At 39.7% G+C, this 144179-nt stretch overlaps 3 protein-coding genes and 1 pseudogene across 3 annotated transcripts; 1 reads left to right on the top strand and 3 right to left on the bottom strand.

The window, feature by feature from the left end:
- The first annotated feature begins 21226 nt into the window (after positions 1 to 21226).
- On the top strand, positions 21227 to 24228 carry LOC130904361 (uncharacterized protein K02A2.6-like; annotated as a pseudogene).
- A 17854-nt stretch (positions 24229 to 42082) lies between these two features.
- On the bottom strand, positions 42083 to 48512 carry LOC130931866 (zinc finger protein OZF-like). The gene is made up of 4 exons (XM_057861033.1): positions 48342 to 48512; positions 45907 to 46003; positions 45513 to 45632; positions 42083 to 43726 (listed from the first exon to the last, which is right to left on the bottom strand). Exons 1-4 carry the CDS (start codon positions 48375 to 48377, stop codon positions 42531 to 42533), a joined length of 1449 nt encoding a protein of 482 aa, XP_057717016.1. The 5' UTR covers positions 48378 to 48512; the 3' UTR covers positions 42083 to 42530.
- A 2144-nt stretch (positions 48513 to 50656) lies between these two features.
- On the bottom strand, positions 50657 to 52713 carry LOC130904579 (piggyBac transposable element-derived protein 4-like). Its single transcript, XM_057817446.1, has 2 exons — positions 51353 to 52713; positions 50657 to 51245 (listed from the first exon to the last, which is right to left on the bottom strand). Exon 1 carries the CDS (start codon positions 52652 to 52654, stop codon positions 51779 to 51781), a length of 876 nt encoding a protein of 291 aa, XP_057673429.1. The 5' UTR covers positions 52655 to 52713; the 3' UTR covers positions 50657 to 51245; positions 51353 to 51778.
- A 12955-nt stretch (positions 52714 to 65668) lies between these two features.
- engase (endo-beta-N-acetylglucosaminidase) lies at positions 65669 to 131356 on the bottom strand. The gene is made up of 14 exons (XM_057861443.1): positions 131228 to 131356; positions 126840 to 126919; positions 123347 to 123548; positions 110485 to 110633; positions 102639 to 102790; positions 94701 to 94849; positions 90320 to 90491; positions 87267 to 87370; positions 87026 to 87137; positions 85792 to 85979; positions 82861 to 83000; positions 82034 to 82127; positions 75449 to 75560; positions 65669 to 68590 (listed from the first exon to the last, which is right to left on the bottom strand). The coding sequence occupies exons 2-14, from the start codon at positions 126916 to 126918 to the stop codon at positions 68198 to 68200; spliced, it is 2046 nt and encodes a 681-aa protein (XP_057717426.1). The 5' UTR covers position 126919; positions 131228 to 131356; the 3' UTR covers positions 65669 to 68197.
- Between the last annotated feature and the right edge of the window lie 12823 nt (positions 131357 to 144179).

The raw sequence follows: 144179 nt of genomic DNA, 5'->3' as shown, positions 1-144179 counted from the left end.
TTCAGAGCCGGTGTTCAGCCATTCCTTAGCTACGCGGCGAAACGTCTACACAATGCTCAGCGCGCTTGCACAAGCATCCGCACGCATGCGCACATCGGTTAGAAGCGGCGAGTACTCACTATTTTGGTTTTTATTTAGTTTTTTAGAACCTTTTCACTGCCTCAAAGATAATTTTTGCATGTATTACTCTCTAAATACTTTTAACCATTGTTTTTTTTGTGTTAGCTTTGAAGCAGTTGACCACATTAGTCACGTAGCGAATTTAAACCATCCTTATTTGATATAACTACATTTAAGTATTTTCTTCTGGCATTTTTTCGGTACGTTATGCCTGTATGCATCTAAACAAAACAAGTTTAGAGCGCACGGTAGTACTTTGGGTGTTAAATTCGACTAATGTAGGACGTTTCACCGATTTTCCGAGATTTTGGCAGAACACCGGTGTTTTCACACACAAACCGGAACAGCGCGTGCGGCAAACACAAACAGATGCAGAGGGATATGATAGCAGAGCATTCAGAGGAAAATTTGTCCTTCACGAGGTGGAGATATAAACACTATTTCAAGTTGGTCTAAATTAAAGGAAAGAACGTGCATGTAAAGTGTAATTTATGTCCCGGGGCAAAGCTTTTGTTGACATCTGTGGTAAGCAATTCAAATCTGTTTATTTTTGTTGCACTTCAAGTGTAGGATAAATCTGTTGCTGGTGAGGTGCAATAAATATTACAAGGTTCTATGCAGACATGGCACTCCGCATACGCATAACACGCACTGCGCGTAGGGCACCAACTCTGCCTGAAGGGGCACAAAAAAAAAAAAAAATCCAGTTTGTAAAAAATCCTAAAAAATAGTAATTGAAATAATAACAACAATATATAGTATTTAAAATAAAACTTATAACTGATAAATGCAAGTAATAAAAATATAAGTAACATAGGCTCATTATTTACACACAAAAAGAATCTCCTGTGCGGCCCTCTTTGCCTGGTACACCAGAGAGACTCACCGCTGTTCCAGCTATTGAGTCTGGCCACCATTCAGCGGATACACTTTCCAGGGCGGAGCAAGCCACAGCAAACAGACAGCGGAGTGGACCAATCAGCGACGGGCAGACGTGACGTTAGTAAAACGACGAGGGCAGGACGAGGGACTTGCGCGCGAAAGGAAACATACGAGGAGAGCGGAGTTTATTCAACATGGCTAGCGCGAGACAGACTGATGTCAATGACTCGTGTCTCAGTGTTTGAAAAATACAGGGCGAACAGTCTGGCCGTGCCAGGCAACGGCCCTCTCGTCAGTTTATCTTTGTATTTTATTTTTGTTATTGTTGTGTTTATGTTTGTTATTTTTGTATTGTATTTTTATTTTGTATTCTTTATACACAGGTTAAGATTCGATTAAAAAACGATACATTTTTAAGGCCGAGCGATTCGATACAGTTTAAGAACGATACGGTTCGATACAGAGTGAAAACGATACGATAATAAAGATTTGTTGTGTGTGTTTGTACAGTATTTTAAACATATAAAAAAAAGACCACATTTCTAATATAGCAAAATTAAACAAGAAAATTTCATACCAATGTTATGTTTTATTTTTTTATGAAAAAAGAAAAAAAATAAGGCTCACTATATGACCGTCATTTTGTTGGATGGGATTGATAATAAAATAAAACTCCAGTGACAGAAAGTGCAGTAATTCTATTACTGTATTTCCTGGTGTTTTTAACACAAGAGGTAAGTAATTTAGGTGCAAACTTTCAACGTAAACATCTTACAAGCAAAAAATATTAATTATATGCAGTAGGGATGTCCCGATCCAGGTTTTTGCACTTCCGATCCGATACCGATATTGTTTTGCACTTCCGATACCGATACTGGCCGATACCAGCCTATCTGAGCATGTATTAAAGTTTAAAGTAATTTAGTCTCCTTACTTAGTTGTCAGACTCATGTTGAAAAGGGTTTTAGTACTCTTGATAACAACTAGCCAGCTGAATTAGGTGAGTTTGAATAACACACAATGGTTGGTAACAAGAAACTGACCTGTTTATTCATTGACAAACACAAAACATTCTAAATAACAAACAGAAATGGCATAGTCAGTCAGTAAAACGTGCAAATAATATTGTAAACTGTCAGTGGAAAATCCCACAAACTTCCCAAGCTATTAGATGCTTTTAATGTTTCGTGCATTAGTTACAAAAATTGTATAAAAAGCCTCTCAGGTTTAAATAAACGACTATTTCAGTATCAAGTTAACATTTTAAAACAGTAAATAAAATACTCAAGTCCCCATTCTGTATTAGCAGCTTTAAACTACATTCAATTAATTTAATTTTGCGAATCAACTGTTAAAGTTGTTAAAATTGCTCCCGTTATTCCATCATTTCCCTTCTGTCTACTTTTGACATGTAAAAGTTTTAAAACTGTTTGGAAGATAGATTCAAGTCAAGATTTTGCCGATTTAGAAGTATTTTAGATGAAAAGTTAATTAGGTTCGCTTGGAAGGTTCACTACAACAGCCTACAAGGGAAGTCTTCTGCTTTAAGATGGCGGCTGTTTACTAATGCACGTAGTTTTCAATGCAGGTGTTGCTAACGGCGTCGAGTCTGTCATCATGCATCTAGTTCTATATACATATGATATCTATTAGACAAGCATTATGTTTATGCGGCATTCCAGAGAAGTGGGAAGTCGGATTTATCTCACTCGGATGGTACCAGTTCCGACCTCAAAGCGTTCCAAGCAAATGTAAACAACAAGATTGCTGATCGCGACGAGGTGTTTTTTTTTATTTTGGCCATTCAAAGACATTTTGACCTCCAGCGAACCTGCCTTCCTATAAGCGATCAAATAGTAGAGGAAAAACGACGGCTGCGTTATAGCCCACACTGTAAACTGCCTTTTTTTTGTTATATCCTTTGCTGATCGTCAATATAAAAATATAGCACAACAAAGATGATGTCGGACTTTTCCGGCCTCCGACTCGGAAAATATCATTAGAACGCCAGTCGAACTGGTAGGTCCAAGTCGCGAAGTCGGAGAAAAAATAACTACCCCGACTTCCAAGTCGTTTCAATCTGACGTCACTGGACAAAATGGCGCTCAAGTAAACGTATTGAATGATAACACAATAATGAAGTAAATCATGTTTATTTGAGATGCCATGTATTTTTTTCTCATACAGTGAATTATCTTTGTTGTGCTATCTTTTTATATTGACGTAAGACGTTGTGCTATGTTTTTATATTGACGATCAGCAAAGGATGTAACTAAAAAAAAGGTTGTTTAACGTGTGGGCAATAACGCAGCCGTCGTTTTTCCTCTACTATTTGATCGCTTATTGGAAGGCAAGTTCGCTGGAGGTCAAAATGTCTTTGGATGACCAAAATAAAAAACACCTCGTCGCGATCAGCCATCTTTGTTGTTTACATTTGCTTGGAACGCTTTGAGGTCGGAACTGGTACCATCCGAGTGGGATAAATCCGACTTCCCACTTCTCTGGAACGCAGCATAAAAGTTTTGGATGGTACATCTTTACTTACGAGAGATAATGGCTCGTCATCCAGAATGAATTCTTCGGCAATGACTCTTGTTATTCCCTGGGCTTTGGAACTGTTGAGTGCCAGTTTGTTACGCATAGCAAAAGTTTCTGCCAGTGTTAGTTGCGTGGGACCTTTCTTTTTGTCTTCGGTTTTCTTAACATACTTCTTATATTGTTTGTCGCTAAATGCTTGATTAGGTTGTTTGTAACTTCTTACAGCTTTACCACCACGCTTGAATTTATTGTGGCATATGTTGCACTCTGCCTCTTCGTCTTTGTCGTCCTTTAAGGTGAAATGATCCCACACAGCTGACATTTTTACCGATAAAGTCTCTCGGTAAATTGGGAGACAGTAATGTAGTGTGTTGAAGGAGTGCAGTAAAATCCGGACCGGATTTTAGGGAAACCGATGCAAAAACTGGAATGGATTATGTATATCGGTGCGCTGGACAACACGGATCGGATTTTCAAAAAAAGTGGATCGGAAGTCTGGATCGGAATTTTTCGTGTCGGCCGATCTGATACCGATGCGCATTTTTTTGCCCATCTCGGCGTCCGATCTGATCTGCATATTATGCAGCAGCTCTAGAAAAAAAAAGAATTGAACCTGCTAGTGTTATCATAAATAAATAATAAATTATGCTTTACGACTGGTATAATTGGGGGAATAAAAACATGGCATTTTAGACAGACAGGTCAATAATCATTACTTTAACCTTATACACAGCAAAGTCATTCACTTATGCCTGTGTTTCCTCATTTTTTATTCCTCATCACTGTCCATATCTTTTTTGAAGGGCAGATTTTTCTTGAGGAAGATAAACTAATCCACATGTTCATGTTTAAGTAAACTGCGTTTCGTGGAAACAATATGCCGCCCTTTCCACCAGTGTAATGGGTTAGTTTTCAGGGTTAAAAACTCACGATCTCTGTACCGCTGAAAACTTCACACAAGCTCTGTGCCATGCGAACACATCTGGCTGCCTTTATCACTTCAAAGTCCGACTTTTGTTTTCCTGGGTGCGTTAAAAATCAATCGGTGCATGTCACTGGCATCGGTGATCAAACTGTCCATTGTTTTAGCATGTTGCTTCATTGCCACTACTAGTTTCGTTTTGGGCTGTGGAGAAAACGCTATGGCGCGTGCGTTACAGTGGTTTTGTTAGCTCTCGCGTTGTTATGACACGCCTGTGACGATCGGGTAATAACGGCGACTAGTAGCGGTTCTGCCGAAATGCATGATAGGAAGTTGAGGCAACCACGACTGTGAGTAGTGCTTGTCCATATTATATTATGCGTGTGGTCTCGATCTAATTGCGCTGTGTGGTGAATGACACAAGCGCAGCATGTGAAGTAAAAGCTAAATTATTATCATTTTAAGCAATTCATTGAACTAGGCATTAGAAGCCGATTCTTGTGCTCGCGATAGCCGAATTCTATCTCTACTATCGGTTCATCGAATATTTAATGGCTAATTACTGTCAAATGGTAACCTTACTATCGATACAGCTGTATCTCTCAACTGTAAAACCGGATGTCCGGTCGTATCGGTTTATCGTTCTCAAGCTTAGTTTCTACTTTCGCTCTCTATTAACTTGTTTCTTAACCAAAACAGAACTCTAGTGGTGAAACTGTATGACTACATCAACTCTATCAACACGCTGGCCCGCTTTCAAGTGCAGTTTATTTACTCAAGCTCAAGATCGGCTAAGCACAAACTGGTCAACACACACAGTAAAACCAGGGGTGCAAGTGGCTAGAATTTCTTGCCGGAACTCCCTTGGCTCCAGCGCCCCCGTGACCTTAACGCAGAAATGTGAAGTAATTTCATAACATGCCAAATAGGGTCACAATTAAAGTAATTAAACATTGTCCAACAAGTAAAGCATGAAAACAATAATTTATATGTTGTATATTTGACAAAATAATTGCGTTTCCGAAGTTCGAGCCTGAAAGGGGACGAACCCGGAAGTGATACGTCACACCGGGAGCAGCGATGGCAGCTCCATACATACGGCCGCCATACAAAACCCTTCAAACAATGATTCAAACAGCGATACAAGCGATAGATCGAGCGCAAGGGAGGAGATCCGAGTTTTTTGAAGAGTTGGAGGAAGAAGAGGAGGTTGAAATTTTATGTTGGACCTAACATGTATTATTAGCCAGACGCTAATCAGGATGCAAACAATGTGCCTTGACTACCTGACATGGAATGGATACAAGACCCATCGAGATTACAAGATTGGTAAGATATAGGCTGTTATTATTTTCATGATTTGACGATGCAGGCATTTGCACATAATTTTATGTTTTTGTCTATCTGATGACATTGTTAAAAAAAAATAATAATCAGACTTCATGTTCATTTTGGTAGATCCGGCAGCTCTCGTGCATATAAAATAATAATATAAAAACGTTGGGGGGAAAGAAGGAGATGAGTCGTTGATGGCTTTCTCCACTTTATTGTGGCAACAATAAGAAAACAAGATAATAGCGGACTGCCGAAGTTTTGCTTCTCGCTGATCTCCTCCTCGCCTCCTACTACTCCAGCATCTCTTAAACAGATCGTGCAGAGTGTCTTGTTATGAGCTTTTTGTTTACAAATGTACCGAACACATGACGTGCTGACAACTTTGTTTCTTTATCAACACATGGAGCTAACAGTGCGAACACAGCTCGGGGCTCTCGGCAGGATGTGGCGTCTGATGGCGTAAGGAAATGTAGTTTTTTCACACAAGATTAAAAAGCACCACTTCAGTGTCCCGTGACTACATTTCCCATGATTCACTGCGTGACCTGCACGCTCGCTGATTCGCTGCCAGACATTAAAACCAACATGTTTGTTGTTGTCACCTGTCAGCGGCTCTCGTACGTAAAACACAAACTAGAAGGCTATCAAGTGATCACCGTGAAAGAAACGCCGAACCATACGAATGCAATGCAATGCTTGAAGCATGAAGGTGGAAATACATAATATACATACAAATAAATGTGCACAAACTCACCGGCGGTGTGTGTCTCTTACGGCAACGTGACCGTGAATTACCATGACGCTGACCCGCTTATATGCACATCCACACCCCTTTCCCGATTGACAGTGGATTAACCCTTTCGGACAAGATCGTAGATGACGCACAATTTAAACACGCTTAACCTAGCGAACGCAACAACAACTATGATCGGGGATTGCCACGAGTTAACTTTCGGCTAACGTCGCTAGCTTATACTGTTCATTCCACAACAGTTGGCAGCTCTGCTTTGACAAGGTCATCAGTCATCTATCCAAAAATCACATTTACTTTTTGGCAAATCCTTGATCATAAGCAGACCGGTTAAGGAAGCAGGCATCTTCGAAGTGTTTGCAGCAGAGAACACTACTCGATGATGGCGTGAAATTCATTTGCTTCGTGCGAACGAAAGATGTCCATTTACGTGCCCTTCTATCCTTTGGCCACTCATACAACTTTTCGTTTGAGCGAGAACAAAACATCGCCACACACCGCCGTGGCATCTTACCGAGAAGCAATGCAACAAACAATACTGCTCTATGGCGGACTTTGCTCGCACTTCCTGGTGTGACGTAATTTCTGAAGATTTCCGAAGATTGCCGAAGAAAAGCATTTTCGTTGTCAAGGGCGTTGCTATGGGTTAAACATAGAATCTGGAAGGGTTGCGTTAGAAAAAAATAATGAAAATATGCTTATAATTGTTTAGCCATTGATATTATTCAAAAACATGGTTGGCCAACCGTAGTTCACATTTCCCCTTTAAGCGGCTCAGAAAATGAATGAATTAATTAATAGGTTTCATACATGCATTAGGTTGCTGCCTTACACTGGAACAAGGCCTAAATGAGAAACTGATTTCCATTCAAAAGAGTATTTTTTCACTTATTTACAAAATTCCATCTAAAACGCCGTCTAATTTTTATTCATTCATTATATTTCCTCAAATTTAAAAGCAAAACCTCAATCTTAACTATTCAAGAACATAGGATATACTTTAAAATTGAAGATAATATACTGTAAACACTGGCTTTTTTCTTTTTAATAATAAAGATATATGTAAAATACTTTTTTTTTTTTTTTAAGTGCAAATGACTCATATTATGCACAGTGAAATTGAATATATTTTGAAGACAAAGCAAACATACTTTTTTTAATCATAAGGAAATAAATAAGTAACCTTACATAAATGAACAAAAATAAGTGCACATTAACATGGAAGGTGTTCTGAACCACCCAAATAAAATAAAATAAAATAAAATAATACAAAACAAACTTAGTCAACTCTTTCCTTTCTCTTCAATATCTGATCAATTTTCCGTTGCATTGCACCTTTAATTCTACAAGTTTTATTATTAATATTATTTTTTTTTGTAGAGGATAGATCTTCTGCCCGAACCCAACCTGATCCGGCACGAAATCGGGCACAAAACGTCAAATATTTTCGTTCGGGTCGGGCCGGACTTCTCTCTCGCTAACTTTTTTTTTTTTTTAAATAAATATTTATTTACATATATATATATAAATACTAAAACGATGTATGGATGTTAAACTAGGGAATATAAAAAAGGAGAGTGGGGCATGGAAAGGTTTCAAATTGATTGCTGAAGATGCAGAAACCTGTGTCGGCTTCGCTGAATGTAAACGAAGGTGACACTTGACTCTCATACGAAAAATATATTTAACTTTTCAAGCGTTATTTCGTTGTGTAAATACATTTATAATGATCATAAAAATATATAGACTATTTAAACCTTGAGAAAACTTTTTTTGGGGGGGTTCTGCCAACTCGAGGAGATTAAAATAAATGTCAAATCCACTGTTAGACAGGCTTTAATTTGTTATCTTTAAGGACAGGCATCGTCACAAATGTGATCACACAAAACGCAACCAAGCATCGCATCCCCACATTTCCTTCTTCTCCTAAGTCCTAACAAATAAAACATAAATTTCGGTGTATTTTTTCGGGTTCGGGCCTGCAAATCAAATTAATTGATTGGCGCGGGTTGGGTTTTAACACCCGCGGCCCGGGCTGGGCCGGGTCGGGCTGGATTTTTTAGGCCCCATCTAACCCCTCCCCTACTTGTCAGATACAGAGAGACGCTGGGAAGAACTACGGAGAGTAAATACAGTGGGGCAAATAAGTCTGGTTTTTTTTCCACATTCTGTCTCTCATGGTTGAGGTTTACCCATGTTGACAATTACAGGCCTCTAATATTTTCAAGTGGGAGAACTTGCACTATTATTGGTTGACTAAATACTTATTTGCCCCTCTGTAAATCAATAATAAACATCGGTGGAAACGGATGATGCTACACAAGCTCTTCATTATGCTTGTTGTTAACACTTGTGTATGTAAATCTGATGTTAGTAAATTGTTCTTATTGGAGATGCGTGTGTGGCAGCGTGGCAGGGTTTTTTTCAAACATGGGGTTTAGACAGTTGCCGTCATATTTTCGGGATCAAAGCATCGAATGCTGGAACGGCGTTCCGCTGAAAAGTTCATCCCAGTACGCCGTTCCGCCTCGTTCCGGCTCACTTTCACCCCTGAGTAAAACTATGGTTATGTAGGACATTCAAGCAGATAGGTACTACTACAAGTGTTGTCAGTAACGCGTTACTAAATAACGCGTTACTGTAATCTGATTACTTTCTTCAGTAACGAGTAATCTAACGCGTTAATTTTTCCAAACCAGTAATCCGATTAAAGTTAGTTTCCCTAGTGCCCGTGCGTTACTATTTTGTTTTTGTCCTCATAATGTATGTAGAATGAAGAATACTGGAGTCATGTATGAAGAGCATTTCTCATCGGGGGGGAAAAAACGGGTCACGTGTTTTACGGTGCTGTTTGAGGCTGAGCGCTGTCTGCCACGGCGGCCAACAACATAGCATTCTGACGAGGCAGCGAGGCTAACAGTGAAAGGCAGGATATGTGCTGCCTTTGCTCACTGGAAATACAGACATTACTTCACATTTCTGTCCAGTAAAGATGACAAAAGTATCTCCGTTGGATGTCACGTTTTCTCATCGGGGGGAAAAAAAACGGCTCACGTGTTTTACCATGCTATGAGCGCTGTTGGCGGCTAACAAACAACTGGCTACCTCTCAGGATGCTAACAGTGGAAGACGTAGGAGAAGAACCACAAACGGCTGCATTTGCTTATTGGACATAGAGCCATGACTTCACATTTCTCTCCAATACAGATGACAAAAAATATCTCCGTGCGTCGCAAATTTTGCACTGGCTCTAAAGGACTGCGGTCAAGCCACCCTCCACTCGTTAAAACGAAGTCAAGCTAGCCGCCCCTCATTTGGATCATTGTGTGCATTACGGTAATGCAACGCGCTGGCTTCCTAATGGTGCAACTTGCTGTATTCATAATGGAACGCGGTGGCTGCCCATTTCCGCTGTCATTTCGCCTGATTTCAAAAATTGATAAAAAAAAAATCTGGCTGATATCCCGGGACGGTTCCACTTCTGAGGTATACTAGAGTACCCCAAGACTCGAACTAAAGTGCTCTGATAAAATTCTGATGTATCATTTCAAAATAAAAGTACTTTGAAAATTGCCAATTTTTGCTGTCATTTCGCCTGATTTCAAAAATTAATTTAAAAAAATCTGGCTGATATCCCGAGACGGTTCCACTTCTGAGGTACACTACCCTACCCCAAGACTCGAACTAAAGTACTCTGATAAAATTCTGATGTATCATTTTAAAATAAAAGTACTTTGAAAACTGCACATTTTTGCTGTCAATTTGCCTGATTTCAAAAATTGATTTAAAAAAATCTGCCTGATATCCCGAGACGGTTCCACTTCTGAGGTATACTAGACTACCCCAAGACTCGAACAAAAGTACTCTGATAAAATTCTGATGTATCATTTCAAAATAAAAGTACTTTGAAAATTGCTTATTTTGGCTGTCATTTCGCCTGATTTCAAAAATTAATTAAAAAAAATCTGCCTGATATCCCGAGACGGTTCCACTTCAGAGGTATACTAGACTACCCCAAGACTCGAACTAAAGTACTCTGATAAAATTCTGATGTATCATTTCAAAATAAAAGTACTTTGAAAATTGCTTATTTTGGCTGTCATTTCGCCTGATTTCAAAAATTAATTAAAAAAAATCTGGCTGATATCCCGAGACGGTTCCACTTCAGAGGTATACTAGACTACCCCAAAACTCGAACTAAAGTACTCTGACAAAATTCTGATGTATCATTTCAAAATAAAAGTACTTTGAAAATTGCTTATTTTGGCTGTCATTTCGCCTGATTTCAAAAATTAATTTAAAAAAATCTGCCTGATATCCCGAGACGGTTCCACTTCTGAGGTATACTAGACTACCCCAAGACTCGAACTAAAGTACTCTGATAAAATTCTGATGTATCATTTCAAAATAAAAGTACTTTGAAAATTGTCAATTTTTGCTGTCATTTCGCCTGATTTCAAAAATTAATTAAAAAAAATCTGCCTGATATCCCGAGACGGTTCCACTTCTGAGGTATACTAGACTACCCCAAGACTCGAACTAAAGTACTCTGATAAAATTCTGATGTATCATTTCAAAATAAAAGTACTTTGAAAATTGTCAATTTTTGCTGTCATTTCGCCTGATTTCAAAAATTGATTAAAAAAAATCTGGCTGATATCCCGAGACGGTTCCACTTCAGAGGTATACTAGACTACCCCAAGACTCGAACTAAAGTACTCTGATAAAATTCTGATGTATCATTTCAAAATAAAAGTACTTTGAATATTGCCCATTTTTGCTGTCATTTCGCCTGATTTCAAAAATTAATTAAAAAAAATCTGCCTGATATCCCGAGACGGTTCCACTTCTGAGGTATACTAGACTACCCCAAGACTCGAACTAAAGTACTCTGATAAAATTCTGATGAATCATTTCAAAATAAAAGTACTTTGAAAAATGCCCATTTTTGCTGTCATTTCGCCTGATTTCAAAAATTGATTAAAAAAAATCTGCCTGATATCCCGAGACGGTTCCACTTCTGAGGTATACTAGACTACCCCAAGACTCGAACTAAAGTACTCTGATAAAATTCTGATGTATCATTTCAAAATAAAAGTACTTTGAAAATTGTCAATTTTTGCTGTCATTTCGCCTGATTTCAAAAATTAATTAAAAAAAATCTGCCTGATATCCCGAGACGGTTCCACTTCTGAGGTATACTAGACTACCTCAAGACTCGAACTAAAGTACTCTGATAAAATTCTGATGTATCAGTTCAAAATAAAAGTACTTTATAAATGGTCAATTTTTGCTGTCATTTCGCCTGATTTCAAAAATTGATTTAAAAAAAATCTGGCTGATATCCCGAGACGGTTCCACTTCTGAGGTATACTAGACTACCCCAAGACTCGAACTAAAGTACTCTGATAAAATTCTGATGTATCATTTCAAAATAAAAGTACTTTGAAAATTGTCAATTTTTGCTGTCATTTTGCCTGATTTCAAAAATTAATAAAAAAAAAATCTGCCTGATATCCCGAGACGGTTCCACTTCTGAGGTATACTAGACTACCCCAAGACTCGAACTAAAGTACTCTGATAAAATTCTGATGTATCATTTCAAAATAAAAGTACTTTGAAAATTGTCAATTTTTGCTGTCATTTCGCCTGATTTCAAAAATTGATTAAAAAAAATCTGGCTGATATCCCGAGACGGTTCCACTTCTGAGGTATACTAGACTACCCCAAGACTCGAACTAAAGTACTCTGATAAAATTCTGATGTATCATTTCAAAATAAAAGTACTTTGAAAATTGCTTATTTTGGCTGTCATTTCGCCTGATTTCAAAAATTAATTAAAAAAAATCTGGCTGATATCCCGAGACGGTTCCACTTCAGAGGTATACTAGACTACCCCAAAACTCGAACTAAAGTACTCTGATAAAATTCTGATGTATCATTTCAAAATAAAAGTACTTTGAAAATTGCTTATTTTGGCTGTCATTTCGCCTGATTTCAAAAATTAATTAAAAAAAATCTGCCTGATATCCCGAGACGGTTCCACTTCTGAGGTACACTACACTACCCCAAGACTCGAACTAAAATACTCTGATAAAATTCTGATGTATCATTTCAAAATAAAAGTACTTTGAAAATTGCCCATTTTTGCTGTCATTTCGCCTGATTTCAAAAATTAATTTAAAAAAATCTGCCTGATATCCCGAGACGGTTCCACTTCTGGAGTATACTAGACAACCCCAAGACTTGAAGTAAAGTACTCTGATAAAATTCTGATGTATCATTTCAAAATCATATCTGCCTCATAGTTCTGAGAACAAGGGTTGGTTCAAGTCATGGCTCCGGCCTTGCTGTATGACACTTCTAAAATACAGGATTGGTGAAAAGGTGTCTCCTTGTACAGTAGGAGTGAAATCCTCCACCCACTGCGGTCCTTTGTGGAATTAGTTTGGTGACCGCTGATCTAAAGTCCCTTTTGAAAAGCGAGGACATTACAATTTGCATACTTTCTATGTTATCCGTGTGTGTGTTGTTTTTTATGGCCCTCTACGGTTTCCTTGCACGATCCTAAAAACAAACATGTAAGGCAAATTGAACACTCCAAATTGTACGTATGTTTGTTTAATAGTGCCCTGCAATCGGCTGGTAACAAGTTCAGGGTATACCTTTCTTACTGTTAATGGTGAACTGACAAAGGCTCCATCACCCTGGCAGCCCTCGTAAGGATAACCAGCAAAGAGGATGAATGAATTAAAAAAAAAAAAAAAAAACATGATATTACAGTTGTAAACAAGGGTGAAAGTGGCTAGAATTTCTTGCTGGAACTCCCCGACGTGAAGGTCGCTACGGAGCCAGAAATTTTATTTAATTTTTTTCTTTCATTTTATTTATTTTTTTTTTGGGGGGGGGGGGGGGGGGGGTGTCAAACCTCTTAAACTACTGAAATGCAAAGAAAACTGTTTTAGCACAGTTATTTGTATAACACATACAAAAACTGATTTTCATTCAAAATTGTATTTTTTCAATGATATGCAAAATAAAAGTTAACAAAAACAGCTAAAACCCCAACCTTCATCTTCTAATTTTTATTTTCCGTTATTTCCTCACATACTAAATGCCAAATCTCAATTTTAACTAGTAAAGAACATAGGAAACATTAAAATTGAAGTCAATGTAAACAAATACTTATTTTTAAATGATGATAAAGATATAAGTAACATACATTCAGAAAAATAAGTACAAATGACTTATATTATGCAGAGTGAAATTAAATATAGTTTGAACATTGACTTTTTTAAATCATAATGAAATGAATGAATGAATAAATGAATCAGTAGCCTAAAATAAAAGAACAAATATAAGTCCAAAGGGCACATTGACAGCTAAGATGTTCTGTACCTCCCCATCAGAGCAAATAAAACTAAATATGATAAATAAGCCTCCTCAACTCTTTCGTTGCTCTTAAAGATTTGATCCATTTTATGTTGCATTGCCCTTTTTTTGTCGCATCAATTCAACGACTTTTTTTTTTTTTTAATTTTTTAATTGCTGTTCCAGAAAACATGCACATTTGTACCAATCAGAGCTAACTACCTCTGCTGATAACATGTCAGTATGTCAGCCAATTGAACGGATAAATGAGTACAGCCGTTTTGACTCATCATCGTCAGACTCTGATAACTACAGGAGCTGGGGAAACCTCCATGCCGTCCGCGGAATAAAATAAATTATAAATATTGGTGGAAACGGATTACGCTACACAAGCACTTTATTATGCTTGTTGTTAACACTTGTGTATGTAAATCTGATGTTGGTAGATTGTTTTCTTCTTGGCATGTGTGGCAGCTTAGCATTTTTTTTTTTTTTTTTTTTTTACATAGCGTTTTGACAGTTGCCGTCATATTTTCGGAATCAAAGCAGAGTGTACCAGAACAGCATTCCGGCCCTGAATTTAATACCAGAACTGCGTTCTGGCCCTGAATCTTATACCGGAACTGTGTTCATGACCGTTCTGGCCCACTTTCACCCCTAGTTGTAAATGATGTTTTGAATTTTAATTTAAAAGTGTCACATATAAAAGACAGCAATTTATGAATTCATCCTTGTCTAAACTTCCCACCCAACATAACATGACACCCAATGATGTTTTTATTTTGACTGTTCTTTGATAGATCCAATGTATATATATATATATATATATATATATATATATATATATATATATATATATATATATATATATATATATATATATATATATATATATATATATATATATATATATATATATATATATATATATATATATATATATATATGTATATGTATCAATGACACATAAAAAGCATGCTTATGCACAACATATAATGCATAATAATTGTTTCCTTTTGGCAATTTTCAACTCCTGTTCATTCGTTCCTAGGCGCTGTTAATGGTACCACTTATTGAAGCCATCCCCCTGGATCAAAGAGCAGTCAAAATAAAAACATCATTGGGTGTCATGTTATGTTGGGTGGGAACTTTAGACAAGGATATATGCATAAATTGCTGTCTTTTATATTTGAGGCTTTTAAATTAAAAATCAGAACATATCATTCACCACTGGAATATCATGTATTTTTATGTTATGTGTAATACACACACTCGGATAACATACAAAGTATGCAAATTATAGTGTCCTCGCTTTTCAAAAGGGACTTTAGACAGTGGCGCCTCCAGAAATTTTTGATAGGGGTGGCCAGATGGGGCCACTTAAAATCTTGGGGTGGCCAAAACTAAAAGCCATAATTTCAGGTTTTCATTATATTATTGCAGTACAAAGGTCAGGAGAAAACTATCAGAAAGACTTAAGGACACGGCTACTGATATACTTTGGTGTATTGTGTAATATTTGATGCTACTAATGATTTAATGTGCATTGTCCATAACTGGCCAGTCAACATTTTAAGTTCCACAACAATTCTGTTTTATTGTGTTATGTATATATTAGGCATAAGGTGTACATTTAACTAGGGCTGTCAAACGATTAAAATTTTTAATTGAGTTAATCACAGCTTAAAAAATAATTAATCGCAATTCAAACCACCTCTAAAATATGCCATATTTTTCTGTTGAAAATTTTTATTACTCCTATTTATTTTTTTATTACTATTGTTGAAATGGAAAGATAAGACAAGACGGCTACAGTGGGGAGAACAAGTATTTAATACACAGTCAATGGGAAAACCCATTGGCAGTGTATCAAATACTTGTTCTTCCCACTGTATATACATTCAACATACTGTACATAAGTACTGTATTTTTTTATTATAACAATAAATCCACCAGATGGCATTAACATTATGAACATTATTTCTGTGAAAGGGATCCACAGGTAGAAAGACTTGTAATTCTTAAAGGATAAATGTGAGTTTGTATATTGTGACTAAATATTGCCATCAAGTGTATTTGTTGAGCTTTCAGTAAATGTTACTGTAGCGACTTAACTGTCCTGCCCAAATGCATGATGGGAAGTGGTGCAACCATGACTGTGTGTGGTGCCTGCAAATGCTATATCTTCTCTGCGTAAAAAAAAGATCAACTCCTGTCATTCTTCCCCACGTTGCTTCCCACAATATTTATAGTTGCTGTGGGAGAGATGACTAAGCTTTTGGCAATTAAACGCACGGCCCCAATGAATGCTTGTATCTACTCCACTCACTTGACACTGCCTCTTTTCTCTGTATATAAGTAAAACGGCGCCATTGTAGGGTGTTTGCGGCAATGCTTGAATGAGTCCTACCGCAAATGCATTAATTGCGATAAATATTTTCACGTGATTAATTAAATTAATTACCGCCCATTAACACGATAAATATGACAGCCCTACATTTGACAAAACAAAATAAATGCATTCATTTGGGATGAAATGCATAACTGATGCTACAACAATTCAACGATATACTGGCAAGCGGGGTGGCCAGTGGGGTGGCCAACCAATTTATAGGGGTGGCCGTGGCCACCGCTGGCGGCGCACTGACTTTAGATCAGCGGTCACCAAACTAATTCCACAAAGGACCGCAGTGGGTGGAGGATTTCACTCCTACTGGACAAGGAGACACCTTTTCACCAATCCTGTGTTTTAGAAGTGTCATACAGCAAGGCTGGAGCCATGACTTGAACCTTGTTCTCAGAACTATGAGGCAGATATGATTTTGAAATGATACATCAGAATTTTATCAGAGTACTTTAGTTCAAGTCTTGGGGTTGTCTAGTATACTCCAGAAGTGGAACCGTCCCGGGATATCAGGCAGATTTTTTTGAATTAATTTTTGAAATCATGCGAAATGACAAGCAAAAATGTGCAATTTTCAAAGTACTTTTATTTTGAAATGATACATCAGAATTTTATCTGAGTACTTTAGACCGAGTCTTGGGGTAGTCTAGTATACCTCAGAAGTGGAACCGTCTCGGGATATCAGCCAGATTTTTTAAAATTAATTTTTGAAATCAGGCGAAATGACAGCCAAAATAAGCAATTTTCAAAGTACTTTTATTTTGAAATGATACATCAGAATTTTATCAGAGTACTTTAGTTCGAGTCTTGGGGTAGTCTAGTATACCTCAGCAGTGGAACCGTCTCGGGATATCAGGCAGATTTTTTTAAATCAATTTTTGAAATCAGGCGAAATGACAGCAAAAATGGGCATTTTTCAAAGTACTTTTATTTTGAAATGATACATCAGAATTTTATCAGAGTACTTGAGTTCGAGTCTTGGGGTAGTCTAGTATACCTCAGAAATGGAACCGTCTCGGGATATCAGCCAGATTTTTTTAAATTAATTTTTGAAATCAGGCGAAATGACAGCAAGAATGGGCAATTTTCAAAGTACTTTTATTTTGAAATGATACATCAGAATTTTATCAGAGTACTTTAGTTCGAGTCTTGGGGTAGTCTAGTATACCTCAGAAGTGGAACCGTCTCGGGATATCAGGCAGATTTTTTTAAAATTAATTTTTGAAATCAGGCGAAATGACAGCAAAAATGGGCAATTTTCAAAGTACTTTTATTTTGAAATGATACATCAGAATTTTATCAGAGTACTTTAGTTCGAGTCTTGGGGTAGTCTAGTATACCTCTGAAGTGGAACCGTCTCGGGATATCAGCCAGATTTTTTAAAATTAATTTTTGAAATCAGGCGAAATGACAGCCAAAATAAGCAATTTTCAAAGTACTTTTATTTTGAAATGATACATCAGAATTTTATCAGAGTACTTTAGTTCGAGTCTTGGGGTACTCTAGTATACCTCAGAAGTGGAACCGTCCCGGGATATCAGCCAGATTTTTTTTAATCAATTTTTGAAATCTGGCAAAATGACAGCAAAAATGGGCAATTTCAAAGTACTTTTATTTTGAAATGATACATCAGAATTTTATCAGAGTACTTTAGTCCGAGTCATGGGGTACTTTAGTATACCTCAGAAGTGGAACCGTCCCGGGATATCAGCCAGATTTTTTTTAATCAATTTTTGAAATCAGGCGAAATGACAGCGGAAATGGGCAGCCACCGCGTTCCATTATGAATACAGCAAGTTGCACCATTAGGAAGCCAGCGCGTTGCATTACCGTAATGCACACAATGATCCAAATGAGGGGCGGCTAGCTTGACTTCGTTTTAACGAGTGGAGGGTGGCTTGACCGCAGTCGGAAAACTGCGAGAGTCAATTGCAGAATACGTAGCAGAGCTGAGGAAGTTGTCGCAGCACTGTATGTATGGAGAGGCTCTACCACAAATGCTAAGAGACAGGCTGGTGTGCGGGGTGAACGACGATCGAATGCAACGGAGGCTGTTGTCGGAGTTGGAGTTAACTTTTGATAAAGTCATGAAATTGTGTCAAGCTATGGAGTCGGCGTCCAAAGATGCAAAAGATCTCAGAGCAAATTCTGTGGAAGACACTGAGCATGGTTCACATGCATCAAGGGCCCGTGCTGCAGTGCATAAAATGGCGACAGAACGTGTACACGGTAAACTTCTCAGTTGTTATCCAGGCATGAAAATCTCTCACCTTTCGGCGAAATTCGCCGTTTTGAAGTCAAAAAGGGCGACCTACGTGAATTGCGTAGATCCGAGGAGAAATTCTTTTTGGGAGGAGGGGGGTGGGGGGTCGGGAGGTTTTATTTAATTAATATTATCATTATCATCATGTGATTAACTTAGTACGTAAACTGAGCACTTAAGAACACAGTCAGCAAATCCTTCTAGATGCTTCGCTAACGAGAACCAATCATCGGCCCAAGCTGCATTCCATTATTCCAAACGCGCGCACTCCTTACTCGTGTACATGGAGTGCTCGGAGAGCCTTCGGTTGCATTGCAAAGCAGCGAAAACAAAAAGCAGGCCTTATCCACATCGGGGCAGACCAGAGCGCAGCATACACACTTGCCTGTATTTGCAAGCAGATTGAATTTGGTGAGTAATGGTTTCAATCGTTTTCACGTTTTGCAATATAAAAAAGTTACTGCCATTCGTTGCAGTTTGCGTTGAACACTGCCAGAGCTAGCCAAATCTCCCATGAAAAAAAATAGCTCCCGTTAAATTGGCGTCAAGCTTGTGTATTTAGCGGTAATATAAACGAAGAAACACACTGATGAGTCAAATTAAGCGGCATTCTCTCGGATGGAGGGGGCGCCTCACATCGCTCCCGTCGTCCGCCGGAGACGCGTTAATCTCTCGTTATTTTCGGCTTGGATTTGAGCTGACGGCCGGTGTCGGCACAACAGCGGCCCGACGAGTGGTGGGAATGAGTCCTGCTTCTTAAAGCTTTTCAGAAATACAGGGATCCCTCGTTTTTCGCGGTTAATGGGGACCAGAACCCGCCGCAATAAGTGAAAACCGCAAAGTAGCGCCCCAACCCCCCACCCCCCATTTTTTGTGCGTGTTCAATGCATTTATTCAGATTTTACATTGGAAAAAAGATACATATATATAAGACATGTTTTTTCACTTTTTTCACCAAAGTATCATTTATAAATGGTTTTCAAGCACTTCAAAATGTATGAATTATGATAAGTTTTAAAAATGTTGCTGCCCCACCGAATTATTTTTAAACAAGAATAAAGTAGTTAGAAAATGCTTGGCTTTATTAAAAGCTTCATAGTGAGTCTACTCAAACCCTCTCAGGCTTTGGTAAACGGTGATTGACACATGTGCAAAGTTTTTCTTTTTATATATATTTTTTTGTTTGAAGCAACTTATTTGATTGAATAATAAAGACACAAATGTCCTAGCAAAAATGTGGCCCAAACGCAAAACATTACTTAAATGGAAAAATTAGTTTCAATCAAGAAAAATAGTTTTCAAATGCTTTTTTTGTCTCAAATTTATTATTGCAATCAAAAACATTTTTTTTTTAATTGAAGCTACTTTTTGGGATTAAAAGTATATACTGTATTTTGATTGAAGCAACTTTGTTTTTGATAGAAGTAACTTTGTTTTTTGATTGAATAATAAAAACACAAATCTAACTCCATCGTTATTGAGTGAGAAAGAAATTAAGAAAGCTTTAAAACTAAAAGCCACCGGGGAGTCTGTTTGTTTTTTTAAATATTTATATTTCATTACATAGACATGCGTCGTAGGGAAGGGAGATTGAGGGATAAAAAAAGGAGTTAGATGAGGCTGCTAAAGGCAGTGGATACCTCATCAGCTGGGTGAATAGCAGACCTGGTAAGAACAAGTTTGCAAGGATAGTCGGGTATTAAATCCAATTATAAACACAATTACAATGTTATTTTTCTATAAGATTTTTATGTCATTGCTTTATTAATCATTAGGTGCTAGAGTTGTTAAGTATGGATAATAATGAAATAATAGTTTTAAGAAAACTGTGCTGTTGGTGGCTCAGTGTCATCTGATGTGGTTTGTTCTCAGATGAACAAGTTGAGGAAGGAAGTTTTGATGCAGACGTTGAAGGAAGAAAAGAGGCAGACTGACTGAGTGACAGCCAGAAAGTGTTGATGACAGTTTTGATTTCTATTCACTGTTGCCCCCTCCCAATTAAGGTATGTCACAGTCGCAGCCAATTATTATCTAAAGCTGGTTAAAATTTAAGTTATGTTGTTTTAAGGTGTATTAAATACTTGTTCATGTGCCCCTTTTGATCTACGAGCACCCACCCCTCCACCGGTCTCTGCATGGCCCTGCTGAAACACAGTGTGGGTCGACAGAGCTCAATATTTTGTTGGGGTGTACAATACAGTGTACTGGAACATATTTCCTCCACACCCTTCTCACCTTTTTAACCCCTGACCCATTTTCATGCCTGGTTATCGATGCACTGGTCAGCATTTGGTGAGTGAATGCAAATTTGCCACTGAGCTTTGCCATTCTTGTGAAAAAAGGGGGCATATAAAAAAGGCCTGCCGTAACAAGATGGGGTTGTCAAAGGCTCGGACGGAAAGGCAGGGAGGCCAAGCAGGTGGAAATAAATTTTCATCGCGCAAAGCCAAGAGAACACATCTCCTCAGGGGGGAAGGAGAAAGTGAGTCAGATGACAAAAGTGAGACCGAGGAAAATGGCACTCATACAATTTATAGTGTGAATCAAGACTTAACAAAAGTGGCTCCAATCACACGCACAGTGAAAATTCATGGAAGGAAAGTGACATTTGAAATAGACACAGGTTGTGGGGTAACCATAATGAGCAAATCACAATACAGACAATTGAAGAGGAAAACCGACATCTCAGAAGTGGAACCGTGTTCGCTGAAATTAAAAACATACACGGGGGAGAGACTCAAAGTAAGGGGCATGACACAAGTCCAGGTGCAACATGCAAGCACAGAGAAGACACTGCCTCTAGTGGTAATAGACGGAGAAGGTCCAAACTTACTAGGCCGGAGTTGGCTTGAGGAACTTTCCATGGCAGACCAGTTGGTGAACCAAGTGAAAATGGCTGCGCCACTGCAACTGAGTGAGGTACTTGACAAGCACGCAGAAGTGTTTAAAGAGGAACTGGGGAAGCTCAGGGGTGCCACAGCTAAAATAAATGTGAATAAGGAGGCTCAACCCAAGTTCTGCAAACCTCGTCCGGTACCATATGCAGTGAAGCCATTAGTGGAAAAAGAACTACAAAGATTGTTGGATGACAAAATAATTGAACCAGTGAAGTTCACAGAATGGGCAGCGCCAATTGTGCCCGTCCGGAAACCAGATGGGTCTGTAAGGATATGCGGTGATTACAAACTCACAGTAAACAGAGCATCAAGGGTGGATCAATATCCAATTCCAAGAGTGGATGACTTGTTTGCACAGTTAAATGGTGGGCAGCACTTTACAAAACTTGATATGAGTCATGCATATCAGCAAGTGGTGTTGGAAGAAGAGTCAAGAAAGTATGTGACCATCAACACACATAAAGGCTTGTTCACCTACACTCGCTTACCATTCGGAGTGGCCTCAAGTCCAGCCCTATTTCAAAGAACGATGGAAGGCTTGTTGGGAGACATTCCAAATGTAGCAATTTACTTGGATGACATTTTAGTGTCTGGGCCAAGTGAACAACAACACTTGGAAAATCTGGAGCAAGTGTTAAACCTGTTGGAACAAAGTGGATTAAGACTGAAAAGAAGCAAATGTGAGTTTTTGAGCAAAGAAGTGACTTTCTTAGGCCATAGAATCACAGCGTCGGGGTTACAGCCACTAAGAGAAAAGGTGGAAGCCCTCGCCAAAGCTCCAAATCCACTTAACGTCAGCGAGTTGAAAGCATATCTTGGTCTACTGAATTATTATCATCGTTTCCTGCCAAACCTCTCCACACTACTAGCACCGCTTCACAAGTTGCTGAAGAAAGATTCCAAATGGTTCTGGGCACAAGAGCAACAGAAAGCATTTGATAAATCCAAAGACTTGCTGCAATCATGTGAGGTGTTAGTTCATTATGATGGTGACAAACCTCTCGTTTTGGCATGTGATGCCTCGCCGTATGGCGTCGGGGCCGTTCTATCGCACAAAATGGAGGATGGATCAGAGAGACCAATAGGGTTTGTATCCAGAACTCTCACTCCTGCAGAGCAGAATTACTCACAGCTGGATAAGGAAGGCCTCGGAGTCATTTTTGGAATAAAGAAATTCCACAAGTATTTATATGGAAGACATTTCACAGTGATTACAGATCATAAGCCACTAATTTCACTATTTAGTGAAATGAGAGCCATACCTCAAATGGCCTCACCCCGCTTACAGAGGTGGGCAATCACCTTGGGTGGCTATGACTACAACATAATCTACAAAGCTGGAAAAGACCATACTAACGCAGATGCTTTTAGCAGGTTAGCATTGGGCGTGAAAGAGTCAAAGAATGATGATGAAGAACGTGTACTGATGTTTGAGGACCTTGAAGGGGCAGCTGTGAATGCTCAACAGATCAAAAGATGGACAGACAAGGATCCTGTGTTGGCCAGAGTGAGAGAATTCATCTTGAGGGGCTGGCCACGGAAAATGGAGGATTCTTCATATGATCCATACACCAGACGTAAGGATGAACTCAGCACTCAAGATGGGTGTGTCCTGTGGGGAGGGAGAGTGGTGGTCCCTCCACCTGGTCGAAAAACACTTTTGACGCAACTACACCAAGGCCATCCAGGTATTACACGGATGAAAGGGCTAGCTCGGAGTTACATGTGGTGGCCCAAGATGGACACAGAAATAGAGGGGTTGGTAAAGCAGTGTGTGACTTGCCAGGAACACAGAAACCACCCTCCAGTAGCTCCATTACACCCGTGGGAAGTGCCTGAAAAGCCTTGGAGGAGAATCCACATTGATTATGCAGGACCATGGAAGGGAAAAATGTTCCTCATTCAGATTGATGCACATTCCAAGTGGATTGAAGCACATGCGGTTAACAAGTCCACATCAGCTGAAGTTTTAGCCAGCACGGCATACCTGAAATCATAGTGTCAGATAATGGAAGATGTTTCACGAGTGAGGAGTTCCAAGAATTCGTCCAGAAAAATGGCATACGACATATCACTACAGCACCGTATCATCCTTCTTCAAATGGGTTAGCAGAGCGGGCTGTACAAACTTTTAAATCACTCGTAGAAAAGAGTACGGGAGACAACCTGGAGACAAAAATGGCCAGAGCACTTTTCAACTACCGCATTACTCCCCAATCAACAACTGGGAAATCACCAGCAGAATTACTGTGTGGTAGAAAGCTGAGGTCAACCCTGGATTTCATACATCCCGATTTCCAGAGGAAGATGTTCTTCAAGCAGGAGAAACAGAAACAAATACACGACAGACATGCTCGTCCCAGAGGCCTTGACGAAGGAGACTTAGTTTTCACGCGAAACTACAGTTCTGGACCAACCTGGATTCCAGGTGCCGTGACCAAGAAGACCGGCCCTGTTTCTTTTCAAGTGACTCTGGGAAATGGACAAGTGGTAAGAAGGCATATTGATCAAGTCAGGGGAAGAAGTTCCATAACGTCAGAAACTGCTCCAGTCTCACCTGAAAGATCCCATGAAGATGATCCAGAAGGGACGACTCTACCTGAGTTGTTGATTCCTGAGGATGACACTGCGGTGACAGCAACATCAACTGCACAGGAACCGGCAGTGATGGCTGATGAACAACCAACCTTGCGAAGATCCCAGAGAGCAAGAAAGACTCCGGAATATTTAAAAGACTATACTTAAATTAGTAGTGAGTTCCCCAGCCACAGGACAAGAATGCGTCCTGGAACTTCACTGGGCTGAGGTAGTCTACCCGAAGCCCTAGTTAAAAAAAAAAAAAAAAAAAAGTTATGTTGATGTGTATTGTTGATTTTGAATGACATATTGACATTACTTGAAGTTATTTAGATTTAAAGAATGCAGATAAGTTTAAATCTGAGGGGAGGGGATGTAGTAAACTGAATAATTTAGCAGGTTGCAATGTTGAACCCCAGAGGGCGCAATTGGATTGTGATAGAGATGCATGCAAGTTGTTGTAAAAAGAGTTGTTGACTAGTTGAGCAGAGTCGGTTGTTCCTGATGGCTGTATGAAAATGTCTGTGTGATAAGGAATTAAAAGAATTAAGACAACGTTTGTGTGCTTATCTCGTCCAGAAGATATAACAGTTTTAATTTTCCCTTTTAGCATGGAGTGATTGCGGACTGGCCATGTTACGTGGTGACCGCTAATAACGAGACACTGCTGCTTTGCTCAACGTTAATTTTCCTTCGTCTAATTATTCCGTGTTTGGTGGAGCAGACGTTGTTGAGAGAAATGGTGGAGGAAATGTTTTGTATTCATAAATGTGTCCTCAGTTGATGTTGAAATAATGTTACTATTGCTTGTTATTATTGACATATTATCTTTTCGCCACAAAATGGCAGGATGGGACTTAAATGTCTAAAGTGCTACTTTTATTACTTCTTTGTGTTTGACTTTGATTACTTTGATTTGTGGGATTGCCTGTGAAGACAGCGATGAGAGAGGATGTATCCGCATGTCGATGGAAATTAAACACACCAAGTTTTGGCTAAAAGACAACTTATTCTCTGTCAATTCTTCCTACGAATGCAACGTTGAGCTGCAACCACCTCAACAGGTTATGGGCTCAGGAGTCATTCAAAGGTAAAGTCAGTTTCCACCGTGTAGAACGTCGCGAAGGACAGCGTGCTCACGGACTGCTGATTAGCGGAAAAAGCTAACAAGCAACATGGATCCACGAGGAACAAGTAGGTTACCTCGATTGGCATTTGACGGAGATGAAGCTAAATATGAACTCTGGGAAACTAAAATGTTGGGACATTTTCATCTGATCGGGCTAAAGAACACAGTGCTGGTAGGACCAACCACTGAAGCCGAGAGAGAAAATGATGAAATGGGATTGCCTGTGAAGACAGCAATGAGAGAGGATGTATCCGCATGTCGATGGAAATTAAACACTCCAAGTTTTGGCTAAAAGACAACTTATTCTCTGTCAATTCTTCCTACGAATGCAACGTTGAGCTGCAACCACCTCAACAGACGTCATCGCCGTGCTGAGCGGACGTCATCGCCGTGCTGAGCGGACAGGTTGCAGGTGTGCACTGCTCTGCCGCCCCCGAGAAGCGGGTATTTCACGGACGTTATTAAACGAGACTTATTGCCCTTTTTATGTGTATGACTATAACTGTTTGTCCCGTTTCTCTGTTCAGGGCTGAGGGCTTGCAGTGGGTGTGGTGGCGGCCCCCCTGTGTGCCGTGAGTTTTTGTTTCGGTTGGGTTTGTTTGCAGTGTTTTGGGGGTTCGCCCCCACTGGTAATTCCCAGCCCTGCGGATCAAGCAATCTTTTAAAGTCTCTTATTTATTGGTTTATTTATTTTATTTACAAAATAAAGAATTTGTACCACGCAGAACTGCCTCTTGCTCTCCTTGCAGCACGAACCTTGCTTACCTTAAATTCAAAATCTCTTCCCTGGCACAAATCCAGGGTGGCGTTGTCTGGCAAATTTTAAATATTCCAATTACCACGTGTTGCCACACGTGTTAGAGTGGCTTCCTGGAAGTTACGTCATCGGGTAGCGGTCGGCAGCGAGGCGCGTCCCTCGTTGCTAAGGTGTCGATATGGCTATAACTCAAAAACTACGCGGTCAATTTTTTTTTTTTTAATGAGTTTTGAGACAGCCAGTGATGCATTTAATACAATTCAACCGAGTAAAACGCTCAGGAACGAAATCCGAAAAGCTCTTCAGTTGCCCTTGAAGGCCGAGCAATTCGATACGATTTGATACAGTTTAAGAGCAATACGGTTCGATATAGAGTGAAAACGATATGATAGTAAACATTAGTTGTGTGTGTTCGTACAGTATTTTAAACATATAAAAAAGACCACATTTGCGCAAACTTTCAACGGAAACATCTTACAAACAAAAAATAATTAAATGCAGCAGCTTTAGAAAAAAAGATTTAAAACTGCTAGTGTTATAATCCCATGTGCTCACCACCTGTGGGATGGGCCAAAGGGGTCGGCTGCGTAGGGAGTTGGGCAGCAGCCAAAGGCAGGGGCCTTGGCGGCCCGACCCCCAGCTGCAGAAGCTAACTCTTGGACATGGAATGTCACCTCTCTGGCAGGGAAGGAGCCCGAGCTGGTGTACGAGGCAGAGAAATTCCGACTAGATATAGTCGGACTCTCCTCCACACACAGCTTGGGTTCTGGTACCAATCCTCTCGAGAAGGGTTGGACTCTCTTCCACTCTGGAGTTGCCCACGGTGAGAGGCGCCGAGCAGGTGTGGGCATACTTATTGCCCCCCGGCTTAGCGCCTGTACGTTGGGGTTTACCCCGGTAGACGAGAGGGTAGCTTCCCTCCGCCTTCGGGTGGGGGGACGGGTTCTGACTGTGGTTTGTGCTTATGCACCAAACAGCAGAGTTCAGAGTACCCACCCTTTTTGGAGTCCTTGGAGGGTGTGCTGGAGAGCGCCCCCTCTGGGGACTCCCTCGTTCTTCTGGGGGACTTCAACGCTCACGTGGGCAACGACAGTGAGACCTGGAGGGGCGTGATTGGGAGGAACGGCCCCCCCCAATCAGAACCCGAGTGGTGTTTTGTTACTGGACTTCTGTGCTCGTCACGGTTTGTCCATAACAAACAGCATGTTCAAACATAAGGGTGTCCATATGTGTACTTGGCACCAGGACACCCTAGGCCGCAGTTCGATGATCGACTTTGCAATCGTATCATCGGACTTGCGGCCGCATGTTTTGGACACTCGGGTGAAGAGAGGGGCGGAGCTGTCAACTGATCACCACCTGGTGGTGTGTTGGCTCCGATGGCGGGGGAAGATGCTGGCCAGACCTTGCAGGCCCAAACGTATTGTGAGGGTCTGCTGGGAACGTCTTGCAGAATCCCCTGTCAGAAAGAGCTTTAACACCCACCTCCGGCAGAACTTCTCCCTTGTCCCGGGGGAGGTGGGGGACATTGAGTCCGGGTGGGCCATGTTCCGCACCTCCATTGTTGAGGCGGCCGATCTGAGTTGTGGCCGTAAGGTAGTTGGTGCGTGTCGTGGCGGCAATCCCCGAACCCGCTGGTGGACACCAGCGGTAAGGGATGCTGTCAAGCTGAAGAAGGAGGCCTACCGGGCCTTTTTGGCCTGTGGGACTCCGGAGGCAGCTGACATGTACCGGCTGGCCAAGCGCACAACAGCTTCGGCGGTCGCCGAGGCAAAAACTCGGACATGGGAGGAGTTTGGCAAGGCCATGGAAAAAGACTTCCGGACGGCTTCGAGGAAATTCTGGTCCACCATCAGGCGTCTGAGGAGAGGAAAGCAATGCACCATTAACACTGTGTATAGTGAAGATGGGGTACTGTTGACCTCGACTCGGGACGTCGTGAGTCGGTGGGGAGAATACTTCGAAGACCTCCTCAATTCCACCGACACGCCTCCCTTGGAGGGAGCAGAGTCTGGGGACTCCGAGGTGGGCTCTCCAATCTCTGGGGTTGAAGTCACTGAGGTGGTTGGAAAGCTCCTCGGTGGCAAGGCCCCAGGGGTCGATGAGATCCGCCCGGAGTTCCTAAAGGCTCTGGATGTTGTGGGGCTGTCATGGGTGACACGCCTCTACAACATCACGTGGACATCGGGGACAGTGCCTCTGGATTGGCAGACCGGGGTAGTGGTCCCCCTTTTTAAAAAGGGCGACCGGAGGGTGTGTTCCTGTTAAACTATGCTCTCAATTATGTTTAATTACCTGATTGTGTGCACCTGTGTGGGCGTGGTGAATAAATACCCTCCTGCATGCAGTCAATGTGTGTGCAGCGAGTGACCAAGCAAGCAGCAGCGTCTCCTTGTCCTCCTTAACTTTATAACACTTATATTCGGTGCTTCGCTAACTGCAAAGGTACGCTACGTGTACCGCTGTGAGGGTGAACTCTGCCAACAGGTTATGGGCCCAGATGCCAGCAGTATTTTAAACAGTTTAGCGACAGCGTGTTTCCACTTATGTGAGTGATGATAGCACGTTGCTAGCACGGTAGCACCATGAGCAGACGAGCCGACACGAGACCCAGCAGCCGCTGGCAGCGTCTCCAGTTCGATGGCGACGAAAAGAAATACGAAATATGGGAGGCGAAGTTTTTGGGACACCTTCGTTTGGAAGGGCTGAAAGACACGATTTTGTCAGAGCCAACAACCGAGGAAGAGGATGAGCTGCTCGAAGACGAGCGAAAGAATGAAGAAGCATACGCCGAGCTCATTCAATTTTTGGACGACAAAAGTTTGTCACTAGTCATGCGTGAAGCTGCCGATGACGGGCGGAGAGCACTGCACATTCTAAGAGACTATTATCAAGGTAAAGGAAAGCCGCGCATAATAAGCCTCTACACAGAATTAACTTCACTGCAGAAGGTGGAAAGCGAAACCGTAACAGAGTACGTGATCCGGGCGGAGACTGCAATCACAGCGCTACGAAATGCCGGCGAGACCTTGAGCGACGGACTGTTGGTGGCGATGGTTTTGAAAGGTTTGCCCGAGTCCTTCAAACCATTCACAATTCATATCACACAGAGTGATGAAACGATATCGTTCGCCGAATTTAAAACAAAGCTGCGCAGCTACGAAGACACGGAGAAAATGCGCGCAGCAGCAATCGATGACAACGTCATGAAAGTGCGCCAGCAGAGAAGACCCGCTGAAGCAGGTGATCGGGTAACCGAGAAGGCCACGGCCGGAATTGTGTGTTTTAAGTGTGGCACGAAAGGACACTTGGCAAGAGCCTGCCAGCGTAAACTCTGGTGCAGCTATTGCAGGAGCAACACTCACCGGGACGCAACTTGCAGACGGAAACAGCGGCGAGACCGAGATGAATCACGCAGAGTTTCCGGGAAGACAGCCGACCAGGACGGCGAATACTACTTCCGAGCAAGCGAGGGAGCAGCGCGAGTGGACGTGCGGGGCCTTATGGTTGACTGTGGGGCCACCTCGCACATCGTCACAGACATCGCAAAGTTCAAAAGGTTCGATGACAAGTTTCATGCCAAGACTCACTACGTGGAGCTGGCAGACGGCACACGGTGCAAGGGCATCGCAGAGCGCCGAGGCGACGCACAAGTTCGTCTAATTGACAGCAAAGGAAGACACGTGAACGCAACGCTAAGGAACGCGTTGTATATTCCATCATACCCACAAGACATTCTGTCTGTGAGGGCAGCCACTGCGAATGGAGCGACGGTGATCTTCAAGAAGGGGAAAGACGTTTTAATCTACAAAGACGGTACGAGATTCGATATGCACATGCACGATAGACTATATTATTTGCACACAGTAAATGATGATGATAACGAATGTAATGATAAATATAAAGGGTGTCATGATCTGCAAACGTGGCATGAAATACTTGGACACTGCAACTATCATGATATACAGAAGTTGCAAGATGTTGTTGATGGTATGGATATTAAGGGGTCAACAAACAAACCTTTAGAGTGTGAAGTTTGCATCCAGGGGAAGTTTTATCAGACAAGAAACAGGAACCCTGACATACGGGCTAAAACCCCACTAGAATTAGTTCACACAGACTTAGCAGGACCAATTCATCCAGAGTCTAGAGACGGGCACAAATACGCACTTTCATTTACTGATGATTTTACCAGTATGGTGTTTGTTTATTTTCTAAAGAATAAAAGCGACACAATATTTGCTACAGAAAAATTCCTAGCTGATATAGCCCCATATGGCAAAGTAAAATGTCTCCGATCTGATAACGGTACCGAATTTACAAGTAAAGCATATAAAACATTGCTCATTAAAAATGCAATTAAACATCAGACCTCAGCACCATATTCTCCCCATCAAAATGGGACAGCTGAGCGAAATTGGCGTACACTTTTTGATATGGCAAGGTGCATGCTAATTGAAAGTGGTTTGCCAAAACAATTGTGGACTTATGCAGTCCAAACTGCAGCTGTAATTAGAAACCGATGTTTTAACAATCGTATAAAACAGACGCCAATCGAGATGTTGACAGGAAGACGGCCAAATTTGTCTAAAATGCAAAAATTCGGATCAGAATGTTTTGCCTACACTCAAGAGAAGAGAAAACTTGATCCAAAGAGTGAAAAATGTGTTTTTATCGGATATGACAAATATAGTCCGGCATACATTGTTTATTTCCCTGCCAGCAGGAAGGTACAAAAACGGAGATTGGTAAAATTTGTGACGAAATCGGGTAAAGAAACGCAGACTAATTTTGCACCTAATAGTGATGATGATGATGATGATGATGATGACTTCATCCAAAACAGGTCTAGGTCAGACCAACCTCAAAGTATTGAGATAAAGCGTGAGCCTGAGTCTCCTAGAGATAGACGTTACCCTACTAGAGAGAGGAGACAGGTACACAGATTGTGGAGTTTTTAAAGAAGAGACTGATCAAGTCCAGAGCAACATTGATTATTGTTACCGTGTAATGTGCGGTATACCTGTGTCATTCACAGAAGCTGTAAAATCGGATAAGTCAAAAGAATGGTTGAGGAAATGGATTCTTTGAGAAAATGGCATATTTACCCTGACCAACCTGCCAGAGGGCGAGAAAGCAGTGGGGGGTAGATGGGTAAAGATGCAAACATGTTGATGTTAAGTATAATTTTATTCGTTCAACTGTAACTGGGGAAAAGTTTTGTTAGAATATTGTCCAACTGAAGATATGTTAGCAGATGTGATGACGAAGCCTGCAACAAAATTTTTAAGTTGATGAAATTTGAAAAATTTATGTTTGGAGAATGACTGAAACAGCAGTAGTGCAATATGACAGATTGTGAATACATGTTGTACTACATATGTAATATTGTAATTGTGACATGTGTATATTTTTGTTTTTGCTTATAATGTGAGAGCAAGTGGGGGTGTTAAACTATGCTCTCAATTATGTTTAATTACCTGATTGTGTGCACCTGTGTGGGCGTGGTGAATAAATACCCTCCTGCATGCAGTCAATGTGTGTGCAGCGAGTGACCAAGCAAGCAGCAGCGTCTCCTTGTCCTCCTTAACTTCAACAGTTTGTATCTACGTTTTATATTCGGTGCTTCGCTAACTGCAAAGGTACGCTACGTGTACCGCTGTGAGGGTGAACTCTGCCAACAGTTCCAATTATAGAGATATCACACTCCTCAGCCTCCCCGGTAAAGTCTATTCAGGGGTGCTGGAGAGGAGGGTCCGTCGGGAAGTCGAATCTCGGATTCAGGAGGATCAGTGTGGTTTTCGTCCCGGCCGTGGAACAGTGGACCAGCTCTACACCCTCAGCAGGGTCCTCAAGGTGCATGGGAGTTCGCCCAACCAGTCTACATGTGTTTTGTGGATTTGGAGAAGGCGTTCGACTGTGTGCCTAGGGGGGTCCTGTGGAGGGTGCTCCGGGAGCACGGGGTACCGAGCCCCTTGGTAAGGGCTGTTCGGTCCCTGTACGACCGGTGTCAGAGTTTGGTCCGCATTGCCGGCAGTAAGACGAATTCGTTCCCAGTGAGGATTGGACTCCGCCAAGGCTGACCTTTGTCACCAATTCTGTTCATAATTTTTATGGACAGAATTTCTAGGTGCAGTGTTGATGGTGTCCGGTTTGGTGGCCTCAGCATTGCATCTCTGCTTTTTGCAGATGATGTGGTGCTGTTGGCTTCATCAAGCCGCGACCTCCAACTCTCACTGGGGCGGTTCGCAGCCAAGTGTGAAGCGGTTGGGATGAAGATCAGCACCTCCAAATCCGAGACCATGGTCCTCAGCCGGAAAAGGGTGGCATGCCCTCTCCGGGTCGGGGATGAGATCCTGCCCCAAGTGGAGGAGTTCAAGTATCTTGGGGTCTTGTTCACGAGTGAGGGTAGGAGGGAGCGGGAGATTGACAGGCGGATCGGTGCAGCGTCTGCAGTGATGCGGACTCTGCACCGGTCCGTTGTGGTGAAGAAGGAGCTGAGCCAAAAGGCGAAGCTCTCGATTTACCGGTCGATCTACGTTCCTACCCTCACCTATGGTCACGAGCTGTGGGTCGTGACCGAAAGAACAAGATCCCGGATACAAGCGGCCGAAATGAGTTTCCTCCGCAGGGTGTCTGGGCTCTCCCTTAGAGATAGGGTGAGAAGCCCGGTCATCCGGGAGGGGCTTGGTGTCGAGCTGTTACTCCTCCGCGTTGAGAGGAGCCAGTTGAGGTGGCTCGGGCATCTGGTTCAGATGCCTCCTGGACACCTCCCTGGAGAGGTGTTCCAGGCATGTCCCACCGGCGGGAGGCCCCGGGGTCGACCCAGGACACGCTGGAGAGACTATGTCGCTTGGCTGGCCTGGGAACGCCTTGGAATCCCGCCGGAGGAGCTGGCTGAAGTGGCTGGGGAGAGGGAAGTCTGGGCTTCCCTGCTACAGCTGCTGCCCCCGCGACCCGACCCCAGACTAAGCGGAAGATAATGGATAAATGGATGGATGGATGGTGTTTTAATCATTAATAAGTAATAAATTATGCTTTCCCACTGGTATGATTGGGGGAATAAAAACATAGCATATTAGACGGACAGGTCAATAATCATTACGTTAACCTTATACACAGCAAAGTCATTCACTTATGCCTGTGTTTCCAAATTTTTTATTCCTCATCACTGTCTATATCTTTTTTGAGGGGAAGATATTTCTTGAGGAAGATCAACTAATCCACATGTTCATGTTTAAGTAGACTGCGTTTCGTGGAAACAATATACCGCCCTTCCCACCATTATAGTGGGTTAATTTTCAGGGTTAAAAACTCACGATCTCTGTACCGCTTCACACTTCACACTAGCTCTGTCCCGTACAGATCTGGCTGCCTTCATCACTTCAAAGTCTGACTTTTGTTTTCCTGGTGCGTTGAAAATCAATCGCTGCACGTCACTGGCGTCGGTGCTCAAACTGTCCATTGTTTTAGCATGTTGCTTCGTTGCCACTACAAGTTTTGTTTTGGGCTGTGAAGAAAACGCTACGGAGCGTGCATTACAGTGGTTTTGTTTGCTCTCGCGTTGTTATGACACGCCCGTGACGATAGGGTAGTGACGGCAACTACTAGCGGTTCTGACGAAATGCATGGTAGGAAGTTGAGGCAACCGCGACTGTGAGTGGTGCTTGTCCATATTACATGCGGTCACACTCTAGTGTGCTGTGTTGTGAATGACACAAGCGCAGTATGTGCTGTAAAAGTTAGATTATTATTATAGTAAGCAGTGCATTGTACTACGCCCTAATAGCCTATTCTTGTGCTCGCGATAGTCAAATCCCATCTCTGCTATCGGTTCCTTGAATATTTAATACTGTAGCTAATTACTGTCGAATGGTAACTTTACTATTGATACAGTTGTATCTCTCACCTGTAAAACCGGATATGTTCGTTTCAGTTTATTGTTCTCAAGCTTCATATAAATATGGCAGAAAACACTCAGATGACTTGAAGTTCCGCTCTGAGACCCCCAATTTGGCCAAATTTCAAAATTGTCCGATATGCAAGTGTGATACATCATTGGAAAGTTTAAAATCTCAAATTTTCTGGGGGAACAAACATTTTGGAAAGGAGGGCATTTTCTTAAAAAAAAAAAAAGAAAAAGTTTTTTCAACAGCAAAACCCTATCTGGAGGCGAGAGCACGCGAGAGCAGAATTACAGACGCCATGACTTTAACGAGATATTATCGCGTACTTATACCTTGTTTCAATCCAAAAACTCCAAGTCGCATGTATCACTGAGTGTCAAGACACAGCTGTGACTGGCCACAGCTGGATGTTTTGGGGATTTTATGGGTGAAACATGGTAATATAACAAGGGTCGCGATGCAGAAATCTTAGACATCAAGGAGTGGTCGAGATTTTCTTTTTCGTATATTTAACCTTTTAAACGTTCTTTTTTTTTTTTTTTCAATTATTCTTTGTTTGGATCAGTTATTTATCATCTAACATATCAGGAAAAATGCAACAGTAACAAAAAAAAAAAAAAAAAGCCGTTCCTAACATAACATTACTACACTGCAAAAACACACTTCCTAAAAACTAGTTAAATTCCCTTGTTATTAGTGTAAATCTATTGGAAATCAGTGAAATTATCTGCCAGGGCTTAAAGTGTATTTCACTCAGATTTTTTGAAGAAAAATAGCTGACAATTAGATTTACAGCCTTATTTCAAACAATAAATTTTATACTTAACCCTAAAAAACTTGTTTGTCAGAAATGTTCTTTATTCAAGAATAGGTATGGTTCAAAACATTTGAAAGCAATTTTTTGACCATTTTTTTTTAGAGATGTATGGGCTTAATAAGAACAAATGGCAATATTTACGTACTTCAAGTTAGTGGAATAATCTGGCGCATTTGTCTGTTAACTAGTCAAAACAAGTTGGGGAAAATTATTTGACTAGATTTAAGAAGAATTATCTGATTAAGACCTTATAAATTTACAGCATACTGAATGCATTACTGACTGGTTGACTTCTTGTGACTGAGGTTTGGTGTATGTTGAAATTATCATCTAACCACTGTGCCGTCATGATAAACATGCTTACTTGGCATCACTTGTCCAAATGTCCGTGGTGAAACTGATGTGATCAAGACTGGTGGTCGTATAAACTGCATTATTTTTTAATCGGGACTTTGGTTCTCGGGTCATTTCGGAAAAAAAAAAAAAAAGTCTCTCGTCTGGCATCTCCTCCTGCCTGTGCCTTTCAGTCAGTCCGGTGTTGTGCCAAAAAACAGCCGCCCCGCGTGAAATATCCCCCCTGACGGGAGTGCCCACACGTCACTCGTACAAACAGCTTTTTCTTACCAATCGATGGACACGGAAATGACATTCTTGTACGGTGAATATGTATTATTTTGCTCTGATTGAACTAATAAATCTTGTACTGTGAATATGTATTATTTTACTCTGCTTGAACTAATAAATCTTGCACTGTGAATATTAGGGGTGCAACGGATCACAAAACTCATGGATCGGATCGTTCTTCGGATCAAGAGTCACAGATCGGATCATTTTTCGGATCAGCGAAAAGCAAAAAAAAAAAAAAAAAAAAACACAAGTAAATATAATTTTTGTTTGTTTATTGAAAACTGAAATTGAAACTACATGTGCAAAGCACCCCTATTTGTGGACCCAGTCCTGCCTCCTTCACTGCATTTATTTGATTTTTTGCATTATCAGTTGTTACTGGGATATTCGTTCTGGGCCTCCGTATCTTCCATTCTTCCACTGCTTGTGTCAGTACCTGCGCAAGATGAGTGCCTGTGTGACTCTCGTAGAGGGGGCGTGTCTGCAGCACTGGACTTTTCATCTCCCACTCTGGTGTGATAAAGTGAGTGGTTATCGTCACATAACTCTCCGTTCCCCTGGACGTCCACCCGTCCGTCGTGAGCGCAACAGTTGACGCCCGGGATAGTTCATTTATAACGTTTTTTTTTTCTCCCTCGTAGAGATTTGCCACAATCTTTTCACTAAAGTGTGTGCGCGATGGGATGTCGTAGCGTGGCTCAAGCACTTTCAGCATGTATTTAAAGCCCTCATTTTGCACAACTGAATATGGTCTCATGTCTGCAGCTATAAACACACCGATAGCTTTAGTGATGGCTTTAGCCCGGTCGGATTGTGCAGGAAGAGGCTGCTTAAATGCCTTGGTGATGAGCCAGCTTTTGTTTTATCTTCGGTCAGTAAAACACCTGGGTGTTGTCGCTTCAAATGCGCGAACATACTGGATGTGTTTCCGCTGTCATATGGATTTCTTATGCCACAATGAGTACAGACTGTCGCGGTTTTGTCCACTGACCTTTTTCCTTTGTCATCATACTTGACAGGGAAACCAAAATGCGCCCATACAGGGGATTTAAGTGTAGCGGGGCGTTCCGCTTTCCTCCGCTTTCCTCCGCTTGCCATGTCTGCACTGTGCACTCTGCTCCCCTCTACACAAGTGTGTGCGGCCGGAGCACAATTTTTTTTCTCAGAAATCAATCCGCGGGTCACATGTGTGCCGAACCGATGATGTCGATCCGAACGGATCTCGGACCAATCATGATCCGTTGCACCACTAGTGAATATTTTACTCTGCTTCAACTAATAAATGTCATACCTGCGTGATTTTCATTGGGATATGGTCGTGAAAACCTGTAGACTAATACATTTTTGTTCAAAGATGGTTATGTGGCCCAGTGCACGATTTGTTACTAAAATACGATACTAGTAGTTTGTGTAATTTATTTATTTATTTAAAACTGACTGTAATGCGTCCATGAAAACATTTGATGTTTCACCTCAATAAAGCGTTATAAATAAGCGCTCCGGTCAGGGGGGACCTTTCACACGGGGCGGCAATTTTTCGGCACAATTAGCACCCATGCCAGGCCTCTGTCTGGCCGTGCTGCTTGATGAGTTAACCAGAGTTGAGCGGTGGCGGCAGCTACGTTCGTACCGGATATCCGCCCGCCCCGACCGGCTCGCCACGGCGTATTCGGGGCCTGGCTCTGCTCCGGACGAAGGCGCACGCCTTGCGTCCCGCACGCCGTGGGGGAACGCTCGAGACACCGGGGTGTTCGCCGGAGGTCCCGCTGCCGGGGAACCGCCTAGGGCAAGGCGGACGCGGCGGCGGCCTGCCGGACCGGCCAGAGCAGCGGGCTCCGTCGGAAGACGGGTACTTGTCAACTTGTCTTGTGCCGGTGTTTAGCCTAGATGGAGTTTACCACCCGCTTTGGGCTGCATTCCTAAACAACCCAACTACGGGAAGGCTGCAGCTTCTCTCCATCTTCACAAGCCCCGTAGTGTAGCTTCCTCTATGTGTGTTTACATTAGCGTTAGCATTCGCGCTAGCAGCAGCCTCGTATTTGTTCCAATAATCTTTGTCATGCAGCTTTAAATGGCTGATCGGGTTTACTGGTGTTGAATGAGGACGCTTTTTTTCCGCCTCGTGGAACTACTGCAGTGTCATCCCCCCCCACACACACACACACACACACAAACGGATAAATCGGCCCATGCTGGTGCAGAGCTCACATGGTCTCCACTCCAACTGCCTCTGTTGTGTAACTCTGCCTCCTCAACCCCTCTTCCGTCAGGGGCTTCAAAGAGGGGAGGGGTTGAGGAGGCGGCATTGCTGAATTGGGCAAAACTGCTTCGGTTGCATACATTTTGAGGCTAAATCAAGTATATAATTATCGGACTGCAGTATCGGTTGAATTTTTTAAAATCTGGATTATCTGTGTGACATCATAATTGCCATTATGGGCCGGTAATTATCAGTAACCGATATTATCGTGCATCTTTAGTATATATATATATATATATATATATATATATACATATATATATATATATATATTAATGGTTTTTAAGCACTTCAAATGTAATAATTATGATAAGTTTAAAACATGTTACAGTCCCACCAAACTACTTTTAAACAAGAATTAAGTAGAAAAATGCGAGTCTTTGAGTCTTTGAGTGGGTCCACTCAAATCCACTCAAGCTGCTCACTTACACACAATTAGTTCCCACGGCAGCTGTTTAACAGGGCATACGATGATTGACGCATGCGACGCTTTTAAGTTTCAGCTTCCCAGTGTCTCTGGCAAGCTCAAACCTTAATGTCTGTTAATCATGGTTAACTTTACGAAGCAACTCCAGTGCACAGCCTTACCAGGAAAAGCAGCAGGAGTGAGAGTGAGCGACTACGTGATTGGATCGGGGCAGCTCTATAAAATACTTTATTTATTTATTGAACAAAAAATCCGCAATGGACAGAGGATGCCAAGTTTGAACGCAAAGAAGGCCTCTCATATTTCATACACTGTAGGTTAAATACAACGCTGTTTTTGTAGACGCCTAGTAGTGCCATTGTGCACATTTTGAAAATGCGCGATCATTAAAAATTTGGACCGAAACGGCTGTTTTTGGATGGGAATAGCTAAAAAAAGATCCTCAGCACCCCCTGCTGTAAGTGACTTCCAGCGCCCCTGACTACTGTATCACATTGTGACCGTGCCATATCAAGCCAAATCATATCTTGAGTTGTATTGTCCCATCCCTAGTAAATTGGCTGCTAATCTGTTAACATTGAAATAGTAATGGTTAATAACTATACCACATAATATCAGCAAAGATGGGTAAAACTAAACTCCGTTATAATGAGTAGCTTCTTGAGAAAAATCTACTTCTTAGAGTAGTTTAACCACGCAGTACTTTTCACTCTTACTTGAGTAGGTTTGTGAAGAAAAAACACTACTCTTACTCTGCTACTTTGGGCTAAACTCCTCGTTACATTTTTCCTCTTTATTCTACATATTGACTCAGAAGTTTTAGAGGTAACAATGTTTTTCTCCACTAGAGGGCAAGCATGCTCTTTGGACAAGCCATAGTTCATCATGTTGTTATAGTCTGAATTCGATGATTTTTACGTCATCTTTATGGACTAACATGGTCATGTATTAGGTTATAGTACTGTATAATAATAACAGTTCATGTAGATCAGTACTTCTCAAATAGTGGGGCGGGCCCCCCCTTGGGGGTGCAGAGCAATGCTGGGGGTGGCGGATGTGATCTTGGGGAACATACTTTTTTACCGTACTAGAATAAAGTGTAATTGCACATCCACTCAGTGGGTGGCAGTGCCGCTCTCATTTTCAATGTGTGCGCAATATTTTTGAACAAAACGAGCACACAGCAAAGAGCACTGGAGATATGAAAAGCTAAGACAAGGAAATATGACAAAGCCTATGTAGCATTTGGCTTTGACTTTTAGTACAGTGGTGACAAGGAAAGGCCAGTCTGTTTACTTTGTCTAAAAATGTTTGCAGCGGAAAGCAGGAAAGATTTTTGTTCATCCAAAAAGGGCCGAATATTGCCAACAATCCTCCCGCTTTGTTAGTCTTACATCACTAAACCAGCGAGCACTGCCACCATCATATAAGGTGGCATACCAAGTTGCTCAGTGCAAAATAACCCCACACCATAAGAAAGGAGCTGATACTGCCTGCAGCAAAAATAAAAACTGTCCCTCTGTCCAATAACATTGTCGTTTTTGTTCGATTATTTTTGGTTTTTTCGGTCTAGTTGTTTGGCATATTGTCCTTGTGAGTTAATGTTGCTAATCAATTTTAATTGTATATTATTTATTGATTTTATAACATTTTATTTTTCAGTGTCAAACGGTCCAAAAATGTATCCTGAGTGTATTTTTACAGTATGGATGTTTTTTTGTTTTTTTTTTTGTTTTTTTTTTTTAATTAATTTTTTCTTTAATATTAAAAAGAACTCATTGTTATGCAGAGGTGTACTTATACCAATAAATATTTTATATACAAATTAAACTACAGTATATTTACAGTGGCGGCAGAGAGTTGGGGGGGCGCGGAATGTTTACGTCTTCCTGGGGGGGGGCATAACAGAAAATAATTGAGAAGCACTGATGTAGATGAAGTTGTGCAGAGACAAAAAACATTCACCATAAATAAATCAATTAATAAATACCATTACTTAAAAAAAAATCTGACAATGTAAGCAGTTACAATGTTACTCATTACTTGTGTATTTTTTTCAACGAATACTTTTTTACTTGTATTTGAGTACATTTTTGGATGACTACTTTCACTTGACTTATATTATTTACAAGTAAACATTTTGGATCCTCTACCCACCACTGACTATCAGGATAACATATCAAATGTAAATGTAAATGTAGTGGACTGAAAAAAAAACCAAGGTATTAATTATGAATAAAAATAAACAAGGGCGGTGAGGTACAAGCACTTTTAAGTTCAAAGCAGAGTCGAGAGATTTTCAAAGACGGGGGCTGGTACGGGCGCTGGAAGTCACTCACAGCAGAGGGTGCTGAGGATCTGTTTTAGTTTTTCTCATCCAAACACAGCCGTTTCGTTCAAAATTTGTCATGCTTGCGCGTTTTCGCCATACAAGGCGTGCACGAAGGCAGTACACACGCATGCTGGATAGTTTACATACTACTACTAGGCTACTACAAAAACAGCGTTCTATTTCACCTACAGTACGTGTTGGAGTTTTTGTATTGGAAATAAAAGCGCCCGTGGATTATAATGCAAATCTCCGCGGCTAGACGCCGCATTGACACACGAACACTTTTGAAAACTAAAAGGTCCAATGAGCCTCGGTTTAATACCGCGTTTTCATAACACTAAAATAAATTGCACACGAATAACCAACAGCACTCTGCACGGCGGAAGCTCAACAGCAACAGCAAATAATATTATGTTATGTTGGTCCTTTTTTTCTTGTTCATTTGGCCCACGTACTCTGTTGTAACACGTCTCTGTCAATCACGAGTAGTAACAGTAAAAAAAAAAAAAAAAAAAAATTATATATACAGTGTATCACAAAAGTGAGAACATCCCTCGCATTTCTGCAGATATTTAAGTATAACACTGACAAAATGACACTGACACAATGAAAAGTAGTCTGTGTGCAGCTTATATAATAGAGTTAATTTATTTTCCCCTCAAAATAACTCAAATATAGCTATTAATATCTAAACCCCTAGCAACAAAAGTGTGAACACCGCTTTGAAAAAACGTATATCCCTAATTGTCCAAAATGAGTACTGCTTGTCATTTTCCCTCCAAAATGTCATGCGACTCACTACAGGAGTGCTGTCTGCATTGCTGCAGAGATTGAAGAGGTGGTGGTGGGAGGGGGGGGGGGGGTCAGCCTGTTAGTGCTCAGACCATACGCCGAACTCTACATCAAATTTGTGTGCATGGCTGTCACCCCAGGAGGAAGCCTCTTCTGAAGACGGTACACAAGAAAGCCCGCAAACAGTTTGGTGAAGACATGTCAACAAAGCACATGGATTACTAAAACCATGTCCTATGGTCTGATGAGACAAAGATTAATTTGTTGGTTCCGATGGTCTCAAGCTTGTATGGCGGAGACCAGGTAAGGAGTACAAAGATAAGTGTGTCATGCCTACAGTCAAGCATGGTGGTGGGAATGACCCCCCCACTTCTTCAATCTCTGCAGCAATGCTGACAGCACTCCTGTAACGAGTCACATGACATTTTGGAGGGAAAATGACAAGTAGTACTGAATTTGGACATTTAGGGATGTACGTAGTTCCCATTCGGTGTGCTCACGTTTGTTCCCAGGGGTGTAGATATTTATGGCTATATTTTGATTTATTTTGAGAGGAAAATAAATTTACTCTATTATATAAGCTGCACACAGACTACTTTTCATTGTGTCAAAGTGCCATTTTGTCAGATTTGTCCCATGAAAAGATATACTTAAATATCTGCAGAAATGCGGGGGGTGTACTCACTTTTGTGATACACCGTACATTAATCACCCAACAAAAAAACTCATTTGTGAGCCAATATTTTTTTTTTTTTTTTTATTACTATTTTTGCACCATTGAAGAATATATTCTAATTTTCCATATTTATTGAATAACAATATCTATGAATGATTTTTGAAATTTGGGGTCTGCTGTTTCAAATATGAAATGTGAAAGTGTAGTTTGAAAGTGTGAGTATTATATATAATGTGGATTCAACACAGACGAGGAAGTTTGTGTAGAATTTATTACAAAAAAACCAATGGAGCACGCAAAAACACCCGAGAAAAAATACAAACAAAAATAGGCCCGAACCGAGTCGGCGAGAGAACCAAGGGAAAGGCACAGGATTTAAGGAAGCTCTACGGAATACAATCATCCTGCATGCAAAACATCTGATGAAGCCAGAATGGATGACAAGCAAAACAGTCATTGGTCACTGCTTCTCACATCGACACACACGTGTCTCTTCATCCGAACCTTCCAGGCGAATCTTTGAACACAAACGACGCAAGAAAATGGTTTTTCACCAGTGTGGGCTCTTGTGTGTGTTTTTAAGTTTTGTTTTTCAGTGAATCTTTGACCACAAACTTAGTAGGAAAAAGGTTTTTCACCAGTGTGGGTTCTAATGTGTATTTTTAAGTTATACTTTCGATTGAATATTTGACTACAAACTGAGCAGAAAAAAGGTTTTTCGCCAGTGTGGGTACTTCTGTGTGTTTCTAAGTTTTTTTCCCCGGTGAATCTTTGACCACAAGCTGAGCAGGAAAAGGTTTTTCGCCAGTGTGAGTTCTTGTGTGTCTTTTTAAGCTTTTTTTGTCAGTGAATCTTTTACCACAAACTGAGCAGGTAAAAGGTTTTTCGCCAGTGTGGGTTCTTGTGTGTATTTTCCCCTCTTGCTTTCGACTGAATCTTTGACCACAAACTGAGCAAGAAAAAGGTTTTTCGCCAGTGTGGATTCTTGTGTGTGTGTTTAAGTTGCCCTTCTGAGTGAATTTATGACCACAAACTGAGCAGGAAAAAGGTTTTTCGCCAGTGTGGGTTCTTGTGTGTGTGTTTAAGTTGCCCTTCTGAGTGAATTTATGACCACAAACTGAGCAGGAAAAAGGTTTTTCGCCAGTGTGGGTTCTTGTGTGTCTTTTTAAGCTTTTTTTGTCAGTGAATCTTTTACCACAAACTGAGCAGGTAAAAGGGTTTTCGCCAGTGTGGGTTCTTGTGTGTATTTTCCCCTCTTGCTTTCGACTGAATCTTTGACCACAAACTGAGCAAGAAAAAGGTTTTTCGCCAGTGTGGATTCTTGTGTGTCCTTTTAAGTTTTGCTTTTGAGAGAATCCTTGACCACAAACAGAGCAGACAAAAGGTTTTTCGCCAGTGTGGGTTCTTGTGTGTGTTTTTAAGTTTTGTTTTTCAGTGAATCTTTGACCACAAACGGAGCAGGAAAAAGGTTTTTCGCCAGTGTGCCTCCTCATATGCGCACGACAAGTATACTTATTTGCAAACGTTTTCCCACACTGAGAGCATTTACAGAGTTTGTCGTCACTGTGAGATTTCTTATGACCCTCATCATCGTAAGGGGAGTGTGACGTGGCGCCATTTTTGTCTGACGGAGCAATGACAATGTCTGCTTGCAATTCTTCTGTTGAGCTGCTGCTGCTGCTGCTGCTTGGAGGCTCCGTTCTTCTGCCTACCTCACTCGGACAGTCTTCACTCTTCAAAGGCTCACCAATCGACCTGGTGATATGTTCCTCCTCTTCCTCTTCTTTAACATATGGCAGCTCTTCCTCCTCCTTTTTGATTGGAAGTTGCTTCTGTTGACAGGGGTCTGGCTCCTCCTCTTTGATTTGGGGGAGCTCCACATCCTCTTTAATGCCAGGATATTGTGGCTCCTGCCGCTCAGCACCAAGATATTTTCTGAAACCTGCAAGACGCAAAAAACCCCCCCATTGATATATTTTAATTTATATATATATACAGTGGGGAGAACAAGTATTTGATACACTGCCAATGGGAAAACCCATTGACAGTGTATCAAATACTTGTTCTCCCCACTGTGTATATATATACCTGTATATTATATATATCACCGGCCACTTTATTAGGAACACCATGCTAGTAACGGGTTGGACCCCCTTTTGCCTTCAGAACTGCCTCAATTCTTCGTGGAATAGATTCAACAAGGTGCTGGAAGCATTCCTCAGAGAGTTTGGTCCATATTGACATGATGGCATCACACAGTTGGTGCAGATTTGTCGGCTGCACATTCATGATGCGAATCTCCCGTTCCACCACATCCCAAAGATGCTCTATTGGATTGAGATCTGGTGACTGTTGAGGCCATTTGAGTACAGTGAACTCATTGTCATGTTCAAGAAACCAGTCTGAGATGATTCCAGCTTTATGACATGGCGCATTATCCTGCTGAAAGTAGCCATCAGAAGTTGGGTATATTGTGGTCATAAAGGGATGGACATGGTCAGCAACAATATTCAGGTAGGCTGTGGCGTTCCAATGATGCTCAATTGGTACCAAGGGGCCCAAAGAGTGGCAAGAAAATATTCCCAACACCATTACACTACCACCAGCAGCCTGAACCGTTGATACAAGGCAGGATGGATCCATGCTTTCATGTTGTTGACGCCATATTCTGACCCTACCATCCGAATGTCGCAGCAGAAATCGAGACTCATCAGACCAGGCAACGTTTTTCCAATCTTCTATTGTCCAATTTCGATGAGCTTGTGCAAATTGTAGCCTCAGTTTCCTGTTCTTAGCTGAAAGGAGTGGCACCTGGCGTGGTCTTCTGCTGCTGTAGCCCATCTGCCTCAAAGTTCGACGTACCGTGCGTTCAGAGTTACTCTTCTACCTTGGTTGTAACGGGTGGTTATTTGAGTCACTGTTGCCTTTCTATCAGCTCGAACCAGTCTGGCCATTCTCCTCTGACCTCTGGCATCAACAAGGCATTTCCGCCCTCAGAACTGCCGCTCACTGGATATTTTTTGTTATTCGGAACATTCTCTGTAAACCCTAGAGATGGTTGGATGTGAAAATCCCAGTAGATCAGCAGTTTCTGAAATACTCAGACCAGCCCTCCTGGCACCAACAACCATGCCACGTTCAAAGTCACTCAAATCACCTTTCTTCCCCATACTTATGCTTGGTTTGAACTGCAGGAGATTGTCTTAAACCATGTCTACATGCCTAAATGCACTGAGTTGCCGCCATGTGATTGGCTGATTAGAAATTAAGTGTTAACGAGCAGTTGGACAGGTGTACCTAATAAAGTGGCCGGTGAGTGTATATATACAGTATATATAATTAAACATAATTACATTATTAAATTATTATTATTTATATAAGTTATTAAAAAGAATTCAGAGAAGTATTGTACTTTAAAAGTGTTGAAATTACATAAAATGCACATATTACTTGTATTTTTAGTTTTAAACATATTGTATGACTCTCACAGAATTACATTTAAAAATATGTGGTGTTCATGGCTCTCTCAGCCAAAAAGGTTCCCGACCTCTGACATAGAGGGAAATCTTTCGATTTGTCGATGCAGTGGTGCAACCTTAATGTCGGCTAACGAGTCCATTGCACGGCAACTAAGTAAGCAACAACACGATATAAAAGGAATGAAAAATACTATATTAGACTGATAAACATTTCTGCACTAATGAGGAAAAAGTAATGCTTGGGATCACCTTTAATGTGTAAGAAATCTTCCTCTTCCTTGATGGATGGCGACCCTTCCTCCTCCTCCTCCTTGATGCCTGCTGGTGACTCCTGGTGCTCAGAATAATGGGCTTGGCTGACATTTTGATCTGCAAGACCACAAACAAATCGGATGTCTTCATTTGAAAACTTGCGTCCCCAAAGTGGATTTTTGTTGGAAAAAATTCATCCTTGCCATTTTTTGGGTTATTCGTCTTTTGTTGCCTTCCAAACCAGCACAAAAGTCATTCAAAGTGCTTGACATCACATTAACTGCGATTAAAAATTGGAATCCCCAAACAGCATTACTGTTAACATTAATGAGGAATTCTCATCACCACGATCTGTCATGTACAGTGTACTTATCATCGAAAGTGAACCAACCTTCTAGTCTGTGAAGAACAACCTTAGCGTGCATTAGTTTGCACACAGTTGAGTGTCGGTGACGTAGGGGCTCCTCTTTCATACCAAAAAGATGCTCCTGGAAGACAGACATTTTTCCCACTTGATTTCTGAATGCTAAGACCCAAGATTGGCTAATGATTTTTTAGCTGGACACATCGTCGAGACAAACAGCAAAGAATGAAAAAAAAAAGGCGAGTCTTTATCTTTTATCTTCTTTATTTCTTTTTATTCTTTCATCTCTTTCTCTTATAAACAGCCAATCGGGAGAGCGGCTGTGGCAAGCGAGCCAGGGCCATGAAAAGAGGGTTAAGACACCCTTTGTTCTCGCCACAGTTGGTCACAAGGTTTATGTAGGGCGTGAGTAGTTCCAAGCACAAGCAGCGCTGTATTGGTTTACAATGGAACTGACAGCAGTAATTGCGACAATTATGGAAAAATGGATAAAATCACATATCTGAGTACTTGTTTGATTATATCATTGCATTATGACATATATTTAGGTGTTAGTTTCACATTTGTCGTGGTAAGGCGACAACTGAAAACTATGTAAACTAACGCAAAAGTGTACTTTCCTATGTTGTGGAGTGAAAGTATTATGCTTGTGTTAGCATTAGCACGTGAAATTGACTTTTACAGTGAAATGCAAGAGGATTTAGGTTTTTCTTTTTCACAACTAGAATAAGTTTTTTTTTCCAGAGAATGTCTAGCTTTCCTTGATTCACCTACCTGTGGTAATATATTAAAGACAAGACCATGTATAAAATATTTTGTTTCCAAGTTCTAAGTGGTAGTTCCTAGTTTGTTTTGTCGCATTGACATATAAAAACACTTTTGTTCCCCAAAAGGTTTGGGCTTGTGGTCACGACTTTTAAATTCTATTTTCCACTTTTCTTTACTGTTGCAGTTTCTAATGCTTATATATATATATACATATATATATATATATATATATATATATATATATATATGTATATATGTATATATATATATATATAATGTGTGTGTGTGTGTGTGTGTGTGTACATATACAGTGGGGAGAACAAGTATTTGATACACTGCTAATGGGTTTTCCCATTGGCAGTGTATCAAACACTTGTTCTCCCCACTGTATATATATACAGGGCCGGCACCGGCCATTTGGGGGCCCTAAGCGAAATAATGCCAAGGGGCACATATTTTTGTAAAAATTTATTAAAATTGTAACTTAATGTGTATCTTTCTTGATCCTTTGAATCATCAAAAGTACAAAATATGATTACATGGAACAAAATTTAGCCCAGGAAAATATTCGTCAACAAAAACGTGTACTGTGGGGAGTGCACAACTACGTAATTTAGTAGATTCACCATAGGCTGGTCCATGACATACTACTTGATAATAATGTCCGATATAAATGAAATGACTACACTAGGACAGTTCATTTTCTCCAGGGTATTTTGCCGACTATTTTTTATACCTGTCCACACTTCGTTTAAGGTGCGTTGAAGGCCCCCCCACTTCTGCAAGGTACGCCTGCATTTGCAAAAATTACGCATGCGTAAAAAGGAGAAGCCTCATGTGTTACGTCATCGCCCGCACGGTTTATCTCTGAAACGGAAACTCTTTCCTAGCCCACGGAAAATGTCGAAATTACAACTCCTTCTAGACTGTCATTATTTTGTGATCACTGTTTTTTTCGTGATCGCAATTAACCGCATCACATAGGAGCGAGAGTGGAAGGGAGAGCACGCTCTGCTTTTACGTGCAGGTGCAGGCGCCGTGTTGTGATTGAAATAAATATTTATAAAACAATGGAAGTCTGACATCATTACTTGGGATGTTACAATCGATGCTCAGTTGTGCTCTCACCACTTGGAAAATAACAAATAGAAGCATATGTTGTGGCGCTGGGTGGCTGGAAGCCGCAACCAGGCTGCTTGTGCATAAAAGTGGCGATCCTGGAATAGGGAATGGGACGTACTACGTCATTGTTTGGACGCGGCTCCATGCTGGTAATATGATTCACTTCCGGTCCGGCAGACTTAATGCGGATTGTAACGTGTGGTAGTGCTAAGCTAACTCCTTCGGTGTTTTAGAAAGAAAATATGGGTGCTTATTGTTGCGTTACCGGGTGCAACAGCGTCTCCTACGACAAAAAAAGGGGTTAGGAAAAATGGACTCACTTTTCACCGTTTTCCTGCATGGAGGACCAAATATCAGATCACGAAGGTACGACGGATGGCTGGATTGCAGCGGTTCGTCGGAAAAGCATTTCTTATGATCATATTTCTGCTGGAATGAGAGTGTGTTCCTGTCATCTCTACTCTTGTAAGTTGAACGATTTATCCACTTTTGGTTTCAATACGTTTTTGTTTTTTTACACCGTTGTGTAAATCTGCCTCGGTAGCAATGCTCGCCTACTACGACTCACCTACCTGTTGTGTTCCTAGGTAAACCTGCTGACAACACATCCCGATTGGTCACCATCTCTCTTCTTGGATCATTTGACAAAGAAAATTTGTTCAATTGAGTGGTTCCTTTTGTCCTGTGTCGGACTCAAACAAGCCCCTGCAGCAGACGCCATCTGGGTCTGCCCTTCTTGTCGATAAACTGCGGGCTTTTAACTTGTGAAAATGCAAGAACTTTAATGCACATATTTATTCTGCCTGGCTATTTAACTAAGGCCAGTGAAGTGTTTTGTTTTTTTTAACCACTTTGACAAAGACACGTTTCATTGTAATGTTGAATTTATATATTCTATTATTATTTTTAATTTATAATATTCTTATCCCCTGAAGACGCAAAAAAAAACCTATTATGCAACGCGATTTTTTGTCCAAAAATTGGCTCTGCCTTTGAAGTGTGATAACTAAGTCATTTATGAATATTTTTTGACTTTCGACCTCTCAAACTATTCAGTGGCATCAGACCTATCCATAGATATATAGTTTTGATTTATTCATTTATTTTTGATACTCTCTATGTACAATAAAAGCAATAAAGTGCTTTGAGCGAAAAAGCAATGATGTGTACTTCTATATAAATAAAAATTTCAAAGTGGAATATTTGATACGAGTAATTAGAGCCTTGAATATGTTAATAAATCATAACAACAGATTTTTTGTAGCATGCACATTTTTTTGGCAATGGCCATTTTCTATTTTTTACCCTGAAAGAGGACTTTTTGTCCAAAAATTGGCTCTGCCTTTGAAGTGTGATAACCAAGTCATTTATGAATATTTTTTTACTTTCGACCTCTCAGACTATTCAGTGGCATCAGACCTATCCATAGATATATAGTTTTTATTTATTTATTTATTTTGGATACCCTCTATGTACAATAAAAGCAAAAAAGTGCCTTGAGCGAAAAAGCAATTATGTGTACATCTATATAAATAAAAAAATCAAAGTGGAATATTTGATATGAGTAATTAGAGTCTTGAATATGTTAATAAATCATAACAACAGAATTTTTGTGGCATGCACATTTTTTTGGCAATGGCTAATTTCTATTTTTTACCCTGAAAGAGGATTTTTTGTCCAAAAATTGGCTCTGCCTTTGAAGTGTGATAACTAAGTCATTTATGAATATTTTTTTACTTTCAACCTCCCAGACTATTCAGTGGCATCAGACCTATCCATAGATATATAGTTTTTATTTATTTATTTTTGATACCCTCTATGTACAATAAAAGCAAAAAAGTGCCTTGAGCGAAAAAGCAATTATGTGTACATCTATATAAATAAAAAAATCAAAGTGGAATATTTGATATGAGTAATTAGAGCCTTGAATATGTTAATAAATCATAACAACAGAATTTTTGTAGCATGCACATTTTTTTGGCAATGGCTAATTTCTATTTTTTACCCTGAAAGAGGATTTTTTGTCCAAAAATTGGCTCTGCCTTTGAAGTGTGATAACTAAGTCATTTATGAATATTTTTTTACTTTCAACCTCCCAGACTATTCAGTGGCATCAGACCTATCCATAGATATATAGTTTTTATTTATTTATTTATTTTTGATACCCTCTATGTACAATAAAAGCAAAAAAGTGCCTTGAGCGAAAAAGCAATTATGTGTACATCTATATAAATAAAAAAATCAAAGTGGAATATTTGATATGAGTAATTAGAGCCTTGAATATGTTAATAAATCATAACAACAGAATTTTAGTAGCATGCACATTTTTTTTGGCAATGGCTAATTTCTATTTTTTACCCTGAAAGAGGATTTTTTGTCCTAAAATTGACTCTGCCTTTGAAGTGTGATAACTAAGTCATTTCTGAATATTTTTTTGACTTTCGACCTCTCAGACTATTCAGTGGCATCAGACCTATCCATAGATATATAGTTTTTATTTATTTATTTATTTTGGATACCCTCTATGTACAATAAAAGCAAAAAAGTGCCTTGAGCGAAAAAGCAATTATGTGTACATCTATACATAAAAAAAGAATCAAAGTGGAATATTTGAAATGAGTAATTAGAGCCTTGAATATGTTAATAAATCATAACAACAGATTTTTTGTAGCATGCACATTTTTTGGCAATGGCAATTTTCTCTTTTTTACCCTGAAAGAGGATTTTTTTTGTCCGGAAATCTGAAGTGTGTCATTTCTGAATTTTTTTTTTTTCTTAACTTTCGACCACTCAAAATATTCTGTGGTATCAGACCTATTTTATACAAAATAATTAGAACCTTGAAAAGGTCAAAGAGTCACAACAAAGGATTTATAGTTAACAGAATTTATAAACAGCCAACAATGAACAACATGAACGTGAACATGAACAATAAGCTAATGGTGAACAAACATGAACATGAACAATGAACTAACGGTGAACAAACATGAACATGAACAATAAACTAATGGTGAACAAACATGAACATGAACAATAAACTAATGGTGAACAAACATGAACATGAACAAACAACTTTTTTTTTTTTTTTTTTAACACTTCTTGCAAACTGGATTCATGTGCTTTTTGCACACGGGTATGCCACATTTTGTGCAAACGTTGGATGCCCGCAGTGGGCTTTGACAAAGTCCGCACTGTTTCCTTTTGGGAGAAGGTCCAGGTTCCGCCTCTGGCGCCTAAAAGGGAAAGGCTACCTGTCGGTCCGGTATTGGCGATCGGCGCACCATTTCCGGCTGAATTAGTGCCATGCCAAGCTCCTCGAGGAAAAGTCTCCTCTTGTAGCGCTTGTTGGCATTCCAGTCCGGGTTTATCTTGGTGTACAGGACGAATGCGTTGTAGCATGAAATGTCAATCATGTGATAGAAGAGACACATTGGCCATCTCTGTGCCCGCCGGCGGACAGAGTAGGTGCTGCAGGCCTGAAAAATACAAACACATCCACCCCCCAAAAAACATCAGATGACATCATATTTGATGACAATATACTTTGATATAAAGCACGCACAAAGATAAAACATGTCCTTACCTGGTCCAGGCGGTCTACAGTACCTTTGCACCGGTTGTAAGCCAGTATCATTTCAGGCTTTTGCTTCTTGCAGTGCTGAACTTGAGGCTCCCTGTGCTTGGTGCTGAGCACGAGAACGCTCTTGCCTTTTTTGGGGCAGTAAGACACCAAACACTTGTCTGCAGTGAACGCAAAAATGCTGGAAAGTGGTGCTCTGCCAGTGTGGCTGAGGAGCTGTAGTGGGAGTTCAGCCTTATTTTTTCTCAGTGTTCCAACCAAGGATATATATTTTTTTTTTAGTTCATCCGCCAGGGGGAACGAGGTGAAAAAATTGTCCGTCGTTAGGGTGTGACCCTCAAGATCATCACACAAGCGTAAGACAACTTGCATGGCCAGGTTCTTCTCACGCGGTCCACCAGGTGGCTTACCCGTGTAGACCTCAAGTTTCTAGGCATATGCCGTTTCGACATCGCACAATGCCCATATTTTTAATCCATATTTTCCCGGCTTTGATGGCATATACTGCCGGAAGGAGCAGCGTCCCCTAAACGAAATCAACTGCTCATCGACGCACACCTCCCTGCCGAGACTATACATGCGGGGCAGGAGGCTCTTCCACATCGTCCAAATATCGATGATGGGCGACATCTTTGTTGCATGATGACGCTGGGGCCTCCGTAGTTTGTCGTCGAACCGTAAAAGCCTGTTGACTTTGATGAACCGCGTATGCCCCATTGCCTGCCCGAAAAAAGCGCGCCCAGTTTTTTTGTCCCACAGGCTTCTAGTATTCTCGTGCCGAGATTTGTACACCCCAGCGAGAATCAGAAGGCCTAAATATGCCCGGATCTCCTGGGCGTTCAGCGCCACCCAACCAGCTACCGTCCGGTAGCCTTGCAGGTTTGTCATGTCCACAATTGGGCGGATTATGTCCTCTGTGAAAAACAGGTCGAAGGCCGACTCGGGGCTCTGGATCCTGGCTGTGGCGTACGATGTCGGGCCTGGCAATGGAATGGCCGGGGGAATGTAGTGTGTGGCGACATCATTTGAAGCTGACCACCTGATTTTCCCGTTCTTTGACATCCAGGGGTTCGCAGCTACCTCCTCCGGTTGTTTGCGCTCGCCCTCCTCCTCGTCGCTTTCGTCGTCGTCGTGCTCGCCCTCCGGGCTTTCGCTCTCCGAATGATCCGACTCGTTAGATCCAAGCTCGGGGAAAAAATCCGAATCACTGTCATCGGTGGTGTTTTCGGATGGAGTAGAAAAAGCATCCTCTCCCTGCTCCATTATAATTTTTCTCGCTTCGTCTGCCGTAAATCGTCGCTGCATTGTTTTCGAGGTGTAGTGACTGTAGTCAACCAGAGCTGTGTGGTAAATGCTCAACACGCTCTACATATTCCGAAGAGGCGGGGAGATTCAAATTCAAACGCTGGACCAATCATATTTGAATTAGCATCAACAAACAATAATTCGGCCAATCCCCTTATCGGATCAGCCTTTTCAAATTGAGCAGCTGCAGATTCTGCACACAAACGCGCATTCTCAAGTGCACAAATTTCAACTAACACTTTATTTTGCAAAATAACTTCACCCAGCAATGCACTCACACACACATGCACCTACTTGACCAATCCGGACAGTTAGAATGATAGCCGTGTAGCCCGATTGTTCGTTTAGCGCAGACAGGGAAACTCATTAGTTAGTCTGTGTCGCCATCCAGTGGATTGTGGGTGTCAAAACTTTTCCACCGAAAATTTCCAATCTCTCCTGTTCCTCGAGTCGCTTCTAAGTTGATTGAAGCGGAAATCACGGGAAATGCATGATAACACACGAGGTTTACATTGCATCAACAAATATAAATTATAATGGGAGTCTATCTGCCAAAAATTGGATATCAGTCACCATATGTAACTTTTATTAGATGGCTCAGAGCTGCAACACTTTACAAATGTCAGCATGGTCCCTTTTTTTTTTTTTTTTTTCATGTATTCCAATCCTGGAAACTTTGAAGCACCCACAATTTTTCCTTTATGCTTTTATCTTTGAAGATACATCATCACAGCCAAAAAATGGTTTTTGTTTTTTTACACCGTTGTGTAAATCTGCCTCGGTAGCAATGCTCGCCTACTACGACTCACCTACCTGTTGTGTTCCTAGGTAAACCTGCTGACAACACATCCCGATTGGTCACCATCTCTCTTCTTGGATCATTTGACAAAGAAAATTTGTTCAATTGAGTGGTTCCTTTTGTCCTGTGTCGGACTCAAACAAGCCCCTGCAGCAGACGCCATCTGGGTCTGCCCTTCTTGTTGATAAACTGCGGGCTTTTAACTTGTGAAAATGCAAGAACTTTAATGCACATATTTATTCTGCCTGGCTATTTAACTAAGGCCAGTGAAGTGTTTTTTTTTTTTTTTTAACCACTTTGACAAAGACACGTTTCATTGTAATGTTGAATTTATATATTCTATTATTATTTTTAATTTATAATATTCTTATTTGCACTAATGTAGACTTTAAACTGTCAATTCAAATAGTGTTGGAAAAGTTGCAATACCTAAAATAGAAATGCAAGAACTGTAAAGTACATATTTATACACCTTTATTTACTTAAGGCCACTGGATGTTTTTTAACTGCTTTGAAAAATACAGGTTTTGTTGTGATCTTGTATTTATATAGTATATAGCTTTTTATAATGTATTATATTATGTATTATAATATTTGCTGCCCCCTGCCAGAGTGTGGGCCATTTTGTACTAAAAGGATTTTAAACTGTCAGTTCAAATACTGTGTTGGAGACTAGTACTTGCAATACTTGAAATGGAAATGCAAGAACTTTAAAGCACATATTTATTCTGTCTGGCAATTTACCCAAGGCCAGTAAATAGTGTTTTAAACTGCTTTGACAAAGACACGTTTATTGTAATCTTGTATTTGTGTATTACGTATAATTTATTATATAATATTTGCTGCCCCGTCAGACAGTGGGCCTTGTTTGCACTAATTTAAAGATTTTAAACTGTCAATTCAAATATCGTATTGGAGAAATTGTATTACTTGAAATAAATCTATTGCAACTTATCAGTCCCAGTTCTTGTCTACAACACTGTCCAAAAATTGTCAATGCATATTCCAAATAGAATAACAAAATTAAGTCACCTGACTTTGTAATTATTACACCTGTTTATTATGAAGACCTGAAGTAAACAACAAGCAGTTACAGTTTGTCAAGAAGTTGTTCAAGTCATGTTTTGGTATTCATATTTTGTTGACTTTTCACAACAACACTTGGGCTCGTGTTTGTAAGAGCACAGCAAACAGAAGTTTCAGCGTGCACTCTTCGCCTTTCCAACCTCTCATAATGCTCCGATGTGGTGCGCTTGACCTCAGAATAACCCAAGAAGAGATATGGTGACCAATCGGGATGTGTTGTCGGCATTTCATATGCAGGTTTTCCTAGGAACACAACAGGTAGGTGAGGAGGAGGAGTAGGTTAGCATTGCTACCGAGGCAGATTTACACAATGGTAAAACAAACAAACAAAAAAAAAAAACGTATTGAAACCAAAACGGATAAATCGTTCAACTTACAAGAGTAGAGATGACGGGAACACACTCTCATTCCAGCAGAAATATGATCAAGAGAAATGCTTTTCCGACGAACCGCTGCGCCCCAGCCATCCGTCGTGCCTTCGTGATCTGATATTTGGTCCTCCATGCAGGAAAACGGTGAAAAGTGAGTCCAGTTTTCCTCGCCCTTTTTTTTGTCGTAGGAGAAGCTGTTGCACCCGGTAACACAACAATACACACCCATAATTTCTTTCTAATACACTGAAGGAATTAGCTTAGCACTACCACACGTTACAATCCCCGTTGAGTTTGGTGGACCGGAAGTAAAGCATATTATCAGCATGGAGTCGCGTCCAAACAATGACGTAGTACGTCCCATTCCCTATTGGCAACTGTTTTGTCAGGCAGAAAAATCTGGGAAAAAAACTGATCGCGCTCTTCTTTGACTGGGGGTACCACGCAGGTCACTTTTCGGGGTTTAATTTTCCTCTACGGATTTTTATATACAATACTCATGTTCGGTCGGCATTGACTTGGGGGGGTCAGCCCCGCAGCAAGCTGATCGGAGATAACTCGGGAGACGAGCTCTAAAAAATGCTCATCTCCACCTCATCCGCGATGGGAGGACCCCAAATGGGCACTGAATTGAAGCATATTATTGAGAAGTAGTTTGAAGCTTCAAGAAAAATGTGTGGAAAAGAAAAGAGCAGGAATGCCACGTCGTGATCGTCCCCCTCCACTGTTTACGATGCTGTCATGCCGCACTATAAAACAGCGACGGCATGACGTCCCTTGCTGAGTATGCGAATGTTGTACGGTGACAGCAGTCCATATTAGACGGCGCTGAGGCATCGGGTAACATTACCGCCTACATTAACCATCTAACAACTAATCCATATAGCCGACATGTGGTATAGTCCAAGTGATTACACGTTTAAGGCCATTGTCCGTCCTAGTGTAGATATCTACACTCTTCAGTCCAAATGCATACTATGCCAATATTTCGTTTGACTACAATCAGCGGAAGCCGTACATTTGCCGTTGCCAACAGGTGACAACTTGCTCGGCTTTACTTGATTAGCTCCGGGCCTTCGCCCTGCGGCTAATGGCAATTACCAGTATGACATATTGACAAGCTCAGCTGACAACACCGTTCAAGTCGGAGTTTCTTGCACAACGACAACATCAACAACATGCTCTATTACCTTGATACTGTTATTTATTTTCTTCTCCGATTTTCTACGTCTTTCGTTTCTATGCTCCAGAAGGATTAATTGTCTTCGACATTTCCGTGCATTCATTTTCCAAGCAGGTTTGAGCACCAATCATGGCAAAGCAGGTTCAACGTCACTCCCCAGGTTGCCAGATTGTAATGACAAGAAAATGGATGTTTGCATAGATAAACGGCAAAGCGTGCCACATTATTCACGATGCTCTATTAACAACGTATAAAATGAGGTTGCCAGATTGGGGGCCCCCTCGTGGTGGCCCAAAGCAGCTGCATAGTCTGCGTATAGGCTGGTCCGGCCTTGCATATATACAGTGCCTTGCAAAAGTATTCGGCCCCCTTGAATCTTGCAACCTTTCGCCACATTTCAGGCTTCAAACATAAAGATATGAAATTTAATTTTTTTGTCAAGAATCAACAACAAGTGGGACACAATCGCGAAGTGGAACAACATTTATTGGATAATTTAAACTTTTTTAACAAATAAAAAACTGAAAAGTGGGGCGTGCAATATTATTCGGCCCCTTTACTTTCAGTGCAGCAAACTCACTCCAGAAGTTCACTGAGGATCTCTGAATGATCCAATGTTGTCCTAAATGACCGATGATGATAAACAGAATCCACCTGTGTGTAATCAAGTCTCCGTATAAATGCACCTGCTCTGTGATAGTCTCAGGGTTCTGTTTAAAGTGCAGAGAGCATTATGAAAACCAAGGCAGGTCCGAGATACTGTTGTGGAGAAGTTTAAAGCCGGATTTGGATACAAAAAGATTTCCCAAGCTTTAAACATCTCAAGGAGCACTGTGCAAGCCATCAAATTGAAATGGAAGGAGCATCAGACCACTGCAAATCTACCAAGACCCGGCCGTCCTTCCAAACTTTCTTCTCAAACAAGGAGAAAACTGATCAGAGATGCAGCCAAGAGGCCCATGATCACTCTGGATGAACTGCAGAGATCTACAGCTGAGGTGGGAGAGTCTGTCCATAGGACAACAATCAGTCGTACACTGCACAAATCTGGCCTTTATGGAAGAGTGGCAAGAAGAAAGCCATTTCTCAAAGATATCCATAAAAAGTCTTGTTTAAAGTTTGCCACAAGCCACCTGGCAGACACACCAAACATGTGGAAGAAGGTGCTCTGGTCAGATGAAACCAAAATTGAACTTTTTGGCCACAATGCAAAACGATATGTTTGGCGTAAAAGCAACACAGCTCATCACCCTGAACACACCATCCCCACTGTCAAACATGGTGGTGGCAGCATCATGGTTTGGGCCTGCTTTTCTTCAGCAGGGACAGGGAAGATGGTTAAAATTGACGGGAAGATGGATGCAGCCAAATACAGGAACATTCTGGAAGAAAACCTGTTGGTATCTGCACAAGACCTGAGACTGGGATGGAGATTTATCTTCCAACAGGACAATGATCCAAAACATAAAGCCAAATCTACAATGGAATGGTTAAAAAATAAACGTATCCAGGTGTTAGAATGGCCAAGTCAAAGTCCAGACCTGAATCCAATCGAGAATCTGTGGAAAGAGCTGAAGACCGCTGTTCACAAACACTCTCCATCCAACCTCACTGAGCTCGAGCTGTTTTGCAAGGAAGAATGGGCAAGAATGTCAGTCTCTCGATGTGCAAAACTGATAGAAACATACCCCAAGCGACTTGCAGCTGTAATTGGAGCAAAAGGTGGCGCTACAAAGTATTAACGCAAGGGGGCCGAATAATATTGCACGCCCCACTTTTCAGTTTTTTATTTGTTAAAAAAGTTTAAATTATCCAATAAATTTTGTTCCACTTCACGATTGTGTCCCACTTGTTGATTCTTGACAAAAAATTAAAATTTTATATCTTTATGTTTGAAGCCTGAAATGTGGCGAAAGGTTGCAAGGTTCAAGGGGGCCGAATACTTTTGCAAGGCACTGTATATATATATAAATATATGTATATATATATATATATATATATATATATATATATATATATGCAAGGCCGGCCCAGTATATCATATTCATATGTATGTATGTATGTATGTATATATATATATATTAGGGCTGTCAAACGATTACAATTTCTATTCGATTTAATCACAGCTTAAAAATTAATTATTAATAATTAATCGCAATTCAAACCATCTCTAAAATATGCCATATTTTTCTGTAAATTATTGTTGGAATGGAAAGATAAGACACAAAGCGGATATATACATTCAACATACTGTACATAAGTAAGTAAGTATTTGTTTATCATAACAATAAATCAACAAGATGGCATTAACATATTAACTGTAAGATATGCTTGATTGTATGACCATTATACTCTGCGGGTTATACAAGTTTGCTCTCCCACAGCTATTATACGTGCTCTCCCAAGCTATTATGAAGAATACAGTTTTAGCCCATAATCATGTGCTTACATTTTTATTACCGGCAATTGCTCACATTCTGGTGATAAATAGATACACACACATATGTTGATTCATCACACAACGTCTCAGTACTTTTCCACCAAGCTACTTCAAGTGCAAATCTGTGTTCAAAACAAAGTTATCTTGCTCGCTCAAGAGCGTGACTGTTAATTTAATCAATGACTAGAATAAGGAACTTGCCCGATCGAAACTGCCACGTTGGACAAGAGTGTTGTAACTGTATTCTGCCCAGCAACAAGCCCTCAATAAAAGTCAGCAGCGCGGGGAGTGCTGAGAGAGACTTCGATGAGACGCTCTTAGTCACGTTGCCCGATCTCAGACCTCTCCCCAAACTGCAGTTGGTAAAAGTCAACTCTCTGCCTCCTGCCTCCTTGTGTCCTGCCTTTGTCACCTCGCTCTGGGTCAACAGCTAAATTGAAGAAGGTGTTTTAGACCCAACATTAATATTATGTTAAAGGGATCCATGGATAGAAAGACTTGTAGTTCTTAAAAGATAAATGTTAGTACAAGTTATAGAAATTTTCTAATAAAAGCACAATGCTCATTAATATATACAAAGAAAGAATGCATTCAATGCAACTCAGAAGCGATGCATGTATAAGACACAAATAGTGTGATTAGACTGTGAGAACTGCCACTGAATACTGGACGCAGACGTTAGCTGGTCTGTATAGCACTGTCTATTGGTATGAGTTCGCGTCGACATTTAATCACGTCAGCAGAGCGTGCTGAAAACCATGAAATCAGTCGCACCCAAGCGCAAGCAGAAGGTGACAAAACACCAAAAAACAAATGCAGGTAACAAGAGGACATGACACTGTGCTGTCATTAATCTGTTTGAGCGGGTCATTCCCCACATGCGCTAAATGCGTCAAATATTTCAATGTGATTAATTCAAAAAATTAATTACTGCCCGTTAACACGATAATTTTGACAGCCCTAATCCTAGCTGTCATAGCCCTAGAGTGCTGTCATATTTATTGCGTTAACTGGCAGGAATCAATTTTTTTTTTATTAATCCCGTTAAAATATTTGACACAATTAACACATGACCCGCTCATGTGTTGCCTCAAACTGTTTACAATGACGCCGTTTTAGCACACTGAGAGGGAAAAGGCAGAGAAATACAAGTGGACACAGGCGGTGCCAATGGGAAAACCCATTGACAGTGTATCAAATACTTGTTCTCCCCACTGTATGTATATATATATATATATATACACACACACACACATACACACACACACACATCCATATATATATACATACATATACAGTGCCTAGCAAAAGTATTCGGCCCCCTTGAATCTTGCAACCTTTCGCCACATTTCAGGCTTCAAACATAAAGATATAAAATTTTAATTTTTTGTCAAGAATCAACAACAAGTGGGACACAATCGTGAAGTGGAACAAAATTTATTGGATAATTTAAACTTTTTTAACAAATAAAAAACTGAAAAGTGGGGCGTGCAATATTATTCGGCCCCCTTGCGTTAATACTTTGTAGCGCCACCTTTTGCTCCAATTACAGCTGCAAGTTGCTTGGGGTATGTTTCTATCAGTTTTGCACATCGAGAGACTGACATTCCTGCCCATTCTTCCTTGCAAAACAGCTCGAGCTCAGTGAGGTTGGATGGAGAGTGTTTGTGAACAGCAGTCTTGAGCTCTTTCCACAGATTCTCGATTGGATTCAGGTCTGGACTTTGACTTGGCCATTCTAACACCTGGATACGTGTATTTTTGAACCATTCCATTGTAGATTTGGCTTTATGTTTTGGATCATTGTCCTGTTGGAAGATAAATCTCCGTCCCAGTCTCAGGTCTTGTGCAGATACCAACAGGTTTTCTTCCAGAATGTTCCTGTATTTGGCTGCATCCATCTTCCCGTCAATTTTAACCATCTTCCCTGTCCCTGCTGAAGAAAAGCAGGCCCAAACCATGATGCTGCCACCACCATGTTTGACAGTGGGGATGGTGTGTTCAGGGTGATGAGCTGTGTTGCTTTTATGCCAAACATATCGTTTTGCATTGTGGCCAAAAAGTTCCATTTTGGTTTCATCTGACCAGAGCACCTTCTTCCACATGTTTGGTGTGTCTCCCAGGTAGCTTGTGGCAAACTTTAAACGAGACTTTTTATGGATATCTTTGAGAAATGGCTTTCTTCTTGTCACTCTTCCATAAAGGCCAGATTTGTGCAGTGTACGACTGATTGTTGGCCTATGGACAGACTCTCCCACCTCAGCTGTAGATCTCTGCAGTTCATCCAGAGTGATCATGGGCCTCTTGGCTGCATCTCTGATCAGTTTTCTCCTTGTTTGAGAAGAAAGTTTGGAAGGACGGCCGGGTCTTGGTAGATTTGCAGTGGTCTGATGGTTCCATCAGATCCTTCCATTTCAATATGATGGCTTGCACAGTGCTCCTTGAGATGTTTAAAGCTTGGGAAATTTTTTTGTATCCAAATCCGGCTTTAAACTTCTCCACAACAGTATCTTGGACCTGCCTGGTGTGTTCCTTGGTTTTCATAATGCTCTCTGCACTTTAAACAGAACCCTGAGACTATCATAGAGCAGGTGCATTTATACGGAGACTTGATTACACACAGGGCGATTCTATTTATCATCATCGGTCATTTAGGACAACATTGGATCATTCAGAGATCCTCAGTGAACTTCTGGAGTGAGTTTGCTGCACTGAAAGTAAAGGGGCCGAATAATATTGCACGCCCCACTTTTCAGTTTTTTATTTGTTAAAAAAGTTTAAATTATCCAATAAATGTTGTTCCACTTCACGATTGTGTCCCACTTGTTGTTGATTCTTGACAAAAAAATAAAAATTTCATATCTTTATGTTTGAAGCCTGAAATGTGGCGAAAGTTTGCAAGATTCAAGGGGGCCGAATACTTTTGCAAGGCACTGTATATACACACACACATATATGTATGTATGTATGTATGTATATGTATATATATATATACATATATATATACATATATATATATACACACATATATATATATATTAGGGCTGTCAAAATTATCGCGTTAACGGGCGTTAATTAATTTTTTAAATTAATCACGTTAAAATATTTGACGCAATTAACGCAGATGCCCCGCTCAGAGAGATTTAAATGACAGTACACAGTGAAACGCTCACTTGTTGTGTTTTATGGAGTTTGCCGCCCTCTGCTGGCGCTTGGGTGTGACTGATTTTATAGGCTGCATCATCTATGAGCATTGTGTAAGTAATTATTGACATCAACAATGGCGGGCTACTAGTTTATTTTTTGATTGAAAATTTTACAAATTTTATTAAAACGAAAACATTAAGAGGGGTTTTAATATAAAATTTCTCTAACTTGTACTAACATTTTTCTTTTAAGAACTACAAGTCTTTCTATCCATGGATCGCTTTAACAGAATGTTAATAATGTTAATGCCATCTTTTTGATTTATTGTTATAATAAACAAATAGTCCTTATGTACCGTATGTTGAATGTATATATCCATCTTGTGTCTTATCTTTCCATTCCAACAATAATTTACAGAAAAATATGGCATATTTTATAGATGGTTTGAATTGCGATAAATTGCGATTAATTACAATTAATTTTTAAGCTGTAATTAACTCGATTAAAATTTTTAATCGTTTGACAGCCCTAATATATATATATATATATATATATATATATATATATATATATATATATCAGGGGTCGCGTTAACCGGATATTTTCCGTCGTTGACCGGTTTTTTAAAACGGTGACGGAAAAAACTGAAGTCCGTCCGTCATTTTGACAGGTTGCAATTCACACCCCAGACCACAGGGTGGCGAGTTAGCATATTAATTAGCTATTGTCTCTCTTAATGCATGACGTCGTTGGCTCTTCTGTCAGAATATTGTAGCGTCATCGGGGTCTGGCGGCGGCACCGTGATTGACACATCAACGCGAGGTTCTTATTGGTGCACCCGGTGTGCCAGCGCGTCATCCAATTGATGGACAAGATTGCGGCCTGTGTATAGACCCCAATCACATGACGTCACAACTCCGCCCCCATGACTGGAGCCGCCATATTGTGTGTCAGCTCGTTATGTTTACACATTACCGCTACGTACATGCCTCCTATTACGGCGTGTTTTTCTGCTCGTTAATATTAATAATCAAAATGGTGAAGGCGTGTGTGGCGGTTGGTTGCTGTAACAGAGAAGATAGACGGAGAGACTTGAAGTTCTACCGTATTCTGAGAGACCCGAAGATGAGAGCAAGATGGACCGCTGTAATTCGACAAGAAATCTGGGCACCAAACGATCACCACAGACTATGTAGTAGTCATTCTATATCTGGTAAGATGCATTTAATATATATTTAGAAGATTTTGGGCTGACAACCACAATTAAGATCATTGTGTGACGTTGGTGATTGGGGTCTATATCGTTGCCTCTTTTTTGGGGGGGGCGGAGTTGTTGGCGGTAAGCAGAGTAAAAAGGGAGAAAAATACCACGACTTCCGTGTCTAATTTTTCGCCGCCAAGCAAGCGTTACAATATTAATTAAAAATGAATGAAAACTAAATACTATTGAATATGTCATCATTATCATTTTAAAAATTTTAGATGACGGTTAAAAATAGACTATGACCGGATTTTTATGACCCTGTCAGTCAAAATGACAGACAACGAAAATGTCTAGCGCAACCCCTGATATATATATATATATATATATATATTAGATACCTATATGTGTGTGTGCGGGGGGATACATTTCACTTTTTATTTTATAGACTTAGTTTGACCTGTAACACAAAGAAATGACATTTAACAAATATTTGCTGCAGAACAAAGTCTGCAGCGGCCCGATGCTCACTCATCGAACGGAATTTCGTTGCATCTGTTCTCATCTTGTGAGAGCTGGTGTCAATGACAAATAAAACCTCTGAATCTGCATTATTAAGCTCTGAAGGCTCAAACAATTGTTTGAGAGGCCTTCTTCAAAGGGAGATTCCAAGTTATTATTGGAATGATTTATATGAAAATGTTGAATGCAAATATACTTGGCTTTTGCCGAGAAAATATCTATTGAGAAATAAAGAAATCACACTCAAAATACCTCAAAGGTGTTATCCTGTAATAACAATGGTAAAATCTAAAATTAATATTGATACGTTATGTTCTTTTTGTGCCAATGCAGAGGAAACTGTCTCCCATTTATTTTGGGAATGTACATACGCTCACATATTTTGGGTTGACTTGAACAATTTTAGCAACTCCAAAGTTGAGCCCTCATAGAAATTAGTTTTTAGACATATTTTGTTTGGCTAACATTGAAAAACTAGAAATAGATAAAAGATATGTTATACATTTTATCTTAATATTGGCAAAATTCCACATTCACTGTGTAAAGTATGTAAACCAAAGACCAAATGTTCATGTTTTTGGCAAAATGTTTTCTTTATATTTGGACGATTTAAGTTTCTCTTTGAACCCCAAGGCTATAAGGACCAAGAGACTGTATGCTTGTGTTGAAAGCAAGGGCGTAGGTTTGCATAGGGACCGTAGGGACATAACACTACCAACTTTTCAGGATGCTCAAATTGTCCCCACCAACTTTTAAGCAACCTAATTTGCATTATATAATGACTTCAGTTATATAGGTAATTTAGATTGTCTTCCCATATGTTGTAAGGATAGAATTGATCCTACTTTTATTAAGTACATTATTTTCATTATATTCAGACTTCTGTTTATCCCATTTCACTTGCTGAATGTGCCATTCTATTTCCCCCCCTCAAACACGTTTGATTGGCTGATGACCCCTACCCCCCCCCCCACACACACACACACACTTGCACACCCCCACTCACCCAAACACGACAGAAATACAACATGTAAACAATATGCAGCCTTCCCACGCCCCCTTCGAAGAGGAGTGACATTAGAAGTTTTTTTTGGGCCAGCAGCAGCAGCAGCAGCCACTGTAAGTTATGTAAAAAGACGTCATTGTTGTGGAGGTAGGGAACACGCCAGTCATTTTGCTATTGGAAGTTCGACCTGCATCAGAGTAAGCATCACATTAAACTGTGTGAATTTGCTAACCGGAAAAATTCTAGTAGGAAGCTGCGTATAGAGAAGTGTCCTATATGTGTTTTTCGACTGTTAACCTTAACTAAACTGTGAGAAATATAGTGAACTGAGGTTTACCCCCCAATTTTTATTATACTGTATTTACGTGGTCTTAGAGCAGCCCAAAAGAGCTTTCATTTTTTGTCGAGTTTGGCTGTGCTTGTGTGCAAAAGCAGTAGTGTTTTACCTGAAGGAAGGCTCAATTTTTATTTTTGTTAGTCCCTGACTAAGACTTTTTTTTCAATAATAATTGATCATTTCTTTATTTAGACAATGTTGATCGGTCATAAGACAAATGTTTATTTTTTGCATTGAAAACAAAGGTTTGAATCGAGCGGTGTATCACCTGACCAATGCACATGAAAGTATAAGTCAATGCAGATTTATTTTGTATTGATCATTTAGCCAATTAATTAATTAGGCTCATATTCTTGAGAAATGTATCCCTGACCCCTTTTCACCAAATCTGTTTGGTCTTATTAATGTCCCGTCTCCAGCAAAAATTGTACATGCAGGTTACACTGTTTACCGTCCCTACCAATGTTGAGACCAAACCTACGCCCTTGGTTGAAAATAACCCCGACCATTTTATTTATTATTTTTCTTTTTTTATTAGTCGCCCCCCACACACACACACAACCCCCCCAGCATCGCATCGTGCCCCACTATTTGAGAAGTACTGATGTAGTGTAAATCTGATTGTCATATATATATTACAGTAAGCGACGTTACACTATTTTGATGTTGAATATTTTTTTTCTACCAAACAACAAATCGTATTAATAAATTGGTCCTCTTAATATACAGTCCCTGACAAAAGTCTTGTCGCTTATCCATTTTGTAGAAACAATTGCTAATAACCTGACTTTTAATTATTCAATTGGTTTCAGAAATGGCTCATATGAAAGCTAAGACCCTCCCAAATGATGTTGAATGTACAAAAATAAATATTTTTTCAGTGAAACAAATATATCATTTAATGAAGACATAAAGGTCAAATTTTGGCAAGACAAAAGTTTTGTCGCCTACAGAAAGTAGTGTAAAAATTGAACAAAAATACTTCAAATACAAAAATATGTTACATAACATAGGCGAATTCATTCACATTTAAGCTGACTAGATAAGGAATTCGCTTGAAATATGCGGTTATATAAACAACAGCGTATTTCAATTCCTTGTCTAGTCCACTTAAATTCATCAAGTACAGTACATTTGTAGGGCATATGGTGGTAAAGGATAGCTCTTTGAAACAGGAGAATGTCAGTGGTGTAAGGCCATACACTTAAATACCTATTGACCTGACACTTCGTCATTCTCTGCGTCAAGGCTTCCCGTACGGGGCTCCGCTTCATTTAGTAATAGTCAGTTGAAGACAGCATACACTCATGTCCAAGCCGCATTTAAGCTTGGATTTTTGAAAAAGTACAAAAGCTGTACCGCGGACAAACAGGAAGGATTGTCTCAGGAGGGATGTTTTCGAGGATTCAAGGTAATTATTATATTTTTTGTACCATGCATGCGTTTTGAAACGTTGTGAAATTAATCAATTGGAGAAATTAGCCGCTCCATACCTCGCAATATTTATGTAAAATAACTGCCAACTGCCTGGTTTTTCCCTTTAACCAAGAATCGAGACTGTTTTACATCCACATCTATAAAGAATTCAGTAATTTAAGCATTTATTCACAATTTTCTTGTTTACACATGGAAGCGGCTAATTTTCGTAACTGATTAGCCTCATTGTTCGCAATGTTTACGCAAAACAAATGCTACCTGCACGTTTTTTTTGTTTTTGTTTTTAACCTAAATTCAAGACCGTTTTATATCCATATCTATAAAAGAATTCAGGGATTTAAGGTTTTATTCACAAGAATTTTCACGGAAAAAGCTCTTTGCTTACACATCGCGTGGGCTAACTTTCCGAACTGACTAGCTTCATTGTTCGCAATATTTACACAAAATAAATGCTATCAGCGCGTTTTTGTTGTTGTTTTTAACCAAGATTTAAGACTGTTTTACGTCCATATCTATAAAGAATTCAGTGATTTAAGCATTTATTCACAAGACTTTTCTAATTTGTTTACACACTGAGGCGGCAAATTTTCGTAACCGACTAGCTTCATTGTTCGCAATATTTAGGCCTCGAAATAAATGCTATCTGCACGTTTTTGTTGTTGTTGTTGTTGTTGTTGCTTTTAACGAAGATTTAAGACTGTTTTACCTCCGTATCTATAAAGAATTCAGTTGTATAAGCATTTATTCACAAGACTTTGTTTACACACAGAGGCAGCTAATTTTCATAACCGACACTCCTCATTCTTTGCAATATTTACGCAAAATAAATGCTACCTGCACATTATTTTGCTTTTAACCAAGATTCGAGACTGTTTTACATCCATATCTATAAAGAATTCAGTGATTTAAGCATTTATTCACAAGATTTTTCAACAGAAAAAGCTTTTTGTTTAGCTACGCTGGCCATGTTGGATTTTGTATCTAAATTTTATTTTTGACATTTCTGCGTCCATATTAAAAAACAATCAGCTTTTATGTTTTACTTTAAGTAACATTTCAATACAATAATTTTAATAAATTGCAAGGTACGTAACCATACTGTATAGTTATTTTAGATTTCATAATATATAATAAAGTCTATGGGAAGGCAATGTTAGGAAGAAAAAAAAAAGGGTGTTGATAAAAAGCTACCTCTGGATCAGGTCAGCTCTTTTTCAGCCCTCTACACTCAAGCAATCTCTTTAACTGAACATTTGTATGTTCTTCCACATCTTTACCAGTGATTTTGGCACCAGGGACATCATTTTCGGTCAGAATTTGGTTTGGCTTAGTAGACATCTCGTTCCTAAACTATTTACATGTGTCTAGCATGAGTGACATGGAGGCGGGAGTTTGACGCCCCTAGCAACAGTTACTAGCTTTGCCAAAAAGTAGTTTAGACATTTCTGGTCCATACAATTTTTTTTTTACGCGTTTTACTTTATGTAACATTTCAATCTAAAAATCATGAGGGCCAGATAGCCGACAAGACTTGCTGCGGCAATAGTAACAACAGAATTCAACCTAAACAAGTTGTGAATGTATATAGAAAAATGCAAATTTTGCTTTTGTTGAGTCAAATTAAGATGATTCTGCATGCGTTCCTCAAGTATTAAGTTTCTGATGTGACAATTAAGTGATTTATTGGCTGTTGAAAACTTGCGCTAAAAAATTAAGTTGCTATTTTGGGCAAAAGATGATCTGATATGTTAAATATTGCTATGGATCCTGAAAATATAGGTGATTATCTCTGTCTTCATTTGGTGATTTTTTTTTTAAAAATAGTTGTATTTTAAGTTTTTGAAAATAGGCCCCTATGAATTGGCCCCGACCTCCGTTCCCGGTCAACTGATAGTGAAGTATATGGTTATGTTCATTCAGTATACTATATACAGTAACATAAAGAGCATTTATACAGTATACTTTAAAATGTGTAATCATCATCGTTATTTTGGGATTTAACAAGTTTTCACATTAAGTCTCAGTGTAATTGACACTTCTTCTCCCCCAACACCTCATTGGGAGTTGGAATCCATTCCAAGTTACTGGTTCCACCAGAAGTTCCAGCTGGCCCGGCGGTTCAGGCACCGGGAGCTCGGTTATTCTATAAAGTTGAGAATATGCTCGGCCCACCGCAACCAGTTCGTCTTCGGGGATTTGACTATTTGGAGCTTTCAGCTGGCGGCAGTACACCTTAAAATGGCGTACAAGCTTGGTCGGGTACTTCCATTGTAACGTTGCATTGAGATACAAACAGCAGGAAGTAGAATGGGAAGATGCACCAGCACCACGCAGCCACACGATGTCGTAAATAGAAAACTCTTGGACACACTCAGGGGCCGCGTGTAGACTGGCTGTATCCAGGAACTTTGGGGAAAAACATAACAATGAAATCATCAAAATGAGCTTTGGGGACAGATTCAAAATCGATATAGTGCTAGCCAAAAGTATTGGCACCCCTGCAATTCTGTCAGATAATGCTCAATTTCTCCCAGAAAATTGCAATTACAAATGCTTTGGTAGTAATACCTTCATTTATTTTGCTTGCAATAAAAAAACACAAGCATGGAGAATGGGGAAAAAAAAAATCATTGTCATTTTACTAGGCCTGTCGCGATAACAAATTTTAGTGTGCGATAATTTATCTCATAAATTATTGCGATATTATTGCACCCCCCCCCCTTTTTTTTTTTTAACCAATTTACAATAACACAGTGAGAATACACTATATATTAATAGATCAAGTTTACCCTTTTAAAAACGATAAATGTTTACTCTTAAATTAAAAAATACTTTTTCAGAAATCACAACTAAAAACAATAGACCATGCCTCTTTTAAGTAAAAGACAACAATTTTAGTACCGCACAAAGACAGAATAAATAAAATGTCTTTTTTCAAGAAAAAAATAAAATTGCACTTAATAACTTAAGCATCTAGGCCAGTGGTGTCCAAACTGTGGTGCCGCAGTGGATGCTGGATTTCATTCCTACAAAACAAGACGACATCTTTTCACCAATCTGGTGTCTCACAAGTGTAGTCAGTTGATTGCAGTCAGGTGCTGTTTGTTTTAGCACAAACTTCATTGGTTAAACTGTCTGTGCTCGATTGGTAGGAACAAAAACCCTGACCCACAGCGGCCCTTGAGGACAGGTTTGGACACCCATGATCTAGGCAAATGAAAACTTTTCCCCTCATACCTTCTGCTATGGTGTTCCATGTGTAATATTGTGATTGGATGTTTTCCGAGGCACCATGAAGCGCACGCAACGATGACGTTGTTTTGTTCAAGTGACGCGGCAGTGAGACAGGCAGTGTCTCTACACACACAGCCTGCAGACTAGAGAGCCACAGGTTGGGGAAGTGTTATTAGCGCCGTGTGTTAATAAAAAACAAAGTTGTCAGCACATCGTGTATTTGAAAAACACACATAATAGTAGACCATACAGCTTCCTTTTTAATTTTGTCCTTATAATGATGATCTGCTGTTTCATAAATCACTTTGTGACTTTCCACCTCCATGATGGAGCGTTCTTCGTCCATGTTCGCCGGTTAAACTGTGAATAAGCAACTGGGCTGTTGACTTCAGGCCCGGCTCCACCCATTTTGACGGATGCGTCTCCGGCAAAAATAAAAAATAGCCTAAACAATCCGGCGGGCTCCGGAATGCCGGAGATGGTCCGCAGTCAATCCAGAGCACTGTCGCAGCTGGTATATGTTGAACAATAGGATATAATGGAAACAGATTGGCTCCGGCGCTATTTTTTGCCGGACCCAGAATGAAAATGCATTTTGTGTAGTTGGTAACAAGGAAGCCAAACTTTAAACAGTACGTCAGCCGCACGCGTGCACATGAGGCGATAAATCGCAGCATGAAAATTACCACGTTCATTTTTATTCACCGTGCGATAAATGGAATTATTGCATATTGCGACAGGCTTACATTTTACACAACACTCCACAAGAGGGCCGGACAAAAGTATTGGCATCCTTTGAAAAATCATGTGATACTTCTCTAATTTTTGTAATTAACAACACTTGTTACTTACCTGTGGCACATAACAGGTGGTGGCAATAACTAAATCACATGTGCAGCCAGTTAAAATGGACTAAAGATGATTCAACCTCTGTTCTGTGTCCTTGTGTGTACCACAATGAGCATGAAGAAAAGAAAGAAGACCAAAGAACTGTCTGAGGACTTGAGAAGCAAAATTGTGAGGAAGCGTCTGCAATCTCAAGTCTACAAGTTCAGCTCCAAAGACCTGAATGTCCCTGTGTCTACTGTGCGCAGTGTCATCAATAAGTGTAAAGACCATGGCACTGTGGCTAAACTCCCTAGATGTGGACGGAAAAGAAAAATTGACTAGACATTTCAACAAAAGATTGTGTGGATGGTGAATAGAGAACCTCAACTAACATCCAAACAAGTTCAAGCTGTCCTGCAGTCCGAGGGTACAACAGTGTCAATCCGTACAGTCCGTTGGCGTCTGAATGACAAGGGAGACTGTAATAGGGTACCCAGGAAGACCCCACTTCTGACCCACAGAAATAAAAAAGCCAGGCTGGAGTTTGCCAAAACTTACCTGAGAAAGCCAAAAACGTTTTGGAAGAATGTTCTCTGGTCAGATCAGACAAAAGTAGAGCTTTTTGGGAAAAGGCATCAATATTGAGTTTACAGGAAAAAAAAACGAGGCCTTCAAAGAAAAGGACACGGTCCCCACAGTCAAACATGGTAGAGGTTCCCTGATGTTTTGGGGTTGTTTTGCTGCCTTTGGCACTGGACTGTTTGACCGTGTGCATGGCATTATGAAGTCTGAAGACTACCAACAAATTTTGCAGCATAATGTAGGGCCCAGTGTCAGAAAGCTGGGTCTCCCTCAGAGGTCATGGGTCTTCCAGCAGGACAATGACCCAAAACACACTTCAAAAAGCACTAGAAAATAGTTTAAGAGAAAGCACTGGAGACTTCTAAAGTGGCCAGCAATCAGTCCAGACCTGAATCCCCCAGAACACCTGTGGAGAGATCTGAAAATGGCAGTTTGGAGAAGGCACTCTTCAAATCACAGAGACCTGGAGCAGTTGGCTAAAGAAGAATGGTGTAAAATTCAAGCAGAGTATTGTAAGAAACTCATTGATGGATACCGAAAGCAGTTGTTCGCAATTATTTTGTCTAAAGGTTGTGCTATCAAGTACAGTGGTACCTCAACATACGATCGCTTCGACACACGGTCTTTTCGACATCCGATGTAAAATTTGACTCGCCATTTGTTTCTACATCCGACGACAAGCTCGAAATACGACGATATGACAGCACCGCAATAGAACCCACGGCGGATTTTCTTGTGTGAGAAATCAACAGTGTTTAAAAAAAAACAGTTTCAAAACAGGTTTCAAAAAAAGTGACGCTTACCTTTGAAATGAAGCTGCAAATTATAGAAAAATGTGAGCGTGGGGTGCGCATCTGTGAACTAGCTCAACAATACAACTCCACGGTCCTCTTCCGACCACCGTTAGCTCGCCTTTATTAGTTAAGGTGACAAATATAATTGTAGTAACATTGCCAACGAAATCGCCAGCTCCGTCACGTTTTTATCATTTATTTAAGAACTTATCCAACAAAAAACGGCTATTGTCCGCCGCAGTTGACTGTGCTGTCAAGACAACGAAAGTATTACCTCAACCGCACTGACCTCGCTCAATGTGACGTCATCCCGGCGGGGCGTTCAGGTACAGCAAAAAAAGTCCGCCACATTAGAATCCGATTCGTCACATTATTTACAGCAATAATTATTAATTCTTATTATTATATTATTCAAATTTTACTTATAACTTATTTGTTTTGCTATGTGTAATTGCCATATGTAATAGTCACAGCAGTATTTATTGAGGATTTAGTGTAGGTTTTTGGGCTGTGGAACAAATTAATGGAATTATAATGTATTCCTATGGGGAAATCCAGCTCGACATACGACCATTTTGATTTACAAACAAGGTCCTGGAACGAATGAACTTTGTATGTAGAAGTACTAGGGGGTAACAGTACACAAAAATCTTGGTTCGGTACGTACTTCGGTTTTGAGGTCACGGTTCGGTTCATTTTCGGTACAGTAAGAAAACAAAATGCAAAATAGAAATGTGCTAGTTTTTTATTACATACTTTTGTGCTTTCAACAATAGGAACATTAGCATATACAAAGCTAGAATTCTGCTAAAAAAGTAGCGGGTATTTAAAGATAATCTAACAACAATTTGCCTTTCAGACCCCGCGTATTGGTCAGCTTTCTTTCTGAAAGGAAGAAAAAAAGTCCTGTGCTAAAGAGAAAAGCAATCCCAATGACAAAGATTTTAACATGTATTTTACAAATATAATGCCTCAATGAATCGTTTTTTTTTTCTTATGAACGGTTTTCAAAAGCTTTATTGGTAGATTTTCTTAAGTTAAAGCGCCACACACAAATTAATAAATTTAATTGTGTAAGCAGGATGTGTGTATTATTCTTATTATTTAATTACAGGTGTTTTAGCTCATTACAATTTATTTTATTTAAATGGGCTATTATTTATTTTATCATGTGTTTATATATTACAAATGTGATGTAGTATTCATTTATATTGTATATTTTATGTCGTATAACTTTAGTTCCTATGTGAATATTAGTTCCTACTTGTTTTGTTGTGGTAGGAGGGTTTTGTACTGAACACGGGGCCGTGTTGGTTATTAATATAGCAGAGAAGACAGCAGTACATCAACAAAGACAAGTCAACTGTGCCCCGATCTACCACTCAAGAGATCTGATGGACTCAAAAAGTAGGTCACGATTGCATATTAGTTTGAAAATCGACCGGATCCACCGTATTTTTACACGAGTGACTTCCGGCCCGATCCTAGCTACCGGTAGTAGTATTGACGCAGGAGGGCCGCGTCTTGTGTCAAATAATAAACTCTGCCGTTCTTTTCCCGTACATCGCGTTGAGCCGCTTCTGGGATGCATCTAACACGTGGCCGCACTGCGACTGGTGTGCATTGGCTGATTGACTTTTAACGCCCGCGTTTCACTGCGTTCTCCCGGCGGCCACGTTGTCGCACCGTTGACGTTTCTGGGTTATACTATACTGTCCTACCATGATGGTCCTCATTATAGTAGAGAAGACGGAGTAAATATAATCGACACAAAGAAACTGTAACCCAATCGACTCACAGCCTCAAAAAGTAAGGGTTATATTACGTCAGAAACTCGTTAGATACGCGTCCATTCCGAACCGAGCACCACGAATCAAAACGGATCAATATTATTACATGTATCATTACACCCTTAAGAGGTACCACTGTATTAGGCTGAGGGTGCCAAGACTTTTGTCCGGCCAATTTTTGGAGTTTTGTGTAAAATGGTAATGATTTAATTTTTTTGTCATTCTCTTATGTGAGTTTTCATTGCAAGCAAAATAAATGAAGATATTACTAACAAGGCATTTGTAATTGCAATCATTTTCTGGGAGAAATTGAGCATTATCTGACAGAATTGCAGGGGTGCTAATACTTTTGGCCAAGACTGTAATCACAACATTTATTAATGCCATTGTTCTCTTAAACAGGGTTCAACAAGCCAAATTTAAGACCAGTGTTGTTAATCTTACTTTAAAAAACTAATTAGTTACAGTTACAAATTAGTTCTCCCAAAAGGTAATTGAGTTAGTAACTCAGTTACATCATTGTAGGTGTAATTAGTTACTCAGGAGCGTAGCTGACGTTACTTTTCACGTTCTATGCATTATTAAATTGTACATTCTATAACATCTTTCACATAAAAGATGCCTATATTAGCTGATTGAATTGAACTAAAAAAAAAAAAAAAAAAAAACGTAGGTCACACTTTTTACTTTTTTTTTGTTTCTAAATTTCACCGATTTCACAGTGTAACGGTATACAAACTTGACCTTTCCAACGCTGTGAGGAAAAATAGCCTTTTTGCTTTTCATGTTGCGCTGAACTGAACCCCCATACGTACTGAACCGTGACTTGTGTGTATCATCACACCCCGAATTTAAATTTGGATATATTTTTTAATATGCAGGTGAGGCTCTGAATCTTTAGCCTCTCCTGTCTTTGCTCTAGTTATTTTGATTAAAAACATCACATAAGATTAATGGATACATCATTCAAGAAAAGTTATTGGGCAAGTGAGTATTTTTGCTAATTATAAAAACAAAACATTATTTTGTAGCATCTACAAGGACCACTCCAACTAGGTGATGATAATGCACACTCAGCAGGAAAAGTCTGTCAAGATTGCTGCTACGAGATTACAGTAACTGAAAGAATCCCATGTTCTTTTTTGTTTTAATACAATGAAATATTTTGACAAAATGCATAGGTCTACATTTGGAAGTTGAATCTATATGCACATTATTCACTGGCCCAATAATGTATCTGGCCTGACATCTTTTGTAAAGATGCGGTGCCAAAGGGATCTTTCTGTTTTTTTTACCTTCACTGGGGTGCATATTTGTGTTTGTTTAGACAAGGTGATTGCCACCTTGCATACTGTTACTATTGACAGTTTTATAGTGCAAGATACACTCAACTAGATGTGGCGCTATATTACTGTCTGTCGTTGTGTTGAACAAGAAAGTGTACATTCAAAGTAAACGAGGAAGAGTTGAACGTTTCAAGGCTGCATCTTTTATTCGACAGTCCACTGCCATTCTTCTACATATACAACAATTCTTTAAGTAAATAAGGAGATAATACACTTACTCATGGCATAATGCAATTTGTTTCCAAAGTTGGCTGGGAAGAAGTAGCAGAATCGCCAGTAGCTATGGTTGTTGTTGTTTTTGTATTTTAAGACAGTGCACTTTTGTGGGAGGAAGCAGAAATGAAGAGGAAACTACAGCATCTTAGATAAACCAAAATAGTGCGGTAGTGAAACTCTAACATAGCAATTTGAACATTTTTAACATCGTTTTAACCGTGAAAGTCTGTTTCAGTTCAAAATCGATTAATCAGACAGCCTTAGGTTCATGTACTAACTGTGCTAAATTAAAACTGTCAAGTTTAATCATGTATAGGTTTGAATGATGTCAACGATCTGCTTTTTTTTCTCTCTACACAATTAAACAAATGAGTGAACATCCTTTGAGACCGGTGATCCCTTCATTTTTGCAAGAGGTTGCATTAGTTCAATATATTTTTGGCCAAAAAAAGACAATTCAACTGACATTCTCACCATTATTTCTCCCATCCTGCAGCTGAAGGTTGTGTCACTAGGCTCTCCAACCAGCTGGATGTTAACACCAATTTCTCTAAGAATACAACCTTGCAGATCCAATTTAGAATACCTAGGCCATGGGAACAGAGAGACAAATTGGACTGAATAAAGTCATATATAAATTATGCATCTAAATAGGTGAACAAAACTATTATAACTCAAGAGTGCATTCATTATGTGTTACAATACTGAATGGATCTGTATGATTTCTTAAAAAAAAAAAAAAAAAAGGTGAAAAAAAAATGGATACATAATGGATAATTTCTGTAAGTAATGTGTAAAAAATACATGTGCCAAACACCAATATTGTGTGTGTGTTTATATACATTGTACAGTATATATTCAGAGTTCCTAAATTATGTATCCACAAATCTCATTTAATGCCACTTCAAACTAATTTAATACCCATCTGCAGATAGTTTCACACACACAAATTGTAAGTAGTTTTGGGATAATGCAATAATACTTGCAATAATATTTTTATAACCGATATCCTGATATAATCAGACTAAAAAAAATCCGATATATGTGGTTGTATGGACTTAAAATACAGTGTTAAGGCTAACTGTATTGTGATGCCCCACTGGATATTTTAATAATGAAAAATGTTACAACTTCATGATATTTCAATAAACATTCTGTGAAAAATAAGAGAACACATTCAACTGAAGTTAAGGACAAAATGCCTATATTGCACCACTGTATTCGGTGGTAAACTTTCGGGCATCAAAACCGAAAACCGAAATTAATTTTTAGCTATTTTCGGTCGAATTTTCAGTCACATCTCTAAAATGGTTTGCTCGCATAACAATTCACTAAGCATTTTAGTTTGGGAACATCTAATGGTCAATAAGCATAACTGCTGTGCAAAGCTGTGACCAGCCCTTGAACAAAGGCAGAAGGCTTTTACATTCACTTTGAAGGCAACACGCATATTGGCCCAAAACCAATAATGAAAAACTGGTGTCGATATTATCCGATATCACTTTAAAAGGCTTTTATCGGCTACCGATAATATTGGCCGTTCAACAGTTGTTCAACAGTATTTATTTAATTTTTTTAATTCTTTTTTTCATGAACCAGGTGAAGGAAAACGTATTTTATTTAATGATTGATTGATTGATTGAGCCACTGTTCACTGAAATGGAATAAAATAAAATTACTTGCACTTAATTGACAAGGACCACATTGGGATATACTATATTGTATATTGATATTTAGTCTAAGTTAGTCTCAATATGATTTTGACTATTCGCGAGTGGAAGTTGTGAATCATGGCAGGGTCGAGGATCCAGGAGCGAGGAGCAGAATCAGGAAATCTCCTCAGGTTTGTACCTCTCCCAGTCAAACAGGTACCGAACCCCCTAACCTTTTTTTAGGGCGCACGAGACAAGTCATCACTAGAAATGAATATCTCAATCCCCCCCAATTACTGCAATATGGACCCGAAGGGGTGCCATTCGTTTGTGTTACATTTGCGCTAGTTGATGGAGCACCCCTCTGTTATTGAGAGAGTTGGTACACTTTGTCAGCCGCGACGGAGTCTCTGCGATTGACGTCATCACTCGAAATTAATATCTCAAAATCTATAAAACGATAGCGGAACAAACAAGTTTTTTTTTTTTACAGCAAAAACGTAGCACAAACAAATGGCACTCTACATTTCTGTGTCCCTGCATGATTATAGTCCATTAGTCTCCCTGAGTAAATGCATTCATTAAATCAATGAATGGATGTGCCAGAATTTTCTCCAGGTATTGTTGGGAAGACAGAAGTGATCATTTTTGGGCCAAAAAAAGGAAAGGTTAAAGATTAGCACGCACATTGGCACAATTTCACTTACAGCTACAAATCAAATCAGAAATCTTGGCCTAATTATTGACTCTGACCTAAAATTTTTACAGCCATCTCACTAAATCTGCTTTTTACCACCTAAAAAATATAGCCAGAATTAATGGGCTTCTGACTAAACAAGACATGAAAAAAACTTATGCATGGATTCATTTTCAGTAGATTGGACTATTGCAACAGTATATTTAGAGGTCTTAATAAAAAATTGGTCAGGAAGCTGCAACTAGTACAGAATTCTGCTGCCAGAGTTCTTACAAAAACAAGGAAACAGGACCATATTACACAGGTTATGAAATTGTTACATTGGCTTCCAGTAAGTCAAAGGATAGACTATATAATACTACAGCTTGTCTACAAAACACTTAATGGCCGTGGACCAAAATACCGTATTGGCCCAAATATAAGATGGTGTTTTTTTGCATTGAAATAAGACTGAAAAAAGTGGGGGTCATCTTATATTCGGGGTCTAGACATTATACCCATTCAAGACGCTAGATGGCGCCAGAAATCATTGAAGCGATGTTCTGTCATGACAGATCTCAGCTACTCTCAAGTTTAACCAGTTTGCATTATTTTATCGCAATGGTTTTCTTATTCAGATTCGTTTCAAGACTACAGTTACAGTTAGACTTCACTTTGAAGGTTAATGCAGTTATTGCAATTTTGTTGTTTTATCACAATAGATTGGTTTATTTACATTTCAAAAGCCAGAAGCGATTCATTTACAAATGTGATTGCACTTTAGTTTACATATTTAAATGTTTAGATATTAAGATTTGAATGAGGCAAAATAACATGCTTTTTCTCTCTAATATATTGTTATAATCATTTGTTTCAGATGTACTGTAATTATTTTCTGTATAAAAATTAATTTGGTGTTCAAAAAGTCTTTTTTCAAACTTGAGTCTTGAAAAAGAGGGGGTCGTCTTATAAATAGGGCCGTCTTATATTCGGGCCAATACGGTACATGCTTGATTTGTTGGATCCCTATGAAACATCTCGACCCCTAAGGTCGTCTGGAACCGGTCTGCTCTATTTTCCAAGAACAAGAACCAAGCAAGGTGAGGCAGCATTTAGTCACTATACTCCTCACCTCTGGAACACGTTACCTGAAGGTCTGAAGTGTGCTCAAACTGCTAGCGCCTCTAAATCAGGGCTAAAAACGCTTTTGTTTACTACAGCCTATTCGTAACTGTCCATATATTTCAAATTTCAAACTATTAACTTTTTATTCATTTTCTGCTTTATTTCTATTTCTGCTTCAAATGTTTTTTTTTTTTTAATTCTGTTGATGATATGTTTTTATATGTGGCTTTGCATCGCAAAGGCCCATATAGTAAAATTCTTTTTTTTTTTGAATGGCGTTTCTTCGGCGCGCCGCGCAGCCCAGCCCGAACCATTTTACTGAACGGCACCATTGGAATATCGAAACCACCGGAATGTTTGTGCAACGCAGGGACTTTTTCCAACGACCCCGAAAAATTTTCCATTCGCCCGTAATCACCGATTTTAGGGAAACTTTTTTTTTTTCCCCCAAAACGCTACTTGTCCTACAATTTTTAACCAAATCACATAATTTGGACATCAAAAATTCCAGGGCAGTGAAGGGCATAAAATTTGTATAGAGAATTTTGGAAAAAAACTTAAGGTTCCCCCCAAATTTGCCAAAAAATTACCCATTCAACCCTAACCCTCTAATGGGATTCCAATGGCAGCCATGTAAATCCAAATTTCCCATTCATTTCCAATGGCATTTATGCCCGTGTACACGGATGGCATTGACAGCCATGTGTGTCGATTCTATTGATGCCAATGTACTTGGATTCAATTTACGCATATGTAAGTCAATGCCACTGACTGACATGCACATCCAAATTTCCCATTCATTTCCAATGTTATTAACATTGGATTGACACCCGTGTAACACAGACCCCAATGACAGCCATGTATGTCAATTCCAGTGATGCCAATATACTTGGATTCCATTGACGCATATGTAAGTCGATGCCTTTGACGTCCATATACGTCCAAATTTCCTATTTGTTTTCAATGGAAAAAAATCCTGTGTCCCCTAATCAAAAGGTAGCGACCTGATATCAATAGGACATGTCCCCAAAATGTCCCCAAATCAAAAGGAAGTGTCCTGATATCAAATAGGACAAGTCCCTAAAATGTCTGAAATATCAAAACAAAGTGACTTGATATCAATAAGACATTTCTCCAAAATGTCTCCAAATAGACAGGAAGTGACCTGATATCAACAGGACGTGTCTTCCAAATGTCCTCAAATCAACAGGAAGTGTCCCCAAAATTTCCCCAAATCAACCTGGGTGGGCCAAATATATTGTATCTACCACAGCAAAGCCCCATAGTAATTTCTCCAGAAATAGCAGTTTCTAGTTATGCATGATTTTATTTCCTGTTTCAATTGTCTTTGTTTTAACTTTCTTTTGATTTAATGTGATTTTTACAAATCATTTTATCTCTGCTCTGGATCGTCATGTGATGTAAAGCACTTTGAATTGCCTTGTGTTGAATTGTGCCTATCTGTTAGGGCCTATTTGTTCCAAGCCCCCCCAAAATTCAGATGTAAATCTTTTAGAATGGATAGACATGCATCAAAACATGTAACAAATACATGTTATTGTTGGGGCTCCTTGATTGCAGGCTGGAGACCAGACCGGGGGAAGAGGCGACAGGTAAGAGCCATTAACCTCAGCCGCCTACAAAAGCCTAATCGTCGTTGCCGCTCATCGCCAGACCAACTCTTTTGGCATTCCCGTCAGTCACGTCCAGCACTCGGGTATTTACTGACATATATACTCCCGGCTAATCTGATCTTTGTCCCGTCCCAGGATTCCCCCTCCCTGACCTGTACCGTTGCCTGAGATCACAACTACGCTTGCCAGCTCCCACCTGACGCGCACCATAACAGTTATAGTTGGATTATTGCACAATAAACATAACATTGGAGTTGCACATAATGTAAAAAAAACCCAGAATAAATAATAAAAGTTAATATACTCATGTAAAGCTGTCGGAACATGAGGGGCGAAAGAAGAGGACGCTGGGATACACACATACATATACAATAGAAGTCCCTCCATAGACTTCATAATTATACTGACAGGTCACTTCGGTCACACACTGCGTCACGCCTTCCCCAAGGGGGTCGTCTTACACTCTGCTTCATTTATTAGCAGTCGGTCAAATGCAGCGATGTAAGACTGGATTTAGGTTGAAAAAAATATAAAAGCAGTACTGCATACCAACAGGAATGATTTTTTGGGGGATTCAAGGTAATTATATTTTTCGTACCATGCATGCATTTTGAAACGTTGTAAAGAAACTCAATGGGAAAAATTAGCCACTACAGCATTGGCATTATACTTCGCAATATTTAAATAAAATAGCTGCAAATTGCCTGGATTTTTGCTTTAAACCAAAATTGGACTGTTTTACGTCCATATCAATAAAGAATTCAGGGATTTAAACATTTATTGACAAGAATTTTCAACGGAAAAAGCATAATTTCCTTACGAACTAGCCTCGTAGTTTGTAATATTTACGTAAAATAAATTCTACCTGCATGGGTTTTTTTTGCTTTTAACCAAGAATCGAGACTGTTTTACGTCCATATCTATAAAGAATTCAGGGATTTAAGCATTTATTCTTAAGGATTTTCAATGGAAAAAGCTCTTTGTTTACACATGGCAGGCGATAATTTCCTTACTGACTAGCCTCATAGTTCGCAATATTTACGTAAAATAAATTCTACCTGCATGTTTTTTTTGCTTTTAACCAAGAATCGAGACTGTTTTGCGTACATATCTAAAAAGAATTCAGGGATTTAAGCATTTATTCTTAAGAATTTTCAATGGAAAAAGCTCTTTGTTTACACATGGCGAGCGATAATTTCCTTACTGACTAGCCTCATAGTTCGCAATATTTACGTAACATAAACTCTACCTGCATGGTTTATTTGCTATTAACCAAGAATCAAGACTGTTTTACGTCCATATCTATAAAGAATTCAGGGATTTAAGCAAAAGAGTTTTCAACGGAAAAAGCTCTTTGTGTTTCAACTCTGTCAGCTTTGAAGAAAATAGGCCCCTATTAAATCAGCCGAGTGACCAGTGTCCTGTCAATACATCAAGAAGTCTGTGGTCGCCCTTAACCAATTGCATGCCAGGAAGATGCTAGGCAATAGCCAGTGGCAGAGCAGCGATAAATTTGTTAAGTTCAGTAAACTCTGGGAGCTGCGAGTACCAGCCATACCCTACTTTTTTTGCCTTCCATATCCTGAAATTCCTTTCTCAACAAGAGGCAATATTTTCCGTAGTGGTCTGAAAATTCTGTGTGTAGAGACATTCGTAAGTAGAGGTACCAGTGTAGTTTGACTTTTAAAATTGTATACAAAAAAATTGCAACGGTCTGTTATTTAAGAAAAGTGACTTTGGAAACTGACTTACTGTTATAGTGGTGTTGTGTCATGTAGCTGTCTGACCAATTGACCAGTTTATGTTCTAGTGATGCATGATCCTTACAAGAACAAGTGGGTAGAAACAAAATGGATAGATGGTTGTGACGGCCAAGCAGTTTGAAGTGTGGTATAAGTCTGCAAACAATTGTTTCTTTGCCAGCTAGCAGGTTGTGCAAAGGCGCAAATAAAGAGCTTAACAGCTGTTTTACCTGACGGTCCAAGTTGTATTCTTATTTTCCTTTAGATGGGGAAACTGCTGAATTAATTCATCTTCATGGAGTAGAACTGGAGACACACTTCTTACTGTAGACCAGGAAAAATGTATTTGACAATGTTTAGTACATTTGTCTTAATTAAAAGTGCAGTTATTGGTACTGAAACTAAAACAGGGGTTCTAAAACTGACTGATCATAAACTGTACAGATTGGAAGCGTGACTGTGTGTCAAGCAATTAAAGAGAGACAGAGATAACCTTTGAAACATGCAGCCCTTAATTGCAATCGACTTCAAATACCAGTTTGCAGACCGCTGGTCTATACAATAGAGTGAGTAAAGCATTGCGGGTGAGGCTCATATAGCCCTATATTACCTCATTATGATAGCAACTACATAAAAATGCATGTCTTCTGTTCCCCAGTGTGGTCTTTTGATAGGGATGCTCAGATGTTCTGTGTATTTAATAGGAATTATAACTACAATCCATCCTCCAAAACTGCCTCTACTGTAAAAAGATGTTAGTTTTGTCCCTCAAAATGTCTCTCCAATTGAAGGAAACGGAAACAAATAAAGTACTGTGACAAATGTGTGTACTGACAAATGTATAATCAATGTATATTATGACTTGTGATATGAGGACTGAAGTCATGCTGTCACACATGCCCATTCACGCGTTTCCAGCTTTTTAGAACATGAACCGACTTACACTTCAAATAAATACATACTGTACATGAATATGAAAGGTGGTTATATTGACTAAAGCTGGTAACCAGATTCCCAGATCATAATGTTTTTGAAACAAGGGGAATCAGAAACCTACATTTGATGTCCTGGCTATGCATGTCTTCGCCAAGACCAGCATCAGATATTTTGAGCTCCAGCGAAATTGTGACCTGAGAAGATGACTTGTATACGAAGCTGACTAGTGCCTCAGACAGAGGCACGTGTATGGAGAAGATCCTGTCAGTCACATACAACACAAGAAAAGGAAAGATCAAAGGGACAACCATATGCCTCCAGAAGATGTACAACCCCTAGTAAGTATGGAATCACCAGTCTCGGACGAGCACTCACTCAGACATTTTATTATGTAGAACAAAGTCAGATAAAAAGCTTGAAAAAAAAATAATGAATTAGTTCAAAAGTGCAACTCTTTAGCATTCAGAAAAGAAATGAATAAAAAACATTGTGGTGGTCAGTAAATGTTACTTTTATAGAGCAAGTGCAGGGAAATAAACATAGAATCACACCATTCTGAGGAAAAATATATGGAATCATGAGAAACAAACCAAGAAATAACAATCAAAACCCATCTCTAGTATTTAGTTGCACCACCTCTGGCTTTTATGACAGCTCGCAGTCTCTGAGGCATGGACCTGATGAGTATTCTTCATCAATTTGGTGCCAACTCTCTTTGATTGCAGTTGCCAGATCATTTGCTGTGGACCATTTTTTTCCCCAATTTCCACCACAGGTTTTCAATAGGGTTGAGATCTGGGCTATTTGCAGGCCATGACATTGACTGGATGAGTCTTTCTCCAAGGAGTGCTATAACAGTTTTATCTTTGTAGCATGATGCATTGTCATCTTGGAAAATGATTTCATTATCCCCAAACATATTTTCAATTGAAGGGATAAGAAAGCTGTCTAAAATTTCAACGTAAACTTGTGCATTTATTGACGATTTAACCACAGCCATCTCCTCAGTGCCTTTGCCTGACATGCAGCCCTATATCATGAAGGACTGAGGGAATTTTGATGTTTTCTTCAGGCAGTCATCTTTGTAAATCTCACTGGAAGGGCAGCAAACAAAAGTTCCAGCATCATCACCGTGTCCAATGCAGATTCTTGACTCATCACTGAAAATAACCTTGATCCAGTCATTCACAGTCCGTGATTGCCTCTCCTGAGCCCATTGCAGTCTTGTTCTTTTCTGTTTAAGTGTCAATGATGGTTTCCTTTTAGCTTTCCTGGATGAAAATCCCATTTTCTTTAGGCGATTTTGCACAGTTCTGTCACATACCTTGACTCCAGCTTCCTCCCATTTCTTTTTCATTTGTCTTGTTGTAACATCTTCTGTTTTCAAGACATATGGCCTTTAGTTGTTTGTCATGTCGTTTGGATGTCTTCCTCGGTCTACCAGTACGCTTAACTTTAACAACCTTGCCATGCTGTTTGTACTTGGTCCAGATTTTTGATACAGCTGACTGTGAACAGCCCACATCTTTGGCAACCATACCTGTAGCATTACCTTCTTCAAGAAGTTTGATAATCTTCTCCTTGGTCTCAAGAGAAATCCCTCTTGTTGGAGTGATGAGTGTTGTGAATCCACTTGGTCCAGCAGCCCTCCAAGGTGTGATAACTGCACCGTTTTTAACTGCTGACTAACGAGCAGACCTAACCTGAGGAAGGGGCCCAATTAAGGAAAGGAAATTGACTGGGTGTGTCTGTATTTTCTACTCAAAATGGAGTGATTTATTGTTTTTTTCTTCAGAATGGATTCTATATTTATGTCTCAGCACTTACTCTATAGACCCTACCCACGTGACGTCACAACTCCGCTCTCCTGAATGGTACCGCCCAATTGTCCGTCAAAACATAGTGTTAACCTGTTACGGCTACGTACATTCCTCCTATTTACGACGTGTTTTTCTGCTCCTTAACATTAATAATCAAAATGGTGAAGGCGTGTGTGGCTGTTGGTTGCACTAACAGAGAAGATGGAAGGAGAGACTTGAAGTTTTACCGTATTCCGAGGGATCCAAAGAGGAGAGCGAAATGGACGGCTGCAATTCGACGTGAAAACTGGGCACCAAAAAATCACCACAGACTATGTAGTAGTCATTTTATATCCGGTAAGATGCATTTAAGATATACTTAGAGGGTTTTGGGCTGACAAATAACCACAATTAAGATCATTGCTAGGCTAATCGCCGACAACATACACGTATGTATGTAGTGAGAGTGCTATCGCTAAACCATATAAACATTAAAAGCCTTAACTCCATTGACAAACGACATGAAATACATTAGACTTGACAGTGGATGTTAGCAATAACAAAAGATTTTGAATTGAAAATTTCGTAACTCACCTTTCCAAGCACAAGATAGATTCCTGCCGAATTTTCGTGGACGAGGACCTGTTTCACCCAACCAGCAACGAAGTATTTATAAGCCTCCAAGCTCTTGAAGTTTTTCAAATTTTCGTGAGAATTTTGTGTGGACAAGATAATTGTAAATATCAGCGTAGCAGATGTCAGGCAGACAGGGCGAAGACAGTGGGTCGAAAAACATCGATTTGGGCATCAAATATGGATCTGGCGACTGTATAGAACGAAGCTTTTCCACATAACGCCTTTTATGCAACACATCCAGTGAGTTTACGGCATCAGAAAGCACCGGGTCTTCCATGAAATGCATTTTAAATTCCTCGATCAATTGAAACCAATGATAATACAGAGACAAAATGACGGACAAGTGGGCGGAACCATACAGCGAGCACGTGGTTTTGTGACGTCGGTGGGTAGGGTCTATAAAAGTAACATTTACTGGCCACAACAATGTTTTTTATTCATTTCTATTAGTGTTTCTGAATGCCAAAGAGTTGCACTTTTGAACTAATTAGTTTTTTCAAGTTTTTTTTATCTGAGTTTGTTCTACATAATAAAATGCCTGAGTGAGTGCTCTTCCGAGACTGGTGATTCCATACTTTTTGCTAGGTTTTGTATGGCTGAGTAGAATCGGGACAGACTTGGCACAGACAGGAGAAGTGCGTATCGCAGGGATGAGACCATCTATGAGGAGTGAACATCCTCCATTCCAGGCATCCTCTGAGCAAGCACGGCTCTGTATCCAACCACGACCCTCTAATTGCTCGTGGTAGTACCATGGCTGGATTTCCTGGGCAGTAAGGTTGAACCAATTCTTCTTTGTTTCATGCTACAAACACAAGGACATAAAATTGTCGCAAACAAACCAATTTTTTTCAGCTAATGTAAACATACACCATTTGATTGCAGCAAATAAATATAGATAATAAAGTTTTTATGCTATGAAAAAAACTTAAAGTGCCTGTGACACGAAAAAGCATGTTTATTTCATAATACACGCGATATTTTATGCTCCTGAATGAAATGGACCACTTGGAAGTGTGAAGAAGCGATCAATATATTTATCTAACTTTTTTAATCCTGCACTACGAAAATGACAGACTTTCAGCTTCGGTCTTGCATTGAGGAAGAGGGCGGTGTGACATGTACGGAGGAAGTCCTCTTCACTATACAGCCGTACTGTTGTATGAGAAGGACTAAGGATTCAGCTGATTTTGCAGATTAATACGTTTATTTTTCGCATCCCGCCGATCACACGGCTGCAGAAAAATCTTGCTGTACGAGGGAGAGGCGTGTGCGCCTTTTTGGGGTTTCAAAAGGTTCCCATTCACTGGTGGATATTGGCCAAAACAAGCCCTACTACTGTGGGACCGTGGGACTTACGAGGAAGTGAGTAAACAACGTGTTTTGTATTATGGCAAATACTGGGATCATTTTAATATGTAGGTGGCTTGCATTGACATGCTCCTTGCCCTCTCGGCCGACGACCGGCGGCTTGTCGCACATCCCCCCGCCGGGAGAGCACTATACTCGGTTTATTGCCATGAAGAGTCATGTGCCCGGTGTTCTGTCGGAGTGGCTTAGCTTGTCATGTTTGTGTGCACTCTCAGTTCCTTTTTTCTTCATTCAGGATCTTCTTGAGGTGTATGGGCGGGGCTATGCGACACACCTGTGCTGCATTTGGAAAGCTCAATATTTAAGGATGCCTGTCACCATCTTTAAGTGTCGGACTATCACTTGCCAACTTGCTTGCTTACTGCTGTGTGCGTCATCTCGAGATCTACTACGAGATCTATAATCATGTAATAATGTCGATGGCTAAAATCGAGTATGTTCGCAATACTCTTGTTCAATGCAACTCTTTCTGTACTGTACCTTTCCTTTCCAATAGACAGCATTCCCGAATCCCTGACAAAAGGAAGAAACGAAGGGGAGCGACATAGCTGGGCGATGAATGTACAGGTAGTTTTTCAGAAGAGCCCAGAATCTACAGATGGAAGAAATTTGTAAGAAAAACAGTCCCACCCGGTAATTTCCAATTAACCACAGATTTAGCACATACTTATTAATCACAATAATTTCACATAATGTTAACTTTTGTGGATATCTTACGTACTTATCCTGGTTATGACGAAGTTCGGTCTTTTCTTTGGTCTCATACACCCAACCGGGAGCAAAGATTGCAGCAGAAAAGTTGTACTTTCGGATGATTTCCAGCGCCTGTTCAAAAAAGAAGGTAACGGTTGTGAATGATCACGTAAAATTTGATATCACTGTGTCAAACTCAATGCCCCTGGCCCAGATCTGACCTGCCATCATTTTGTGTGGGCCACAAAATATATGCATATGCATTAATCTCATGTTTCAGGCTATTACAGGGAGTCCTCCAGTTACGACCGAGTTCCATTCCTACACTGATGAATATTTTGTATATGGCGGAAAACACATACAAAACTGAAAAAGCAATTTCTGCTCTTGCATTTCTCTTTGAAAGAAACTGCTGTATTTTAAGCCAAAACAACTGTTGTGGTTGATAGAACAATATGTCTATATGCTGCCATTGCAGATTCGTGGCGCATTAAGCCCCCGAAATATTTTTAATTTGTCCGTTTTTCCCTGGAAATCCCCGTTTACAGACGTTCCACAACCGCTTTTGTTTCAACCTAGCCATAAAAAGAAGGTAGGTAATCGTATTTATTATTCGAAATGTCTGTCATTTTTAGTTTAGAATCATTAATTGATGTCAAATATTTCGTTTTTAAAAAAAAAACGGCTTTAAAAAATTATTCACTCGCATATTTTAAACTTTTAAACAAATGACGTCACAATGAAAAAAATGGTGTCTGTAAAAAAGTCACGGATATCTACCTCATAACTAGTCACTCAGTGATACATGTTACATGGAGTTTTTGGATCGAAACAATGTAAGCACGCTATAATATCGCGTTAAAGTCATGGCGTCTGTAATTCTGCTCTTGCGTGCACTCGTCTCCAGGTAGGGTTTTACTGTTTAAAAAACTTTTTTTCAAAAATGCGCTCCTGTTGAAAAATTTTCTTCCCCCAGAAAATTGAAATTTTAAGCTTTCCAATGATGTATCACACATGCATATCGGACAATTTTGAAAGTTGGCCAAATTGGGGGTCTCAGAGTGGAACTTCAAGTCACCTGAGTGTTTTCCGCCATATATATAAAAATACTAAAATTAATTCAAATGATGCAGTATTCATGATGTATGATGCATTATTCAGGGATGAAAATTGGTCAGTGGTTAAAAAGGTAAGAAGGGTGTGGAGGAAATACATATGTTCCGGTACATTTTACAACTAGGCCTGTCCCAAACAACAAATTTTCTCCCGATTAGTCAGCCAACTATTTTTACAATTAGTCCACTAATTGTCCCCCCCCCCCCCCTTTTTTTTTTTTTTTTTACCAATTTGGAACGAAATTTTTGATGATGCTTATTAATTCTCAAAAACGTTCTGGAACACTTAAATTCCTAATTAAAGTACAAACAAAGACGTACATAACAACAATAAATCACAAATAAACAATGACGTCAAATGCTGATAGCATTAACTAGTGCAAAAGAATGGCATGTAAACAGATTCAGAATACTGATTTCACCTTTCCAACATGATTCTAATATTATAGTATACTACTATATATAATAGTCGTATAATAATCATTCATTGCCAATCAGATCTTTCATAAAGGGTGTCATTTTAAAGCTATTCTTAGTATGGAATCTAAATTCTGAAGTATGCGGGATTAACTCCAGAAATCGTTATGTACTGTATATGACGAACATGACGTGCTTTTATTTTTGAAATGTTCACCAGAAGTACGTTCGCTAAACCACCAATCATAAGCTTTACACTCCGCAAAAAAAGCTCTTTCTGTCATTGCATGTAGTGTCAGTAATCAATTTTTTTCTCATTTGCAAAAGCTGTTAACCAAGGATTTTTAATGTTTGAAGTGTCACCTTTTAACCGCAGGTTTGCGTTTTGGAGAAGACTGCCAATGTTTTATAGCAGGCTAAAGTAGGTTGTTTTTTCCTCCCATTAGCCTCAATGTAGCAATGCTAACGTTTACAGTGTTTAATATAGATGTGTTTCCTTATTTTGTATGTGTGAACTTTAATTCTACGGCGTGTTGATGACCAATAAACATCTGTGAAAAGAACTGGAGTCTCATATGCCATCAACACACACGTCTACACGCACACACAAATGTATGCACACATGCACGTGATGATAAAATGAAGCCGTGAAAATTACTGCCCTCATTTTTATTTACCGTGCCATAAATGGACTCCTTACATATCGCGACAGACTTAACAACTCCAATAAAACATCTCATTAGTTAGTTAGTTAGTTAGTTAGTTAGACAGACTTACAATCTGCCAGCTTGTAATTGTCATGTATCCATTGTGCAGCACTTTGTTTACATTTGCCGCACTCACGACACTTGCTTTACAGAAGCGAAGCAGATACACGGTAGTATTATTAGGCCGTTGTGGGAGCTCGCATTCCCGTGTGTGCTGTATCGTTCATGATATTTTGTTTAGCCCAAAATAAAGGCAGCGTTTACAAAGTCATCTGACCGCTCGTCATTTTACAGTAATTGTCTCCTGTCGTCTTTCAAAATTACAACTGGGTGACGGCGCTTTAGGTGTTAATTCACAGCCGACGTGCAGCCAAGCTTGGCATTGAAGAGACAGGACATAACAGTGTACCCTCCTTTGTTTCATTGAAATAAGTCAATGTTTTGGCGACTCTGGTGTGCTTTTTTTGGCTTTGTGCTGCTTTCCCCGCTTGCATACCAAGCGTCCGACATAAAAAAAAAAAAAAAACTCCCCAATCCCCCCCCCAGCCCCCCCCCCTTAAAATTTTTCTCCTCGGATCTATATAATCCACATAGGTCACCCTTTTTTACTTCAAAACGACGAATTACGCCGAAAGGTAAGAGATTTTCATGCCTTATTATTGCAGAGAGATAGATGGTGAGTTAGGGTTTTCAATAGTTTATTTGCCAGTTGGTTTATTTAACCGAAAGCACGGAACATGACTACCGGTGGACTACCTGTATTTTCATCATGAGAAGTTAAAAGGAAATCTTCAAAAAACAACACCAACAATATTTTAAAACACAAACAAAAATGTGCATACCTTATGGGTTTCAAACATTCCTCCTACTACCTCACCACGGGCAAAAACATCCACCCCTACGTAGATATCAGCCTTGCGCCCATTGGCGTGACTGTAATCAGCCATCCATTCAAGGTTTTGTGATGTCCAGTTGTAGTTGGTGAAGAAACCATCACATGCGTCGAAAAAAAACCTGTAATAAAAAGACATGAATCTAAGTTATAAACTATATGTCAGTGATAAAATTAAACTTGATGTGCAAATAAAAGCCAAGTTATGAACAAACACTTCAAGCATCAAGTATAGACTGCTGTTTCTAAGCAGTTTCAATGCTTCAAATCTTATGGAAACAGAGAGGGGAGCTTGGGATGCGGACTATAAACCCTATGATGACTATTTTGAACAATACAATTTGAAAAGAAAATACAATACATCCCTCTCGCCCACGTGGTATCTGTGTCATCTTCAAGCTCGGGCCCTCTACTAGAAGCCTGTGAGTTTGAGAGTTCTGCGCAGTATCTTAGCTGTTCTTAGGACTGCACTCTTCTGGACTAAAGCTTCAGATGTTGTTCCTGGGATCTGCTGGAGCCAACCCACTACCACAGGAACCATGCTAGCCTTCACTCTCCACATCCGTTCCAGCTTCTCTTTAAGCCCTTGGTACTTCTCCACCTTCTCGTGTTCTCTCCGATGTTGACATCAGCTGGTATTGCCACATCTATCACCTCTCTTCTCTTCCTTATCCACTACCATGATGTCCGGTTGGGTTAGCCAAAAGCTGTTTGTCAGTCTGGAAGCTGAAGTCCCACAGAACCTTGGCCTTATTATTATCAGCTACCCTCTGTGGTGTGGCTAGTTGGTATATGGGCACTTTTATTCTATACTGGTTACAGATGTTCCGGTATACTTTCCCAACTACTTGGTTGTGCCTCTCCATGTACCCTTATCTAACTAGCATCTTACACCCTAAGGCAGAAATGTCCAAAGTCCGGCCCGGGGGCCAAATGCGGCCCGTGGTCAAATTTTATCCGGCCCCCAGCCTCTGTCATAATATCAATAACGTCTGGCCCGCACACAGACTTAATAAATTGGTCAGCAGTACTGGGACCAGCATATGAAGTAGCTTACACACTAAATGCTGCTCCTCATTTACCCACTAAAAGGCAGCAGCACTCTAAGCAACATTACCCCGTGTGACCCTTTCCTCACAATTTTCTAAAATGGCGACAATCAACAAAAAAAAGAAAGAAAAGTTGACTGCGATGCCCGACAATTCAAGGATAGGTGGAAATTAGACTATTTCTTCACTAAAATATGCAACAACTGTGTCTGCCTCATTTGAAAAGAGACAGTCGCTGTTTTTCAACAGTTCAATGTGAGGCAAAATTACCAAACAAGACACGCTGTCACAAGACACATGTACGACAAGATTACAGGGAAGATACGTAGCGAGAAATTGAAGCAACTTGAAGCTAGTTTAATTTCACAGCAGCAGTATTTCGCAAGAGCCTGAGAGTCAAAAGAGAACGCTACAAAGGCTAGTTGTGAGATAGAAATTATTAATTAAAAAAAATAATAAAGCAAATGTGACACACAGAATGGCTTGCTAAAATTTGCTTAAATATATTGTTCTACGTAAAGGACGTCAGCCAAGGTCGGCCCCCAACATATTCACAACACCAAATCTGGCCCCCTTTGCAAAAGGTTTGGACACCCCTGCCCTAAGATGTGCTGGAATATCTCCGAAGCATCTTTGCAAAGTCTGCACCTCGGGTCTGATCTGCTCTGGTAGACCTTGGTCTCTACGGCCCTTGTATTTAGGGCCTGTTTTGTGCAGCCATAATTAAAGCCTCTGTGCTGTTTGTCAGAGCGACATACTCCAACCACTGATAGGATTTGTTGACTCTCCACTTCTTCAACTTGCCGGTGGTACATTACATGTAAGGGCTTACACCTGTTGTCTGCTCCCCGTACTCTAATGGGGTCTGTGCTGCCTGAGCAGCTTTTCTTTCAAAGCAAATTTTCATGATGCCACAGACTTCACTATCAGTAGACAAGACAGCTCTACCGTTCAACTGACTCTTCAGGACTTGCCTTACTCTCTGGAGGTATTTCATTGTGGCTGACATTTTTGTGACCTCCTTGTGGTTTCCATTAGCCTGTGGGGTACCAAGGCACTTGTAGCTGTCTTGGATATCACCCATTTTGCCATCTGGTAGTTGAACCCCTTCGATTCTGAGCAGCTTTCCTTATTGATACCAACCGGACACACTTGTCCAGTTCAAATAACATCCCTATGTCATTGCTGGTTATGTGGATCAGTGAGTCGGTTTTCTTTATGTCGACTTGGGAAATCGACTTGGTTGGTCTCTATGGCTGTCTACCACATCCCCATTGAGTTCTGGATGAAGGTTCTTAGGCCCTTGCTGATCTTATATATTTCCAGGCAATCTGGTATCCATGTGTTTGGCTTTAAGTCATAGGCTTTTTTGCAGTCAATCCAGGCAGTGCACAGGTTGGTCTGTCTATTCTGACTATTCTTTGACAACCGCACTATCGACCAGTGGCCGATGTTTGGCTTCTCTGGTGTGACTGACAATTCCTTTCTAAGCCCTACTCATGTATCAATTTACATGCTTATTCATCTTAGCCGCAATGATGCCTGATAGGGCCTTCCATGTTGTGCAAAGACAGCTTATTGGCCAGTAGTTGGAGTCAGTAGCTGGTTCATCTGTGCTGCTAGGCATTCATGGAGGGCCGTTACCTTCTTCAGCCATTACTCATAGACCATATCAGTGCCCTATGCTGTCCAGCTCTTCATTCTTAAAACTCTTTCTTGGAAGTCTGCCATTGAGATGGTTACTGGTTCTTGTTCTGGGATTTTGTTGTGGACAGTTCTCAAGTCCATTATCCATTGGTGTTGTGTCTTTCCCATATGCTCTTCCAGTAATCCTGCGTCTTCGCTCCTAGTAGGCCTGTCTGGCCGTTTGTTCCTTGCCAATGAGAGTACACTTTGGCTGGTTCGGTGGAGAACTGCTTGTTTATCTCCCCGGCCTTTGCCTCCTTGTTGTATCTCTTAAACCGAGTGGCCAGAGCTGTTAGTCTTTGTTTGGCAGTTTCAAGTGCCTCAGGTATTGAGAGTGTCTCGTACTTCCTGAGTAAATTCTCTCCATGTTTCCTCTCTGCACCTCTGCTAGCTGCCTAAGTTCGCTCCGTGTTTCCTTTCTTGGCCTCTAATAGTCTCTTCAATGGTTGGTACTGCTTGTTATGTCCCGAGCCTTAAACCCAAGCATATCTAGAATTACTGTGGCCATGCTGTATATGAGTTTATTGGATTCTGTGATGTTTTCTGGAGGAAGGTCAGCAGCTCTTGGATTGAGACAATCTGTATTTGTTGGGGCTTGGTAACCAACTTAGATTAGGGAGGAGATGATTGCATTCCCTCGCTCACAGGTCATCCTGGCTCCCCACTGCCATAGCATTGGTGTATTGTCTTGTCAGTTTCTAGTTGTGATAGGGGTTTTCGCCAAAGGACATTGGAACGTTGGGCTAACAGTGGCTCTTATTTTTGGATTGTGGGTTGTAAAGTGTCCATTGTTCCCATATTAGCTGCATGTAGTAGCATTCCAACAACTACACATTTTCAACCCTTGTCCATTTATGTGTTCTTCCAGGTGCGCATTTCACATAAGGCTGCCCTGGATCCCTAGCAACTGACGCAGACCTTGTGAACCAAGGCGACTTCCGAAACGGTCTGACTATCTGTATTGTGTTCTCTCATGTGCTGAGGTAGGCCTGGCAGCATTAAGGGTCAGCACTATGGACCTTCACTGGAAGGTGATGTTGCTTCTGGCCAGGATTCGAACCCTTAAACTCCTGTGTACAAGTCAGTAGTACACTATCCAGTGTACTGTACTATCCACTGTGTATATAAAGACAATATTTTTCAATGAGCCAAACATGAATGTTTTTGTGGTGTGAGAGGATCCTAAAAAAAAAAACCAACAACACAAGCGTAGGGACAGGTTGCAAACTCCACACAAGAACGACAGAGCTGAAACTACAGCAGACATGCCTGTTAATGTTCTCATTCATCTTGGTCACATCATTCTCAGGGTAATGAACCGATAAATTTTCTGTCTTCAAAAACATTTCGCCGCTCATCTAAGAAGGCTTCCCTAATTTGTAGCATAAATACCTGCGTTTCCACTCCAATACCAGCCTAGAGCTGTCCTATCTACACCTTGTTTCATGAACTGAAGAAGTCTGCTCGGATGAGAGTCGAAATGTCCTCCAAGACAACCAGATAAGTCAAGTTAGATCGATTTAATAACCCGAGAATACAGCAGGCATACTAACTATTCGACTATCACGCTACCCCAAAATACAAAGGGAATTATACCTGTTGGTCTGGTTTAATTCATTCTGCCATTTTAGCTCCCCATTCTCAATTACACTGTCATACCAAAGCACCATGCTGCCAGGGACTTGTTGATGCATCTGATTTGTCAGATAGCGCAGAAACAAGGGTGTTGTCTTCACAGCAGTGTCCTGCAAGCGAAGGACACAAAATTCTGGTTGGCATAAATAAAAGAGAAACATTTGAAAGCTAAGAATTAAGAGTTGCAACTAAAAAACGATTCCATCAAATATTTGTTCGGGAAGAAAAGGGATACGAGCGTTTCAACAGCAAGCTCCTCAATCGATACAAAATCCGCTATCAATCCAGAGATATATTGATTGTTGAGCTGTGCACCGGAAGTCAAGAGGCTAAGTTGGTTGTAAGACACTTGGCGTTGTTTTCTTTTTTAAAACAACGTGAGCAGTCGCATTCCAGGTGCTAGCAAGGAGGAAGTAATAGCCATGACTACAGTCGTGGATACACTTTCAAACAAAAGCCTTTTAAAGTACTGCTTCCAGGTTATGCATGCTTTATTGGTAGTGGGACAGGAAGCGGGGTGCTGCAGCACCCCCTAGCGTTGAGGAGGGGAAAAAAGTGTTTTGGTAGACCCTTTTTTTGTTGTTGTTTAAAATAAATAAATAAACAAATAAAACATTAAAACAATAGCGTATGTAACTTCGGGGATAAAAAGTTTTTTTTTTTTTTTTTTTTGTTAATAACATGCTTGCTACCGGGTCACGCTGAATAAGGCTCTATTGGAACGGAAAAGTTAACTGTTGACCAAGGAGGCGTTAATATGGCGCAAAAACGAATGAGTGATTTAAAAAAAAAAAGTTTTTCAACAAAAACAGAAAAATTTTCTAAGATTCAATTCGATGTCGAAAATGAAAATGACTATAATAGTTCCGCAATGGTGCCCAGCTAGGAAAGGTTAGCTGCAGATTTAGATCATGGAGATGATTTTAGCCCAAGCAGAAGACATTACTGCATATCCTTAGTGCCATCCTAGATAAAATTGACCTTAAGACACTGAAGTTCATCAACAACACACCAGAAAGTAAATCTACTTTTGGCGTCTTCCTTTTATTTGTCTGCGGTGACTTCAATATTGATTTATTAAATCCATGTAAACTGAAAACCATTGATGATTTTATCGATACCATGTACAGTTTATCACTATACCCAACAATAACTAAACCGTGCAGAATAACATCACACAGTGCTACTGCCATTGATAACATCTTAACTAATACAATGGACAACGAAACCACTAGTGGCCCTTTTGTTTGTGATATCACTGGCCTGTGTTTACTCTGTGTAACTGCAATCTTAAGAAATCTAAGGTTTCTGTCTTATAAACGCATAAAAAGTGATGATACAATTAATGCATTTAATAACAATTTAGCGCTTCAGGATTGGATAACATATAGTGAGCCGAGTGTAAATCGTGCTTATAGTAATTTTCTTTACATATTTACCTCTTTATATAACAAATATAATAATATATATAATATAATAATACAACAAATACTGCCCTGGAAAAGAATATTCTATAAAGAAAAAACAAACAAAAAGTCCCTTAACAAAGGAATAATTAATGCATGCAAAAAGAAAAATAATCTTTGCAAAGTATTTGCTAAGATGAAAACAGAAGAATCAGAAATAAGATATAAGACGTACAGAAACAAATTAACTGAAATTATAAGGGCAAGTAAACAGTTATATTGTAGGAAAAAAAATTATGAAAATAAAAACAATATGAGAGGAACTTGGGATGTGCTCAATAATTTAATTAAGAAATGTCCTGCTCAATTGACATATGCGGATTATTTTATTGGCAAAAATGGCAAACAAAATTATGTGAACAATATAGTAAATGGTTTCAATGATTTTTTTGTAAATATTGGCCCAGAGTTGGCTTTTGACATTCCGGACCATGGAGGTGGTGAAGGATGTGTAAGAACTGAACCAAATCCACAATCACTCTTCCTCTCAGCAACAAACGAGCAGGAAGTGATTAATACTGTCCTCAAGAGTAAAAGTAGCGATCTACCGATTGCCATGATCTTGACATGACATTGGTTAAGGGAGTCATCTTTAATATTGCAAAACCATTAACTTATATCTTCAACTTATCATTTCAATCTGGGTGTTTTCCTGAACAAATGAAAATTGCAAAAGTAATACCACTATTTAAAAGTGGCGATAAATATAGTTTTAACATTTACAGACCAATTTCTCTGTTGCCCCAGTTTTCTAAAATTCTTGAAAAACTTTTTAATTCTCGACTAGAAAAATTTCTGGAGAAACATAAAATAATAAATGAAGGCCAGTATGGTTTTAGAAATGGAAGAACAACCTCAATGGCTATGATTGAAGTAATTGGAAATCACTAATGTGTTAGATCAGAAAAATGTGCAATTGGTACTTTTTGATACAATCAATCACCAAACTCTGATTCATAAACTGGAAAAATATGGAATTCGTGGGGTTGCAGGGAACTGGTTAAAAGGTTATTTAAGCAAAAGGGTGCAGTATGTGAAAATGGGACAGTATACATCAAAACAACTTGGTATTGCTTGTGGTGTTCCTCACGGGTCGATGTTAGGGCCAAAACTGTTTAATCTATATATAAATGATATTTTACATGTATCTTAATCTCTAAAACTTATTCTTTTTGCAGATGACACCAATGTGTAATACCAATAGTAGTAATAATTATAATGAGTTGGTGAAGGTCGTGAGCAAGGAGTTAATCAAAATTTAAAAAATGGATGAATATAAATAAATAATCATTAAAGTGAAACCAAAGCTATGATGTTTGGTAGCTTTAAAACTAATCTTGATTTGCATGTAATTATTGATGGTATCCAAAAACGTAGATGTGAATACATTTTTGGGTGTCACAATTGACAGTAAACTGACATGGAAACGCCACATCAGACGTATAAAAACAAAAATTTCCAAGAGTCTCTCAATTATAAATGAAGTTAAACAGTTCATTGACGAGAACGCACTCCGCACTTTCTACTGCTCTTTGGTTCTCCCATACATCTCATATTGTGTTGAAGTCTGGGGAAACACTTATCAGAGCAAGATAAATCCTTTAGTTACCTTACAGAAACGGGCCGAGCGGATCATCCATAAGGTCGGGGTTTTGGATCACACACATAATTTGTTTATTCAATCAAAGCTGCTAAAATTTAACGATCTTGTAAAGTATAATACATCAATAATCCTCTATAAAGCATTCAACAAAGTATTACCAATTAAATTGCAAAAATTTTTTACAATGAAAGAGAGAAGTCATAATTTAAGAGGATATGGAGACTTCTTAATACCAAAAATTTGAACAACTTGTAAAGGTTTTTGTGTGTCTGTGTGTGGAGTGAAACTTTGGAATAATCTGGGAATGCAACACAAGCAATGCCAAACTATCTACAGATTTAAAAGGTTATACAAACTTATGGTCTGGTCACAGTATACTGATATAAGGTCTTAATTACATCAATAAATTGTCTTGGTACTAGTGCTGGTTGTTTCTTACCATTGCTGGTATATTGTCCGTGAACGTTGTTGGTGTAGTTATTGTTGCCATTTATAATTTGTGGTCCTGTGTGTGTGGCCTTTACCATTGTTGTTATGGTTTTACTTTCATTTACCATGTTGGTATGATTTTTTTGTTTTGTTTTGTTTGGGTGTTACCTGTGGTGACTTCATCACAAGGGACAAAATTTGTTACAAAAATATACATGTGCAAAACTGCTTGGACTGATTTTTTGGTTGACTACATTTTTGGAAGGAAGTAGCAAGATTTTTTTTTGTTCTTAATTAGACGAGAATAGGGGTGGGATTAAATAAGTTTTCTTCTTCCCACTCCTTTTTAGGCATGTAGTTGATGTTGCACTGTTACTTAGTTTTGCTGCCCTTTTTTGTTACATGGTTATATGAGCTGTATATATGTGATGTCTTGGCAAGGAATCATGGCCTGAAATAAGCAAATGAAATGAAATGAATGAAAAAGGTAAGACATATGTAGACCCCACTCACCAACGTCACACAATGACGTGTCGCTGTATTGTGCTGCCATATTGTCCGTCATTGTGTGTCCGTATTCTCAATGGTCTCAATTTATCGTGCAATTTATAGTGCAATTCATGGAAGCCCCGGTGCTCTCAGACGCTGTAAACTCATTGGATGTGTTGCATAAAAGGCGTTATGTGAAAAAGCTTCGGTCGATCCATTCGCCAGTTCCATATTTGATGCCTAAATCGATATTTTTCGACCCGCTGTCTTCGCCGTCTCTGCCTGACATCTGCTACCCTGCTATCTACAACTATCTTGTCCACAGAAACTCAGCCTATTCTCACGAAACTTTGAAAAACTTTAAGAGCAGCACTCTAAGCAACATTACCCTGTGTGATCCTTTACTTCCAATTTTCTAAAATGGCGACAATCAATAAAAAAAAAAGTTGACTGCGATGGCCGACGCTTCAAGGATAGGTGGATAATGGACTATTTCTTCAATAAAATACGCAACAACTGTGTCTGCCTCATTTGCCAAGAGACAGACACAGTTTTCAAAGAGTTCAATGTGACGCGATATTACCAAACAAGACACGCTGACATGTGCGACAACATTACAGGGAAGATACGCAGCGAGAAATGAAAGCAACTTGAAGCTAGTTTAATTTCACAGCAGCAATGTTTCGCAAGAGCCCGAGTGTCGAAAGAGAACGCCACAAAGGCGAGATTGTTGAAATTATGAATTTAAAAAAAAAAATAATAGAGCAAATGTGACACACAGAAGGGCTTGCAAAAATTTGTTTAAATATATTGTTCTATGTAAATCAGCCAAGATAGCCCCCTACATTTTTACCACACCAAATCTGGCCCCCTTTGCAAAAAGTTTGGACACCCCTGTTTAACTTATGATCCGTAGACGAGGCCGGCTTCTTTCACTTGTTACCAGCTAAATATTATTCAAAAAATAATGATGGTGGAAGAAATAAGCATCTTGAATTTGAAACTGTATGTTGTCGGCGATTAGCCTCGCAATGATCTTAATTGTGGTTGTCAGCCCAAAACCCTCTAAATATATATTAAATGCATCTTACTAGATATAAAATGACTACTACATAATCTGTGGTGATCATTTGGTGCCCAGTTTTCTCGTCGAATTGCAGCAGTCCATCTCGCTCTCCTCTCCGGGTCTCTCGGAATACGGTAGAATTTCAAGTCTCTCCGTCTATCTTCTCTGTTACTGCAACCAACCGCCACACCAGCCTTCACCATTGTGATTATTAATGTTAATGAGCAGAAAAACGCCATAATAGGAGGAATTTACATAGCGGTAATGCGTAAACACGACGAGCTGACGGACAATATGGCGCGGAGGCGTGGTTGTGACGTCATGTGAATGGGGTCTATAGTAGCCATATTATTGTTTGCTATTGCTGTTGAGCTGCCGCCGTGCACAGCGCTGTTGGATATTCATGTGCAATTTATTTTAATGTTGTCAAAAAGGGGTGATAAACCAAGGCTTATTGGACCTATTAGTTTTCAAATGTGTTTGTATCATTGCGTCGTATAACGGCGGGGATTTGTATTATAATAAACGGGTGCTTTTATTTCTAATACAAAAACTCCAACACACACTGTAGGTGAAATAGAACGCTGTCTTTGTAGTAGCCTAGTAGTGGTACATAAACGATCCAGCATGAGTGTTTACTGCCATTGTGCATGCATTATATGGAGAAACGCGCAAGCATGTCAAATTTGGACTGAAACAGCCGTTTTTTGTTTGGGGAAAAAAAAACGATCTTCAGCACCCCCTGCCGTGAGTAACTTCTAGCACCCCTGTTTATTGCGCTTCTATTTTGAAGCTGGCCAGCATGTTTCCGAAATTTTTGCAGTGGAATGCTTGACTTGACTGTAACCGTTTAATTTCTTAAATTTTCTGAAGCCAATTCTCAAAGTGCGATGCAAGTCTGTTTGAAAATACATGGCCCTAATATTTCAGTAGAGCTTAAAGAAGAATCTTTTTTGAAAATAATTGTAATACAATTCTCAATGGCTAAGCTGAGATCTTTCAATTTAAAAAGACGAACAGGTAATTTGAGTAAAACCTTAGCTACCCTACCCGACTCTGCTTATGACATACTGTATACAAAACTATTCACCCACAAAGACGTACTGTATGATAATGAGGACTGCTCCAGTTCTCTTAAAGTGTATATGACACGAGAAAGCATGTTTATTGCATATTACATGCAGTATTTTATGCTCCTGAATGAAATGGACTGCTTGGATACGTGTGGAAGCGATCAATATACTTTTTGAATCCCGCACCATGAAAATGAGTGACTTCTGACCAGATTCTCGAATTGAAGAAGGCGAATGTGACGTCAGTGGATGAGATCACTTCACTATACAGCCATACTATTGTATGCAGAAGGACTGAGGATTCAGCTGATTTTGCTGATTAATTCATTTATTTTTCGCGTCACGGCAGCCCAATGTATTGCATGATTTTGTTGCTTCACCAGGGAGATTGGTGTGAGCCTTACTGGGCTTCCAAAAGATCCTGTTCACCGCGAAAAATGGGCAAAACAAGTCTGACAATCGAGAGACCATTGGACGGACGAGGAAGTGAGTAAGCTACAGTAAGCGTTTTATATTATGTCAAATACTGGGATCATGGCACACATTTTAATAATATAATATTTTGTGGGTGACAATGTTAGTTGTCGGCCAGTGAAGGCCGGAGTGCTGGACCTCACCGGCCGGCGACCACGGCGCATGACAAGTCGCCAATTGCCAAATTCGCGAGTGCACGCCCACATTGGCCGGCGACCGTGGCGTATGACAAGCCGCCTAAATTCAGCTGGATTGTCTGCCTTGTTCAGCGTTCATTCGCCCGCTGTGTCCCCGGCAACGAGCACCCCCGCCAAACGCCCGCTGACATTGCCCTGGGTCCGGCGCGACTGCCTCCCGGGTTGGAACTACGAGCTGTCGTAGTCGGCTGAAACTGAAGGCGATCACCCATGCCGCCGTGTCGGGGCAGTTTTTGTGTTATTTTTCGTGTTCGAAAGGCAAGGAAGAGATTTGGAAGAGCCGCTCGGTTCGGGTTAGCATATAACCTCTCACGCCTCCGCTTTTGTTTGCAGGGAAATTACTAGAGCTGTAGAAGTCCGCTGTAACTCCAGTGGCATAAAATACCATTCAGGAGGTGCAAGAAGTCGGCAGCTTTGAACATTACGCGGTAATTTAGCTCTGTCATACTAAATAAATGCATTTTTATTATTTCATATTCCATTTAGCAGAAAACTGTTATTTGTCATGACAATACAACTTATATATCAGTCCAATACTTATACAAAGAATATCCTGTAAAATTATTGGAGGGGACAGATAAAAACAATGATAACATTTTGTGTTGCCCATGCAGTCTGCTCTAGCCATCGCTTCGTAATTGTTGTCACTGTTGCCTTTTTCTGATTCTGAATCTTCCTCCTCCTCCAAATACGATTCAGACATATATGGCTGTATGTCACAACCTTCCCCTGGATCGAGAATATAGTTCGAAAAATCCACACTTGAACCAGAATCGCTGAAAAACGCTTCCTTCTCTATTGTGCTCTATGCTAAATACATTACCTAGTGACGTCATCACCAAGATGGAGGCGCCGGAGTGCTATGATGACAGGAGGAGCTTAACGGCAGCTCTAAAGAAGCATTTCTCGTCATCTGCGCTTTGCCGAATTATTTAATATAATTGAATCGTCTAAATATGTGACTTTAATTCCAATAATAATGCTATTTAAGATTTCACTTGTCATGTCATATACATTTTAAGTAGCATCTGTAGATTGACAAAGACAATGTACTACTGCCCGAAAAATCGTTTGTTTCCAAAAATGTGAAGGTAAAACTCACACTGAGTGTGTTCTCTATATTGATGAGCCAGCCATCAAAGCCATAGTAATAACTCAATTGAACTAGCTTATCAGCTACTTCACGATACCGCTCTTCGTTAAGGAAGGCCTCACATGTCGCTGCTCCATCTGTCCATTCTGTGATGAATGTTCCTGTACAGCATGGAAAACAATGCAATATTTGATTAAAGACAAAAATGAATTCAGCAATGCTTAAAAATATGATTTTGACTGGGAAGGGCTGGAAACAATCATTCAATTTTCCTCAGAATTCAATTGAGTGTACCCATCATTTTTTTCCCTCAGAATTGAGCGATTCCAAAATGTTTACAGTGCCTTGCAAAAGTATTCGGCCCCCTTGAATCTTGCAACCTTTTGCCACATTTCAGGCTTCAAACATAAAGATATGAAATTTAATTTTTTTGTCAAGAATCAACAACAAGTGGGACACAATCGTGAAATGGAACAACATTTATTGGATAATTTAAACTTTTTTAACAAATAAAAAACTGAAAAGTGGGGCGTGCAATATTATTCGGCCCCTTTACTTTCAGTGCAGCAAACTCACTCCAGAAGTTCAGTGAGGATCTCTGAATGATCCAATGTTGTCCTAAATGACCGATGATGATAAATAGAATCCACCTGTGTTTAATCAAGTCTCCGTATAAATGCACCTGCTCTGTGATAGTCTCAGGGTTCTGTTTAAAGTGCAGAGAGCATTATGAAAACCAAGGAACACACCAGGCAGGTCCGAGATACTGTTGTGGAGAAGTTTAAAGCCGGATTTGGATACAAAAAAAGATTTCCCAAGCTTTAAACATCTCAAGGAGCACTGTGCAAGCCATCATATTGAAATGGAAGGAGCATCAGACCACTGCAAATCTACGAAGACCCGGCCGTCCTTCCAAACTTTCTTCTCAAACAAGGAGAAAACTGATCAGAGATGCAGCCAAGAGGCCCATGATCACTCTGGATGAACTGCAGAGATCTACAGCTGAGGTGGGAGAGTCTGTCCATAGGACAACAATCAGTCGTACACTGCACAAATCTGGCCTTTATGGAAGAGTGGCAAGAAGAAAGCCATTTCTCAACGATATCCATAAAAAGTCTCGTTTAAAGTTTGCCACAAGCCACCTGGGAGACACACCAAACATGTGGAAGAAGGTGCTCTGGTCAGATGAAACCAAAATTGAACTTTTTGGCCACAATGCAAAACGATATGTTTGGCGTAAAAGCAACACAGCTCATCACCCTGAACACACCATCCCCACTGTCAAACATGGTGGTGGCAGCATCATGGTTTGGGCCTGCTTTTCTTCAGCAGGGACAGGGAAGATGGTTAAAATTGACGGGAAGATGGATGCAGCCAAATACAGAAACATTCTGGAAGAAAACCTGTTGGTATCTGCACAAGACCTGAGACTGGGACGGAGATTTATCTTCCATCAGGACAATGATCCAAAACATAAAGCCAAATTTACAATGGAATGGTTAAAAAATAAACGTATCCAGGTGTTAAAATGGCCAAGTCCAAGTCCAGACCTGAATCCAATCGAGAATCTGTGGAAAGAGCTGAAGACTACTGTTCACAAACACTCTCAATCCAACCTCACTGAGCTCGAGCTGTTTTGCAAGGAAGAATGGGCAAGAATGTCAGTCTCTCGATGCGCAAAACTGATAGAAACATACCCCAAGCGACTTGCAGCTGTAATTGGAGCAAAAGGTGGCGCTACAAAGTATTAACGCAAGGGGGCCGAATAATATTGCACGCCCCACTTTTCAGTTTTTTATTTGTTAAAAAAGTTTAAATTATCCAATAAATTTTGTTCCACTTCACGATTGTGTCCCACTTGTCGTTGATTCTTGACAAAAAATTAAAATTTTATATCTTTATGTTTGAAGCCTGAAATGTGGCGAAAGGTTGCAACGTTCAAGGGGGCCGAATACTTTTGCAAGGCACTGTAAATCTGCTTGGTCTAAAGAGGTAGCAGTTACTGACAAGCACAATGTTTTTTTCTTCATATCTTTTAATGTGTCTTATTTTTGAGTTAGCAGGGGGTTTAATTAGGCAGTGGAGGTGGATTTGAACAAATTCCGTTCAGTTATTTGTCAGTTTCAGGGCTCCGAAGTGGCTAAGCTAGCGCGAGTGAACGGTCCTGTCCTAGCATGCCAAAAAAAATAAAAAAATAAAAATAACGATATTAACAGTTCTAACATTGTCAAATGAATTCAAAATGCAGATCGTTGTTCAAAATACCCATGCGGCCAAAACAATGCTACACCAAACTGCCGTATTTCATTTATTTCTGCAGAACTATTTTCTTTAGATGTGTAATGCGACCATAATAGAGAGGAGTGCTTCGGCCACTCGTGCTCATGCTGCATTCGAGTAAGGTGGGAAATCTTACTTATTCCACTCGGATGGTACCAGTTGCGACCTCATAGCGTTCCAAGCGTGTTTTGTATCTTGGTCATCAAAAGATATGTTGACCTCCAGCAAACCTGCCATCTCGTAAGTGATCAAATAGTGGAGGAAAAACGATGGCTAAGGAAAATAGACCACACAGTAAACTGCCTTCTTTAGGTTTACTATTGACGGTCTGCTTTTTGACGGCAGCGCATTTTGTCGAGTGACGTCTGATTGAAGCAACTCGTGAAGTCGAGGTACTTTTCTCTCCTGACTTCACGACTATGGCCTCCCAATTCGACTGGCGTTCCAATGATATTTTTCCTGGTCGGAGGTTGGAAAACTCTGACTTCCCACCTTCCTCGAATGCAGCATCAGTCTACTGAGTCTTGACTGAAGAACGGCAACATAGTGAAATGTGCATTTAGAGGCTGTGGAAACAGACAGAAGAAATGGGCAAATGAAAGTTTCCACAAATTCCCTATGAAGAACAAGGAACAATGGTATGCAATGGTAATTTTTAATGACTTTATCCTGAAAACGTAGCAAACACTATTGATTGCATGAGTCATCTGTGATCTTCATGCGTGCATATGTGTTTTTTTATTGGCATGTTAGGACGGGCCCATTGACTAGCGCTAGCTTCGCCCCTCCGGAGCCCTGAAACTAACAAATAACTTGCAAACGAAACGGAATTTGTTGAAATCAACTCCACTGACTAACTCGAAGATTAAGCCTAACGTATAAAATTCTGAACTTCCCATTTAAAGGGAACCACGGTCTTCAAGACTTGTAGGACCCAAGATGCCACAATTGTTCTCTCTTAATAAAATACAGTGGTACCTCTACATACGAATTTAATTCGTTCCAGGACCTTGTTTGTAAGTCGAAATGGTCGTATGTCGAGCAGGATTTTCCCATAGGAATACATTATAATTCCATTAATTCGTTCCAAAGCCTAAAAACATACACTAAATTCTTAATAAATACTGATGGCACTGTTACAAATGGCAATTAAACATAGAAAAACAAATAAGTTATAAATAAATAATTCAGAATAATATAATAATAATAATAAGAATTAATAATTATTCCTGTAAATAATGTAACGAATCGGATTCTAATATGGCGGACACTTTTTACTGTCCCTGAACGCACCGCGAAGGTGACGTCTCAGTGAGATAGGTCGGTGCGGTAGAGATAATACTTTCGTTTTCTTGAGAGCAGTCAACTGCTTAAGACAATGGGCGTTTTGTGTTGGATAAGTTCTTAAATAAATGATAAAATCGTGACGAAGCTGGCGATTTCCTTGGCAATGTTACCACAATAATAATTGTCACCTTAACTTATAAATAGTGGCGAACGGTGGTCGGAAGAGGACCATGGAGCTATTGTTGAGCCAGTTCAGGGACGCGCACCCCAAGCTCATATTTTTCTATAACTTGCATCTTCATTTCAAAGGTAAGCATCACTTTTTTCCTTGTTTCTCCAACTGTATCAACTTTTTTTGAAAACTGTTGATTTCTCACACAAGAAAATCCACCGTGCGTTCGTTTGCAGTGTTGTCATGTCGTCGTACTTCGAGCAACTCGTCGGATGTAGAAACAAATGGCGGCTCAAATTTTACGTCGGATGTCGAAAAGATCGTGTGTCGAAGTGATCGTATGTAGAGGTACCACTGTATGTTATTAAAAACACATAAAACATTGCCATTGATTTAAAAATCTATAATATTTAGTACATGTTTTGAGGGCACCATGTTTTACGCGCGCAATGCACGCTGGGGTGATGACGCGGTTCAGTTGTACTGGGAGAATAGCTGCGCTCTATACTACCCAAGCTAGGATGACGACTGGCATGATTTTGTCACATTCTGCTGCTGGTTGGATTGTTTTGTTACAGAGCTGTGGGATGAGTTCCTGTCATACCTGCATTCAAATCCAGCTCACCAGGAGTGTCTTTAAACCAATCCTAGGCAGTTTGCCAAGATATTGACTTGCTGCCATTTGCCAGTTTGTATTATCAATCTCTTTGTTGCTAGTTGCTTTTTTTGCTTTTGCTTTTTGCTTTTCATCTGCCTCTCACCGTCATTGCGGTTTTCCCTCTTTTTTTTTTTTTTTTTAAATTGATCCCGACTTACTGTCACGGAAACCTTTTTTTGTCTCCCTTTTCACAATCATGTGTTTTTATGTGTGCTCAACAGTGTTGTTAATAACGGCGTTACAATATAACGGCGTTACTAACGGCGTTATTTTTTTCAGTAGTGGGTAATCTAATTAATTACTTTTCTCATCTTGGCAACGCCGTTACCGTTACTGAGGACGGAAAGGCATGCGTTACTATGCGTTACTATATTGGTCGAAAAGTCTGAGGGAGACGGACTCACTGAGACGACAGAGCAGAGCAGGAGTGGGGAGGAGGCAAGAAAATTGTGACGAGGAGCAAACGTGATGCTAGGTAGCTCCAATAATACATGTTGTAGCCGATAGCCTACAAACTACGCCCGCATGTTATGGTAGATATGGTAGACATGGTAGATATCACATGTACTGTATATAGATATAACTAGATGCAAAATGACAGACATGGCACTAAATGCGTTAGTAGACAGCTGCCATCTTAAAGCAGTAGACTTTTTAGGACGGCTGTGTTGCAGAGAACCTTCCTAGCGAACCTAAGTAACTTTTTATCTAAAATACTTCTAAATCGGCAAAATCTTGACTTGAATTTATCTTTAAATGATGAAACAGTTTTAAAACTTTCATATGTCGAAAGTAGAGAGAAGGGAACTAATGCAATAATGGGAGCAATTTTAACAACTTTTAACAGTTGATTCAGGGTAAAGGGTAAATTAGGGTAAAGAATTGGGCTCGGGCCAATTGTACCAAAAACCTTCACAAAAAACTTCACATAGTGTGGCCAATGGTTTTTTTTTTTTTTTTTTTGAGGGAAAAAAAAAATATTATCACCAATTACTTTGCCAAGTAACTAATTACTCTTACATTCAGGTAATTGAGTTACTAACGCAATTACTTTTTGGGAGAAGTAATTTGTAACTATAATTAATTACTTTTTTTCAGTAAGATTAACAACACTGGTGCTCAATAAACTGTTGACTGCTTTGGGGTCCAACCTTGCTTTCGCATTTGCGGTCCGTTTTTTGGTTTTCATTTGAAGACTTGAGTTACTGATTGCAGCAAATAGATCAATAAACAATACACATACTATCGACGTAGAAAGAAAATAACATGGTCCTTGCGGTGTTAGTTAATGTTACAAAACAGTTTGGTGTTGAACACTGCCTGCATGCAGCCAACGTGCTTTAAGTACAAATAAAGTACATGACTGCGTTATTATACCAATGTTGCATTTCTATCAAAAAATTAGAAAATACCATTTTTGGAGAAATTGCATGGATAGCATTGCTGTGTTGGTACTTGTAGCACAAGTTCACGCAAGTGCACATACGTGATGCACAAGTCCACAGAAGTGCACGTACGTGATGCACAAGTACACGGAAGTGCGAGTACAGTATGTGTGGCACAAGTGCACGGAAGTGCGGCACAAGTACATGCAAGTGCACATACTTGCGGCACAAGCACACCCAAGTGCACATACTTAGGGCCCAAGTACACGTAAGTACACATACTTGCAGCAAAAGTAACCATCGTTGATGAGTACAATTAAGTTCACTTTCTTGTAGTAAAGGTACTTTTAATAGAAGTGCACAAAGTATATGTGTGTCCTGTCTTATTTCTGCAACCTTTGTTTTAGAAGCCTACAGCGCTCTGGCAACCTGGAATAAGACAAAGAATGAACCTAGCAATTGACTGATTGGTGGAGGGAGGGATATCTGTTGAAAACACAATGATCAGATAAGATCCGCCCAGAGTTCCTAAAGGCTCTGGATGTTGTGGGGCTGTCGTGGCTGACATGCCTCTACAGCAGGGGTCCCCATCTGCCGGGCCGCGGACTGGTACCGGTCCATGGCGCATTTGCTATCGGGCCGCACAGAAATAATAATTTAATAACGACCGCATTCTGGCTGAATTAACCCTGTGCCCCTGCTTAACACACCAATATCTCTGTTTACTCTAGATATAATCCTACGGGATATATTACAATGTTGTCATAGAAGTCCATTGATTGGACTGCTAGCAGTACATCTTGTTTGTGTATATAATATATCTATGTGCGCTTCCCTCCTCCCTTGGGGACTTCTGTGGGGGGTGTTTCAGGAATACGGGGCACTGAACCCCCTGGTAAGGGATGTTCGGTCCCTAACAGAGTTTGGTCCACATTGCCGGCAGTAGGTTGGATTCATACCCAGTGAGGGTTGGACTCCGCCAAGGTTGCCCTTTGTCACAGATCGTGTTCATAAATTTTGTGGACAAAAATTTCTAGATGCGGCCACAGCGTTGGGGGGGGTCCGTTTCGGTGGCCTCAGCATTGAATCTCTGCTTTTTGCAGATGATCTGGTGCTGTTGGCTTCATCAAGCTGTGACCTCCAACTCTCACTGGAGCGGTTCGCTGTCAAGTGTGAAGCAGTTGGGATGAAGATCAGCACCTCCAAATCCGATACTGTGGTCCTCAGTCGGAAAACGGGTGGTGTGCCCTCTTTAGGTCAGGGTGAGATCTTGCCCCAAGTGGAGGAGTTCAAGTATCTTGGGGTCTCTTGTTCACGAGTGATGGCAGGAGGGGGCAGGAGGGAGCATGAGATCGACAACCTGATCCATGCAGCGTATGCAGTGCTGCTGACTCTGCACCTGTCCGTTGTGGTGAAGAAGGAGCTGAGCCAAAAGGGTTTTTACGATCCTACCCTCACATATCGTCATGAGCTGTGGGTTATGACCGAAAGAACAAGATCCAGGATACAAGCGGCCGAAGTGAGTTTCCTCCGCAGGGTGTCCAGGCTCTTCCTTAGAGGTAAGGTGAGAAGCTCGGTCATCCGGGAGGGACTCAGGGTTGAGCCGCTAGTCCTCCGCGTTGAGAGGAGCCACCTGAGGTGGCTCGGGTATCTGGTATAGATGCCCCCTGGACGCCTCCCGGGAGAGGTGTTCCAGGCATGTCCCAACAGCGGGAGGCCCTGAGGATGATCCAGGACACGCTGGAGAGCCTGTCTCTCTGCTGACCTGTGAACGCCTTGGGATCCAGCCGGAGGACTTGTGGGTAGCCCGGGCTTCCCTGCTAAAGCTGCTCCCCCCGCGACACGACCCCAGATTAAGCGGTAAATAATGGATGAAAAATGGGAAAATCTCATTTTAACCATTGAGACGCGTGTTGGAAGTATTTCATAAAAAACATGTTTCTTAATGTTTATTGAAATATTAGGGCCGTTTAATGACTAATTGAAGGGCAAATCTTCGATATTGCTCCTTTAAAGTTTGGACATGTGATGACCATAATTCCAAATGTATAAATAATGTTGGTTTCTACTCACCAAGAACAAGAACTCCATGTTTATGTGCTGCATTGGTCCAGACTGCAGGGGGAATGCTCACCAAGTTGTGTGTGAAGTAGTTGAAAATATCAATGTACTGCCAGTGGTAGAAGGCATATGGAGCTTCGGCAGCTGTACCTTGAACAAACCTTAACAATAAAAAGCATTAAGTGGGATTAGATGTAATTGCAGGTATGAACATCTCATCAAGAAACTAAAAGATACCAATCGACAAAAATCTTAGAGGAAGTAGTAGCGTAACAATCCTTGCTCACTTATTGTAAACGACATGTGTATAAAATCACTCTTAACTAGCGAAATTGATCTTTCTTAAGATTGGGGGCACTACGAGCAATCTTTCAATATCGGATCAAATTAATAAATTAATGCCAGAGACGGTTTGTGTGTGAGGAGGGGAAAAACAGGGTATTAAAAAAAAAGTTGTACACCCATAAAAATGTGGGCACTCGGCCAAAAAATTGTGTTTGCAACTATTTTTACACTTGCAAAATTATTTTGTGACAGATTTTTTTGGTGCTTGCACAATGACTTTGTGACTTTTTTTTGCACTCCACCGAAAAACACCGTCACAAGCACTGCCATAAAGGGCCAATCAGAATATGCTCATTGGCTTATGCAGTCTGGGTTTGTTGGGTAGATAGGTGTGTGATGCAGGCAGGTTTGTAGGTTGGTAGGTTTCTTAGGTTGGTTTGATGGACAGGTTGGTTTGTTTGTTTGGGTAGGTATAGTTGTGCAGTAGGTAGGTTTGTTGGTTGGTTCTGAAGAAAAAAAGTTTATTTTCACATGTTCTTTAATTCTCTTAATGAACAGGGGATGACGACACACCATTCAAGAACAAAAATGAAAGCAATAATCACCTAAGCCAAATATATTTATTAAGGAAAGAACAGTCAAAAGCTGGCCGGCCAGGACTGAATCCCCTTTAGTGCCAAGGTCCCTTTGAGAAAATTTCCAACATTTTCAAAGCATAGACTTTTTGTTATTCCAGATGCAAATAGGCAACCCCACATGAAGAAAGTGGAATTATATTAGTAGTTATGTTACGTTCTCTGCTTTTGACCTCGCTTCAGAGAACTTGCGCTGCACTCTAATGTTCCCTCTCATTTTTCATGTGTTTGAGCAGACACACTAGCTCCCTGAGCACACTGCGGACCACTGTGAGCAACATCAGATGCGTAGGTGGCCGGTGGCCACACACCAGCATCATGCCTGTTCAAAACCTCGGATCATAGCAAGTTACATGGCTTACTGAAAGAATGAAATTGCAGCAGCAATTTTCATTATTTTACTTTAAATTAGGGCTGTCAAACGATAAAATTTTTTAATGAAGTTAATTACAGCTTAAAAATTAATTAATCGTAATTAATCGCAATTCAAACCATCTATAAAATATGCCATATTTTTCCGTAAATTATTGTTGGAATGGAAAGATAACACACAAGATGGATATATACATTCAACATACACAACATAAGGACTGTATTTGTTTAATATAACAATAAATCAACAAGATGGCATTTACATTATTAACATTCTATTAAAGCGATCCATGGATAGAAAGACTTGTAGTTCTTAAAAGAAAAATGTTAGTACAAGTTATAGAAATTTTATATTAAAACCCCTCTTAATGTTTTCGTTTAAAAAATAAATAAATAAATAAACTAGTAGCCCGCCATTGTTGATGTCAATAATTACTTACACAATGCTCATTCATGGGTGCTGAAGCCTATAAAATCAGTCGCACCGAAGCGCCAGCAGAGGGCGGCAAAACTCCATAACAACAAGTGAGCGTTTCACTGTACTGTCATTTAAATCTGTCTGAGCGGGACATCTGCGTTAATTGCGTCAAATATTTTTACATGATTAATTAAAAAAAAAAAAAATTAACGCCCATTAACGCGATAATTTTGACAGCCCTACTTTAAATATAATTGATTTGGCCCAATTAAAATGAAAAAGACCAAAATCTTGTTGTTCATGAGATGTGTACTATGTTATATGTTAGAGACCTGCTTTAACCATAGCAAGAGTCCTGCTTTGGCCTAGGTAAAGTCCAGTTGTGGCATGGGGGAGTTAATAAAACAAAATGAACAACCACAATGGGAGTACAGTATATCAAACTCCTACATTAAAACTGCGAAAACACACCTCCTTAAAACTAGTTAAATTCCCTTGTTTTCAGTGTAAACCTACTAGGAAAAAAAGTGAAATTATCTGCCAGTGCTTCAAGTAAATTTCACTCAGATTTCTCGAAGAAAAATAGCTAGCTAAACCCTCGTTAGGATAAGCGGCACAGAAAATGAATGAATGAATGAAAATAAGCCTAAAATACTTATTTTAAGCAATATATTAGTATTTTTAATCTTTAAAAAGCTTTGAAAGGTCAAAAATGTTCTTAATTCAAGAATAGCTGTTGTGCAAAACATTATTTGTAAGCATTAAATATAACCAGAATTAAGGGGCTTCTGACTCAACAAGACATGGAAAAACTTATGCATGCATTCGTTTTCAGCAGATTGGACTACTGCAACGGTATATTTACAGGTCTTGATAAAAAATCAGTCAGGAAGCTGCAGCTAGTACAGAATGCTGCAGCCAGAGTCCTCACAAATACAAGGAAGCTGGACCACATTACACCGGTTTTGAAATCGCTACACTGGCTTCCAGTGAGTCAAAGGATAGACTATAAAATACTACTGCTCGTCTACAAAACACTTAATGGCCTTGGACAAAAATACATGCTTGACTTGTTAGATTCCTATGAGACATCTAGACCCCTAAGGTCGTCTGGAACGGCTCTTCTGCATGTTCCAAGAACAAGAACCAAGCAGGGTGAGGCAGCATTTAGTTATTATGCTCCTCACCTCTGGAACAAGTTACCCGAACGTCTGAAGTATGCTCAAACTGTTAGCTCCTTTAAATCAGGGCTAAAAACGCTTTTGTTTAGCACTGCATATCCATAACTGTCTATACATTTCAATCTACCTGCCTTCTATTCCTCTTGTGCTTATCTCCATTGCTGATTTCAATGATTATTATTAGTAGTAGTTTTTGCTTTATTTCTATTTTTGTTTTATTTTTATTTATTTATTTTTATTCTGTGATTAAATGTGATCTTTTGTCTTGGTTTTTACGTTGTGTTGATTTAAATGTGATTTTTATGGTCTTCATGTGATGTAAAGCACTTTGAATTGCCTTGTGTTGAATTGTGCTATATAAATAAATTTGCCTTGCCTTGCCTTGCCATTTTTTTTCTCGATATAGGTGAAAAATGACCAACTTTTAGATGTATGGGCTAAGTAAGAACAAATAGTTGTATTGACTTAAAGTCAGTGGAATATTCTGATGCATTAATCTGTTAACTGTCTTTAACACTCAAAACAAGATGGAGAAAATTATTTTACTAGATTTACGAAAAAATATCTGATTAAGACATAAATTTGCAGTGTATACAGGGCAGGTTTAGGGGAAAAAAAAAAAAAAAACGACAGAAAAAAATCTCACTCAGTTTCACCGCTTGTTCCTCTGTTTGCACATACTCCTACAGCCATTCCATTTTAAAAGAACTGCATTTCCTTTTTACACTGGCTTGATAAGCGTAGTATCGCTGCCCGTTTCTTGCGCCATGATGAGTTCTCTTAACTCCGCTGCACTGTCCTTAGCTAGCTAACTTGCATGGTGCGTATGGGCAGGGCACATATGCGCAACACTGTCAAAGCTACGATTAGCTGATTAGCGCAAGTGAAGAGAACTGTATCATATTATTGGCACCTGTCGCTCATTGAGTTACGTTGCAAAATTGTACAGAAAACAATTTTGTTGGTCTAATTAACTAGATTAAATCAGTTCTAAAATGAGATACTAATTAATACTGTATGTTTCGGAATGTTGCTTCAGTAAATCAGCACAGGAGTCAGGCTCACTTTTCTCCACCAATGGGAGCGTCGCGCTGCCGAATCGAATGCACCAATAGGAGCGTCGTGTTGCCGTATCGAACACACTGACCGGAGTGTCGCGCTGACACATTACAGCGGCGCCGACAATCGTCCTAGTAACGTTGCCAAATCGAACGCACCAATAGGAGTGTCGCGCTGACATATCACAGCAGTGCCAACAATTGGCCAAGTAGCGTTGCTGTAACGAATGCATCAATCGGTGACACGCTGAAAAACAGTAGTCCTAGCAGAGGTTGCGCTAGACATTTTCGTTGTCTGTCATTTTGACTGACAGGGTCATAAAAATCCAGTCATAATCTATTTTTACCCGTCACTTAAATTTTTAAAATGATAATGATGACATATTCAATAGTATTTAGTTTTCATTCATTTTTAATTAATATTGTAATGCTTGCTTGGCGGCGAAAAATTAGACACGGAAGTCGTGGTATTTTTCTGCCTCTTTTTACTCTGCTTACCGCCAACAACACCAACAAAACAACAACTCCACCCCCAAAGAAAAAGAGGCAACTATATAGACCCCAATCAGCAACGTCACACAATGATCTTAATTGTGGTTGTCAGCCCAAAATCTTCTAAATATCTATTAAATGCATCTTACCAGATATAAAATGACTACTACATAGTCTGTGGTGATCGTTTGGTGCCCAGATTTCTTGTCGAATTACAGCAGTCCATCTCGCTCTCCTCTTCTGGTCTCTCAGAATACGGTAGAACTTCAAGTCTCTCCGTCTATCTTCTCTGTTATTGCAACCAACCGCCACACACGCCTTCACCATTTTGATTATTAATGTTAATGAGCAGAAAAACACGCCGTAATAGCACGTAGCGGTAATGTGTAAACGAGACGAGCTGACGGACAATATGGCGGCTCCAGTCAGGGGGGCGGAGTTGTGACGTCATGTGATTGGGGTCTATACACAGGCGGCAATCTAGTCCAACAATTGGATGACGCGCTGGCACAACGGGTGCACCAATAAGAACCTCGCGTTGATGTGTAAATCACGGTACCGCCGCCAGACCCCGGTGACGCTACAATATTCTGACAGAATAGCCAACGACGTCATGCATTAAGAGAGACAATAGCTAATTAATATGCTCACTCGCCACCCTGTGGTCTGGGGTGTGAATTGCAACCTCTCAAAATGACGGACAGACTTCAGTTTTTTCCGTCACCGTTTTAAAAAAACGGTCAACGACGGAAAATATTCGGTTAATGCGACCCCTGCGTCCTAGTGACGCTACAATGTGTTTCTGTCGAATTTTATTCTGTGCACTGCATAGATTTTCTTGTGCGCTGAGCAGTGTTGTTAATAACGGCGTTAGAATATAACGGTATTACTAACGGCGTTATTTTCTTCAGTAGTGAGTATTTTAATTAATTACTTTTCTCATCTTGGCAACGCCGTTACCGTTACTGAGGCGGGAGAGGTGTGCGTTACTATGTTGGTTGACTGACGAGAGAAAAGTCTGAGAAAGACGGACTCACGGAGACGCAAACACGACGCTCGGTGGCTCCAATAATACCTGACTGTAGGCGATAGCCGACAAACTACGCCCACATGATGCTTAGGTAGCTATCACATAAATACAGAACTAGATGCAAATGACAGACACAGCTGCATTAGCAACATGTATAATAAAGAACTAGATGCGTTGGTGAACAGCCGCCATCTTAAAGGGTATGTAGCGGCAAAGGCGGTGTGAGACATCAATAGAACCGTTATGTGCCAAGATAACAAATATTGATAAAGTTAACAAAAAAAATCAATCACATTAATGAGCAATTATCGAAAATAGATAAAAAATGACGAACATTTCCGAAAGTGTTCCGGAAACAGCCGAATGGGGCGAGGACGTCACGACAAGTGATTGACAGTCGAGGCGGAGCCAGGTGCCATTGTTTTTTAACGACGAGAGAGTAGCGTTGGAGTTTGTTTGACGAAAACATCACAAAAATGGTTCAAAACTGCTGTGCTATGTGGTGTACAAATAGTTATTTATCGGAATATAGTATCCATGAGTTCCCGAACGCGAGAAAAAAAAAGCTGGACTACGCAGACAATGGGTAAAGGTTGTCCGTGCAAAGAGGGCTAATTTTCTAAACACAGCCTCCAGCACGCTTTTCTGTGGTGCACATTTTCCACCTGAAAGCTTCTTGAACTATGGACAAGTGAAATCGGATTTTGCTAAAAGATTGCTGCTCAAAGGAGTTGCGGTGCTGACCATACACGCGCAGTCACCTAAATGTCCCGAGATATCAAGAAAGAGGACGATGACTAGCAAAGGAGGCTAAGGCTAAGCAAAGGAGGGGAGCAGCCAAGCTCGAAATGGCCAGAGTGAGTACTTTTTTATAATAAAAAAATGTCACGCATTGGATACAGGACTGGACACATGTATAAATTATCGTTCGTAAAATATATAGAACAAATCCTCTGATCCCATTCATATGTGTGTCTGTTGGCAGAGCGAAAAGCTAAGATAGCGCAATAAATGATAATTATTCTATGCATTCCTTTATTTTGCAGTCACAGTGTATCAGCTTCACAAAAAGAAATGCAAAACAAATCATTGGTGTTTCCCACACGATCTGCTGCCGATGTTTCATCAGTGTCATTGCTCCCCTCAATGACCGTTTTATGCTGCATTGGCGTTCGTTTGGGCTCAAATTGGTAACGTAAGACACCGATTAATGCTTCGTAACTCTCCTCGTCACCATTAGATGAACATTCGTTACGTCCTACGTCGGATTCGTCGCTGAACCTAGAAACGAAATTGTCTGCCATCATCGCCGCCATTCAGTATTAAAGCACTGAGCCTTTTTCTTGTTGAAGAAACACCCCTCAATGTCAATTCTGAATTCTCTTTTATTGACAACGAGGGGTGTTTCTTCATGAGGGAACCTGGAATATGTGCAGGACGAACACAATGCATCAGCATAAACAGCTCAAAACACCCCTAATTCTCCCCTCACTAGAAGGAATTATATTGATGCAGACAGGCGCTGCCCCCCTATGGGGCGCCGTTTGTAAAGGAGCACATGCTGAAAATTTCGACAACATTTTCTCATATTTAGCGCCACACAGTGTTTAAAATGTGGTGTGAAATTTTTTGTCACTTTTTTTTTTGCACATTTACAACATTATTTAAAAATAAATATTTAAGTTGCTAAACAATCAGTATTGTACCTGAATGTTGAAATCCAGAACTAAATGTTTATTTATATCTTAAATGTAAATATTAAATTCATATCCTAAATATTAAATTTATATTCTAAATTTATATGTTAAATCCAAACTTTATATTTATATATTAAATCTAAATGTTAAATTTATATCCTAAATTTATATGTTAAATCCAAACTTTACATTTATATATTAAATCTAAATTTTAAATCTAAATCTTAAATTATATATTAAATTTAATATTTTAAATCTAAATCTTAAATTATATCCTAAATGTAATTATTAAATTTATATACTAAATGCTAAATCTAAATGTTAAATCTGGAAAAGGGTGAAACTAAATATTTAGCTTAATATGCAAATTCACACGACTGGACACCGGAAGTAACAAAATAAAAGCTTGGAGCAGCTCAGACTGTTTGTTCACGTTGCTTGAAAATGAATAAAGCCTACTGAACGGTGGCGGTCGCCTCTTGGACATGAGTCATTGTGATAATAACAATATCTAGGTTAAATACACATTTAGGAGAAACTATTTAAAGAGTATTTTGTGCTTTTCGTGTCACTTTTACGTCCATGAGCCCAGTAAATTTACTAAGAATAGCCACCAGGGGTCTCTGTTGGACTGGACCGTAGCTCAAGGTTGACCTTTCTCACTTCATTCATTCATTCATTTCTACTGCAAAAATCCCGCGTTTCTCACAGTCGGCGAAGGTGGGCTGAAAGAAAATATGTCGGGCGAGTCAAGTTTAGCAGAGACTATCGGCCAAGCCATTCTCACAGCAATCGGTCTTTGTCAGGTGACGTAACGCTGTCAAAAGCCGCAGTGCATTGTGGGTTGAATCGCCATTTTGAGTGTACACTTATTGTAAACAACTGAGCAGTGAGAATCGTCTTTGCTTTCATCATTGTCTTTGATAAATGGGACACTCGTGTTGTTTGAAAGGCTGCCATACTAAATCACACGGCAAAAATGGCAGCAAATTGACCACGACGTATGATTTTTTCGTTTTCCCTCTTGGAAAAGAGGTTATAGACAGCAGGTTGAGGAACTAATGAAGCGGCGTCGGATGGTCTGGGTCGCAGCAGTGAGACGGAAGGGCATCACTTTCGACACCATATCTCCCTTCCGGCGTGTTTGCTCTCGGCATTTTCATAAAGGCAAGTCAGTTTTTTTCAAAGTATTGATACTGAATATGCTGTTTTTTTTCTTTCTAAAGTCGCTATTTTCTCATTGGCTAACCTTAGCTAGCTAGGCTCACTTGTAAACTACAGGCAAAGAGGGAGGGCAGTTGAAATGGGTTAATCTGTACGTGATAAATCAGTGTTTAATTTATTCAGTTATTGTTTATAAAAACATTATAGAGTGAATGATTTAAAATATAAAGGTAAACAGCAAAGATGCACAGAAATATTTATCAATGCGCGAGATTTCCTTTTGTGATCTGAGAGATCTGATGGGATGGCAGCATGTCTGATTAAGTGTTTACGACAGTGAAATGCCATGGAAATATCCAATCTTACCTAGCTTTCTAAATAAAACCTGTGATTGCAGGTGAACCAGCTTATGAAATGATGGAGACTGACCCAGACTGGGCACCATCCCTACATCTGGGACACACATCTGTTACACCAGTGGTCTCCAAACTATTCCACATAGGGCCGCAGTGGGTGCAGGATTTCACTCCAACAAATCAAGACCACACCTTTTCACCAATCTGGTGTTTTATATGTTTAATTAGTTGATTGCAGTCAGGTGCTGCTTGTTTTAGTACAAACCACATTGGTTAAAAGGTCTATGCTTGATCGGTATGAACAAAAACCAGGACCCACAGCGGCCCTCGAGGACTGGTTTGGAGACCCCTGTGTTACACCGACAAACACTGCACGCTCTGCAAGACGAATGTGAGCAGCTACGGAAAGAGACACTGCAAGCACCAGAGATGGGGGTCCAGCAGGATGCAAACATTGAAGAGCTGCAGACTAAGGAGGGACCATCTGAGCCTGGTGAAATAAACAGTCACTAACAGAATGAGGAAGGGACACCTGACGCTGGAGAAGAAAGTGGTCAGCTACAGACTGAAGAGGGGACACATGAAGCTGGAGAAGAAGGTGATCAGCTAATCACAGAGGATGAGACGCACAACACCAATCACGATGTGACACAGACTGTGATTATTGACCGTTTTGAAATTTTCACAGAAAACCCATCAAATCTGAAAGCACGTGCCCAAATGTTTTCCAGCTACAGTGGGGAGAACAAGTATTTGATACACTGCCAATGAGTTTTCCCATTGGCAGTGTATCAAATACTTGTTCTCCCCACTGTACAAGCACCACCACACTATGAAGTATTTAATATGTATTACACCCAAGGGAGCCATTTGTTTCATATCAAAAGGCTGGGGAGGGCATACAAGTGACAAACATAAAACCCTGAACAGTGATTTTTTTTTTTTTGTGATAATTTGTTGCCTGGGGACATTGTCTTGGCTGACAGAGGTTTTGACATACAAGAATGTGTGGGCATGTAGTGTTCAGATGTCAAACTCCCAGCATTTACAAAAGGCCGCTGTCAGCACATTTGAGAATCCATGTTGAAAGGGTCATCGGAAATGTTTGTCAGAAGTATAATATCTTAACAGGAACCATACCCATAAACATGATTCTTCCATGTGAAGGTGAAGAAGCTACAATGTTGGATAAGGTCACTTTCTGCTGTGCCCTGATAAGCCATTGCCCAACAGTAGTATAGTACAATTTTCTTTTCGTAGTGTTTGTACAAGCAGTTTTTTTTTATACGTTTGTAGATGACTTAAACCTGTTTAATAAAGTATGTCAGTGACAATTTTGAAGTCTTGACTCCTTGCTACTCTTAGGTACGTAAAACGTGTTGGTTTTGATGATGAAAAGTACTTTTTTTTTTTTTTTTACTAATTCAAACAATTTTGTGGAGATAAACACTGAATAGGAAATACAATGTTTGCTAACAAAACGAGATGTTTGACAGGTTTACTTTTTTTGGATTTAAAATTCTCAATCAAAACAGCAGCAGCAGCACAATGGTAAACAGAAAATAGCAATACAAGGAAATATAAAACGTGCATATGAAGAAAAATAACACTAGTTGTAGAATAACGTGTTCAAGTAAATTTGTCCCACTTCACATGATAAGTCCTGCATTGAGAGAATTGCACATCTTTGCATGGCAATGTCAACACTGAAACAATATATTGTGCAATATACATGAATTTGCATGTCATTATGACAGTTCCTTCACCTGTTTTAGTCATGTGATGTTTAAGATGATATTCAAGGTACAATTCAAGTTCAAGGATGTTCAAGTAAGAGCTGTATCATGTTTCTGAGAGTAGCAACGAGTGACGACTGTGTTGTCGCAGTCCTGCGGTCGAAATGCGAAGATCCTGCACCGAGCCATTCGTTAAATGTCCGTGAGCTTCGAGAGATTTATAGGTAAGCGCTGATACCGTAAACGAGGGACTTTTTTATATCCAGGGATGAAGTTGGAGGCAGTAACGTGGCGTCGGAGCTACTCCTGTTCTGGTTTGTTTACATCCGTGATACACTCAAAATGGCGCATGGGGGCGTGTCCGCTAGTTTGGGCACGTGACTGACAAAGACCGATACAAAATTTTCCCACAGCTACAGCGTCGGCGACAGCGGCTTCCACTTCACGATCCACTTCGGTAACTTAAGTGTATTGTGACTGTTGGCTGATAGTCTCTGCTAAACTTGACTTGACCGACATATTTTCTTTCAGCCCACCTTCGCCGACTGTGAGAAACGCGGGATTTTTGCAGTAGAAATGAATGAATGAATGAAGTGAGAAAGGTCAACCTTGAGCTACGGTCCAGTCCAACAGAGACCCCTGGTGGCTATTCTTAGTAACTTTACTGGGCTCATGGACGTAAAAGTGACACGAAAAGCACAAAATACTCTTTAAATAGTTTCTCCTAAATGTGTATTTAACCTAGATATTGTTATTATCACAATGACTCATGTCCAAGAGGCGACCGCCACCGTTCAGTAGGCTTTATTCATTTTCAAGCAACGTGAACAAACAGTCTGAGCTGCTCCAAGCTTTTATTTTGTTACTTCCGGTGTCCAGTCGTGTGAATTTGCATATTAAGCTAAATATTTAGTTTCACCCTTTTCCAGATTTAACATTTAGATTTAGCATTTAGTATATAAATTTAATAATTACATTTAGGATATAATTTAAGATTTAGATTTAAAATATTAAATTTAATATATAATTTAAGATTTAGATTTAAAATTTAGATTTAATATATAAATGTAAAGTTTGGATTTAACATATAAATTTAGGATATAAATTTAACATTTAGATTTAATATATAAATATAAAGTTTGGATTTAACATATAAATTTAGAATATAAATTTAATATTTAGGATATGAATTTAATATTTACATTTAAGATATAAATAAACATTTAGTTCTGGATTTCAACATTCAGGTACAATACTGATTGTTTAGCAACTTAAATATTTATTTTTAAATAATGTTGTAAATGTGCAAAAAAAAAAGTGACAAAAAATTTCACACCACATTTTAAACACTGTGTGGCGCTAAATATGAGAAAATGTTGTCGAAATTTTCAGCATGTGCTCCTTTACAAACGGCGCCCCATACCCCCCTAGTGGCCGGTGGCACTCTCTTCACTTGTCGTGACGTCACGCACACAATCTGCCAGATCTCGGGCGCCGGTCGTTTTAGCTTGACAATCAAGCCAAATTTCTCTCATTTTCTTGTGTGAAATTACACGAAGTGGCATGATATGAATACAAAAGGCATGCGTTTATGGATAAATGATGGAATATTAACATTTTCCCAGGGCACGACATACCCTTTAAAGCAGTAGACCTCTCAGGAACGGCTATGTTGTAGAGAACCTTCCTAGCGGACCTAAGTAACTTTTTATCTAAAATGCTCTTAAATCAGCAAAACTTAAATCTATCTTTAAATGATGAAACAGTTTTAAAACTTACACATGTCGAAAATAGACGGAAGGGGACTAATGCAATAACGGGAGCAATTTTAACAACTTTAACGGTTGACTCACATTAAATAACTTCCACACAAAGCAAAGGTTATTATCTAGTTATCGCAATATCTGCAATACCCCTGTGTCTAGTTAAGGGTAAAGAATTGGTCTAGGGCCAATCGTCCCAAAAACCCTTTAAACTTCAGATAGTGTGACCAGTTTTTTTTTTTTTTTTTAGAAAAAAAACATGAAAATTATCACCAGTTACTTTGCCAAGTAACCAATTACTCTAACATTCAGGTAACAGAGTTACTAACGCAATTACTTTTTGGGAGAAGTAATTTGTAACTGTAACTAATTACCTTTTTAAAGTAAGATTAACAACACTGGTGCTGAGTATGTGCAAGCAGTGCACGATTGCGCAGGCGCGCAGCTTAGAGGAAACATTGCTCTTATCTTATCCAAATAAAGTCGGAAAGCAAACAATACAGAAATGAATACATTAAGTCAAATTAATAAATATGTGGGAATAAACATCTCTAGTTTTTTTAGGTAGGTAAGTTTATTATTTGGTTTGTTAGGTCAGTAGGGTGTAGTATGGGATTTATCGACTGTAAAATGGGTGCTCTGCTCTGCTCCAAAAATGTTGGAATATACTGACCATTACATACAAACCTGTCATCTAAGTATCCGCCCATCATGTCATGAGATACCAAAGTGCGATGTAAGCAACTGGACAGTGGAGGTTGTCTCGGTGCCAGAGGAACTACTGCAATATTAAAGTGCTTCACCTCAGTTTGTTTCCACCCCAACAGCTCATCCAAAGTCTGAAGGCTAAAGCTAATTGGTTCGGTTGTGTCAGGATCATAGTGTTTCACTGAATGGAAGGAAGACAGAGTAGCAATTCATCATACAGTATTGAAAGATTGCACAAATACAACCCCAACGCCAATGAAGTTGGAACCTTGTGTTAAAAGGCCGCGAATTACTTTTTAAAACCAAAGTTAAAATGTTTTTTCATAATCACAAGTACACCTGAGTATGTTCCCAAAACCTCAAAGATTTAAAATAGGCAAACCTTCTTTGGTGTGTTTACAACACTTCTGGTAAAACGATTTGTTTTCTGACGAGACTTTCCAGGTGAATGATGAACATCCATATTAGTCCAATTCACAAGGCAAAAGAGTGGCATAGCAGTCTAGCTAATCGTGTGATAAACCTTATACCCACTGGAACAGTGCTTTATAGTGAATAAATAAAATTTAACATATTGTTTTCATCCATTATTTGTTGGTTGGTAGGTATAGCTTAGGGGTTGGGAGCTCAGTCTATGTGACGTATAAAAGTTCCGGAACTATAAAACTGCTTGTTTTTAACCACCGTTTTTGTAAAAAGGGCCAAAGAACAAAATGACTGGACCATTTTCTTCATTTAAATTAATTGACAATGCCATTTATTTAGGTTAATTTGAGTGAAAAACCATAATATGGGCTTTCTAACATGGATTAAAAACAGAATGCAATGATTTACAAAAAATAGGTTCAACCTATATTTATTTAACTGCATCACTGAGACAAATTTTTTCTTGTTGAAACTGAACAAATTTATTGTTTTTAGCAAATAATCATTAACTTAAAGCGGAAGTTCAGGATTGCTATAATGGTGCTACTCGCGCTAGCTTAGCCACTCCGGAGCCCTGAAACTAACAAATAACTTGCAAACGAAACGGAATTTGTTGAAATCAACTCCACCAACTAACTAAACCCCCAGTCGAATATTAAGCCAAATGTCAAAAATCCTGAACTTCTGCTTTAACTGAAGATTCAATATTTTGTCTTTATACTGTATTATATTAAAGGGAACCACAAACTTAAAGACTTGTAGGCTCCAATAAGCCACAATTGTTGTCTTTAACTCAAATATGTTATTAGAAACACATCAATTTTTGCCATTGATTTAAAAATCTGTACGTTTTGACCTACGGAGGGCGCCATGTTTTCTACGCGCAATGGACGCTCGGGGTGATGTCATAATTTCTTACTCACTAGACGCTACTGGTCTTCTGCAATTCCTTCTATGCAGCGAGACATCCAACACATGCGCACATTGGTTACAAGCGGTGAGTACTTACTATTTGTGTTTTTATTGAGTCTTTTAATACCTTTTCATTGTCTCAAAATACTTTTTGCATGCGTCACTCTCATACTTTTGAGCATTGCGTTTTCTTGTGGTAGCTCTAAAGCAGGGGTCCCCAACGACCGGTCCGCGGACCGGTACCGGTCCGTGGAGCATTTGGTACCGGGCCGCGCAGAAATAATAAATAATTTATTAATGACAGCATTCTTGCCGATTGCCTTTGGCCTGTGCCGCTTAACACACCAATATCCCCGTCTACTCTGTCATAGAAATGCATTGATTGGACTGTTAGCAGTACATCTTGTTTTGTAAATCTACTGTACGTGCGCTTGGCCTCGATAAAACGTATGACGTAGGGCGGGCGCATGACATTTGTTCCCGGAAATAATTATCCCCCACACTAGAATGACTGAAAACCAGATGTCTCTGGACACATTTTTTTACGGGGAAAAGGGCACCTGACAAGCCAGAAGATGAGCCTACAACCTCGAAGAAAACAAGACCCACGAACTGCGAGTGGAGTGGATTCGTGACCCGTAGGTGAATAAACCGAGTGATTCGAGCATGTCTGTGCAACAGGAATATCAGCTTGTAGTGATCACAAATCACGGCGACCTTAAACGTACATTTGAGACAACAACTCTACCGAGGTTCTGGATTAAAGACATTCCGGAATATCCTGACATTGCTAGGAGCGCACTGAAAACTGCTACAATTTCCAACATCATATCTTTGTGAAGCTAGCTTCTCTCACTCTCCCATCTTGGGACCATCTCGTCTCAACGAAGCAAGTTCAGGCCTCCCACTGCTTCAGCGGGTGAGTTGTATTTTCCCTGCACTTAGCACAAAGGGGCTAAAAACAAACGTTATTTTATATTTGCTGTATTTTTTTTGCCACACATTGCCAGTGCTCTGACAAATTTGGCATGCGCGCAATGTTAAAAAATGACCGCGAATGCAGTGATTCCAAAGTACACACTAGACTTTCTTTAAAGGAATATTAACTTACGTTTGCCATGTTAACTGCACACAACAACTGCTCGCAGCTCTCTCACTTAATGACTTCGCCGTGTCATTAAGCATTAATTTACGCCATTTTCGTGTTGCACATGTATGTTTACAATGTAAATAGTTTTTTAGCACTGTCAGATAACATTGAGAGTCCAAATGAATATAAAAGAGGGCTTTTTTCACCGCCTCAAAAGCTTTGGGAGCATAATTTTACAAGGGTGCAAAATTTGATAGAACACCGGTCCGTGAAAAAAACCCACCCAAATCATACCGGTCCGTGGTGCAAAAAAGGTTGGGGACCCCTGCTCTAAAGGACACTGTTGATCTGTTGACCAAATTAGTCACGTAGCGTATTTAAACCACCCTTTTTTGATATGACTATGTTTAAGTATTTTCTTAAGGCATCTTTAGTATGTTCTGTCTGTATGCATCTAAACAAAACAAGCTGAAAAAGCACGATAGTACTTTGGGTATCAAATTCCCCTCTTGTAGCACGTTTTGCCGGTGTAGCACATTTTGGCAGAACACTTTTATTCCCACACTGTTGTCTTGTCTTATCCCGTCTTTCCTGTTCATTTTGCTTTTGCTGCTCGTTTTGTGAACTATGGACAGTGATGTCATGCTCATTAATGTTCCTCTCGGTTCAAATTGACAGGGTTTAACAGATGACATGTTTATGTCGCTAGTCATACTCTGGAAGCCCGGCAGCGCAACCCAGTGATGTCACCGTCCTGCGACCAGAAACAACAATGGCGACCTATTAGTTAAACTAATTTTACAAATGTTATAAAAAACGAAAACATCAAGAGGGATTTTAATATCAAATCATCATAACTCATACTATTACTAACATTTATATTTTAAGAACAGGTTTTTCTATCTGTGATTCCCTTTAAATAAAGGTTGATCATTGTTTTTCGTTTTAACTCATGTTTAACACAATGTCCCAACTTCTTTTGTACAAATCTTGTGTATTTTTGAGATCATGCATCAATAAACCATGGCAATAACGTGACCCAACCTGGTAATGGTGATGGCAAATAACTGATGACTTCATGAATACTGTGAAAGTCCACAGGTTGATGCAAACAACACTCCATCCTGGTAGGAAACAAAGTGAAAAGTAAAATACGGTGCAGCTTGTACAGTACCTGAAATTTGATACATGCAGCAAAACATGTCAAGAAAACCCATTATCAAAGGACTCAAGGGGCTTCTTAGACAGTTATCCTTCAAAAATTCAATAATATGATCATATTAGTCCACTATGAGATTCTGAGGAGAGCTTTTCTTGATTTCGCTGTTTAAAAGTTTTTTTCCACCGGCATTAAAACAACAATAATCATAACTAGAAAATTAGCGATCAGGCAGCACAGAAGAGGATTCTAACATACTCACACTTACAAGGGATTCGCAAAGATACTGGGTTCTACACCACACGTCTGATTTGTGTACACTGTACTCCTCCCAATCACTTATCTTTCTGATTCTCCGAGGAATGAAAATGTGGACCATGAACTGCCAGAAAGCACCGCCAAAATGGTGAACAGTTTTAATTTGCCCCACTAAAGATGCTAGTTGTACAACAGAGTCACCAACAGTGTCTTGCAAATGTTGTAACCCCCATCAAAAATTGTATGCCCTGGCCGCGGGAGCGCACACACAGACACAGACACACACAAGTTATGAGTTGTGCCGACTTAAACAATTAATTGAAGCCAGAAAAGAACCACAATTATATATTTTGGACATCACCGTTTATTAAACTGGAGAAACTCCAAACAGGACTTGAATTACAGCAATAACAGTTATAGGTCATCCTACGAGTAAAACAGTAAAACTCTGCCTTTTTTACGTTCAGTAAGTATGTTACGTTATACAACAGAAGAAAAAAAAACACTTTTTATGGATGGGCCATGTTTTAAAACCTCGTAGATAACTACATCACCAAAACATGGAAATCAAGCAAATCAGCGCAGCGGCTCTGCGCAGGGGGTACAATTTTTGACGTGGGTAAACCACATTGGCACGACACCGGGAGGCATACTATATTCAATGGATGACGATCTTGGCGAAAAGTATAGCTGTCCTAAGCAGCCTTATATAGAATTCCCCTCAAGAATGATGGGAAACAAAAAAACGCTCATTTTGAACTTATATTCTTGTAAGTTAATTTTATTGCCGACACTGCGTTTCGGGGTCATCAAAATGCCACCCACCCCCCCACCGCCAGGCACCAAAAGTCAAACTCCACCTATGGTCATACTCCCATGTGATATATTACAACTGTTCAGACCAATCGGACACTCAGATTTCCATTCTCCGTGTCAATCAGCTGAAGAGGACAGGTTAAAAAAAAAAAAAAAAAAAAAAGATAAAACAACCTAAAATGACCAGCTATGAAGCATTTATATATGTATATACATGCATTTATGATTTAGGAATAATTTTACAAAATTATTGGCATGATAAGGCAAGGGTTGACGGTGTGAAACACTGTGGTTCCAAATGAATATGTCAGGACTGGACTCGAGGCAGGACTCAAATGCAGAGTTTACTTGTTTAACAAAAATATATTTATTTTACAATATGGCACAACAAAAAGCCACTCTACTGTGGGAGGCAAAAATCTTATCATAAACACAAAGTAACAAATTAACTCGGAAATGCTTACAAAATATTCACAATCAAAAGGCAGGTTCTTCAACAAAAATTCACTTCACAAGGAAGGCAAAAAATACTATCAAAAACAGAGCAGCAAACAAACTCAAAAGCCTTACTAAATTCTTCAGGACTAGATTCACGTGGTGACTTTGGCTGTGTACGATAGCAGGCTGGGGTGACACGTCAGCGGACAAAGACACTCTGGCACAAAACAAAGGGGAGACTGACTATATATACACACAGAAGGTAATGGGGAACAGGTGGAACCAATTGGTGATTAGGGAGCCCATGAGGAAGGGCAAGTGCTCTGAAACAAGGAGGGAAAGACTTTCAAAATAAACCAGGAAATAACCATGACACGACAAACCTCAGAACAGACAGAATAAACATTAATATTGTCTTTGTCACTCTTTATTTGCATAATATAATAAGTGCAAAACATTTACAATATTTTTCGGACTAAAAGCCTATTTTTTTCTCTCCGTTTGTACGCTTGGGCTTTTAGGATGACGCGGCTTATTTATGGATTTATATTTATTTAATGTTTTTCGTTTATTACAAAACAAAACAGAAGCTAAACTCATTTCCCCTAAATGGTTAGCGTAGCAGACGCATGCGCAAATGGCTCCTTGCAGCCTGTCAAAGAATCAGGCTGTTTGAAACGCAATCGGTCTTTGTCAGGTGACGTAACGCTTGCAAAAGCTACAGTGCATTGTGGGTCGAATCGCCATTTTGGGTGTTCACTTATTGTGAGCAGCTACGGAAAGAGACACTGCAAGCACCAGAGATGGGGGTCCAGCAGGATACAAACATTGAAGAGCTGCAGACCAAGGAGGGACCATCTGAGCCTGGTGAAATAAACAGTCACCAACAGAATGAGGAGGGGACACCTGATGCTGGAGAAGAGAGTGGTCAGCTACAGACTGAAGAGGGTACACATGAACCTGGAGAAGGTGATTAGCTAATCACAGAGGATGAGACGCACAACACCACTCAGGATGTGACACAGACTGTGATTATTGACTGGTTTGAAATGTTCACAGAGAAACCATCAAATATGAAAGCACGTGCCCAAATGTTTTCCAGCTACAAGCACCACCACACTATAGATGTGGCGGAAACTAGGAAAATAGCACATTTGAGAATCCATGTTGAAAGGGTTATCGGAAATGTTTGTCAGAAGTATAAGATCTTAAAAGGAATCTTAGCCTTAAACATGATTCTTCCATGTGAAGGTGAAGAAGCCACAATGTTGGATAAGGTTGTCACTGTCTGCTGTGCCCTGACAAACCATTGCCCAACTATAGTTTAGTACAATTAGTTTTCTTTTTGTAGTATTTGTGCAAGCAAAGTTTTTTATACGTTTGTAGATGAATTAAACCTGTTTAATAAAGTATGACAATAACAATTTTGAAGTCTTCTTGACTCTTTGCCTCTCTTAAGTACTTAAAGAACTAGTGTTGGTTTTGATAATGTAAAGTACTTTTCTTTACTAATAACTTTCAAACAATTTTGTCGAGATAAACACTAAATAGGAAATACGATGTTTGCTAACAAAACGAGAAGCTTGACAGTTTTACTTTTTTAGATATATAATTTTTACTAAAATTCTGAAAACAGCAGCAGCACAATGTTAAAACAGAAAAAAGCAATACAAGGAAATATAAAACATGTGCATACGAAGAAAAATAAAGAACACTAGTTGTAGAATAACGTGTTCAAGTAAATTTGTCCCATTTCACAAAGTCCTGCATTGAGAGAAGTGCACATCTTTGCATGGCAATGTCAACACTGAAACAATATATTGTGCAATATACGTGAATTTGCATGTCATTATGACAGTTCCTTCACCTGTTTTAGATATGTGATGTTTAAGACGATATTCAAGATACAATTCAAGTTCAACAATGTTCAAGTAAGAGCTGTATCATGTTTCTGAGAGGAGCAACGAGAGTGACGACTGTGTTGTCGCAGTCCTGCAGTCGAAATGCGAAGAGATCCTGCACCGAGCAATTCGTGAAATGTCCGTGAGCTTCGAGAGATTTAGTTTTTAAACTGTTCATAGGTGTAAGCGCTGATACCGTAAACGAGGGAGGGAGTTTGTTATATCCAGCAATGAAGTTGGAGGCAGTAATGTGGCGTCGGAGCTTATGCTGTTCTGGTTTGTTTACATCCGTGGTACACCCAAAATGGCGCATGGGGGCGTGTCCGCTAGTTTGGGCACGTGACTGACAAAGACCGATTCAGCGGTGCATTTTACATCTTATCACAGTAATTAAACCGAACACATTTTTTTTCCTTGTTACTGCAAAGTTGATTATCGACAGCCGGGAACTCACACTGCCCGCGGTATGGAACGTCCCGTGACACGCAAATTATAATTACCCGCTTATGTGTTCCAGCTAAAATTAAAGAGTTCCCGTTGACACAGACATACAACAGTGGACTTCATTGTGCACAAATGTATGCATCACATGATGTAAATGCGGAGAATTGAGGACGCCCGCGAAATAGATGTGTTGCTGTTGCCGTCACAGGCAAAAAAAAAAGTGTATATCATCCCCAATATCGCCAAATAATAGTGATACTTGCGTCCCATTTATATGACATCGAACTTTTTAAGGCGCTGACAACGTATTCACTCAAGAAACGTCTTCGTCAACTCAGAAGGATGAACACAGGAAAAGAATGACCAAATGCTGCGTTGCGCCATCAGTCTGTAAAAAGGCAATTTTCTAACTCTACCTTTAGTTTTCCGTGTTGTCTTTGTCGAGCATCGATACTGACAGGTGAACAAACAATCCTCTTCAAGTTTGCTGTTACTCTTGGGTGTTCAAGAACATCAACACGAGTGCAGTGGTAGTGAACTATCTTACATGCGCATGCGCGCGAGACGACCAACCTTGGTCGCAGACCTAACTACGGCAAATACATTAGGACAAAATACTTTATGCCCGTTCAACTGCACGGTTTGTAGCGCGCGTGAAAATAATTAAACTTCTACTGTTATAGTTTTTATTTTATAACCACTAGACCTAATGGTGAAAAATTATCTTGACAGGGAGGGATTTTTCATCTTTATTAATTTTTTTAATCTAGGCCAGTGGGAATTGTTGGGTTCACTTACTGTATTTACTGATTGTATTATCACCGGTATTTACTGTTCAAGGTATGTGGAATAACTTGAATTGATGGCAGACCAACTAAAAGGCACTCCTACCCAGTATTGCACCTGGGATATAAACATCATTTTGTAAATTGTATTCCTTTTCCTGGCATATTCCTATCTCGGGCAGTGGAACATTATGGAACATTATGGGATGGGCAAGAAGCCATTAAGGCAAGGGCGTATTTTTGCATAGGGACGTTAGGGACAAAACACTCCCAACTTTTCAGGATGCTCAAATTGGCCCACCAACTTTTAAGCAACCTTATTTGTGTTACATAATGACATCAGTTATATGTCATTTAGATTGTCATCCCATATGTTTTAGTTGTTGTAATTGACCCAGGGGTCGTGTTAACCGGAAATTTTCCGTCTTTGACCGGTTTTTTAAAACGGTGACGGAAAAAACTGAAGTCCGTCAGTCATTTTGACAGGTTGCAATTCACACCCCAGACCACAGGGTGGCGAGTTAGCATATTAATTAGCTATTGTCTCTCTTCATGCATGACGTCGTTGGCTATTCTGTCAGAATATTGTAGTGTAACCGGGGTCTGGCGGCGGCACCGTGATTGACACATCAACGCGAGGTTCTTATTGGTGCACCCGGTGTGCCAGCGCGTCATCCAATTGATGGACAAGATTGCCGCCTGTGTATAGACCCAATCACATGACGTCACAACTCCGCCCCCCTGACCGGAGCCGCCATATTGTGTGTCAGCCTGTCATGTTTATTAGTGACGGGATCTGTCGTTCACTTGAGTAAACGAATCCATTCCGGTTCGTTCAGTAAAACGATTCGTTCAAACGAATCGTTCAACGAATCGTTCGCCCCCCTCATCTCCCTCCCCACCCAAATGAATCGTTCGGTTAGTGAACGGGAAGTGACGTTGCCGAACGAATCACCAAAGACCGCTTCGCAGTATAACTGAACGGGAAGTGACATTGCTTGGTCCCTCCCTCACTTGCACATTGACCACTCGTCGTAGTTTCAGAAATGAGTGACAGGCGATATCATTCTGCTCTCAGAGACAGCCTCGTCTCCCTCCCGCTGCTGCAAAAGCGAGGGAGAACTTCCGCGTTGTCTGTCCTAGTTCTATGGGCTCAAAGTCATGGCTCGTGCTTGCATTTCGAATTAGGACACGGTTAAACATTTTCCTTTTGAGGGGGAAGTCGGGGTTTGGGGTCGGGGGCGCACGGACTTTCTTTAGCATGATCTTGCTCACATATACAATGCTGCTGCTAACAGCCAACGCGGCATGCCTGCTGTCACGAAAATAAAAATAAATCGAAAGTTTAATTTCTAATTATGGAACGGCCAACACATCATATTAACCTCTCGCTCTGTTGTATTTTTGTTTTTTATTATTAAGATGATCGTTTTGAATTTTTGCACTGGTATTAATAAATAAAATAATCCGGTCAGCTCCCCTGTCGTCCCCGCATCTCAGATCGTCAAATGCTGACGAGAAATCATTGTTTGCTTTATGATTTCGCCTTTCTACTCTCATTAGTCTGTTAAGAAAAATGTAGACATATTGCGACATCTCCCGTGTCCGCGCGCTTTGTTTTTGGGGCGCTTGAGTAGCACATGACGGACGGATTGACATAATTTGTCAAACCAACCGACACCCTCTGACACGGAAAAAAAAAAAAAAAAAAAAACTCGGAAAAAATTGACATGTATATACAGTTTCATTGCAAATCAGTATTATGGTGATCATACTAAATATTATTTTTTTTCTGTGCACATATGAGGTACATATCGCTGCCATGAAGCCTCCATATAGTGACAGTTCTCTGCCCGCTTCACTGCCGTCACGCGACCGCAGCTCAGCTTTTGCTTGCCTCGTAGCTACGCGTGTTTTAAATTACTGTAAATTTGATAGTATATCGTCATAGGCACAGTCCCGAGTCTGTTGAGAAAAGTAGTACACTAAACCATGCTCGCTAGATTTGTGTGGTGTTTTTGTCTTTTTGAGCAGCATTTGATAGGCTCCACGTTAACAAATATGTGACAAAGTCGTTTCCTTTCATTTTATGACTCGTTCACCGCATAGTCATTACTGGAAAGTCAAGTTAGCAGCAAGCTAGGTCAGGAACCGGAGGACCAAATCACTGAACGGGAAGTGACAAAACTCAGTCTTTCCCCCCTGCCTGCACGCTGGCTGCTTATTGGCCACACGTGGAAATGAGTGACATACGCCATGATTCTGTTTCCGCTCCCTCCCCTGCCCGCGATGAGGCTGGCGTCTGATTGGTCGTGTGCGATGTCAGAAGACGCTGCCGCTTGCTCAACGCCCTCCCACGCAGCGAACAAGCGCCACCAACTTCATAGAACGAATCAGTGCAGATGGTGATTAGTTCGGTCTCGTTCACCCAAACAATTCGTTCAAAAAGAACGAATCGTTCGCGACCGATACAACACTAATGTTTATACATTACCGCTAGGTACATGCCTCCTATTACGGCGTGTTTTTCTGCTCGTTAATATTAATAATCAAAATGGTGAAGGCGTGTGTGGCGTTGGTTGCTGTAACAGAGAAGATAGACGGAGAGACTTGAAGTTCTACCGTATTCTGAGAGACGCGAAGATGAGAGCGAGATGGACTGCTGTAATTCGACAAGAAATCTGGGCACCAAACGATCACCACAGCCTATGTAGTAGTCTTTTTATATCTGGTAAGATGCATTTAATATATATTTAGAAGATTTTGGGCTGACAACCACAATTAAGATCATTGTGTGACGTTGGTGATTGGGGTCTATATCGTTGCCTCCTTTTCTTTGGGGGCGGAGTTGGAGTTGTTGGCAGTAAGCAGAGTAAAAAGGGAGAAAAATACCACGACTTCCGTGTCTAATTTTTCGCCGCCAAGCAAGCGTTACAATATTAAGTAAAAATGAATGAAAACTAAATACTATTGAATATGTCATCATTATCATTTTAAAAATTTAAGTGACGGGTAAAAATAGACTGTGACCGGATTTTTATGACCCTGTCAGTCAAAATGACAGACAACGAAAATGTCTAGCACAACCTCTGAATTGACCCCACCATTATTAAGTGAATTATTTTCATTATGTTCATTAGACTTAACCCAGATAGCAGACCGACATTGAATAAACAATGATTTTCCATCAAAATCATCAGTATGGTTGACATAGAAATTTTTGACGTGAAGTGATATTGAAACAACGTTGTTCTATGGTATGTCAGGCGATGGTTGGGTTTATATTGTTTAATGGCGGATGAACTAATGTTGACAAATAGTTGAATAATGATTGACCGGGAAATATGATTGAAAAGTCATTGAATTATGGATGAGCTGGTGTTTTGGTCGAAAACATAACAGTGATTCAGCGTTGTTCCAATATTATTAATAATCGAAATGACGTTTAGGTTCTGTAAGGATTTCAATGTTGAAACAACATTAATTGAGGGTGCAAAGGTTACGTTGATTGACTTGATTCAATGATATAAGATCGACAGCGGAATGTTGATCCAACATCTTTTCAACGTCGGTCTGCTATCTGGGACATGTACCTCTTTACACTTGCTGAATGTGGCGGTTCAATTTTTTCCCTCCGACACACTTATTTGATTGGCTTATGACTTGACCCCCCCCCCCCCCCCCCAACAAGCACACACACACATTAAATATCAGGGATATTCGTTTTTTTTCCCAGCCAGTAGCAGCAACTGTAAGAAATGTAAAAAAACATCAATGTTGTGGAAATGGGTAACACACCACTAATTTTGCTACGGAAAGTCTGACCTGCATCAGAGTTGGCATAACATTAAACTGTTTGAACTTGTTAATGTGCAAAACTCGAGTAGGAAGCTGCTTAGAGCAGGGGTCCCCAACCTTTTTTGCACCACGGACCGGTGTTATTTGGGTCTTTTTTCACGGACCGGTGTTCTGACAAATTTTGCAACCCATCAAAAATTGCAACGATGAGGTTCTGCGCATGCGCGTAACGTTAAACATAGCCGCAAAATGCGCAAATGCAGCGATTCCAAAGTACACACTACAAACTTTCTTGAAAGAAAGGAATATTAACTTACGTTTGATCATGGAAGGACTTGTAGAAAAGTTCTCCTCAGACACATCCTGCCATGTAAGCTGCACACAACAACTGCACACCGCTCTCACCATTAACGACTTCGCCTTGTCGTTAAACATTAATTAAGAAGCCCGCTGCACAAAGATACGATGTTGGAAATTGTAGCAAGGTTTTCAATGCTCTTATAGCGATGTCAGGATATTCCAGAATGACTTTAATCCAGAACCTCGGTAGAGTTGTTGTCTCAAATGTACGTTTAATAAGGTCGCCGTCATTTGCGAGCTCTACAAGTTGATCTTCCTGTTGCACAGACATGCTCGAAACACTCGGTTTATTCACCATCGGGTCATGAATCCACTCCTTCGCAGTTCGTGGGTCTTCGAGGTTATAGGCTCGTCAGGTGACCTTTTCGCCGTGAAAATATCTCCAAAGACATCTGTTTTCCAGTCATCTTCGGTCGTGTGGGGCTAATTATTTCCGGGAACAAATGTGCTGCGCCCGCAGCCTAGCAATACGCTATTATTGAGGACAAGCGTACATAGATATATTATATACACAAACAAGACGTACTGCTAGCAGTCCAATCAATGAATTTCTATGACGACATTCTAATCTATCCCGTACTATTATATCGAGAGTACACAGGGATATTGGTGTGTTAAGCAGGGGCACAGGGTTAATTCAGCCAGAATGCGGTCCTTATTAAATTATTATTTCTGTGGGGCCCGGTAGCAAATGCGCCACGGACTGGTACCAGTCCGCGGCCCGGCAGATGGGGACCCCTGGCTTAGAGAGAAGGGTCCTCCTGTATGTGTTTTCTACTGTTAACATTAAATTAACTGTGAGAAATGCAGTGAACCGAGGTCCACCCCTTTCTACCCAATTTTACTTAATATTTTATTTATGTGGTCTTAAAGCAGCCGACAGGAGCTTTCATTTTTGTTTGTTGAGTTTGGCAGTGCTTGTGGACAAAAGCAGTAGTGTTTTACCTGAAGGACAGCTCCATTTGTATTTATTTTTTTGTTATTCCCTGACAAAGAAGTTTTTTCAGTTATATTTAATTTCTTTATTTAGGCAATGTTGAGTGGTCTTAAGACAAATGTTTTTTTTTGTTTTTTTTTTTTAAATTCCTGGATCATTAAGAGATGATTAACAAGCTTGGATTTATTTTGTATGTTAATATAATTGAAGTTATGTTCAAATAATGTAATTTAAATTTGCTCTTAAAATCTGGACATTTTTTCTGGAAGTTTTCAAAATGTTTCTTTCGTAGTTTTAGAAAACAAAGGTTTGACTTGAACAGTGTTGGCTGAACCAATACACATTTCAGTTAGTATAAATCAGTACAGATTTATTTAGCATTGATCATTATGTATGTCCCGTCCCCAGCAAAAAGTGTACATACAGGTTATGCCGTTATATCGTCCCGACCAATGTTGAGACCAAACCTACGCAATTGCATCAAGGTCATTTGAAAAAGAATGTCATATTTTTTTCTTCTGTCTCTTTATATAGGGCAAGGCAAGGCAAATTTATTTATATCGCACAATTCAACATAGGGTAAGGCAAGGCAAATTTATTTATATAGCACAATTCAACACAAGGCAATTCAAAGTGCTTTAAATCACATGAAGATCATAAAAATCACATTAAATCAATAGAAGGTAAAAACAAAGACAATTGAAACGGAAACTAGAATGATACATAAAAATCGCATTTAATCACGAATAGAATTAAAATATATATATATATATATATATATATATATATATATATATATATATATATATATATATATATATATATATATATATATACTAATAATAATAATAGTAATTGAAATCAGCAATGGAGATAAAGCACAAGAGGAATAGAAAGCAAATACGTTGAAAAATATAGACAGTTATGGATATGCTGTGCTAAACAGACGTGTGCTAAACAAACTGTCTGTGCTCCGCCCAAACGAAGATGTCTCGCACCCCACCCAGTCAACACCCCTCGAAGGTTAACAGTTGTGCTGCTGAATCTTCTCATGCAGAAGAGGATCTCAACAACCTGGAAAATATTCATCTGCAGGAGTGTGATGCCAGCATCCAGTGGTCAGATCTCACAGACAACAACTGTTTGCCTCCAGGAGTTACTTTGGCCATTCCTGCATGAACATGTGGCTGTAAAGAACTTCCTGAGCAAGTTACACAAATGCGTCGCTTATCAAAAGTCAGAATACATGTGAGAGCTATTAGGAGATTAAAGGTTTTTAAAATTTTGAGTAATATAATGTCTGATAACTTCCAACATCATCATGAGATCGTAGATATTTGTGCAGGGTTTTGTAATTTGCAACCTTAGTTAATCCAGGAGAAAACTGAAGGAGACGTATAGGGAATGGAAATTCTTTAGCAAGAAGCTGATGCATATTTGTGGGATATGGCAGAGAAGATTTGAGTGATTAAACATGAAATGAAAAAAAAATGACTGTTCTTTAATGAGATGTAATTGTTCCACAGTGAACAAAATAATTTTTAGTTAGTTTTTTTTTTTTTTTTTCCAGTTCATGTTATTTAAGTCCAGAATGGTACTTCACTTAAGTCCACACAATGTCATGACACCATGTGATATTGTGGTTGCAATTACTAGTTGCAGGTGCTCAAGTAAACCTTCTTCAGAAAGCAGATATGGTATTCAGTCCATTTCTGACTGTATGAATTTACCATTTGTTTTGTTTGCACAATGCATTGCAATTTGGACTTATTAATAGTAGCCTAATCCAGATGCTGGTTCTTTAATGGTGTACTTTCAGCAACATACTGTTCTTCACATCGTATTTGTTTGATTCAATCATTTTCTGCAGACTGCCATCACGTACTTCCAAGTTTATATGCAAAAATCAAGTCTCTGCATTGATTGATGCTGGGCTGCTACTAAGGTCTGTTAACACTCTAGCATAGACTTCATAATATATTGACATGACACGGATCCGTAGGGGGCCTATTTTCTTCAAATTCAAATATTTTCAAAACCAAAGCTGCTACCGACCTGAAACCAAAACTGGCACCTACCTTAGCCATATATGAGTCTCCATGAGCAGCGGCATAAAAAAATGTCAAAGTTGTTATCCTTATAAAATCCCGATTAATTATTTTTTATATACAGTGGGGAGAACAAGTATTACACTGCCAATGGGTTTTCCCATTGGCAGTGTATCAAATAGTTGTTCTCCCCACGTTTGAATAACAAAACTTAAAATGGCTATAAAATTCTCAGAATTTACACTAAATGCACAAAAATCATCAAATGCAGAGAAAATCACCTATATTTTCAGGATCAATAGCAATATTTAACATATCATATACGTTTTTGCCCAAAATAGCAACTTTTTGTTTTTTCAACAGCTAATAAATCACTCAATTTTCACATCAGAAACTTAATACTTTCGGAAAACATGCAGACTCAATTATAAATAATTTATAAATAGAATATTAATAAATACTATATACAATCACAAGTTATTAGAGAATAGAATAGCCCTTTATTGCCATTATACAGTTGCACAATAAAAATGCAGAGCATCTCCCTGTACAGTGCAGGATAAAATAAGTTAAGCTCTCAAAAGTGACTTGCAAGCATGAAGTATGAATTCTAAATAAAGAAATAAATATAAAATGGGTATGAGATAGTCCTATAATTCAGGCAGTGCAAATAATCCATGCGGTGTTACCAGGATGTCTGCCTTGTGGGACAGGTCTTGCAGCCCACAACCCAACACTTCTTCCCCATGGTGTTTCACTGAAAGTTATGAGATTGAAATGTTACATAAAACAAAAAATGAAACAATAACACAACAGCAAAAAAATTCTTTATAGATATGGACTTAAAACTAGGGTTGCCACCTTGTCAGAAATAAGAAATATGGGACACCCCCCTAGCGCCCAAAGCTGTACAGGCAGAGAAAAAAAGGGACATCCCCAAAACTCCTAAAATGCATAGAAATGTATCTATTCATTTATATTCTGTATTAGTTAAAGACGGAACGTAACTTTTAATTCCCAATTTCGGATCGTTCCTTATTTCAAGGGACAGGTGGCAACCTTACGTAAAACAGTTTTGATTCTGGGTTAAAAGAAAAAAAAAAAAACGTGCAGGTAGCATTTATTTTGTGTAAATATTGCGAATAATGAGGCTAGTCAGTTCGGAAAATTAGCCCACGCCATGTGTACACAAAGAGCTTTTTCCTTTGAAAATTCTTGTGAATAAATGGTTAAATCACTGAATTCTTTATAGGTATGGACGTAAAACAGTTTCGAATCTTGGTTGAAAGCAAAAAAAAAAAAAAAAGTGCAGGTAGCATTTATTTTGCCAAAATATTGCGAACAATGAGGCTAAGAGGTAACGAAAATTAGCCGCCTCCACGTGTAAACTGAAGAAAATTCTTGTGAATAAATGCTTAAATCACTGAATCCTTTATAGATATGGACGTGAAACAGTCTTGATTCTTGGTTTAAAGCAAAAAAAAACAGGCAGTTGGCAGTTTTTTTTAAAGTAAATATTGCGAAGTATAATGCCAAAACTGTAGCCCCTATTTTCTCCCATCCATTTTTTTCACAACGTTTCAAAATGCATGCATGGTACGAAAAATATAATAATTAGTTTGAATCCTCAAACAAATCACTCCTGAGACAATGCTTCCTGTCTGTATGTGGTACAGCTTTCGTACTTTTTCAAATATCCAAGCTTGGGCTGCAGCGTGTGCTTTCTTCGACTATTACTAAATGAAGCGGCGTCCCCTACCGGAATGCGGGACGCAGAGAATGACAAAATGTCAGGTCAATAGATTTTGAAGTCTATGACTCCAGCAATGACGGCCACCGCTAGAGGAGGACGTTTACAAATCTTTACTCGGATTAGTCAGTACTGGGGCACGGGTCACTGGCGAGCGAGCATTTTTTTCCTTTTTTTTTTTTTTCGCACTTATCTATCATAATACATCAGAAATAGCGCTTTAAACTATAAATATTAAACCAAACTTCAGGTTTCTGTAAAAAAATGATTGTTTATGTTTTTCAGCCAACAGTATTCAAAATGAAAATTGGGACAGCCCTTGTTGATAGTCAATTCACCTCTGCTCATGCTCATCAACTTCCATTTCTCCTTCACCTCTTCCTCACACAGAAATGGTGACATACCACTGTAACTGTTATGCAATTAATCAGTGTTTCTCAACTGGTAGGTTGTGACCTATAAATGGTTTATGTTGCCTTGCTGAGTTACCTATCTTCCATCTCTCATTCCTCCTTGCTGATTTATCCTTGCTGCAGGCAAATCATTTTTTTTAAATTAATTTGCGAGAGTAATTCTTTTTGAGTCAAATAGAAATAATCAATTATACATCTTGTTACAGATTACAGGGACTGCAGCAACAAATAAAATACTTGTAAGCATATACTTCACAATGTTCTGTATTGACGGGACACGGGACCGATTCATAGGGGGCCTATCGCCCTCAAAGCTGACCGAATGGAAACACAGACAAAGAGCGTTTTCCGTTGAAAATTCTTGTGAATAAATGCTCAAATCCCTGAATTCTTTATAAGTATGGATGTAAAACAGTCTCGATTCATGGTTAAAAGCAAAACAACAGTGCAGTTAGCATTTATTTTACGTAAGTATTGCGAACTATGATGATAGTCAGTAAGCAAATTAGTGGCCGCCATATCGCAGACATAGAGCTTTTTCCGTAGAAATTACTTGTGAATAAATACTTAAATCCCTGAATTATTTATAGATATGGCTGTAAAACAGTCTCGATTTTTGGCTAAAAGCAAAAAACCATGCAGATAGCATTTATTTTACATAAACATTGCGAACTATAATGCTAGTCAGTAAGCAAATTGGCGGCCGTCATATGTACACAAAGAGCTTTTTCCGTTAAATTCTTGTAAATAAATGCTTAAATTCCTGAATTCTTTCCAGATATGGACGTAAAACAGTCTCGATTCTTGGGTAAAAGCAAAAAAAAAAAAAAAAAAAACACAAAAAAAAAAAAAACGGGCAGTTATCATTTATTTTATGTAAATATGTCGAATGTGCTGCTAGTCTTTAAGTCACTGTGGCGGCCCCCTTAGTACAACAAAGAGCTTTTTGCGTTGAAAATTCTTGTGATGAAATACTTAAATCCTTGAATTATAGATATGGACGTAAAACAGTCTCGATTCTTGGTTAAATGCAAAAAAATGGGCAGTAAGCAGTTATTTTACGTTGTTCCGATCATGTTTTTTTGCTCCCGATCCGATCGTTTTAGTTTGAGTATCTGCCGAACACGATATTTCCCGATCCGATTGCTTTTTTTTGCTCCCGATTCAATTCCAATCATTCCCGATAATTTTTCCCGATCATATACATTTTGGCAATGCATTAAGAAAAAAATGAATAAAACTCGGACGAATATATACATTCAACATACAGTACATAAGTACTGTATTTGTTTATTATGACAATAAATCCTCAAGATGGCATTTACATTATTAACATTCTTTCTGTGAGAGGGATCCACGGATAGAAAGACTTGTGACTTTGTATATTGTGGCTAAATATTGCCATCTAGTGTATTTGTTGAGCTTTCAGTAGATGATACAGTAGCCATGCCCAAATGCATGATGGTAAGTGGAACCATGACTGTGCATAGTGCTACCAATTGATATATCTTCTCTGCGTTGTGAAATAACATAAGGTGTTAAGAAAAAGATCAATTGCTACCTTGCTTCCCCACATTGCTTCCCATGATATTTCTAATCGTAGGGAGAGGGATTGTACGGCTTTAGCCAATTTAAAAAAAAGGCTCCTAAGGCTGCCAAAATTCACTCTACTCATTTTACGCTGCCTTTTATCTCTCTATATAGGTAAAACGACGCCATTACAGATTGAGCGCGACAATGCGTGAGTGGGTCGTGCAGCGCATGCATTAATTTAACATACATTTTTTAAAAAATTAATTACCACCGGTATTGGGATAAATCTGATAACCCTACCTTAAGCCTAAACTAAAGACTCTGGATGCGTGTAACATATTATGTCTGTAACGTTAAATACAATTAGAAAACGATTTAATTAAAAAAAAAAAAAATTTTTTTTTAAAGGCATGGCCGATATTTTTTTTGCCGATTCCGAAACTTTGAAAATGCCGTAATCGGACCCGATCGATTGGGACATCTCTAATTGCGAAGTATAATGCTAATGCTGTAGCGGGTGATTTCTCTCTTTGATTTTTTTCCAAACGTTTCAAAATGCATGCATGGTACAAAAAATAAAAACATTACCTTGAATCCTCGAACAAATCACTCCTGAGACAATCCTTCGTGTTTGTATGCAGTACAGCTTTCGTACTTCTTCAACCTAAATCCGGCGTTAGATCGCTGCATGTGACCGACTGCTAATAAATGAAGCGGAGTGTGGGACGGCCCCCTTCGGGAAGGCGTGACGCAGTGAATGGAGAATGTCACGTCAATACTCTGTCAATACTATGTTGTAAAATAGCTGGAAACTATGGTGAGTACACATACAAAATTGTTAGAGGTTATATCCCAATAACAATAAACAGCATCAGTATTGATAGCATTCAAATACCAATTATCATAACGCAATTTTAGACAAAGCTCTTGAGTGAGAGCCTCTCACTCAAATCACATTTGTCATTGTATTCACAACCTGTTAGGTAAAAGACGACATCTAATCTACTACTTTAATTTGCGATCGATTTACACAAAGAGTATAGTTGAACCATTAAAATTCACAATGGCATACCGCAAGCAACATGTCACTTTTGCCCATTAATATTCATGACGTATGCAGTTGTGGCTAGGCGGGTCAACCTCCCGTTTATCCCTAATAGTAAATGAATGGAAATAGTGTACGAACGAGACGTTTGCAGAGCTAAACCTACCAATTCTGTCCGAAAATTATGTCCCTGGTGCCGAAAAAGATGTGGAAAAACAAATGTTCAGTTAAAGAGATGGCTTGAGTGTCGAGGGCTGAAAAAGACGGGAAAAAGAGCTGACCTGATCCAGAGTTAGCTTTTTTATTGACACCTTTTTCTTGTGTGCATTGCCTTACGCCACTGACAATGACATTCTTCTGTTTCAACAATCTATCCTTTTTACCATCATGTGCCCTGTCTTTCATATATAATACAAGTATATCCTCTGGTTGTCTTACGTCTCTGGTCTTGGGGGCAATTTACATTATTTTTGTGTAGTCAAATGTGTCACAAATGCTACTCAGTGACAGCCAACGCACACTTTTTTTTTCATGAATAACAAATCTTAATTCTATAATTTATTTAAACTTCACCCTTACTAAAGTTTTTTTTTTTACATCAGAAAAAGTAACAGTGGCAGTCATATAATTTTTTTTCCCAGGTCATTCATTGTCAGACAGAAGCAGCATGGCAAAACGCCACGCAAAAAATAAGTAAAA

This window comes from Corythoichthys intestinalis, chromosome 16 (assembly GCF_030265065.1).
Source record: "Corythoichthys intestinalis isolate RoL2023-P3 chromosome 16, ASM3026506v1, whole genome shotgun sequence".
In the NCBI taxonomy this organism is placed as follows: domain Eukaryota; kingdom Metazoa; phylum Chordata; class Actinopteri; order Syngnathiformes; family Syngnathidae; genus Corythoichthys; species Corythoichthys intestinalis.
This window is presented reverse-complemented; position numbering and strand designations above follow the sequence as displayed.

What these genes read in the sequence shown, in the direction of transcription:
- LOC130931866 (XM_057861033.1), bottom strand. Translation starts at nt 48,377, where the DNA reads ATGTGTTGTCAGCAGGTTTACCTAGGAACACAACAG. An exon ending in TTTACCTAGGAACACAACAG is followed by an intron (nt 46,004 to 48,341) that starts GTAGGTGAGTCG and finishes TCTGTCTTCCAG; the next exon opens with GAGCATCTTTTTGGTATGAA. An exon ending in AGATTTCTTACACATTAAAG is followed by an intron (nt 43,727 to 45,512) that starts GTGATCCCAAGC and finishes TGCGTCTTGCAG; the next exon opens with GTTTCAGAAAATATCTTGGT.
- LOC130904579 (XM_057817446.1), bottom strand. Translation starts at nt 52,654, where the DNA reads ATGCAGCGACGATTTACGGCAGACGAAGCGAGAAAAATTATAATGGAG.
- engase (XM_057861443.1), bottom strand. Translation starts at nt 126,918, where the DNA reads ATGGAGTGTTGTTTGCATCAACCTGTGGACTTTCACAGTATTCATGAA. An exon ending in ACTTCTCCTGTCTGTGCCAA is followed by an intron (nt 83,001 to 85,791) that starts GTCTGTCCCGAT and finishes TGTGACTGACAG; the next exon opens with GATCTTCTCCATACACGTGC. An exon ending in GCAGGATGGGAGAAATAATG is followed by an intron (nt 68,591 to 75,448) that starts GTGAGAATGTCA and finishes TTTTCCCCAAAG; the next exon opens with TTCCTGGATACAGCCAGTCT.